This window comes from Salvia hispanica, chromosome 6 (genome assembly GCF_029641045.1).
Source record: "Salvia hispanica isolate PSC_SH4W2 chromosome 6, Shi_PSC_v1, whole genome shotgun sequence".
In the NCBI taxonomy this organism is placed as follows: Eukaryota; Viridiplantae; Streptophyta; class Magnoliopsida; order Lamiales; family Lamiaceae; genus Salvia; species Salvia hispanica.
The window spans coordinates 34,528,191-34,640,079 of NC_142697.1; the positions used below are offsets into that span (position 1 = coordinate 34,528,191).

A 111,889-nucleotide genomic window follows, 5' to 3' on the forward strand; every position below is an offset into this window, starting at 1 on the left:
TATGAAAACAAGGAAGAACTTTTCCAAATAAGGGTGGAACCCACGGTTCATTAGGTCCATGAACATAGTTGGGACATTTTTTAGCCCAAAAGGCATTACAGTGAACTCGTAATGGCCATATCTGGTGCAGAATACAGTCTTGGGTACATCAGCTTGTCGGACCTTCAGTTGGTGATAACCAGATCTTAAGTCCATTTTTGAGAATACACTGGCTCCTCTAAGTTGGTCAAATAGGTCGTCATTCCTCGGTAGAGGTACTTGTTCTTGAGCGTCAACTTATTCAACTCTAAGTAGTCGATACACATTCTTACTGTTCCGTCTTTCTTCTTCACGAAGAGTACTGGTGCGCCCCATGGTGACACACTGGGTCAAATGAAACCCAGGTCTAGTAGTTCTTGTAACTGTATCTTTAGTTCTTCTAACTCGTTAGGCATCATTCTGTATGGTGCCTTCAATACTGGGGCTGATTCAAGCCATTCATTGATTAATTTATTTTCTATGACTGGTGAAGTCATTCTATATTTTAGGTTTCATTGTCACATACTAAGTTCTCTAATACTTGCATCGCAGGTTTGACCTCATAAACTCCCGCTTAGATGGGGTAGTCTACTTTTCGTAGTCTTTAGGATACTTTTTGCTGGTCGTGATCCATTTTGTCATGACTTAGTGCGGATTTGGTTTTACTTATGTATATCTTTGAATGTTGGAATAGTGCAGCGGAGGTGTTGGCTTCTTTCTCCAAATATTATTGGCTCCATACCTCTTGGTTCGACTGAGCGATTCGTGGTAAGATAATGTAACATGACTTTCCATGATGATTTAGATCTCATGTCTAGGATTAACACAAAACTCTATCGTCATTTCCTTATTGGACCGCTTAATCGGGGGTATGGCTTAACATATCACAGAATACTTCTTCGCATTTTGTTGCTAACGATTGTCCTTGCTCCACATTATAGGACTCTGCTGGGGTTAGGAGCCTCTTGCACAGCGGAAGACTTGTACAAAACAAATAAATCAGACATGGATCTATTTGACCGATTATGCGATTAATCAATTCACATGTTAAACAGATAATTGCATGCTAGAACGCAAATAATTCATGCTTAGAAAATATAACTCCTAAACATGATTTCTACGGTTTAGGGTTACCGATTTTGATTCTCCAAAGAATCGACGATTACTCGCGCCTTCTCCACGATAATCTTCAATACTAGACCACGAATCTTCTAACTGGTTCCCGAACTGTATTCCGACATCAGTGTGGGCTGATCTTATCGAAACACTAGGACTCGAATAAAGAAGACAGAAATTCCTCACGGAGGAGGAGGTGAAATTCTCACGGAGGAGAAAATCAAATAAATAATTTCGTCCTCATTTAGAGAAAAGGAATGAAAATTATATTATGATAATAATAATCTTTCTGTCTCATTTATTCTCCTATTTATATTAAGTTCATATTGGGTCCAGTTAGGGATATATGGAAGGTTTTGGATATGGGCCCCACCAATTAGCTTTTTACTAATTAAATTGAACCCACAATTTAATACAAGCTTATATTGGAATATTACGAGCAGCCACTACAGAAGTAATATTGCACTCCCCATCCAAATCCGAAATTATAAGTAATCTGGGCTTCCGTTTTGTTTATTATTTATTTCCCGCGCTTAAGATATAAATTTCCATTAATTAATTAATGTCTGCTATGAACTTAATTAATTAACATCTTATTAATTCCAAGAGTGGTCTTAGTAAGAAACACTTATTTATTATTCATAGAGTAGTAAAACTCCAACTGGCCAGTTTCCCGAATAATAAAACTTTGTTCGAGTTCCTCTTGAGGACATTATCAAACGAGACTCACCTCGTGCGCGATTCAACCATGGATTAGATTTTCTAGCACCGCTAGATATTAATCACCACTACCCAATATATCAGGATTATTGGGTTGCGAAAAATCCGCACCATTTGATAAGTCAAAGTAGTGCATAATCAATATCGTATGCTCAATGCTAACGTATGTAGATTAAGAAATAGTATTTTATCAAGACCTAGTCTTTCAGTAGATAGCATAAAGACACGTCTTGCTGTTAGATCCATTCAGTGCTATACCACACCAACGTCATCTTATTTCAGAAAGGCTTAGAAATAATCGGACTGACATTGCAACCTTTCACGATAGGTAGTCTAAGCCTATCTGGGTTGTGAAATTCTTCTTTTTCTTTTGCAAAGCATTGCATAGAACCGACTGTGTTACCTTAAAGTGGACGACGCCCACAACCAGTCTACTAAGCAAAAGACTTAGACTTTGTTTGCTTCTTATACATTTAAATGTTTATAAAACATCTTATAAATGCACAAGCAAACACAATGTAATAATATACTGATTCTATTCGTGCGAAACTGCTCGAATAATACTGAATCGGGTTACAAGTGGATTATAGAGTTTTACGTATACAAGCAAGATTCTATTCGAGCGAAACTTGCTCGAAACATGCTTTTCAGTATACCAAACCTAACAATCTCCCACTTATACTCAAAACATGCTTTCGAGTATACCCACTGCCAAAAACTCTCCCACTTATACACAAAGCAGGTATTGGTACTAGATATATCATACCACAAAGGCATTTTATGTGAAAAATCTGCTTGGTTGTTCTCTAATCATATCTTTTCCACCATAATGTCTTTGCTGCGTACTTGATCTTTAATTAATTTCATCTCTCTATGTGATTGCTTAGCTTTATTAGCTCGTGTGTCCCTTGAGTTAGCCTTCACTAGAGTCATAATCCAAATGTAATACTCATAGGCATACTCAAACTTATGATTAAAGCTATTAGGAAGATACTCCTAAGGTAAACACATATTCAAAGGATGCCTTACTCGATCACTGATTAGTCATAAAACCAAGTCAGTGTAACCCCAAGGACATTACATGAATGACTGGTAAACTAGAATATAGCAATTAGTCTTTCTCAAGTACTATGGTATACTCTTTACCTCAATCAAAGTCCTTTGCCATGGTTAATATGATATACACTTTTCATGCATAAGCACAACTAATATCAAACTTAGTACACATTATAGCATACATGAGACAACTATCTCCGAAACTAGTCTCATAACCCTTGATCTCACCAGGTGTCAAACGACACTTCACTAGAGACAAGACAATTCCATCTTGAAAGGTATAAACCTTTTCATGGAATTTCTAATGCTAAAATGTTCCAAGCAATGTGTAGATATAGAATTTCTAAGAGAATCTCAACATGCTAAGAATGTAATTAGTTTCTCTTAAATCCTTTATCTCAAACTGGGCAGACAATCAGTTTCCTACGCCAGATGCCAATCTTAGTTGTTTGCAACTTTTGTAGATTTCATCATCGTAGAGTACCAATAATACCATATGTAATGCACTTTCAACTTCCTTGTGCTTATAGCACTGATAAGGACACAAGTCAAATTCCAAATATTTGACAATTTTATTAAACACATATACTCTGATTTAGATGCTTGCCAAAGACCATGAAGGTCTATATAAGCTTCCAATCATGCGTTTCTTGCATTTAATTACATATCCATTAGAATGTTCTAGTAGATGATTTCCTCAAGACTTCTATTTATAGAAGGCTGTCTTGACAATCATAATACATACATTCTAATTTATGTAAGTTCTAATAGACAATATGATCGATTAAATCCTGGCACAACGATAGCGAGAAGATAATTCTCTTTGAGCATAACCCATTGTCATTGTCTAGCCATTTGAGATCCACATTTACACTTGCAAAGATACTTGCTCCCACTGACTGACACAGCCTGTAGGTAGTATTACAAGTCTTGTAAAATATGTTGTCTATCATAGATTGTAATATGGAATCTATCACCTTTTCAAAGATGATTATCCAAATTAACCAATATTACATTGTAGTTAAAGGGATTATGTTCAAGTTATTCTAAGACTGAGTCTTACGACACTCTTAGACCCATGAACTTGTTGTGTTCCAGCGGAACGCTCCCACTACGACATGGTTCTTACAATCTTAGGTACTGAAGTTGATTTTATTAGTGCAAAAGTTTCTAATGGTATGACTTCTTGGTAATGTGGAAAATCTGATATCTCTCTCTTTATTTTGAGAGTTATCACGCTATTAGGCTTGTAGTTCATCTCTTGATCTTCATACAAGAATTATATCTTTGAAGATTACAGAACTTATAACCTTACATCATTTGGGACAAACCTTAAAACATGACTCAGTACACAACTCCAATTTCTTGGATACTTTTTCAACACGTGTTGGAACAACATTACACCTTGAGATGTGCTAGACTAGAGACACTCTAGTCCACAACTCGTGTTTTGTAGAAGGTACTGATGGTGGTAGTTTCTTTAATGTTTATCCCATCAATGATAAGAGTACAACTCATCACTTAATCAAACTTGTCTTAGAAAGACTTTGATTCCTTCTTACATAACTATCTCATTCATTAGATGAATGCTTGGATTCGTTAATGGAGATTAGACTCCCACTACTGATCATAACCCTTTGCTCGTCTCCTTATGGTGTAAACCATTGAGACTTGCTAGTCTTTCTGTGTTGCACTTCTATAAGTATTTTGAATCTCTTGAAAAATCAAATGATTCTAACTCATAGTGCATCAAATAGACTTTTTCAATTCTCAAGCTATTTAACGAAATATTAAAATCTTGATAGTCTAGATCAGTTTGAACAATTGCTAAGTATTTTCTTGGCCTTAAGACTAAGAGCCATAAATACCTTATCATTCAATGATTAAGAAGTTGGTGTGTTGTTGAATACTCAACCTTGTCACACTTATATTATTTTAATACTATGATGCCTTAAGCATCAACCATAAAACAATAGTTGAGCATTGATAGCTCCCACTGCAACAAAAACCTAACTGGATCAAGATCTCTTACTTAGAAGTTGCATTGTCATGTAAGTCACTGTCCTTCTATAAAATAGGTCAATCCAACTCACAAAGCATCTTTTCTCGCTTTAAACAAACTTTGACGACAATTCAGGCTCTCCCATTTCCATATCTAGTCTTTTGTTCAAATGAACTAGGACTTAAGAAAATGCAGCCTTTATGAATTCATCATCTATCATGTTACTTTCCTCTAACAGTAATATAACGACTATTATTCTGAAGATTTTCTACTTTTCAGTTAAACCTTCTTGTAGTCATTTCTTATTACTTTAGGCGATGACTTGTGTGTCAGAAACTATTTGAGTGATCAAAAGATCCTCAAAACATTCTGTCACTCTAGGATATTCCAATCGAATCATCTTGACAGATTCTATTTATATCCATCTTTCATCGTCATTAACCAAGACTTGTCGAGCTACTTAAAAGGAAAATAGCTTGACCTTATTCCTTAAAGAGCTTGTCAAGTACATGCATAATGCATTCTCGAACATTCTTCGTGGAATTATGTCGAGGAAATGGAGGACATGAATCATTGAGTATAAACTCCAAGCTTTCAGCGATGAGAATCTTATCCATTTTCGTTTCCGGTCTACATAATTTAGGCATTCGAGTTTACTTTCTTTAAGGATCGCTGACAAATATTAAATGACATAATGAAGATTTGGCAAATAAACTTATTATCACATACTCATGCTCAATACATAATCGCAAATAACCACAAAACAATTATGTATCTTGCAACTGTAAAATTAAAATTTTGTACCCTCAAGCAGAGGTAAAACAATACGCATTAAAATTTTAGCATTTTTACTGTGACGAATAGTCCAGAGACCGCAGCACGGCATGGCCGCCAAATGTTGCCTAAGCACGACCATCAAATTTAGCATTACAGAATCTTGTTTCTACAACACACTCCCATAACAATGCTCATGTGCTGATAACAAAACCAAGCTATCTCATAAATTCTGTTTGAACTTCTGAAACTTGTAATTTCTTAGGATTATTGTCCCCACAGCATGGGTGGCGATAATATTAGAAACTACTTTCTAGTTCATACTATTTATATTTGAGAAGTCTGCCCTTATGAACTTGCTATTTCTTAGGATTATTGTCCCCACAGCATGGGTGGCGATAATATTAGAAACTAGCTTCACAAATTTGCAAACCAACCGATGGAGACCGTATACAACGCACTTGTTGTAATCATCACTTAGATATTTTTATATGGTTTTTGCATAATTATCACATAAGCAGATAAAGCAGATAATCCACTTAAAAAAGATAAACACCAAATAAACAGATAAATCCATTTAATGCATGGCATTTAAACACACCGGATAATTATCGAAAATTATCTAATCTAGTCAAAGGAGAATCAATTAAATAATTAAGTTTTATCGTGGATAATGGTTATCCAAATTCATTTAGGATTTATCAAGATAGTGTTAACTATTAAAATCCATTTAGGATTATTCTAGATTTTATTTCGATAAAATCAAATCCTACAATTCAAGATAACGTTGATCTGGGATTATCAATATTTAAATCGTACTAGGATATCACTAGATAGAAACAATTCCATCATAATCCATAAGATGAAAATAAAATCCTATCAACCAGGATTTATACAAATCTCAATTCTATTTAGAATAGACATCCAGAATATATCAAACATTACTTAGGATTTCTTAGATAAATAAATTTATATAAAACCAATTAAATAAGGATTTTCTTATATATCATCTTTATCCTAATCCAAAAGATAAGGATAACTTGGATTAATACTTATTTTACTCCATCTAAGATTTGTCTTAATATAATTAAATCTATTCAAATCCATAGGATAAAATAAATTAATATAAATGTTTATCCTAATTCCACTAGGAATTTATCTTGGAATAAATCCATATAAATCCATAGAATAAGATAATATTATATTATGATTATTCAAATCTATCCAAGATTTATCTAGGAAAAAATCCATATAAATCTATAAGATAAGAATAAAATTTTATATTATCACTATTCAAATCCATCTAGAATTTATCTATGAATAAATTCATATAAACTCATAGGATAAGAATTAAATAATATTATCATTATCTAATTCCATCTAGGATTTGTCTAGGGATGAATCCACGTTAATCCACAGGATATAAATAAAAATTATATTGTCATTATCCAAATTTAACTAGGATTCATCTAGGAATTAAATCCTTACAAATCCATAAAATAAGGATAAAATCTATAATTAATCCATGATTTAATATAAAATCAAATCTTATATAATATATAAAATCCACAAAAGATATATTCAGATCTTATTTCCATATTTATTTTGAATTATTTCCAAAATTGAATCCAAGGATTTGGAAATCCTAATCAAATTTGGAAAGCGGAGTCATAGAACGAGGCAAAGCGTCGTCACGCGTAGAACATGTGGGGGGAGGCTGTGTTAACGGCGAATTATATCTTGAACAAGATTCCACTAAAAAATAGGGATGTAACTCCCTATGAGTTGTGGAAAGGCAAGAAACCTTCGTATTCATACCTCAAAGTGTGGGGGTGCTTAGCCAAGGTAGAAGTGCCACCTGCGAAAAAAGTTGCAATAGGCCCTAAAACAGTCGATTGTATCTTTATTGGCCATGCACTTAATAGTAGTGCATATCGTTTCCTAGTCCATAGGGCAGTTGTGCCTGGCCTGGCTGAAGGAATATCAATTGAGTCAAGACATGCTATATTCTTTGAGAATGTGTACCCTTGCAAGAAGCAGGAGGATCGTTCTAGTGAAAGAATGATGGATGAATCCACTAGTTCTAATTCTCCAAAAAGGACGAGGTCAAGTCCTGAGGATGTAGAACCAAGACGTGATAAAAGAGTTAAATTTGCTAAGACATTTGGTCCCGACTTCATAACTTTTATGTTGGATGACGAACCAAAGTCGTTGGCAAAAAGCGACCAATAGTGAAATTGAATCAATTATGAGAAATAATTAGTAGACTTGCCAGAAGGTTGTAAGACCTTAGGGTGCAAGTGGATCCTGAGAAGGAAATATAAAATTGATGGTACTTTTGAAAAGTACAAGGCTCGCCTAGTTGTGAAAGGCTTTAAGCAGCAAGAAGGATATGACTTCTTCGACACGTATTCACCCGTTACGAGAATTACTTCTATTCGGGTGCTTCTTGCGATTGCTGCTTTGCACAATCTTGAAATTCACCAAATGGATGTGAAAACTGCATTTCTAAATGGTGAATTGGAGGAAGAATTTTATATGGAGCAACCTGAAGGAAATGCAAGCTAGTGAGGTCTCTATATGGATTAAAACAAGCGCCTTTGCAATGACACTTGAAGTTTGACGATGTGATTTTGTCAAATGGATTCACAATCAACGAGTGTAATAAGTGTGTATACATTAAGAACACAAAATGGGTTCGTTAGTGTGTGTCTTTATGTGGATGATATGTTGATTATGGGCAGCAATAGTGTCATTATCAACGAGACCAAAAATATGTTGAAGAGAAATTTCGACATGAAAGATATGGGTCTAGCTGATGTGATTCTCGGAATCAAGATTAAAAGGAATCATGAGGGAATTTCACTGACACAATCTCATTATATTGAGAAAGTGCTTAAAAAGTTTCACTCATTTGATTGTGAGCCAGCTACGTGCATTTGAGTAAGCACATGGGTGAGCTTTAGGGTGAATAAGCTGAGCCGATCTTAGGGAGCTAAAGAAGAATATGCAAAGATCATAGGGAGCTTGATGTTTATCACAAACTGCACCCGACCAGATTTTGCGTGTACGGTGAATAAGCTGAGCCGATTTACGAGCAACCCAAGCAAGGAACATTGGAAAGCTCTGCGTAGGGTTTTGATATAATTGAAGTATACTCTTAACTTTGAGCTGCAGTACACAAACTATCCCCAAGTACTTGAAGGGTACTGTGATGCAATTGGATCTCTGATTCAAAAGACTCGTTTTCGACGAGTGGATATGTGTTCACTGTGGGGGGGGGGGGGGGTGCAGCTGTTTCACAAACTATCCCAAAGTACTTGAAGGGTACTGTGATGCAATTGGATCTCTGATTCAAAAGACTCGTTTTCGACGAGTGGATATGTGTTCACTGTGGGGGGAGGGGTGCAGCTGTTTCGTGGAAGTCAACGAAACAGACGTGTATAGCTCGATCCACCATGGAATCTGAGTTTATCGCTTTAGATAAAACAGGGGAAGAAGCCGAGTGGCTTAGAAACTTTCTAGAAGATATTCCATGTTGGAAGAAGCCAGTGCCGACAGTAATGATACACTGTGATAGCCAAGCGGCTATAGGGAGAGCACGCAGTGTCTTGTACAATGGTAAGTCTCTACATATTCGTCGGCGACATAATACCGTAAGACAATTGATCACAAGTGGTGTTATCGCAGTTGACTATGTAAGGTCACTGGATAACTTAGTGGATCCGTTAACGAAAAGTTTAAACCGTGATCAAATGCATAAATTGCTAAAAGGAATGAGACTGAAAACCACATCTTAAAAGATGATTATAGTGGTAACCCAACCATACGATTGGAGATCCCATGGGCTTGGTTCAATGGGAAAACGAAACTATATGATTCTAGTTGTAACACTCGGAAGATTTTTAATCTTCACCCATTCTTTAGAAAGTATTGAGTGTTGTAACCTACATGTGGTAAGAGGCTAAGCTATGACTTTAATGATTCTTAGAAACCTCGAGGAGGTGGGTATTGATACCTGGAAAAGAATCACCTATGTAAGTGAAGAAGTGTGGGCCGCTTCAACATGGGAACCACTTATGAATCTAAAGTGGTGTTCTAAGGCCAGTAAAGGACACAAACGTGAGAACTGATGAGTTTGTAAAATGTATTGTGTCAATATTATTGTCTCGGTATACGCCAAAGAGGAATGGTTCAAGGCATCACGTCCACCAGGCCGTCGGTATGCCCGATAGTGTTGACTATAGAAAGTTCAAAGCCCCAAGCTACTATTCCAAATGCAATATTGTTTCTCGAGAATTGAGCAAAGAGTCTACATGCATGCAAACACGTCTTGTGTTGGTTTGAGCTATCAGTGCTCTAACCAATGTGGGAGATTGTTGAAAACGTGTAATATTTGAAAAGCCTCCAAGTCTTTTGGCCTTTCATATGGCTAAGTCCTTTGGCCTTTCACCTTGTGTAACCCCCAATTTCTTTATGTAGTGTCTTAATGTCATGATCTTTCATGTCTCCATCTCTAGCCTATATAAGGCATGGATTTGTAGATGGAAAAAAGTAAAACAAAAAAGCATCACATCTTCTCTCAAGCTCTATATCATAGTGTGCATCATAGGAGCATTGCATAGCTCGATTCTCGGAACTCCATCAAGTTCGCCGGTGCCTAGCGGGTTTGAGGTGCTTCTACACACTAGGAGGAAGTCGTTTTATCTTTGGGGGCAATACGCCATTCTGTGAGCACTAGCCGGGGCGTAATTTGTCTTGCGGAAAGAGGGATTCCCTCGACTCGACTTATTGTTGGTTTGTTTTATTTCAGTTGTAATTTCCATTCCAGTTATAGTTGTTATTTTCCTTTCGATTGTAATTGTTAGAGTACCGCCTATAAACGGCTTGGGAAGTTTCATCCCATTATTTCTAACACCCCTTTTATAGATTGGATCACATATTCGGATTTAGATAAAAAAAAATACTCCCTCCGTCCACCAATTAAAGAGCCATTTTGACTCGGCACGGATTTTAAGAAATTGTTTAACTTTGTGAAGAAAAGTAAAGGAAGAAAGTAAGTGGAATGTGGAACCCATTTAAAGTATTAGTTTTATATTGGATTGTGAGTGTAAAAAGTTGGTGGGACGTGAAGAAAGTGAGTGGAATGTGGAACTCATTTAAAGTATTAGTTTTATATTGGATTATGAGTGTAAAAAGTTAGTGGGACGTGCTATCCATATACTAAAAGTGGAATAAAGTAAATGGTTCTAGAAATGGAAAAACCAAAATGACAAAAGAGTTCTTTTAAACGTGGAGTTTCATAATCACGTGGTCTTGGGTATAGAAGAAGCAATCCATTAGCAGCGGTACATCCCATTGGCCTGCTTCCGTGAGGGGTATCGAAATCTGTGAGCGGAACGTAGTGAAGATCGTGGCTCTCCAAATCGGCTTCGTCTTTGTCTTCAAGTTTGAAAATCATGCACCGAGTTGGGTTCGTCTCCGCTGTCCTCAAGCAAACTAGAGTGGGTAGGGTTTTTTGGTTCGAAATCATCGGAATCGAGCAGATTGAGCCATGATTTGCAAATGCATTTGCTTATTGCAACGCTTCGGAGAGGGAGTCGGGAGAGGATGTTGGACGTTAATTCTGATGGCTATGGCTGAGTTTGAAAGAAATCACGCCCCATTAATAGAGAACTCAAACACACGTAGAAGAAGCGGCAGAGCAACGTTAATTTATGTGAACTAGTATCACGCCTGTGCTATGCATAGATTAATATATTTTTAATACATTAATTTTAATTTTAAATTAATTAAATAAAACTAGAATCAATATAAACAATGAACAATATGAGTAACAATTTTAGTTATATGAGAATAAAAAATCTATACAAAATCAACATTGAAGCATAATAAATTTTAAACAAATCACATAACATATGTATAAACATTAAATCATGGAATAGGAAGATAAAATTTTATCACAGTAAAGAATTAAACACAATGGACAATTACTCATCATTTTTAAAACTTCTTTATATACTCATTAACTTTAAAATTAAAATCAATCTCATCATTATAAACTAAAACCTTCAATTCTTCACACTTCAACAGAACTAATAGGTAAAATAACTCGTATGTCATCTTTAAAGTCGTCCGTACCATTGTCGGGATGCTGCAGCATTTGGTGCTGGTCAGAGCCGGCCCAGAACAGCGGCCAATATGTGGCGGCGTCACCGCCGGAGTACAGCGGTGATACGGACTGATTTGGTAGTTGTGTGGGATTTGGAAAACTCACTCTGCTTCTTTTGGTGATCTCAGTAGCATCCAATTCTGAAGAGAGAATTTTTTTAATAAAGAGTCAATTTTTTTTTCTCATTGGAACCAATCAAATCCAAATGAAAATGAAAATTATAAGAATTAAAATTTAAAATCAATACTAACATAATAGAATGAAGAGATTATTGACATTCAAATGTTGGTTCGATGGAAAGAAAGAGTCAAAATTCAAACAACCAGAAATAATTGATTGAAAGAATTTTTATTCACCTGGCCATCCATGCTTTTCATCCCTAATTCAACATCTTGTATTGTTGCATAATTCACGAAAGCAAAACCCTTAGAGAATGTAGTAGCATGAACAAAAATAACATCCAACACTAATGTGCGTTTGAATGCACAATATTCACCCCATATGTTTACAATTACTTCACAGGGAGTGAGAGAGGTGCCAATCAATCTGGAAATTGAGGCAAAAAAACGGGTCTCATACATAAAAGGGGAGTTTAACTTTAAATAACTCCCCACTAACTTCAAATAATTACCCACTAATTTAACCCCCAAGTAACGTATCAATAGCAGATTAATATTTACTACTAAAATTCAGTGAAAAGAAAAAATAATTTTCTTTAAATAATAATATCTATTTAAAAGAATATTTTCCTAAATACCCAAAAACTCCCCTTATATATTGTATAGATAAGAATTAGGGCTTTAATAAAGAGACTGTTTGGCATTTTTAAAATTGCAAAAATATAAAGGAGAAAAATAATCTAAAATTGATAACGCGAAACCTAAAAATTAAACAGGAAAAACGCAACATATAAATGCGATTTTGTAGCTTGATATATTTTCTTCACATCATTGCTTTTTAAATCATTCCTTAGATCTTTGATAAGGCAAAACGCGAACACTACAAGAGAGAGAAATCATAGAACCTCAAATCTACACACCTACACAAATCCAGACTAAAATTAAGCACTAAAATAAGATCACATTTCCGAATCCGAAATTCTTGAGAGAGATAGGGCTAGGAGTGAAAATCAGGTTTGTAACAGAGTTCTTTGCAGATGCATCCTTAAACATTCCAACATATTGAATAGTTTTTGTCTTGTTGGAGTAGTAGACGAGCTGATATTTTTCCAGCAATATCAGAATGTCACTATCTTTGATAATGGTAGGTAACGATGAAGCACGAATTAGTACTAATATGTTTCTCCTTTAATCAATAGGTCCGATGTTTAAATCATCATAGGAGAAGATTGATAACAATTATTGGTCCTCTTTTGAAAAAAGACTAAACAAAAATTGATAGAGGTAGACCAATGCCATGGTTTTGCAAACGCACTTTGAAAAATTATTACTTGCCATATTTATAGATTTTAGATATAAATATATTATATTTGAAAATAATGATATTAATAATTGCTATAATTTGTTTCATTATTATTATTATTATATAAAAATCATTTACAAGATACTCCCTCCGTCCAGCAATAGTAGTCTCATTTCTCCAAGGCACGGGTTTTAAGAAAGTTTTGAAGTGTGTAATAAATGGTGTGTGATAGTGGAATTTGGAACCCAACTCAATTGTGTTAAACATTTTTGCTTCATCTTGCATTCAAGATTGAAAAAGAAGCTGCCAATTTTTTTTTTCTGCATTGCATACCATTTCAATGAACCCAACACATAATGAAAATTTTAATTTCAAGCTGTCAATATATTCATGGACATATATTAAAAACTGAATTTAAAAAAACCCTCAACTTAAACAAAATGTCTTCCATTACTAGCAAAATAAGTGAAAATCTGCTCCAAATCTGAACCAAAATTTCAAATCAACCACCATCCATGGCATAGCTTTCAGATCTGGAATTTTCCATCCGAAATCTGAATCTTAACCCATAGAAGGGGGTTAGGGTTTCAGAGTGTACTGGGGAAGAGGAGGAGGCGGCGTTTGGGAGGAGGAGGAGGAGGAGTAGGCGGCGGTGGCGATTGGGAGGAGGAAGAGGCGGCGGCGGCGGCGATTGGGAGGAGGAGGAGTAGGCGGAGGCAACGATTAGGAGGAGGAGGCGGTGGCGGCGATTGGGAGGAGGAGGAGGAGGAGGGCGGCGCTTGGGATAGTGAGACGAGAGTGAGAGAGAATGAGGGTGAGAGAGTGAAATTAAAGTTGGGTGGGGGGTGTTTTTTTATGGCAATTGTGTAAATTAGTGAGAAGGGGGAGGGTAATTAAATTGTCCAAATATGGTAAGTAGAACCGGGACTTCTATTCCCGGACGTCCCAAAACGGAAAAACGGGACTTCTATTGCTGGACGGAGGGAGTGTTATCTAAAGATATAGTACTATAAATATGTGTAATTCTTAATAATTTTAAAAACATTCAATAGGTATTTTCACTTATAATCTATTATACTATATGCACACTAAATTTTAGTATAAATTATAAATACAAAATAATATACTCCCTCCGTCCACAAAAAATTGGACACATTGTGAATGACAGAGGTTTTAATGTGGAATTGATAAAGTAAGAGAGAAGGGAAAAAAAAGTAAGAGAGAAGTAGTGTTAGTTAAATGTGAGGTCTATATATTATTAGTAAGAGAGAAGGGAAAAAAGTAAAAGAAGTTGTTGAAAACTTTCTTTTTATAATGTGCTCTATTTTTTGTGGACAACCAAAAATGACAAATGTGTTCTATTTTTTGTGGACGGATGGAGTATTTAAACCTCAAATTTAAAATTTGAATTAAGTAACGAGTTTAGACCAATTTGGGACTATGGGACCCATAACTTTTAATACAAAATTAGTACAGTATGAGATATAAAAAATGATATTAAAATATTATTAGTGGAAAATGAGTCCGGCCATCTCATAAGAAAAAACTTGGCAAAAGTGGAAGTTGCATGATTTTATGTGACAAATCAAAATGACAAAGGAAACCATTGTTTGAAAAAGGAAGAGTATATAATTTGGAGGGTTGATCAGTGGTAGATCCAGAAATTTTATATTGAGGGTGCAATAAATAATTATATTGACTTGAAAATCTAAAATCCAATCAATTTTTTTCTTCTGTTACCTCGAATTTTCTATTAAGTCATTTCATGAAATAAAAAATAATTATCTTTAGTGTTATTACTTGAAAAAAATTTCACTGTTAAATTGGGTATTCTTAAATATTTACATAATAAAGAATTTATTTTAGTTTATAGAAGGTTTAAAATTTTTACTTATTGTCCAAGATTTCAATTCTTCCCATTCCGAAAGAGTAATGAGGTGGAAAGTTTGGGTAAATGTGGAAAATCAACTCCAATTCTTGGTGAAGAAACCAATGCAAAAACAAATTTTACTTATTGTCCAAGATTTCAATTCTTCCCATTTCGTATGAACAGGGCGGCCTCTCCCCAGTTCTAAGGCTTCCTCCAATTAATTAGTGGAAGGTGGACAATCATAATTTTCCCAGTTGGGCCAAAAATTACCCAATTCTGCCAAAGTGAACACACCCTAAGTATAAATAGACAGAAATGAGAAATAGCCAAAAAATGCGCTTAGGAGGACTTTATCCCAGGTTAATGTTGTGGAAGGATGATGCTTATACCACTAGGCTACTTCCATATTTTGGGGGTACAATGATACCCTTTGTTGTTAATTGAATTCAGCGAGGATGATCTAGTGTTTGGAATTGTGAGCCATAAAATATAATTGAAAATTAATGATATAGTATGTGTGAGTTTTAAAATTGTGAAATATTATTACCATCATTGAAAATAAATTTTCAATTTTTTGACATATAAATTTACAAATTTCCATATGTTTAGCAAAAAAGTTTCATAATCAATTTTATTAGCATAATTGATTCTAAAATCTAATAAACACGAATATCAAGAATTATTTCCCCCCTCCCACTCAAGAATCCGTGGTCGAGATCTGAAGATTGTGGCCGAGATCAAGATCAAAGATCATGAAGTGGTGATTGAATCCAGTTCCAGTACGCTTTACGTGTAAATACATATATTGATTAATCATGTGATTATATGAATTAATTGCATATGTTATTATATCAAATTTATGTATGTATGATATGTTCATGTATTTCAATCATGCTATCAATTCTATACATGTATCTGTAAACCCCAACAGCAACGACAACAAAGCTATAAACACACCACCACTGCCATCAGTTCCAGCACCATCAGTGCTACTTGATGCCACTTCCGCTCGATGCTTGACCCGACGAAAACCCTAAGGACTGCTATTATGAATGCCCATAATTTCTTAATTTCGCATTAAAACCCTTGTTATTTCAAAAGTTCATGATTGTTAGGATAGGGAGAAAGTATAATGTAAATAATGAGTATGTACAGGTCGGCCGACACAATAAGGCCAAGCCAGAAAACCACACAATATAGAATCCAAATAATGACAAAACATAAATGTAGACTAACATTATGATTTAGAATGAGATCACATTCTCGAATTCAAAACTCTTTAGTGAGAAAAGGTTAGGAGTGAAAATCATGGCATTAAAGAAATACCTTGCATTTGGATCATTAAACATACCTACTCGTTGAATAGTTTTTGTTTTGTTAGAGTAGAAGATAAACTGATCTATGCTCAACCACATCAAAATGTCGCCATCTTTGAAAACTTTGATAGGATAAATGCAATATAAATTGATGTATAATTCATTATTACTCAACTTGTACTCTAATGTCCAAGATTCCTCAACTCGATATTCTTTCATCAACCAGATATTGATTTCGTAGTCCCGTGTGTAACATATACACAAGCACTCCCTAAAAACAGTCAACTCCAAATTCAACACCTCAACTCCACCGACAAGAAGAGTTCGAGGAGGAGAAAAAAATGCTAAAACATTTTGCTTCAATATCAAAACCACAAATAAGATAGAAGGGATGAAACCAGTTTTCTACTCTCCAATGGATGTTGCCATTACATACAGCGTGTCCATCCAACCGGAATTTTAAACCAGAAGCAGCCTCGGTTTCAACGTGCCTCCATGTTCCTGTTCCGAGGGTGTATACATCAACAGACATGGATTCGAAGATCCAACCCAAAGAGAGGACCTTATATTGCCCACTTACTTCGCTCACATCAAAACCAAAATGCATATCAAAGAATATGCTTGAGATGAATTTCTTAGGAGGGAAGAGCTCGATATATTCACGAGTGAGAGGATTGCATATGTAAACATGATTTCAGGATCACGGCGGATGTGTGAGTATAGAAGAAGCAATCCATTAGCAGCGGTACATTTCATTGCACTGATTCCGAAAGGGATATCGAAATCTGTGAGCGGAACGTAGTGAAGATCGTGGCTCTCCCAACATGCTTCGTCTTTGTCTTCGATTTCAAAAATCGCGCAACGAGATGGCTTCATCAGACTATTCAAGCAAACAAGGGCGGGTGGGGTTTTTATTTCGAAATAGTCGGAATCGAGCAGACTGAGCCATGATTTGCAAACGCATTTGCTGATTGCAGCGCTTCGGAATGGGAGGCGTGAGAGGATGTTGGACGTTAATTTTGATGGCAGAATTTGGAAGAAATCACGCCCCATTAGTGGAGAACTCATATAGTGTCCGTAAACACTATATGGTTCATCATTTACAATAAGTAGTAGAAATTTCTTAACTCGCCAACAACCAGACTACAAATTGATGACAAGTTAATGAGTCAATAACGGTTCATCATTTACACTATAGTCATACTTCCAACTTATTTGTTGGAGGTGAATGTCTAACAAACTTAATTTCTTTTCATCATCTTTTGAACTAAGCTAAATTGTATTCCAAACGTATTACATTTTGTAACTTGAACGTCCCTTGAACAACGCATCTTGCAAACATCCTATCCTCGTGGACATCACAGATGCCAAATCGAGTAAAAAATCGGTCCTTTCACAATCACAAGATAGTTCGGTTCTATTTTTGAAGGACAGAGATAGTACTGCATATTAGCCAGAAAAGATAACAACACAGGATCAAAAGGTAATATCCGAACACCACACGATGATAAAACACATCTTGTACTGTTGTACAAATGCAAACACCATAACAACGAATAGTTTATACTAATACAGAAATGTTAAACAAAAAATAGCAACAAAGCGATAATACATGAACAAGAAAGATATGGTGATTTTTTTTTAGATTATATACGACAGTAAGTGGGAGAGAAAATTATGAATTGAAGAAAGTGAAGATAAGAAAATAAGTGGATCATAATGACATAATGTAAATAAGGCCAAATAACGACCAAAACACAAACGTAGACTAACATTATGATTTAGAACGAGATCACATTCTCTAATCCGAAACTCTTTAGTTTGAAAAGGCTAGGAGTGAAAATCGAGGCAACGTTAACATAATACCCCTCAATCTCATCTCCATCATTAAACATACCTACATTCTGAGTAGTTCTTGTCTTGTTGGAGTAATAGATAAGGTCTTCTCCGTTTAGCATCATGTTCAGGATCATCAAAACATCGCCATCTTTGAAAACTTTTATAGGACAAACAAAATTGTTAACCCAACCACCATCGATATCAAAACCAATAGTACTCAACTTGTACTCTATGCACCAAGATTCCTCAACTCTGTAATCTTTCATCAGCCAGATGATAATTTCATAGTCCTCTGTGTAACAAAAACACAAGCAGTCTCTAACAACAGTAAGCACCAAATATAAATCATCAACTCTATCTTCAAGAAGAACTAGAGCTGAAGGAGGAGAGAAGATGCTAAAACATTCTGTTTCAACATCAAAACCACAGATCCGAATGCAGGGTCTATCCAAAAGATCTACCGACCAATGGAGGTTGCCATTACATGCAGCATGTTGAACAAGATATAAGAATGTGAAACCAGAAGCAACGCCGGTTTCAACGCGCCTCCATATTCCTGTTCCAAGGGTGTATACTTGACAATAGTGGGATCCACCAGCCTGAGTGATACAGACCACCTTATACTGCCCACCTATTTTGCTCACACAAAAATCAAAACAAAACACAGTTTCATCTAAGGCGTAATTCTTAGGTCGGCAGAGCATGATATATTCACGAGTGAGAGGATTGCATATGTAAACCGGATTTTCAACATCCCTTCTTTCTGTGTATAGAAGAAGCAATCCATTAGCAGCGGTACATCCCATTGGTTCGCATCCGTGAGGGGTATGGAAATTCGTTAGCGGAACATAGTGAAGATCGTGACTCTCCAAATCGGCTTCATCTTCAAGTTCGAAAACTGTGCAACGAGATGCGTTCCCCTTCAAGCAAACTAGGGCGAGTGGGGTATTTTTTTGGAAATAGTTGGAACCAAGCAGATTGAGCCATGATTTGCAAACGCACTTGCTGATGGTAACGTTTCGGAATGGGAGGCTTGAGAGAATGTTGGACGTTAATTCTGATGGCAGAATTTGGAAGAAATCACGCCCCATTAGTGGAGAACTCATACACACGTAGAAGAGGCAGAGCAGCTTGAATAAGAATTAGGGCTTTAATAAATCTAATTATGAATCTATGGTAGCTTTGATATCTTTCCTTTATATCATTCCTTAATTAGTTTAAATCTTTCCTTTTATGTATGGAAAAGAGATCTCCGTTATCCTTAAATTATTTTTATGAGTAAAGGTCAATTTTTTTCCTAAATATACTATCAAATTACGAATTTCGTCCCAAACATTCACTTTTTGAAAAACAGGTCCTAACAAATGAAATCCTTGCAGGAGTAGTTTTTTTTTATGGTTCAGTAAAAAAACTAACGGTAATGCCATTGTGCAATTAGCGTTGACCGTTTTTTTTTTTTACGGAACCGTCGGAAAAAGGACTACTTCGTCGATATTTTCATAACAAACCTATTTATAAAAAAGTGAATGTTTTGGACCAAATTCTTATTTTGGTCATATGTTTAGAACCAAAATTCACCTTTAGTCTTATTTTTATTCAAACGTAGATTATCTCAAGATGGCATTTTATATTTGTAGATTTGCTGGGCCGGGCAAGGCAGCAGTAGCCGCTGGACCCCGGCGGTTGGAACGCAACTTGTGGCGAAGCCGTGACGGCGCTGAGTGCCAGAGAGAAGAAGGGAAGAAGAAAGTCCGATTTGGGGAAGAAGGAAGGAGAGGATAGAGATGGGAGAGAAGCAGAGAGAGTCATATTTTGCTTTAATTTTTCTTAATTTTATTTTAATTAAATATGCATTACTATACTTATACTAATTAGGTCAAAAATTCACTAATCCGGCGTGACCGACAGTTTTTGATGGAACTGTTAAAACAGGACCAGCTCGACTATGATTTCGTTTGTTTAGGAGTCAGATTTTCAAAACCAACTTCATATTTCAGCTGTATATTTATGACCAAAAATGGATTCGAAGATTTATTTTCTTAATTATTTTAAAGTTGGTAATCATTTAAAATTTTCAACCACCTTGAGAATCAGAAACAACATATATAGAAGTCAGAAGTAGCTAACATTCTCCATTCCAAAACTCGCGAGAGAGAGAAAGCTCGAGGTATGAAGGACTGAATAAACACAGCCAAACATTTCGATCCGCGAAATAGTTCTCGTCTTACTAGAATAGTAAAAGAGGGAGAACTCACCCCACGCCATCAATATGTCTCCATCTTTGAAGACTTTGGGTGGCCGGACTACTTCATACCGCTCACCCCTATACTCCTCACTTTTTCTAATCACATATTCTTTTCTCCGCGATTTATCGTCTCCATATTCCTTCATTAACCAGATAATAATCTCATCATCGTCTGAGTTATCACACACGCAGAGGCTTCCCCCCAAAGCAAACACGTCTATCAGAAGCCTTCCTCCTTGATGCGGAGGAGTAGTTGAGAATACGCGAAACATCTTTGTTTCAAGATCAAAGCAAGATATCATGGGCTTGTCATCCAAATCAAGCACAAGCCAGTGAAGATTTCCATTCAGAAATGCCCCAACAGAACGACAGTTGTACACGAAGGGAGTGGGAGGGGAGATGACCCTCCTCCATGATCCGGCTCCAAGGGTGTACACGTGGCACTCGGATTTGGGAATCCGTGATACTCTGTTCGTGTCTTGATCACATAAGCAATCATGGAAAACCCTAACTAACTTATGTTCGTTGGTTACTCTGCTGGCTCCGAACCCAAATGAGACAACTTGAGGGAACGTGTAGTCGAAGTCTTGAGGTGAATGGATTTCTATGTATTCACGGGTGATCGGATTGCATATGGAGAGGGGCATTAGGCCTGATGTTGGTGTTTCGCCAGAGTAGGAGGCCGTTGGCTGACGGAGATTGAAGGAGTTTGAAGTTGGGGATGAGGAGATTGTAGTGAAGCTCATGGTGCTCGATATTAGGCTCGTCTTTGAATTCGTAGAGTTGTTGTGATGAGATGCGTTCATGGAAGACAGCTAGGCCGGGGCTGGAGTTGGAAAGATGATGGTTGATGAATTCTTGAGTGTTGAGTAGATCGAGCCATGGCTTGCAAACGGATTTGCATTGGAGAATGGTTGGGCCGGGGAGTCGGGAGAGGATGTCGATGGTGATGATTTGTGAAGAATTCTTCCTTCATTTTGTGGGAGAGTTTTGTACTACCTCCGTCCCCCAAAATTTGCTACACTTTGACCCGAGACGGATTTTAAGAAATGTAATGGAAAGTGAGTTGAAAAAGTTGGTGGGATGTGGGTCCTACTTTTAAAGTATTAGTTTTATAATAAAATTTGAGTAGGAATGAGTTAGTGGAATATGGGGTCCACTACCAAAAATGGTAAAAGTGAAGTGTATCAAATTTTCAGGGATGGACCAAAATGGTAATATGTATCAAATTTTCAGGGACAGAGGTAGTATGATAGTAATAATTTGTTGAATAAATGGGCTGCATTTGTAGGGAATTGAATTAGAAAAGTATGGGAGATCCGTCATTGACTTGTTGAGTAGTTCTTGTTTCGTTGGAGTAGTAGATGAGTTGCCGTCTATGCATCAACATCAAAATGTCGCCATCTTTGAAAACTTTGATAGGATAAACCCATCTTCCATTGATATCAAAATCAGTATAACTCAACTTGTACTCTATGGTCTAAGATTCCTCAACTCCGTATTCTTTCATTAACTAGATTACGATTTCGTAGTCTTGTGGATAACAAATACATAGGCAGTCCTTAAAAACCAACAACTCTTCATCTCCAGGAAGATCGGGAGGAGGAGAGAAGAAGCTAAAACATTCAGTTTCAACATCAAAAACACAAATCAGAAAGGAGGGTTGAACCAAATCATCTCCTACCCAATGGAGGTTGCCATTACATTCAGCGTGCCCATATGAGTAGAATTTCAAGTCAGGAACTGGGGCTTGGACACGCCTCCACTTCCCGAGGGTGTATACTTGAAAATAGTCGGATTCATTATTCCGAGCCACATAAACCACCTTATACTTGCCACTTATTTTGCTCACACAAAAATCAAAAGGAAGCGGATCCTCGAGTAAGGCGTAATTTATTGGACAGACGAGCCTGATATATTCACAAGTGAGAGGATTGCATATGTAAACACGATTATCAGTATAATATTGTGGGTGAAGAAGCAGCAGTCCATTAGCAGCTGTGCATTCCATTGGTGTGATTCCGAGAGGGGTTTTGAAATCTGTGAGCGGAGCATAGTGAAGATCGTGGCTCTCCAAATCGGCTTCGCCTTTGTCTTCGATTTCGAAAATCTTGCAACGAGATGGTTTCCACTTTAAAGTAACTAGGGTGGGCGGGAATTTTATTTCGAAGTAGTCGGAATTGAGCAGATTGAGCCATGATTTGCAAACGCATTTGCTGATTGCAACGCTTCGGAATGGGAGGCGTGAGAGGATGTTGGACGTTAATTCCGATGGCAGAATTTGGAAGAAATTACGCCCCATTAATGGAGAACTCAAACACAACATAGTAGAAGCGGCAGAGCAGCGTTTATTTATGTGCATAATAATTAGGGCTTTATTTTAACCTTTGTCCTTTATAAAATTTCAAGAGTTAATAGAAAAGCTAAATTAAAATTCTAAAATTGAAAAAGCAAACCTAAAAATTAAATTTGAAAAACGCAAAATCTAAAAGAGAGATTTTATAGCTCCTTTGCTTCATCTTTTCTTAAGTTTAAATCTTTCCTTTTAGTTTATGGGAAAAAGATCTACATCTACGAACTTGGGCCTAATTTTTGGGCCTATATTAATACCATGTATAAATAAGCTATTCACCATTTAATAAAATAACCAAATTTAGCACTACTACAAGATCCATATATAAAATGATAGATTCACATTTCATTAATTTTCTAATCATTTTCAATTATAAAGTCAAATATTATTATAAAACTACAAAATAACAACGTAGCATCAAAAGGTAAAATCCATATATAAAATAATGACTCACGTTTCTAACTTTTCTAATTATTTTTAATTATAAAGTTAAATAATATTTTAAAATTCGTGTCAGTTAAAAATAGAGACTTTTAATAGCAACCAGAGGGAGTAATATTTAAAAAAAAAATGAATTTGTGTGAATGCTGAGATTTAAATTTACTGACTCCTAAATTATCAAGCAAATTACATTATTATTTTTTAATTTTGGTTTTCATATTAAATGCTAAGGTATGAATATGGATATTTTTCTCTTTGGTTTTTAGAATATCTCCAATGAATTAAAATGAAATGGTGTGATCTTGATTAAAAATAAGAATTGAAATTCATGGTACTATTGAGTATTGACACTAGTGGCATGGATAGGGGTGGTTCGGTACGGTATACCGTACCGGGAGTGTCATATCGTATACCGTATCGAAAGTTACGGTATGACAAAAATCATACCGATACCGTACAGTAAGTTTCGGTATACCGGAGTTCGGTATACCGAAAATTCGGTATGACAGTTTTCCATACCGTTACCATACCGTATTATCGGTATACCGTACCGCATTTCGGTATACCGTACTTTTGCGGTATACCGAACTGCGATATGGCATTCCGATATACCGTTATACCGTGTTTTGCGGTACGGCATACCGTTATACCATGATACCGTGAAAAAATCTATTATATCCATAATATAAAAAAAAAATCTAGTTTTCAACTACTTCAAAAAATAGGGTTCCCAATTTTGATTCTTTTATTTTTTGTATAATAAAAATTCTTATTTTTAAAATTTAGTTTAAATATAACATATATATTTATATTATATATATATCAATCGGTATACCGCGGTATGAAAAATCTTATACCGTTACCGTACCGATCTCTATCGGTAAGGTATCATACCGTACCGAAAACTACGGTATACCGAAAAAACGGTATTTTCGGTATTTTTTCGATACGGTAAGTCCGGTATTCCGGTATTTCGGTATAATTCCCCAGTCCTAGGCATGGAGCAATGCCCAATGCATTAACTATTGTGGAAATAAAACTGTACTAGTATCGATTTTTTAAACTTTTTTGTGTAGGATAATTATGTTTGATCTATTTCTATTAATTTAATCAATCAACTTTTAAAACTTTAAAAAATATAGATAAAATATTATCTATTAATATTTTAATTAATTTAATCAATTGTAATTCTACTCTTTGTAATGTAAAATTAAATAGAAATCTACTTTTTTATATTGATTTTGTAATAGAACGCGAGTGAAATGAATTAATGGAATGTGATATATATTTACTACCATTTGTAGTAAAAGTGAAATGTGACATCTATTATAAAACGAAATAAAATCACAAAATATGACTCTTATTATAGAATAAAGGAAATAGTACTCTCTCCGTCCACAAAAAAAATAGCACAATTACCATTTTTAGCCGTCCAAAAAAAATAGAGCACAATCATTTATGAAAAGTTTTCAACAAATAATAACCCTACATATCATTCCACTAACACTACTTCTCGCTTACTTTTTCTCATTTTCTCTTACTTTTTTCCTTTTCTCCTACTTTACCAATTTTACATTAAAATCCGTGCTATACACAAATTGCTCTATTTTTTGTGGGCAGAGGGAATAGTATTTAATTTTATTTAATTAATACGGAGTATTTAAGTATACAGTAGTTCTCTCTTTTATACTCTCTCCTTTCCATATTAATTGAGTCATTTTGTCATTTTGATACGTTTCATAATAATAGAGTCATTTCCATTTTTAGTAAAAATTAACACATTTTTCCACACCTACTTTACTTTTTGTTACTTTATTCTTTTTTCATCTCTCTCCCTTTTGCCTCCATTATTACAGAGTGGCAGGAATATTTTTTTCTCTCTCGTCTCTCTACATTTTTCCATGAACAAAGGGAGAGTTTTGCGTTTTATAAAATCACTCTTTTATAAAACCGCTCCGTCGCCAGTGGCCACTGTAGTCCAGCGGCCATCGACGCTTTCCTCCCTCGCCGTCCTTCCGCCGCCAAATAGGTTTCTATAATTTCCATATTTCGGTTTATTATCTCCGAATATCATACTCCCTCCGTCCCACATTTGTAGTAACATTTAGTTATGGCACGGGTTTTAAGGAATTGGTGGAGTGTGTAATAAATGAAGTGAGTTGGTGGAGTGAGATGATGGAGTGTGTAATAAATGAAGTGAGATGATGGAGTGTGTAATAAATTAAGTGAGTTGGTGGGTCCCTTTTTGACTTTTTGGTTTGTTATTTTTGTTTTGATTTATTTTAATGTAGATAATGGCATTTGGGTGTAATTTTAGTGAATAATGGAGTAAAATTTTATGTGCAAATATAGTAAATTCTAAATGTTACTCCAAATGTGGGACGGACTTTTATGGCAAAATGTTACTACAAATCTGTGATGGAGGGAGTATCAATTTCTGTTTTTCTTTAAAATCCAGATCAACCATTTGTGCAGCGCCACTATTATTCACCGTCGTTTTCAGTAACAAAGAGGTATTCAAGCTCCCACATCTTATCAAAGCAGTGTTTTTGTATGTGTGATTTCTGATTTCTGTTACCTTTCCCCAACTGAGAGAATTAAGTAAACTTTGTTAGCTTTGTCGTTTTCAAGATTAGGTATTAACTAATTAGGGTTGCTCATTACCCCCAATTTTTATTTGGTATTCACCACTCTTAGATAGAATCAATTTGGAGTTAGAAATTGATGGTGTTGGATTTCTTTGATCAACATTCTAATACAACTGTCTGTTGTTTTAGGTAGAGAAATGACGAGAGAATTCTTCGTGAATTTACCGACAGAAAATACGATTGATATCCTCTCAAGGCTCTCCGCCCGAGATGTTATTAGTTGCAAGTGTGTTTGCAAGTCAGGGCTCGAGTTACTCAACTCTCGCGAGTTTGTCAAGTCTCATCTTTCTAATTCAGTGCCGGGGTTGGCTGTGGTTCGGTCCAGTGTGGAGTCTAACTCGTACGAAATCTTTCAATTTGAAGACAGCCTTGACCTTGAGCACCATAATCTCCGCTACAGTTTGGTCACCGAGTCTGTTTTTCCTCATGCTGAAGCGCCTCAGGGTTCAGCTAATGCGTTGGTTTTTATGACGGGTGATGAACCTTGTGATCTTTATGTATGCAACCCTGTAACACGAGACTAATCAAGCTTTGTCCGTATCCTCACTCTCTCGACTCTTCGTCTAAAATAGTTATATTTGGATTTGGAGTGACCAAAACGACTGGTCAACATAAGGTGGTTGGGGTTGTCTGTGACTATGAGTTAGCAGAGAATTTGTTTAGATTTACAGTTACCCGAACTCACTGTAAGGTGTACACGCTTGGGACACGAACATGGAGGAGTATCGTACCCGGTGACAAGCTAATGTAGTCTCCGATTGGGGTATTTCTTAACGGAAATCTTCAGGGGTAGATCCAAAATCTGCATCCTGAATATCTTGCTTTGATCTTATAACAGAGCATTTCAGCACGTTCACCCATCCTCCTCTTCTGACAAAAGCAGGGTCTGTTGGGATCTTGTCAGTTTTCGAGGGTCGTCTATGCTTATGTGATAATTCATCCGAAGGAAAAATCGTCGTTTGGGTGATGAGGGAATATGGGGTGGCGAAGTCTTGGACAAAGGAATATGTCATCAACAAAGATGCCAAGCTTTGTGGAGATTATGGGCTTATTTCCCTTATTAAGGTTTTTAAAAATGGTGACATCTTGATGAAATGTGATGAGTCCCTGCTGTTCCACTACAATGGCAAGACGAAATCTTCAAGAAGATCGAGATGTTTGATGCTCGTGGTGGAAATCATACTAGTGTGGGTCAGGGACGGAGCTAGAAATTCTACATAGGTGGGGCAAAAATATACATAAAGATATTTTAATACATTGAGAAGGGGCAAAAATAAAGATATTTTAAAAAAATTTAAATTAACTTATTAAAAGTAGTATACATAAATTATTTTTAGGTGGGGCATTTGCCCCTTGTGAACTCCAAATGGATCCGTCCCTGGTGTAGGTGCGATTCTCCACGCCTCAAGTTTTCTATCCCTGAGAAATTTTGGGATGGAAGACTTATACCCGTTCTGACTGCGAAGCTTCTTCTTGTTGGACTGATTTCCGCAGAACTATGAGGTTTTAACTTAATGTAGTTAGTATATTTGCTTTGTATGTTTATGCTATAATATGCTCAGACTTCGCGCTGCTGCTAGTTGCTTTTTTTTTGTTACAATGCAGATCAACTCTCTGAAACGAGTATATCCAAATTTAAGCATGTAGCCTTGTTTACTGTTCTATTTTTCATGAAACGACGTCGTTGCAATAAGATGGAAGTTTATATTTTATCTTCCATCTGATTCGAAACGACATCGTTTCATCCACTTTGGATGCCATGTACCATCTCTGGCTGGCAATTGTACTTTTTTGGTGCTGAAAATTGGTCTAGGAATATAATTCACTGATACCTATTTATCGAACCTAAAATTTATGCAGGTCAACAGAAGTAAAATAGATTTACCGATATTGTGATAAAGTGGAACATAGCAAAGATATAATGCTTGTGGGATAAAAGAGTAAAAGTAGTTTGTTTAAAGATAATGTGTACAGAAAGATGCTTTAGGAAAGTAGATTGCTTTTTCTTTTGTTTCCACTAACCAAATTTGGAAATTAAATGATTGTCTTCGTCTCATCTTCATCTTCATTTGAGCTTTCGAAAGATTCAAGCTACTAATGGAGACCTCTTCCCCTCCCTTCTCTCTCGTTCTCGTGCTCTTGACATTAACCAGCGTTACACTGATCACCTCCTCCTCCCCGTTTTCCAACTCAACTACTGATCAAGACGCTCTCCTTTCCTTCAAAAGCGCCATCAATTTGGAGTCCGGTTCCATCCTGGTCAGCAACTGGTCGACCAATGCTTCCATCTGTAGCTGGACTGGCGTTTCATGCAGCCTCGACCACCAAAGGGTCACGGCCCTCAATTTCTCCGGCTTCCTCCTCCACGGAACCATCTCTCCACATCTTGGAAACTTAACGTTCCTTCAGTCTCTGGACATGAGCTCCAACAATTTCACAGGTTCCATACCCTCAGAGCTGTCCAACATCCAAACGCTGCAGACTTTGAACTTAGCGAGTAATCAGCTCGTGGGAGGTCTACCGAGTGCAGTCTTCACCAACATGTCTATGCTGGTAGAGATCAACCTCATGTTTAACAACCTATCGGGCGAGCTCCCAAGTGATATATGCAGCAATACTCCGAAACTCAAGATATTACTTCTGAGCGGAAATAAAATTGTTGGAAAAATCCCGAAGAGTATATACAAGTGCAGAGAGATGGAAGATTTGGGAATATCCTCTAACAAACTCAATGGCAACATACCAACTGAAATTGGGAACTTGACGAAGCTTACCAAATTAAGCATGTATTCTAACAATTTGGAGGGTATCATCATCTCTTTTTATTTGAAATTACTATCATGTTTAGTTAAATAGTATTCATTAACCTTTTGATATAATGATTCTAATTGAGCAGGAGAAATTCCTTCATCTATCTTCAACATTTCTTCTCTGGAATTTGTGTACCTTGGTGACAACATTCTTACTACAAGTATCCCCATTTTCAGCAGTTTAACCAGGCTTCAAAGATTGTATCTTGACAGCAACTTGATTGGTAATTAAATAACAATTTGAGAGCGTATATCTGTTATATGTAGAAGTTATATTTTGGAAGGCTTCTTTTTGGCTAACTATGTTGTACTTGTATTTGTAGGTAGCATACCCAAAGAAATTGGATATCTCACCTCCTTGCAGCATCTAATACTTAGTGAAAACAACTTGACAGGTATAATTAACATGTTGCCTAAAGTAGAGAAAGCAAATTTCCAAAATTTGAAAATCTAATGGTCCAGATTTTAGTTTGTAGTTTGTATGAAAGATGTAGTTTTCCATATAATAATAGTACCCTTCTAACTTGATCCCCTTTTAGGTATTTTACTAAAAAGTGTTTTATGCTATTCAGGTCACATACCAAAGCAAATTGGGAACCTTACTATGCTGAGAACGTTATCTATTGATTCCAACAATTTGACAGGTATGTTCTCAAAAGAAAACATTGAAGCATGCAAGTTACATTACTTATTAATGAGATTTGTTACTAAATATGAATTACTTGATGGAAGGTGAACTGCCGGAAGAGCTTGGTAATCTCAAAAACATCACACTTATTCAAGCATACATGAATGCTTTGAGTGGTTCCATCCCACATTCCATACTTAATCTCTCAACATTGTCGGTATTATCTCTTCAGTTAAATCAACTTTCCGGCAGTCTTCCTCCAAACATAGGCCTCTCACTTGTCAATCTCGAAGAGCTACATTTATCTTCCAATAGACTCACAGGAGAAATCCCAACCACTATCAGCAATGCTTCCATGCTTACTTATTTGCAGTTGAATGATAACTCATTCACTGGCTCCATTCCCCACTTTGATAACTTAAGGTCACTCCTGGTCCTTCGACTTTGGGGAAATAATCTGACAGGAGCTGACTCTCCGGATCAAGAACTCACATTTCTCTCTTCCCTAACTAACTGCCCAAATTTGGAGTACTTGGAGTTATCTGATAATCCGCGGATGAATGGTGTCCTCCCGCCTTCGGTTGGGAATTTATCTGCTTCTCTCATCAATTTTCTAGCATCTAACTGCAGCATCCAAGGAGTTATTCCTTCTGCTTTTGGAAATTTGAGCAATTTACAAACTTTGGATTTATCTACAAATAATCTCACAGGATTCATCCCGGCAACAATGGGGAAGTTGAAGCAACTGTGGAAGTTAAACCTCTATAATAACCGGCTGGGCGGATATATCCCTCGTGATCTTTGTCTAATGAGTAAATTGATGAACTTGGGATTGCATGGCAACATGCTTGTAGGTCCGATACCGGAATGTTTGGGGGAAGTTAAATCTCTAAGAATGGTCATGATGAGCTCGAACAAGCTGAGTTCCACTCTCCCTTCGGAAATCTTTGGTCTTGCAGACCTCATATTTTTGGACTTGTCTTCGAACAATCTGAGTGGTCAACTTCCGTATATTGGAAGGTTGAAGACTATTAACCAGTTAGACTTATCCTCTAACGAGTTTTCAGGTTCTATTCCTGAATCAATTGGCGGATGTGAGTCACTTGTATACCTAAATTTGTCGAAAAATACGTTTAATGGTTCCATCCCTCAGTCAGTGGGAGAGGCCAAAGGATTGAGTAAATTGGATCTGTCCTATAATCACCTGTCTGGTTCGATACCCGAGTCGCTTGGAAAGCTCAAGCTTGAGAAGTTGAATATGTCTTATAATGATCTGGAAGGAGAAATACCAGATGAAGGTTGTTTTTCTGAGTTTGATGCTCAGTCATTTCTCAACAACTTTAAGCTATGTGGCTCGGAGAAATTTCAAGTGCCATCTTGTCCGAAGAATCATCCAAAATCAAAGGTTGTTGCTCTTGTAATGAAATATGTTGTTCCACCCTTTGTTGCATTCTTATTTGTGGTGGTTGGTTTACTCATTCTGATAAGGAGATGGAGGCAGCCACGAGACAAACCGCCTACTACGGAGAATTCATCAAAACTTAGGAGCTGGAAAATAGTTTCGGAGAAGGAACTAGAGCAGGGAACAAGTTCTTTTAGTGAGACGAATCTCCTTGGTAAAGGAAGCATCGGTAAAGTCTTCAAAGCAACACTAGCAGATGGGACAGAAGTTGCGGTGAAAGTGTTCAACTTAGAAGTAGAAAGAGCCATCAGGATCTTTGAAACTGAGAGTCATATATTAAGCACTATTCGGCATAGAAACTTGGTGAAGATACTTGGTTGCTGCAGTAACCCTGAATTCAAAGCCTTGATTCTTACATATATGCCGAATGGAAGCTTGGAGAAATGGCTGCATTCGGACAAGAATTGTCTTGATCTGGTGCAAAGACTACAAGTAGCAATAGATGTGGCGTTAGCTTTGGAATATCTTCATCATGACCATACATACCCTGTCATTCACTGTGATATAAAGCCAAGCAATGTGTTGCTTGATGCAGATATGACTGCTCATGTTGGGGACTTTGGTATCGCCAAGCTCTTTGACCACCACGAGGCTGCAGTTCACACTATAGCCATGGGAACTATCGGTTATGCAGCACCAGGTGATGTGTAATTTATAAAATCTTGAATTTCCGCTTTCTTTATTATGTTATTATGATGATGATGATTGGTGTTGAACGTCTGAATTATAAATTGTAGAGTTTGGATCAGAAGGAACGGTATCTGCAATGGGAGATGTATACAGTTATGGGATACTGTTGTTGGAGATGTTCACAAGCAAGAAGCCGACAGATGATATGTTCAACGGCGAAATGAGCATAAAGGAGTGGGTGGGTAAAGCGTTAAACGAAAATGCAATTAGTGTAGTTGTGGCCTCTGTTTTGGTGTCAATAGAAGATGGACATTTCTCTCCAAAGTTAGAATGTGTGACATCTGTTTTCGAATTGGCGATGAAATGTTTGGCCTTTTTACCACATGAAAGAATCAACATGAAGCAAGTCGTAGCTGCTTTACAGAAGATCAAAGCCAAGTTTACAGTGGAAGATATGCAGAAGAAACATCGCAGGTGATAGATTGTAGCTTTAGTTAAATAATAATGAATGTTTTGTATGTTTTGCGTGTTGAGGTATTTGGTGTGGCAAGTATGGATGTATAGTGTGGAGGGAATAGTTTGTTGATTTTGTGTGTGTTTATAGATGGTGAATGGTTGTAGTGTGGAGATGTAGTATGTTTATTTTGTGCGTATTTATAGATTGCGAATGGTTGTAGTGTGGAGTAGCAGTATGTTTATTTTGTGTGTACTTAAGGATTGCGAATTGTTGTAGTGTGGACAAGTAGTATGTTTGATTTTGTGTGTATTTATAGATTGCGAATGGTCGTAGTGTGGAGTTGTATGTTTATTTTGTGCATATTTATAGATTGTGAATGGTTGTATATATAGTGTGGAGTATGTTTCCCCAATATGAGCAAAGTCACAACTATGTAAGATGTTTAACCGCTTGGTCACTTCTTGCATAACTCTTGACTTTTCTTTTCTTGTTCTTTGATTTTACACTTTAAAGCTTCTTCATTAAAATTATGAAATTATATGCTATCATTATATAATCTTTAGTTTGATATGTGTTATCTAAAAAAGTATAAAACTTAATACTAAAGTAGGCTCTTATTTCACATTTTCACTCACAACACATCCAACTAAATTCAACAACTTGAAATTACAATAATAGTAGGATATGGATATCCTGTTGCACTCACGATACAATCTAAACACACACTGCAAACTAATTCACACCACAACCATAGAGGGAAAAACACGCTTAACAAATCACCGGAATCGGAATGGGAACTTTGGCTGGCTGTTGGGAAGGAAGATCCCGAAATGCCTCTCGTACTCCGGGCCGGGCCTCAGGTTCTCATCGAACATAGCAAATATGAACGTCTCTATCGGCTGGCCAGGCCTCATTGGCGTTCCAGTCCTCACCACGCGCATCAAATTGTTGATGTAGGTTCTCGCGTTGTTAACCGTGTTGATCGGTCCATCGCTGAGCGCTGTTGTGTTGCGCTCGAATGGAATGCTTGGTTTCGGTGGAGGTGCCGCGTGTTTCCCACCTGACGAAATACCAGTCGTTCCCGAAACCTTCATCCCAGACTTCATTTCAGGTGTTTGTTGAAGGGATAATGGCGATGCTGCCGCAAGGATCTTGGTCATGGAGGCAATGAAGGCGTCGTGGATCACGTAGAAGAGGTTGTCGTAGTACACGCCGCCGAGAACGACACCGCTGTTGGGCTGCAGAAGCGCGAAGGAGAGGTTGATGTTCCTCCGGTCGTTGAGGTAGGCGTAGAACGGGAACACGTTGATATGCATTGGGGCTCTGGTGTCCCTCATGAACTCGAGGATCGGCCGGATGAACCAGTTCACGCTGCACTTGAACGCGGCCGCCTGAGGCGGGCTCCACTGGCTCAGGAGGCTTATCTGGATGGACGTCGAGACTTGGACGCGGCCTCCCTGCCCGGCCGCGCGGATCGCGCGGTACACGTTCTGCATGGCCGGGAACACGAACGGCCCCAGCTCAGAATTGGGGTCAATCTCGTTCCCGACAATGATGTAGCGGAACGTGACGTTCGGGAAGCGGAGTATGTTTTGGCGGACCCAGACGGTCGCCGCCTGGGGGCAGTTGGCGAGATCGCGTAGGTCGGAGTGGGATACGCCCATCATGAGACGGATGTTGGTTCCGCTGAGGGCCCGGAGAGTCGGGGCGTGGGGGTCGAAGAGACGCATCCTGCGGATGTTATTCTGTTGGTACAGGGTCACGGTTGCGGCCGGGCCGGGCAAGTTGGTGCCCAGCCGTCCGAAGAAAGTGCCAACCTGGCCAGCTGCATAATTCTACTTGTGTAAGAATGTCTAAATGCATATAAATGCGTTTCATGCAACATAATTAAGCAAGGATTTTGTTAGGGCTAGTTTTCGATCCTACAACGCGGTTAACGCTGCGGTTAACGTTGCAATGCAGGATCAAAACTTAGTCCTAACAATATTTGAGCTTATGTTGCATGAAACACATACAACAATGAAAGTATCATTATACTCGTGTAAGACTGTCTAACAAGTCAACATTTGTTGACTATATGTGTTTCCTGCAACATAGTTTAAGCAAAGGTTTTGTTGGGACTGAGTTCCGATCCTGCTGTACAATGAACATTGCGAAGCAGGATCAAGACTCGGTCCTAACAAAATTTTACGCTTATGTCGTATGAAACACATGCGTTAGTTACACTCTTGACAAATTGCATCCACTTTACACTTGTGTTTGTGTGTATCTAAAAAGAGCAATAGATTACCTGTGAGATGAAGAGAGGTGACGAAGAGCAACCCCAATAGGAGCACTGTAAGCTTCAAGTGATTGTCGGTTGAAGCCATTTAGGTATAGTGTTTTTGTGTGCAATGGATAAATAATTCCCCCAAAACTCCTCTTTATAGCAATCTAGATGCACGATGCATCTCTCCTACTTATTTAATTAAGATGTATTAGTCTCTAATTAAATGTATTACTCCCTTCGTCCATGATTAAATGTATCAAGTTTCTTTTTCGTCAGTTCACAATTAAATGTCTCATTTACTTTTTACTTCTTCCGTCCGCCATTAAGAGTCCCACTTTTTGGCGGCACGAGTTTTAAGAAATGTTAAGAAAAGTGGGTGGAAAAAAGTTAATGGAATAGAGGTCCCACATATATATATTAGTTTTAAATGAAATGTGAGTGAAATAAGTTAATGGAAGATGAGACTCTATTATCATTTATGGTAAAAGTGAATCGGGACTCCTATTCGCGGACGGACTAAAATGGAAAAACGGGACTCCTATTCGCGGATGGACCTCGCCAACTGGACCCCACATTCTATTAACTCATTCCACTCACATTTTATTTCAAAATTAATATATAAAAATAGAAATCACACTCCACTAACTTTTTCTACTTTCCATTATATTTCTTAAAACCTGTGTCAAATCAACTTAGAACACTTATTGTGGATAGGGGGGGTATTATATATATTATCATTATATTAATACTAACTTTTAAGAATGATAAAGAGTGTTTTATATTTGGTTATTTGTTATTTTGATTGTTATTCCGATAGAGGATAAACGAAAATGCACTTTCATCTATGTTTTTTCCCCAATATTTTGTGAATTTTAATCAACGGTTAAACGCTTCTAACCCCAAAAATCCATGAATTCCTATTTAAAATTTAATAACCATTAATTCAAATTTATGTTTCTTTCTTTCAAAATATATTTACCAATTAATTAAAAATAATTAAATAAATAAGAAATGTAGCCAGTCCAGCTGTATGTTGCGGCCGGACCCGACCAAGACCATCTCAAGAATTTATATATTATCTCCACTTAACTAAAGAAGAGAGAAATGTGCTTCAACTTTAAAATGGTATAAAACTTTATACATTATCTATACTTGCCTGAAGAAGAAAGTAGTGTTCTGATTAGTGGCCCCTTATCACCTGGTAAAAAGTTAAAAAGCAAATTCAAAGAAGCATAAGCCACAACTTTAACATATGTTTAAAGTAACATTTGTCGGATTAAATTGATAAGTCTATATTTTTTTTAAAAATAAATAAAAATTGATAAGTGTATATATGAAGTCCAACTCAATAATAATTAATATGCCAAACGAGAGAGATAACATGTTTTAATTATAGGTAAATAATAGAAATTTAAAGTCTCCATAATAGTGGACTTATATTAATATACCAACTCACACACACAACATGTTTCCTTATTAATTAGTTTTAACTTCTACGCATTGTTGTTTATTAATGTGAAGTTCATCGATCAGCTAGTGGTGAGAATTGTGCCTTTGGATTTGTTGTTTTATACTACTCCATACTCTCCATTATTCACCTTCCTCAACATAACAAAAAATATATTGTTAATACAAACTTAAACCATCAAATATACAAATTTACTTATACACCCCTCAAAAAAGGTCCCCTGAAGCCAATTGACTCCGTCATTATTCTTGAAATAGGAGATGATATTTTACTGTATTTTTCTCAAAATAAATATATAAAGTTAAAAAAAGAATCAAATGAAACAAAGTTAAAAAAAGGGATCAATTATTGGATTATTTATTTATGAACTAGAAATATATTTTATACTAGTAAAATGTGATATTAATTACAAAATCACCCACAAACTTTTTCTAAAATTCCATTGACCAATCGCACATCTCATTGGGTCCCTGCATGGAAGTCCATATTTTAATGGAGGAAAAAAGAGAGTGAATTAAATAGTGGATGCGTCAAAATAGCTATCAATGATTATTGATTAATATTACTCCGTCTATCAAAATTTGTCTCATTTTTTCATTTCCGTCCGTCTCCCAAAATTTGTCTCATTTCAATTTTATCATTTTTTATAGTGAAGCTCATCTTCTACTAACCCATTCCTATTCATATTTACTATAAAACTAATATATAAAAGTAGGATCCACAATCCATTTAACTTTTTCAACTTATTTTCTATTATATTTCTTAAAATTTGTGTTAGGTCAAAGTAGGACAGATTTTGATGGATAGTAGATGTTGGTCCTCCTTTTTGGATTCTGAAATAATATATATGAATATATGATTACTGATGTTAAGTGTAAAGGATGCTAATCATCATGAAATATTTTAGTGAAAAGAATAAGTGCTTTGGATTATTCAGTTCATTTTGGTGACCATTTATGATGTTAAGTGTAAAGGATACTAATCATCAATAAATATTTTAGTAAAAAGAATAAGTGCTTTGGATTATTCAGTTCATTTTGGTCACCATTTATTGGAACATTCAATGCACAGTATTTATATATTAATCTTTTATAGGAAGTATATTATACTACAATAAAGCGAAAGAGCTTTTGATTTGAAAGAGTTTAATTGACAAAGACATACAAATTATATTATTAGTCTTGTTCTCTCCAATCATTGTTCTGAACAAAAATTTAGATAGATATTTACACTAAATAAAACTTTATATCGTTGAACTCAGTCTATTAGTTAATGTTCGATTTTCTTGATAAAATATCATAAAGATATAATTTAGGATTGAGTTCGTGAGATTATTTTAGTCGTAAGGGGTTAGTTATGACTAATTATCTTATAATTATTCATCTAGGATTGAATTGTGAGGTTGAATCTCATGAGCTAAACACGCTATATATTTAATCCCGGATACAATCTTGCAAACCGAACACCCCCCTATTAATTAATGAAAGACATGAATAAGGGCACTTGAACACGAAAAATAACAAAAAAGAGAAAATGGAAGTCCATGATAAAATAGACCTAATAATCATCAAAAGAGACATATAGTTTATACCATCCCAAATTCTTTTTTTTCAAGATATCTAGTTTTTAGAAAGACCTATTTATAAATTATAAGACTTCTATTTACTCTAATCTGGGAATGTAAATGAACTTAAAAGATGAACAAGGAAACAAATTATTCAAGACACCACTCAGAGTTGACTTCCAACCGTCTTCGTCGGCAGGGACATATCTAATGTAGCTCCACAATGGGCAAATGCGCCACCTCAAAAAAAATCATATCCATTTTGATCATTAGTTTCTAATTTTTTTTAAATGTCCTTATATATATGTACGATCCTTCTTAAATCCTGAAAATATCTTTATATATATTTTCGTCGTACTCATATTGGATTTCTGGCTCTGCCGTGTTAGTTGGTCATTCACGGAAAGCACTAATATTACCAATAATATGAGAGCTCGTCCCAGTATATTAGTCTATTAGGAGAAAAAGTATTTAATTTATTTAAATGTAGGACAAATTTTCCACATTGGGAAAGAGAGAAAATCGAGAGTGGGGTTCGTGATTTATTGAGGGATCAGAAAAAGAAAAGAAAAGAAAAGTTAAGTTTCATAAGTGAATAGATGAGTCACGGAATAAGTGATAAATAAAGAAAAGGTAAAGTCATTTCACAACTTTATGAAAATTAGACAAATAAATTGTATTAAAAAAATGAATTTAATATAACACTTTGAAATCTAAATTATTGATGAACTACATACGCCGAATTATTGGACTAGTCGTTGATATACATATGCTCGAATATATAGCTATAATCAAAATAATACTAGATACGTCTCTTAATAATTGTCCATTTAATTCTGCCATAAATTTTAAAAAAACATAAAGAAAATTGATTAAAAGAATTATTGGAAACATAAAGAAAATTGATTAAAAGAATTATTGGAATATGTGTCTCACTTTTATATACTCCCTCTGTCCCATTAAAAATGAAACGTTTTCCTTTTTAGGTTGTCCCAATAAAAATGAAACATGCCCTAAAATAGAAACAACACTCTCTCTACTTTTTCTTCTCTCTTACTTTACTCTCTCTTCATTAATTCACAAAACACCACTGCATAAAATCTTGTGCCGAAAAGCAAATATTGCATATTTATTGGGACGGAGAGAGTATTAATTTTATAATAAAATATGAGTGAAATGAATTAGTAGAATGTGAGGCTCATTTACTTATTTAATCCAAATCGAAAGTGAACAATTAATGAGAGATAGATGAAAATAATAAAAGTGGATAATTAACTGGGGATATGAAGGGTGAGTAACAATGCAATTTTAACCAAAACCTTGTCGTTAATATACAAAGGTAACGGTTGACTTGATAGTGGAAGATAATATAGAACAAATAAAAATGATATCTATCTTAGATTAAATTGATCATAGTAGCGAAAGTGAGACGGTATAATTGTGAGATAGTATACTGTAATTTTGATATTATAGATACAGATGAAAATATATTGTAACAGAATCGAATCATTTTAAAATAATTCAATAGAACAAGAAATAAGAATATACATAACATCTGGTTACAAGTACACGTAACAATCGAACGATCTCAAAATATAAATTTTCCCTATATAGTGATATTGTTCCAAATTAAAATACTACAAGTTATATAAGTTTGATTGAATTTTTCACAAGAATCAAGAAAAATCGTTAAAAAAAGTTTATAATATACTCAGACATTGTTTATAATATACCTTCAATACATTTGTAATATTTCAATTACTTTTTAATTCATCCCTCATACTTTAATAATTTCATACGGAGTATTAAATTTGTGTCATTTATCAAATTCTCTATCTTTATGAATGGCTGACCCAGCCTGGTCAAGCCGCCACACCAGTGGAGGCTTGGCTGGTGCCAAACCCTGTACGCCATGGCCGCCCCTGGTCCAGATGTTCTAGTATCAGTGTAGAACAGGGACGGATCTATTTGGAGTTCACAAGGGGCAAATGCCCCACCTAGAAATAATTTATGTATACTACTTTTAATAAGTTAATTTTAATTTTTTTAAAATATCCTTATTTTTGCCCCTTCTCAATGTATTAAAATATCTTTATGTATATTTTTGCTCCATCTATGTAGAATTTCTGGCTCCGTCCCTGGTGTAGAAGGAAGAAAAGAAAATAGAAGACCAGAAAATAGAATAAGATAGTGGCAGCATGTGTGTATTAGGTTAGATATTTCCTTTGCAAGGCATAATTTTCTTTTAATGTACTCATGTTGAAAAAATAATAATAATACTCTCTTTGTCCTATTTTAGCAATCCTATTGACTTTTTTGCACTCGTATTGTAAAATTGATAATAAATAGTTAAAGTGGAGAAATGGTAAAGTAAGAGAAAGAATAATGTAGAGAAGAGTCTTATCTACATTATTCTTTCTCTTACTTTACTATTTTTTCAATCTAACTATTTATTATCTTTTTAACAAAACGAAGACAGAAAAGTCAATGGGACTGTTAAAGTGGGACGGAAGGAGTATAAAGTAATTAAAATGAAGAGAGAGTATAAGAGAAAGAATAATGTTCTCTACATTCTTCTCCCTTACTTACTCTTTTTCCATTTTAATTATTTTATATCATTTTGTAAAATGAGTACGAAAAAGAAGAGTCTCGCATATGTATGGACGGAGAGAGGATTAATGAACCAATGTTAATTAGCCCAATCAATAACCTGGGTTGTGTTTAGTTAATTGGTTGTGGGCTCATACCAATGGGTTTTGTTTCATTCGGTCATATAGAACCAGCCCATTAATCAATCTCATTGAAAAACAATGTAAATGGGTTTGGTATTAGTTTATTTTAATTAATTGTATCGTTTACTAAAGATGGGTCCATTTAATTTGAATTCTAATACCTTATTTTATAATAGATTTATTTTGATTCTAGTATTTGTTTAGTTTATTTTATATCCGTGATAACATATTTTAGATTTCAAGTAAAATACCAGTTTTTTTTTTGTTTCATTTTTTAATTTCTATCTTATACATAATACATGTATGACATATTATACGTTGTACATGTTTAATATTATAAACTTTAAAAATAGGCCTTTTAAGTTTCTGGTTCCTGTTCCTGGGGCAGAGTACTTAATTCTTAATATACTCATATTTCTTTTGAAGAGAACTAAACACAATTATTATGAAAATAAGCTTATATATCTGGAATATCTTAACAAATCTTATATGATTAAATAGAAAGGAAGAACCATCTTATACAATCAATTATCTTTGATTGATTTTTTTCCCGAAATAAATGGAGCAACTAAACTAGCTTTATTTTAATGTCTTTGAATATTTTGTAATCTTTTTATCTATGACAACAGTTTCATGTGTTTGAATAATATTCTGTCATATCTTTTGATTTATTTTTATCATCTTTCTTTGATTTTTCTGAAGTCAATCGCAGCTAATCGAAGGTTCAAGGCAGTGGTAAGTGGTTCCCATTCCTCATCTCTTTATGGTTTCTGTTTTTGAAGGTGCCGACCATCTGTTTGATAGAGTTGCCATTACCAAGAACGTGCAGAAGATGTTGGAAGAAATCCCTGAGTAAAATGTGAACATGCCAACAGCGAAAATTTACTCTTGGGAAGGTTTCAATAGTTAGTCAATGGGGCGTCATTTCTTCAAAAATCTACTTTCAAATATCACCACCGATATCGAGTCTGATCTTCCCCAAATCAAAACCCCTCCCGCCCTCGCCCTAGTTCGCTTAATTCCGACGGAGAGGAACTCAACTCGCTGCACGGTTTTTGAATTTGAAAACAAAGCAGAAGATGAAGATGAAGATGAAGAAGAAGATGAAGATGAAGAAGAAGAAGGAGAAGGAGAGGGAGAGGGAGAGGGAGAGGGAGAGGGAGAGGGAGATGGAGATGGAGATGGAGATGGAGATGGAGAGAAAGCCCATCTGGTTAGGCATAATCTTCCCTTTCATCTGCTCGTAGATTTCGAAATCCCTCACGGAGAATCAGAATCAATATATCGAGGTCAGCAAACTAGTGGATTGCTTCTTCTGCACTCAGTGTTAGAGCGTGATATTTACATATGCAATCCTTTCACTCGTCAATACATCAAGCTGTGCTGCCCCAGGAAATGCAAGTCGGATAATTATTTGATGAGTTATGGATTTGGTGTGAGCGAAATAAGTGGGAAATATAAGGTCGTCTGTACCAATGTGGATGCTGGATCCGGCTCTTTTCATGTGTACACCCTCGGAACAGGAACATGGAGGCGCGTTGAAGCCGCCTCTGTGTCTGGTTACACATTCTGTTACAATGCACACATTGTATGCAACGGCAACCTCCATTGGACGGTATATGATTCGACTCATACCTTATGGATTTGTGGTTTTGATCTTGAAACAGAACGTGTTAGCATCTTCTCTGCTCCTGCTGTTGATCGACGTGTTGCGAATGTGAAGTTGAATGTTTTGAGGGACTGCCTTTGTTTGTCTTACACGCAAGGTTATAAACTTGTCATTTGGATGATGAAGGAATACCGAGTCGGGGAATCTTGGACCATAGAGTGCAAGATTAGTGTTGATTTTGATATTGATTTTGGTTATGATTTTGATTGCCATGATACGACTGTTCATCCAATCAAACTTTTCAAAAATGGTGACGTTTTGATGTTGTTTGAAGATAAGTGCCTCGTCTACTACTCTCACGAGACAAGGACTACTCAACAAGTCGGTATGCTTACGGATGGAAATCCAGAGGATGCGGATGAGGATGACATTAGCTTTGCCATGATTTACACTCCAAGTGTTTTCTCACTTAGGAAATTCGGATTCGAGAATGTGACGTCATTCTAGTTGATATTTTTCTGTCTACATTTGTGTTTTGTTGTTATATGGTCGTGTTCATGCCGACCCTGACACACACTTTATGTCCAGCCTAGCTACTTTTGTTTTTTGTCGTATAAGATTGTGCCAACATGAATTAAATTGTGTTGTTAACTTGTTATCATGTTCATGTTTGCACGGGATGTGTATGTGATCATGTTTAAGGTTTTCTTATCGTGTGGTGTTCGAGTTAGACCTTATATTGTTGCGTTATGTCATCGTGATGGGCTATTTTATATATCGTGAGAGAATCTGTACAGCAGTGCATATCTCGAATGTAGGGATTGCATTTATCACTTTGACATCAAACCCGAGAACATCCCTCTCAAATGAGAAGCGCAAATGTTTCTTATTTTGGCTCTGTGATGCTCGATAACCGTAGGGATCACCGGTATAGAACCCTAACTTGTGTGAGCGGCACGCGAGGCTAGTTGGCTCGAAAGCTGCTTGCCAACCTCTCCATCGCCTCCAAATCCTTGTACAGTTTTGGAATGGCGTTGCTCGATATTGTGAGCAGTAAGAGGAACTTCGGAATGGTGCTGCTCTTGGATCATGAGACCGAAATGGAACAAAGTGATCAGTTCAGTTGTTGTGAACTTTTGGTGCATCCAAGAATATCCCTTGCAGCAGCCGATTATGGAGAGATTACGAAGATTCAACTGCCTCTGGTGTTACTTCTGGTTTGACATTCTGTTATGGTGGACCCATTCTAGGTAACCTCATGGATTTATAGTTTTGACGTTGAAACATACTCCCTCCGTCCACGAAAATTCGTCCCGGTTTGACCGGGCACGGGTTTTAAGAAATGTAATAGAAAGTGAGTTGAAAAGGTTAGTGGATTGTGGGTCCTACTTTTAAAGTATTAGTTTTATAATAAAATGTGAGTAGGAATGAGTTAGTGGAATATGGGGTCCACTACCAAAAATGGTAAAAGTGAAGTGGGACAAATTTTGGGGGATGGACGGAAATGGAAAACTGGGACAAATTTTCGTGGACGGAGGGAGTAATGTTTTTGCATCTTCTCTTTTCCTCCCGTGGGAGATGAAGATTTGCCTGTTTTGTGTGACTATCTTGTTATTCTTGTATAGAGGAGGACGAAGAAATTGTCATCTGGACGATGAAGGAATATCAAGTCAAGCAATCTTGGACCATAGTGTACAAGTTGAGTACTATTGATTTTGAGTTTGATTTTTATTGGGATTATGTGTGTTGATCCAGTTAAACTTTTCAAAGATAGGGACGTTTTGATGGTGCTGAACAAACATCGGCTCATCTACTGCCCCAACAAGACAAGAACTATTCAACATGTCAGGTATATTTGAGGATGCAGTTGAGAAGGGTTTCTTTACCTCTTTGATTTTCACTCCTAACCATTTCTCACTCAATAATTTCTGATTCGAGGAAGTGATCTCGTTTTAGTTCATAATCTAGTCTACATTTGTTTGTTCGTGTCGGAAGGGATCATGGAGATCGAAAGGCCCCTGGCACCTAAGGCTGCTTAAGAGGGACACTTAAAAATAAACAAGGAAATTAATCTTCAAGTATGAAACATAATCTTGAGATAATCTACATACTAATGAAAAATAGTTTAAAGGACAGATCTAATAAAAGGAAAGATTTAAACGAACTAAGTAATGATATAAAAGAAAGATATCAATCTATAAACTCACTATTTTCCGTTCTGTGTTTTTAAATTTAATTTTGATGTTTTGCGTTTTAATTTAGCTTTTCTTTTACTCCCTCCGTCCCATGTTATTTTAGTCATTTCTTTTTCGCATTCATTTTGAAAAAATAATAATAAATAGTTAAAGCGGAGAAAAAATAAAGTAAAAAAGAGAATACTATAGTTAAGACGCTTCTCTACATTATTCTCTCTCTTACTTTTCTTTCTCTCCACTTTAACTATTTATTATTATTTTTTCAAAATGAGTGCAAAAAAAAAGTGACTCAAGTAACGTGGGACAGAGGGAGAATGTTTTTACAATTTTATAAAGGACAATTTAACATCTGAAATAGAAGAATATATTTTTTTAAATAAAAAGCATAACTGTAAAATCAAATTTACTAGTATTAGATATATAGTATATTCATATTTATGGGAGTAGAGAATAATATTTTGTCCCTAGATTACAAAGTTCATAACTACTTTATGATCTTACGCTAACAATATTTATGTTTAGGAAATATCTAAAATAAAGTAAAGATATCAAGCTATAAATTCCTCTTTTATGTTTTTTTTTTTTTTAATTTACGTTTTCAATTTTATATTTTTAAGTATCTTTTCTTTTATGTTTATGCAATTTTATTAAGGTAAGAGTAGTTTTCTAAAAAAAAAGTTATTATCATTAGTAATTTCTTACGCCGCTCTGCCGCTTCTTCGAGAATGTGATTTTGTTTTAGTCCATAACTTTAGTCTACATATATGTGTTCGTGTCGATGGTTTGTTTGTCTATGTAGTTTTCGGTTTCTAAGGCTTCTATGTCGTTTAGTGTTTGGGTTTGGCCTTGTTGTGTCGAATAGAAATCGCAGTTTAATTTATTGATTCGAATAAATTCATTGATATATTTTACAACATAGTTGTTCAATAGTGGAATTACCAGACTTCTAATTTCTGTAGTAGTCTGTTTACATTCTCGTTACTGTTACTATTCTTCAAAATTATCATGCCTGCCGGGCAATATGCTACTTATACCAACATATTATCGAGGGCATACAGTCCTTCCGCCTTTCACTCTGTATCATATGTAGAGATTTTTTCTCCCTACTATGATCAGTTTTCAAGCGAGGGAGACGAATCAGATTGTGATTCGAAGTAGTGTTTAGTGCTTAGCAATGAGCTCAATTGTTGGTAATGTGTGTAGCTGTGATTAATAAAGATCAAGTCTCTTTTTCTTGAACCGAACCACGAAATTGGCACAGTTTGGTACACTTCTATAGGCACAGTTTGGTACACAAAATTGGAGGTGTGGAATTAGAATTGAAGTCTTCAATTCCAAATCCAGTGTTTGGTTGGTATCATAAAATTCTTTGATTTGGAATTAAATTATAGTTCCAAATCCTCCAATTCCACAAGTTGAATTCTATAGCAAAAGTAGTAGCATTGCAAATACTTATTAAATTACACACACTGCACATATCCACACACACACTCTACACACATTCTCACACACACACACACTGCACACACTCACACACGCGCGTGCACACACACACACACACACCTTGAAAAAACACACAAGACACATGCACACTCATACACACATGGCATGTAGTGTGTGTATTGTGAGTGGTATTGATAAACTCGTAGTTTAGCAAGTGTGTAGGATGTTTGAAAGTGCATAATTGAGTATTTTGTATCACTTTACTTGAGTTTTCATCTATGATCCCCTATTTTAGTGTTTTGATGAGTTTGTCGAGTTTTTGTAGTCACAACAGGTGGAAACGGACGAAACTGGTACCAAAGCAGGAGGCCGGGCGTTTCACTACACTGGTCGGGCGTTTTTCTACTGCAGCCCGGGCGTTTGGTCTCCCAACCCGGGCGTATCCTCTGTGACCGGGCGTTTCTCCATGGAAAAATGCCCGGGCCGGGCATTTTGCCCAAGCCGTGTGATAAGAAGAACGCCCGGTCGGGCGTTTTGCTACTCAAAAATCGCCCGGCTGGGCGAATTGCTCGTAACTGCTGAATTTCGTCTATTTTCGCCCCAGGTATAAATAGGACCTAGGGTTCGACTCCAGGACACTTTCCACACACCCCAGAAGCAGTTTCCACTTCTTGAGAGCAGATTGAAGCGACAAAGAGTCCGATTCATCAACAAGTTTGAAGACGAAGACGATTTGCCCATTCAATTCACCCTTGGGAGTATCTTTATTAGTTTACTATGTTCAAATCTCTTTCTATGGATTTCTCTTGTGAATTTGCTTTGGATATGAGTAGCTAAATCATTTGTAGAGTTTTGGTGAAGACTACAATGAATGCTTTTGATTAATTCAAGGACTTTTGATTATCTTTGCTCTTGTGATTTCTTTGTTTCGTTCTTGTGCCTTTTCAATTCAATTGCTTAGCTACCAATTGGGTTTGTTGTCCTAGTTTGAGTAATCGAGAGATACCCAATTAGGATTGATAAAAGAATGAACAACACCTAGATAGTTTGCATTCGAGAGAAGGAATTCTAGAGTGAGGGCTTGAGCCTTTTGTTTTAAGGAGTTAATTGTGACGTATTAGAAGGAGACTTCAATATTAATAATTAATCAACTGGTTAAGTGCACTCGAGAGAGGGCTTAGTCTAGACTAGCGGCTTTCCTAGTAATCCTAGAGACTTCAAATGGGTAATCGAAGTTGTTGAGTTGTTCACATCGTGTTCGTTGTAGTTGGATCCAAGACTCTATCTCGTTCTCTTACTTGAAACTCGTCTTTTGTTGCATACTTTTGTCTTGTTTGTGTTCAATTGTTTTTCAAAATTAAAACCAACTCTTCCGAATTTTCTAGATAGTAGTCAAAATCGGTTCGTGGTACTTGAGCTGAACAATTTGTCTTCGTGGATAGGATACTCATACTTGTTTATTGCTACACTAGCCCTATACACTTGCGGGTATTTCTCGTGTTTAAAATAAATCGTTAGCAACAACGTGGATGCTAACAACTTTGAGCTCAGGAGGGGGCTCCTTCAGATGGTAGAGAACAATGTTTTTAGAGGCCGATCCACGGAGGATCCTAACAAACACATCACCAAGCTCATCCAGATCTGCAACACGACGAAAATCAATGGAGTACCGGATGAACAGATCAGATTGAGGGCATTTCCTTTCTCTCTAGAGGATGATGCCCGGGATTGGCTGGACAGTTTGGAGCCCAACTCCATCCGTACGTGGGATGCATTGGTGGCCAAATTCTTAGCAAAATACTACCCTCCGAGTGAAGCTTTGAATAGGCAATCAGCGATTCTAGCATTTGAGATGACTCCTCAAGAGAGTATCCGAGGAGCTTGGGAAAGGTTCAAGAGCCTTTTGAAGCGGTGTCCTAATCATGGTTTGAATCCAACACATCAAGTCCTCGCATTCTACAAGGGGTGCTTGCCTGATACAAAGAGCGAGCTAAACTGGAGCGCAGGAGGATCACTGATAAAGATTGGTGAGGCGGCAGCAATGGAGGTAATCGAGAGGGTTGCCTCGAATGATGGAACTTGGACTAACGAGAGGAGCAAGGTGCACAGAATAGCTTCTGCCAAGAAGTCAGTCCCGATAGCAGCTTGGCTAATCAATTGGAGCTTATCCATAGGAAGCTGGATCTCATGGGAGTGGGATCATCGGTGCAAGATAACCTAGAAGGTGTAGAAGATGTCAACTACATACACCAAGGGGGCAACAGATACCATAACAACTCCCGCCCCAATCAAGGGGGTGGAGGTTTCAACCATTTTGGGAGTAAGCCACACCCCAATCTCTCCTATGGGAACATCAACAATGTCTTGCAGCCACCTCCGGGGTTTACAGTGTCACATGGAATGATCAATGAGCCGCAGAAGAGGAGTTGAGGACATACTGAATGCCTTCATGACCCAATCTCAGAAGAATATGGAGCATTCAAACAAGAGGCTCGAGAAGGTAGAGAATGATGTGCACAACATGACGACACATATGAAGAACTTAGAGGTACAAATGAGTCAGATCGCTCAGTCTGTGAGCGGCCAACATAAGCGTGGGCAATTCCCAGGGCAGCCAACGATAAATCCCAAGGATTGCAAGGCGATTCACTTGAGGAGTGGGACGAGTTATGAGGGTCCTTCCATGCCAGAGACTCCATCAAAACCTGCAGCTGAGCCAGAGATGGAAGTAGTGACTGAAGTAGAAGAGGAGGAACTCGAGACATCATCTCATGCAGTTCACCCTGAGGTGAATACACTCGTCAAGCCAGCAGAGGTTAGAGTGCCATTCCCCCAAATGCTGCAAAGGAAGAAGAAGAATGATCAGTTCGCTAAATTTTGGGAGATCTTCAAGAAGGTGCAGATTAACATTCCGCTGATTGAGGCACTGCAGCAGATGCCCGGATATGTCAAGTTTCTCAAGGAAGCTGTCGCCAAAAAGAAGAAGTGGGAGCATCATGAGACCGTCAACTTGACGGAAAACTGTAGTGCGATCCTGCAAAGGAAGCTCCCAGCCAAGATGGAGGATCCGGGAAGCTTTACTATTGAGTGCACCATTGGAGACTACTTTGTGGAGAATGCCTTATGCGACCTTGGGGCGAGCATTAACCTCATGCCTTTGTCTTTCTATAACAAGATGAAGATTGGCCAGATGAAGCCCACATCTATCACATTGCAGATGGCTGACAGATCGGTGTCCCGTCCAGTGGGTATAGTGGAGGACATATTGGTGAGAGTGAATGAGTTCGTCTTCCCAGCTGACTTCGTGATATTGGACATGGAGGAAGACAAGAAGGTGCCTCTCATTTTAGGAAGACCTTTCTTAGCCACAGGGAAGGCCCTGATCGATGTTGACAATGGAGAGCTTACTTTTCGCTTCAATGGCGAGAGCGTGACTTTCTCCATCTATGAAGCCTTGAAGAGGCACGGTGTGGAACCAGGAGGAAGCCTGCAGCATTGCAATGTAGTGACTATAGTGGATGATTGTGTCAGAAAGATGGCCTACACCAACGCACCAGAAGATCAACTAGAGGGGTGTATCGTTAACTCTATTCATTCTTCTCATCTTATTGATATTATGGAGGCTAATCATGAGCTTATTGAGTTTGTAGGTGCTCTGGATTCAGGGAAGGAGATCCCGAGATCATACTGTCAACAGTTCCTACCTCTTAGGAATGAAGAAGAAGACGGCAAGGATGAGGAAAAGAGCAAGAAAGTGGAGCTGAAGCCTCTTCCATCACATTTGCAGTATGCATTCCTAGGAGAAGATGACACCCTACCGGTAATTGTATCATCATCTCTCTCTGCTTCTGAATTAGATAAATTGTTGAGAGTTCTTAGGAAATTTAAGGGAGCAATAGGGTGGTCAATCTCGGACTTGAAGGGAATAAGTCCATCACTGTGTATGCATAGGATCCATTTAGAGAATGACCATAAGCCTAAGGCCCAAAACCAAAGTCGACTTAATCCTATTATGCAAAATGTGGTAAGGAAGGAGGTGATAAAATTGCTAGATGCCGGCATCATATATGCCATTTCTGATAGTGAGTGGGTGAGCCCCACCCAAGTGGTAGCAAAGAAAGGGGGTACTACTGTAGGGAAGGGGGAGAATGATGAGTTGATAGCCACTAGGACGGTCACTGGGTGGAGAGTGTGTATTGACTACCGTGCCTTAAATGCCGCAACTAGAAAGGACCATTTCCCACTCCCCTTTATTGACCAAATGTTAGATAGGTTGGCTGGGCATGAGTTCTACTGTTTCTTAGATGGGTACTCGGGGTATAACCAAATCCACATAGCACCCGAAGACCAACATAAGTCAGCTTTTATCTGTCCTTATGGAGTCTATGCCTATAGGAAAATGTCTTTTGGTTTGTGTAATGCTCCCGCCACATTTCAAAGATGCATGATGTCCATATTTCATGACTTGATTGAAAATATTATGGAAGTGTTTATGGATGACTTTTCTGTATTTGGTGATTCTTTTGATAACTGCCTTGACAATTTATCTCAAGTGTTGCAGCGATGTGAGGAGACTAACCTCGTGCTCAATTGGGAGAAGTGTCATTTCATGGTCAGGGATGGCATTGTGCTTGGGCACAAAATTTCTGCAGGTGGCTTGGAGGTCGATAGAGCAAAAATCGTTGCAATTGAACAGCTGCCTCCACCCACAAATGAGAAGGCAGTAAGAAGCTTCTTGGGGCATGCTGGCTTCTATAGGAGATTTATCAGGGAATTCTCGAGAATTGCCAAACCTCTTTGCAATTTGTTAGCTAAGGATGTGAAATTTAACTTTTCCCCTGATTGTTTGCAGGCTTTTGAGAAGCTGAAGGAGGCATTGGTGAGCGCTCCTATCCTTATCTCGCCGGATTGGTCTCAACCTTTCGAGATCATGTGCGATGCAAGCGACGTGGCGGTTGGCTCGGCCTTGGGACAGAAGAGGGATAAGATATTCCGGGTGATCTACTATGCAAGTCGAACTTTGGACCCTGCCCAAGTCAACTACACCACCACCGAGAAGGAGATGCTAGCAGTGGTCTACTCCTTTGATAAGTTCCGCCCCTATCTCCTCGGGGCCAAAACCATCATTTTCACCGATCATGCCGCAATCCGGCACCTCTTTGCAAAGCAGGACGCGAAGCCAAGGCTTATTAGGTGGATCTTGCTCCTACAGGAGTTTGACTTGGAGATCCGAGACCGAAGAGGATGTGAAAATGTGGTGGCAGACCACTTGTCAAGAATGGAGCACATGAATGAGGAAGAGAAGTTGAAGTTAGCTATCAATGAAGAGTTCCCGGACGAGCACCTATTCTTTGTGGCTAAGGGGAAAGTGGCATGGTATGCCAACATTGTGAACTACCTCGTTGCTAAGGTGGTTCTCGAAGGACTTGAAGATTACCAAAAGAAGAAATCTTTCCATGACGCAAAGTTCTACTTTTGGGATGACCCGTGCTTGTTTAGGAGGTGTGCCGATATGGTGATTAGAAGATGTGTCCCACAACATGAGTGGGAGTCCGTCATTATGCATTGCCACGCCGCACCGAGCGGTGGGCATTTTGGAGCCAACCGGACTGCCATGAAGGTGCTACAAAGTGGCCTATTTTGGCCAAGCATCACCAAAGATTGTCAAGAGTTCGTGAAGAAGTGTGATGAATGCCAAAGAATGGGGGGCATTTCTAAGAAGAAGGAGATGCCGATGACGACGATCGTGGAAGTTGAGCTCTTTGATGTGTGGGGCATCGACTTCATGGGGCCCTTCCCTCCATCTAATGGGTTCCAATACATCCTCTTAGCCGTGGACTATGTATCAAGGTGGGTGGAGGCCATTCCTACCTCAACCAATGATTCGAAGGTGGTGACGAAGTTTGTTCAAAAGAACATTTTTACGTGATTTGGCGCACCACGAGTTATTATTAGTGATGGAGGTTCCCACTTTTGCAATAGGTGGCTAGAGGCGGTGTTAGCAAGATATGGAGTAAAGCATCGGGTGACAACTCCGTATCACCCTCAAGCCAATGGCCAAACTGAGTTGGCCAACAGAGAGATCAAACAAGTTCTTCAAAAGAGTGTCAAGGCGAACCGGAAGGATTGGGCACTCAAGCTTGATGATACTTTATGGGCGTATAGGACGGCCTATATGACTCCCATCGGAATGTCACCTTACCAATTGGTGTTTGGGAAGTCGTGCCACCTCCCGGTTGAAATGGAGCACTCATCGTATTGGGCGGTGAGGCAATTGAACATGGACTTCACTAAAGCCGGCAAGGAGAGGATGCTTCACCTCAATCTACTTGATGAGTTTAGGAATGAAGCATATGCTAATTCCTCCATCTACAAGGCAAGAATGAAAGCTCACCACGACAAGATGATCGAGAGGCGTGAGTTCTACCCGGGAGACGCCGTTCTACTCTTCAACCACAAGTTGAGGCTCTTCCCGGGCAAGCTGAAATCTAAGTAGCCCAGCCCCTTCACTGTTAAGGAAGTCATGAGCAATGGAACGATGGAGCTCTTTAGACCCGATGGCACCACCTTCAAGGCCAATGGTCAAAACTTGAAGAAGTTCTATACTAGGGAGCAACAAGACGAAGTCTTTGTTGTCGGCTTGATTGAGTAGGTGGAGATTGAAGAGCGTCGAGCATACGGCGGTAAAAAGTTGCGCTATAGGGGTGGCAACCCCTAGTAGGTACATTTATTGCTTTTGTGTGTGTTTTAGCTTATCTTCTTAGTGTGTTTGAGTGTTTACATGGGTAGTGCTTATTTTCTTTCCCTAGGTTTGTTTGAGCTGAGTTTTTGGTGTTTTTGACGTTTTGTGTTCTAAGTTCTGTTGCAAGGTAAAAATAAAAAAATAAAAAAAAACACAAATTGTCCCCGGCAACGACGCCAAAAAAAAATCACAGAAAAAACTCCCGGGTGGAAGAAGCAAAACGCCCGGCCGGGCGTTTTGAGCACTAAAAACGCCCGGCTCAAGTGAGAACGCTCGGGCTGTGTTCCAAACGCCTGGGCAATTCGCCCGGTCGGGCGTTTCTCGCGGATATATATATATATATATATATATATATATATAGGATTGTGTTAAAATGACAACACCTCTTAAAGTAACACCATACCACCATTCCTAGCCAATCATTAGTACATGTGGACGAATAATAAGCTGCCATGTGGCAATCATAAAAATTGCTCAAGGGTAAATTTTCGCGGACTGCAATATCCAATACACTAGACTGCAATTTTTCCCGACTGCAATATCCAATACGCTAGACTGCAATCTATAGATTGCAGTCTAGCGTTTATACTATTGCAGTCTAGCATATTTAATATTGCAGTCTAGCGTGGTGTCACAGTGTCATTTTAAGAGTGTTGTCATTTTAATTAAAACCATAATGTATATTAAAACATCAAACCATGTAAAATAATGTACATTATACACACTAATAATGTACATTTTATTCATGTATAATGTACTGTCAGCATAATGTACATAATTCATATAATGTAAATGTACATTATTAGTGTGTACAATATTTAGAACAATACATTATACATGAATAAAATGTACATTATTAGTGTGTATAATGTACATTATTTACATGGTTTGATGCTTTAATATACATTATGGTTTTCATCTGAATACACCCCTATATATATATATATATATATATATATATATATATATATATATATTGCAACAAAACTCAGAACACAAAACGTCAAAAACACCAAAAACTCAGCTCAAACAAACCTAGGGAAAGAAAATTAGCACTATCCATGTAAACACTCAAACACACTAAGAAGATAAGCTAAAACACACACAAAAGCAATAAATGTACCTACTAGGGGTTGCCTCCCCTATAGCGCAACTTTTTACCGTCGTATGCTCGACGCTCTTCAATCTCCACCTACTCAATCAAGCCGACAACAAAGACTTCGTCTTGTTGCTCCCTAGTATAGAACTTCTTCAAGTTTTGACCATTGGCCTTGAAGGTGGTGCCATCGGGTCCAAAGAGCTCCATCGTTCCATTGCTCATGACTTCCTTAACAGTGAAGGGGTCGGACCACTTAGATTTCAGCTTGCCCGGGAAGAGCCTCAACTTGTGGTTGAAGAGTAGAACGACGTCTCCTGGGTAGAACTCACGCCTCTCGATCATCTTGTTGTGGTGAGCTTTCATCCTTGCCTTGTAGATGGAGGAATTAGCATATGCTTCATTCCTAAACTCATCAAGTAGATTGAGGTGAAGCATCCTCCCTTGCCGGCTTTAGTGAAGTCCATGTTCAATTGCCTCACCGCCCAATACGATGAGTGCTCCATTTCAACCGGGAGGTGGCACAACTTCCTAAACACCAATTGGTAAGGTGACATTCTGATGGGAGTCCTATAGGCCGTCCTATACGCCCATAAAGCATCATCAAGCTTGAGTGCCCAATCCTTCCGGTTCGCCTTAACACTCTTTTGAAGAACTTGTTTGATCTCTCTGTTGGCCAACTCAGTTTGGCCATTGGCTTGAGGGTGATACGGAGTTGTCACCCGATGCTTTACTCCATATCTTGCTAACACCGCCTCTAGCCACCTATTGCGAAAGTGGGAACCTCCATCACTAATAATAGCTCGTGGTACGCCAAATCGCGTAAAAATGTTCTTTTGAACAAACTTCGTCACCACCTTCGAATCATTGGTTGAGGTAGGAATGGCCTCCACCCACCTTGATACATAGTCCACGGCTAAGAGGATGTATTGGAACCCATTAGATGGAGGGAAGGGCCCCATGAAGTCGACGCCCCACACATCAAAGAGCTTAACTTCCACGATCGTCGTCATCGGCATCTCCTTCTTCTTAGAAATGCCCCCTATTCTTTGGCATTCATCACACTTCTTCACGAACTCTTGACAATCTTTGGTGATGCTTGGCCAAAATAGGCCACTTTGTAGCACCATCATGGCTCCCGGTCCCAGTCCCTCCGGTGTCAACCTCACCTCCGACCAGAAGAAGACGTGGAAATCCCTCGCCAAGTTGCCTTACCAAGTAGCTAGGCTCCCATGCCTCTTCACACTCCGTCAGCTCGGGATCGAGCAATCTTTCTTGGAGTTGTGTGAGGTCGGACAGCTTTCGGGCTTGTTCCTTGCACAGGGCCGCCCATCATACCATCGGCTCACCCTGGAGTTCCTTTCGACGCTGACGGTGAACAAGACTCGGCACGCAATCGAGTCCATCACGTTTCAGTTGCGGAATACCGTACACAATAAGCCGTTAGCACTGCTTAATGAGATATTTGGAACTACGGGGGAGGTGTCCAAGATGCCCTATGAGTTCAGCCACAGTACAGACAGGTTCTGGCAGGAGATCACGGGCGAAAGGAAGTTTTCTGCCAACAGGGCTAAGAGCTCTTCCATCCGGAACCCTGTCTTACGCATCCTCCAGAAGGCATGCGTCTGCTTCCCCTTCGCCCGAGTGGAGCATGGGAGCATCACCAGAGACGAGCTATTTTTGTTGTGGCAAATCTTGTATAGACAACCAGCGCTGAATCTGGGCCACTTCATGATTAAACATCTCGAACGGGCCGCAAAGAAGAAGAGCGGGACTCTGTGTGTTGGTGCGGTGGTGGCCGCCATTGCCCTCCATCTCGAGGTGCCACTGAATGGCATGATAGCAGACATTGGAGAGTCGTGGAGTCCGGTCCTGGACATCACATTCTTAAAGAGAACGGCTGTGATCGCCTCAGACAAACATGGGCAGATCTACTTGAAACAAAAGGCCGGCGACCACTTCCCACTCCCCAATTCCGACACAACTCATGTCCACGGACCGGAGCAACGGGAGAACTGGTTGATGAACAGCCCAGCCCACCACCACATCACAGCAGGGACCCACCCGGATATGTGGCGAGCCCAGAGCCAAGCGGTGATGAAGCAGCAGATGAGGACGAGGAAGAGGAGGAAGAAGAGAATGAAGAGGGACCGACCCAACAAAGAAGAGATGGGGCCGAGCCAAGCACCTCACGACGGAGGAACCGTGGGGTTAGGATTGAGGAGGATATTGATGCCATCAACAATAGGCTGGACAGCGTGGAGCTGAACATGCAGCAGCTGCGGGAGCACAACGACGCTCAATGGATTCAGTGGCACCAGCAGAGCAATGATCAGTGGGCGAACATCAATGCCCAATTTGGGAATTTCTATGCCCGGCAGGATGAAAGATGGGCCACTTTTGTGCAGCAGCAGCAAGATTTCATGGCCATGTGGCGACCACCTCATCACCCACCGAATCAGTAGAGGTCCGCCCCAATTCCACATTCTTTCAAACTTATCCTTGCCTTGGCTTGGAATAAGTTTGGGGGGGTGTCTAGTGGAATTGGACCTTTTTCTCTTTCCCCTCTCCCTAATTCGTGTTCCCCGTGATGTAATTTGTGGTGACTTGAGTGATTCTGGCATGTACCCTAATTTGATATGATGGCATCTTATGTAGTGATAGTAGGACAGTCTATCTGCTTTTATTTGATTTTCTTCTTTTGGTGTCTAGCTTTTGTGGTTTTTTTTTTTTTTGTTGGTCGAGTCTTTCCTTGGGTGAATTTGAAATGGGAAATGGGTGAGTTGGTAAGATAAACTAAGCATGTTTGTTGGATGAGTTGCCTATGATGATTATGATAAAAAAATATATATTTGCGAAAAGTTGTTGATTTAGCTAAGTGACTTGTGTTCCTGTTTGTGATTTGCCTAAAGTGAATTACTCGTTGCCTTGTCTATTGCCAAAAACCACCTTGTGAGGATTGAGACATCTAAAAAACTTATGTGTGTTTTTTCATCGACTATGCTATATGTTTCTAGAACTTGCTCGCGGTCTGTTTGAATCTGCAAAGTGGTTATAGTGATAGGAGAGGACGTTAGGCCATTCTTTGGAGCCTTATCTTAACCTTGAACCAAATTGCGAATCATAATTCTTTGCTAGCCAATTTTGAGCTTAAGCCTTTTTCTTTGATAGCCAAAATATGGGTTGAATCTCTGTTGGGTCATAGAAAAAGAAATTTTTGGGAAAGGATATTGTTGTAGCAAGAAGGTTTCGAAATAGAAAGTAAAAAAAAAAAAGAGAGAAAAAGAAAAAAATAAATGACATGCAAAGCATGCAAAAATTCGAAAAAAAAGGGAAAGAAAGAAAGAAAAGGGAAAGTCTGGGTTGATTAAATAAGGAGGTTGAGTTGAGATTGAATAAGAGTTAGCTGAAGAAAAATATGAGGATTGGGAAGTTGAGAAGAGTTTAGGCAAAGCCTAGTCTATGGAGAATGGTAAAACCCATGGGCAGAGTAGTTGTAGTTTCATCTTTGGGATTATAAGTCACTTTGGCCAAATGTTCCTCACCTAACCAAAAAGCCTTACATTACAACCTTAAGAAAAGACCTCTCGGATCCTAAATCTATAGTCACAACATAGCAGAGGAGAGTCTAGACTTCGAGCAAGCCTATGGTAATCTATACATGTTTGATTGACTTGAGAGTTACATACTTGACCCATACACTTTGAGCGCGAGAGCATATTGAAAAAATTAGACTATACACATCCAGTGAGGGTAATTGACAAGTTGGAATACGTGTTAGTAGCTTGAAGCAATGTTCGATATGGTTCTACTTGTTTGCGAAGTTAATGATGCATGATGACTTGTTTTCTTGTACTGAGGCAATGATGAAAATCCAACACACTTGCAAGAGTTTATTTTTCTTTGTTTCTTTTTGTTCGAGGACACAAGTGTTTAAGTTTGGGGGAGTTGATAAACTCGTAGTTTAGCAAGTGTATAGGATGTTTGAAAGTGCATAATTGAGTATTTTGTAGTACTTTACTTGAGTTTTCATCTATGATCCCCTATTTTAGTGTTTTGATGAGTTTGTCGAGTTTTTGTAGTCACAACAGGTGGAAACGGACGAAACTGGTACCAAAGCAGGAGGCCGGGCGTTTCATTACACTGGTCGGGCGTTTTTCTACTGCAGCCCGGGCGTTTGGTCTCCCAACCCGGGCGTATCCTCTGTGACCGGGCGTTTCTCCATGGAAAAACGCCCGGGCCGGGCATTTTGCCCAAGCCGTGTGATAAGAAGAACGCCCGGTCGGGCGTTTTGCTACTCAAAAATCGCCCGGCCAGGCGAATTGCTCGTAACTGCTGAATTTCTTCTATTTTCGCCCCGGGTATAAATAGGACCTAGGGTTCGACTCCAGGACACTTTCCACACACCCCAGAAGCAGTTTCCACTTCTTGAGAGCAGATTGAAGCGACAAAGAGTCCGATTCATCAACAAGTTTGAAGACGAAGACGATTTGCCCATTCAATTCACCCTTGGGAGTATCTTTATTAGTTTACTATGTTCAAATCTCTTTCTATGGATTTCTCTTGTGAATTTGCTTTGGATATGAGTAGCTGAATCATTTGTAGAGTTTTGGTGAAGACTACAATGAATGCTTTTGATTAATTCAAGGACTTTTGATTACCTTTGCTCTTGTGATTTCTTTGTTTCGTTCTTGTGCCTTTTCAATTCAATTGCTTAGCTACCAATTGGGTTTGTTGTCCTAGTTTGAGTAATCGAGAGATACCCAATTAGGATTGATAAAAGAATGAACAACACCTAGATAGTTTGCATTCGAGAGAAGGAATTCTAGAGTGAGGGCTTGAGCCTTTTGTTTTAAGGAGTTAATTGTGACGTATTAGAAGGAGACTTCAATATTAATAATTAATCAACTGGTTAAGTGCACTCGAGAGAGGGCTTAGTCTAGACTAGCGGCTTTCCTAGTAATCCTAGAGACTTCAAATGGGTAATCGAAGTTGTTGAGTTGTTCACATCGTGTTCGTTGTAGTTGGATCCAAGACTCTATCTCGTTCTCTTACTTGAAACTCGTCTTTTGTTGCATACTTTTGTCTTGTTTGTGTTCAATTGTTTTTCAAAATCAAAACCAACTCTTCTGGATTTTCTAGATAGTAGTCAAAATTGGTTCGTGGTACTTGAGCTGCACAATTTGTCTTCGTGGATACGATACTCATACTTGTTTATTGCTACACTAGCCCCATACACTTGCGGGTATTTCTCGTGTTTAAAATAAATCGAGTCAGGTATAGTGTGTGTATATAGTGAGTTATGTATGTGTGTGTAGTGTGTTTTTAGCGACTATGTATGGTATATGAGTGCGCGCGCGCGCGTAGTGTGTTTTTAGTGAGTATGTGTGTGTGTATTTTAATGATTGCGCAACGTGTGTAGTGTGTTCTCGCGCAATTTTTAAAATTCAATTCCATATCAATTATTTCATTTTGTCATAGAATTTGGAATTGAATTCTAGTTCAATTCCATAGAATTCCGATTACCACTATTGAGGAAAATAAATACAAAATTAATTGGATTTAAATAGTAAAAAAAGAACAAATACTATTGAGGAGAAGCCCTAATTACCACTTCAGAAAGCATACGCAGCTCTGCCGCGACTACCATATCTTCTTCAAGCAATAGTGATTCAATTCAATCCATCAATGGGGTGTGATTACTGTACAAATCTACCATTTCTTCTTCAAGCAGTGATTCAATCAATCAATCGCGCGACGTGATTTCTTCGCAAATCTACCATCAGAACTCACCACTAACATCCTCTCACGCCTCCCTCTCCGAAGCATTGCAATTTAGCAAATACGTTTGCAAACCATGGCACAATCTCCTCGGCTCTCTCGATTTCGCCAAATCCCTTCTTTCCGATTCCGAAACCCCTCATTTCCAAATAGTAGAGTTCCAAATATTTATTAAATTACACACATTGCACATATTCATTCACAACTCACGCATTCTTACACACACATTCACTTACTACACACATTCACACATTCTTGCACACTCTGCACACATTCACACACACACACACTGCACACACTCACACTCACACACACATTCGCACACGCTGCACACATGCACACTCATACACACATGTGGTATGTAGCAGTGGCGGATCCAAACTTTTTCAATTGGGTGTGCGACTTTCATGACAAATTAATACATAGTATATAACAAAAAAATATGTTTAAAATTATATCTAAAAATAATCTTCAATTTAAAATCACATATATTAAAATAAAAAATAATACTTTTATAGAATGGATGATTAACAAACAAAATAAATTAATATCTAAAACAGAAGATATCAAATTCATACAAACAAAATAAAATTTAAAATATAAAAGAAGTAGAATAAGTATGTAAAAGGAGTACAATGGTAAAAAAACATAAGCAATGATAAACATAAAAAGCAATAAAATTTAAAATATAAAAGAAGTAGAATAACACACACATTCACTTACTACACACATTCACACATTCTTACACACTCTGCACACATTCACACACACACTGCACACACTCACACTCACACACACATTCGCACACGCTGCACACATGCACACTCATACACACATGTGGTATGTAGCAGTGGCGGATCCAAACTTTTTCAATTGGGTGTGCGACTTTCATGATAAATTAATACATAGTATATAACAAAAAAATATGTTTAAAATTATATCTAAAAATAATCTTCAATTTAAAATCACATATATTAAAATAAAAAATAATACTTTTATAGAATGTATAATTTCATTTCGATGTTTTACCAAATACAATATTAATAACAAACAAAATAAATTAATATCTAAAACAGAAGATATCAAATTCATACAAACAAAATAAAATTTAAAATATAAAAGAAGTAGAATAAGTATGTAAAAGGAGTACAATGGTAAAAATACATAAGCAATGATAAACATAAAAAGTATAGTAAAAGAACTGCAATGATAAAAAGCAAAAAATAAATAAAACGTGGGGAAGAAGTAGAATGAGTATGTAAAAGGAGTACAATGGTAAAAAAACATAAGCAATGATAAAGATAAAAAGCAATAAAATTTAAAATATAAAAAAGTAGAATAAGTATGTAAAAGGAGTACAATGGTAAAAAAAACATAAGGAATGATAAACATAAAAAGTATAGTAAAAGAACTGCAATGATAAAAAGCAAAAAAAATAAACGTGGGGAAGAATCGAAGCCCTGCCTCCAAGTAGGAAAGAGACATTAGCAACCACTAGAACAATGCATATTTTGAAAGTTGTAACTCAATTAATATATATGAAGAGATATATTTGGGTACCCGTTGTTGTTATGAACTGGATCCGCCAGTGGTATGTAGTGTGTGTATTGTGGCAGGGACGGAACCAGAAATACAAATTAGCCAGTACTGAAATTTAATAAAATAATAATATTATTACAATATTAAAAATAATAATAATATAAAAAAAAATAGTTAATATACTACTATGTATATAATTCGATTTATTGTTTCGTTAAAATCAAAATATATCTATAAAGAGATGTTTAGAATCAAAACTAAAATAGTTGTTGTAAATTAGTTATTCATCTTTTAATTGATTCTACGTCATGAAAAAATTAAAATAATGAAATATATAAAATTGATTATTAAATCGATGAATATTGTGTGCATTGTACTTTAAATTTTAACATGAAACATTAAGTTTATGGTGAGGAGATTGATATTATTGTGCTTGCAAACTTTATATGCTTTTAAGATTTAAAATTTGGACAATTTGGTGACAAGTTTCCCACTCGTGGTTGAAAAAATGAAAATAAAATGAGAAAAAAAAAGTAAATTATAAAGAAAAGAACAAAATTGGTGAAAAAGAATTTCTCAGCTTGACAACGGTGTAAATGTTTACACTTGGGGTTGGTTAAAATTTAATACTACTAGAAAATAGTCCTAAAAATATGATATAAGTTAAGGCCCAACAACTAATAATACTACGTGATTTGAAGCCCAATTACAAATCATCTTCTTCCCTAAAATTTTATGCGCCGGTTACTGTAAGTATTTTGGATTCAATACTAGGGCGCCGGGGCACCAGCGCGGAGGGAGACCATAGGTGAGAGGTTTTTGGGACCGGCCAAGCCCCCGCTAGAGTGGTGGCTTAGCCGCTGGTGGTTCCGTCCCTGATTGTGAGTGGTATAGTCAATAGTGTGTGTAATGGCGGATCCAGACCCCGGAAATGGCTGGGGCGGAATTTAGTATTTTAAATATTAATAAATTTAATATTTAAATATTATATTTAATAGAATTATTTTTAATAATAAATTAAATAATATTATATAAATATTTAAGTAGCACTAGCTTTGTTAGTAAAATATAAACATGTACTATTAGCATGCAAATATGTATTATTCATTTTAAAATATAAAATTATTTTAATTATTATATGCATTCAAAACCATTGTAAATATTATATACAAAGTGATATAAGGACTGTAGTAAATATTCAGATTTTAAAAATATTTAAAATGTATATTTTGTTACATAGAGAATAAGATGCGTAGATCACAAATTATAAGTACTTTAGGACAAAAAAACTTTAACAAAAGATTAAAAATGATTTTAATTAATTAATAAATATAACAACATAATATATGCAAATTAGTAAAAGTTTAGATTTCATAAAGTATTTAAAGGTATAATTTTGATAATAAGAAGAAATATGAATTGGTAAAATAAAAAAAGTAAAGAATGTTAAACATATTGTTCTTGATGAGGGTTGAACCTTAAACCTCTTAGTTAAAATTCCAACAACCAAACCATTGGATTACTACATTTTATATATGAATTTTTGAAAACAAATATATTTCTACATTCCACGGAGGGGGCGGATATGCTATTTTTGGCTCGATTCAAAGGAAAGTTTAGGTTGTCCAAACGGCCGGGAGGGGGCAACTGCCGCCCTCTTGCCCCCTAGATCCGCCACGTAGTGAGTTATGTATGTGTGTGTGTATGTGTGCGTAGTATGTTTTTAATGACTATGTGTAGTGTATGTGCGCGGGCATTGTGTTTTTACTAAGTATGTGTGTATATTTAATGATTGTGCAATGTGTTTAGTGTGTTCTCGTGCAATTTTTAAAATTCAATTCCATATCAATTATTTCATTTTGCAACAGAAAACAATGACTCGATGGATTTGACATAGATCAAGCTAGTGATATTCATTATCTCTTGAGATTATTTTCATTTTGTTGAAGATGACTTTAAATTTGAGGAATTGTTTCCTTATTTATTTTATATGTTGACTTACTTTCCTAGAATAGAGTTCGTAGAAGTCCTATAAATAGCTTCTCTTTATACTCCTAGCCAAATATCTCGAAAAATAAAGTGTATATGATGGTATAAAACTATAAATAGTAGCCTTCGGAGAGAGGGGATTATTAGGCCTCTTCAGAGGATAGTCTGGGTTTCTTCGGAGTATTGTTCTTCTTTTGAGTTTGGCTTTTCTCTATTTTCGTTATTTTTTTTGTCAAATTGTCTTTACTCCATATCAACGGTAACAGTGAGTGATGGTTTCTACTTGCTCTTTAGAAGCATGCTCAGTTGACATGCCATTGCGTCTGGAAAGGATTGGAGAAGGCCGCGTTGGAGCTAACGCCAAGTTCAGTATCATAAACAAGTTCGATGCTAGTGTTCGAGATTCGTGCACCACACATTAATCACACACCAACAACACAGAGCCAAAACAACCCTTACTATCTCTTGCATCTGCGGAGATACTGTGTTTGATTGCTTTTTCTACCAAATTTAAAAAATACAAAATTAATTGGATTTAAAAAGCAAAAAAAAGAATAAATAAGATTTCTATTGAGAAGAAACCCTAATTACCAATTCACAAAGCAAACGCAGCTCTGCCGCAATTTTCATTTCTTCTTCTTCTTCTTCTTCAAGCGGTGATTCAAATCCATCAATTGGGAGGCGTGATTTCTTCATAAACTCACCACTAAAATCCTCTCACGACTCCCTCTCCGAAGCCTTGCAATCAGCAAATGCGTCTGCAAACCATGGCGCAATCTCCTCGGCTCCCTCGATTTCACCAAATCCCTTCTTTCCGATTCCGAAACCCCTCCTTTCCTAGCTTGCTTGACGCCGGGGAGGGACGAAAATACGATTGGCTCAACTCGTTGCACAATTTTAGAAATCGAAGAGGAAGTCCTATTCGATATCCTTGATGAAGAAGATGACAAAGAAGAAGAAGACGACCAAATTCAAAATCAAAATCTCCACGAAGTCGGAGAGGAAGTCCAAATTGAAGATGAAGAGAAACACGAAGACGAAGAAGAAGATCAAATTCAAAACGAAGACGAAGAAGAAGATCCAATTCCTCACGGGCTTCACTACAATCAGTTCACACGTTTCGATATTCCTTTCGGAAACTCAGTACCGGAATCAATAGTAGGCATCGCTGCTAATGGATTGTTTCTTCTATACTTTCAGTTTGGGCATCCTGCCATCCATCTCTTTATATGGAATCCTCTCACTCGTCAGTATATCGAGCTCTGCCGCCCCAAACAATCCATGTCGATTAATTTTAATTATAGGTTGAGTTTTGGATTCTGTGTGAGTCAAATTAGTGGGCAATAATATAAGGTCGTGTGCATCAATCACGACGGATCTGCTCATCATGTGTACACCCTCGGGACGGGAGAATGGAGGCGCCTTGAAGCCGGCGCTGCTTCTGGTTTCGGATTCCGTTCAGACGGACAGATTGTGTGTAACGGAAACCTCCACTGGAACGTGTATGACTCCACTCGACCCTTGTTGATATGTGGTTTTGACGTTGAATTTTAGCATCTTCTCTGCTCCTCCTGCCACTGTTGAGCATCCATATGTGGAGTTGAGTGTTTTGAGGGACTGTCTGTGTGTTTCTTACGCGTGGAACGATAATATTCCTCTGGTCGATGAAGAAATACCGAGTCGAGGAATCTTGGACCTTTGAGTACAGGTTGAGTTATAATGGTTTTGATTTAAATTTTGGCGATTGCTATGGAATAGAGTCTGATTATCCTATCAAAGTTTTCAATGATGGTGACATTTTGATGTTGATGGTGACAAAACACATTGACTTCTACTACCAGAAGACGCGTCTCATCTACTACTCCAGCAAGACAGGTACTATTGAACAACTCGGTCTGGTTCATGAACATCTCGGTCCGATTGATGAATCACTCAGTACGATTGAGTATTCCAATAGGCTTACGGAACAACTCCGTAAGTTTGAGGAATTGTATGTGCGGAATCACCTTACCCATGCCATGATTTTCACTCCTGTCCTTCTCTCACTAAAGACTTTTGGAATTGAGAATGTAATCTCGGACTGAGTTGATATTAATGTACTTAAGTGTTTGTTTGTTGTCGTGTTGTGTCAACACAACCTAAATTTCTTATGAGTTTATGTTTGTGTTTGATTAATCGTGTCGCGCAATTATATATATCTTAATGGGGGTAATGTCTATAAATGGAAATGGACTGATTTTATGAGGATGTACCAAATATGAACTATTGTGGTCTATTGTCTATAATCTCACTCTAGTTTATATTGTTAAATCGCTTTGTTGTCTTAATTGTACGAGATGTGTTCGTGTTGAAGGTTTTCTTGTTGTGCGGTGCTCGGGTTTGACCATATCATGTTTTGTTATCATGTTGTGCTATTATATACGTAGTGGATTGATACTGTCTTTCTAAGTTATCGGACTCATTTTGTGGATGCACCAAAATAACAAAGATGAGTATAATTTTTATAAAGGAAGGATGTGTACATTAAGAAGCCCTTATCTTTGGTATTTCACCATGTTCAGTATTTTCTCTGTCCCTTACTTTATTAATTCTCTCTCTCATTTCTTTACAAATATTCTTATAAAAATCACCATATATCTCTTTCTTGTTTTTGTATTATTTATTCGTTCTTAACATTTTTATATTTGATTGGCTTTGCATTTGTACAAGATGTGTTTGTGCTGAATGTTTTAGGATTTATCCTTTTGATACTGTGTAGTTATCTTGTCTGACTACTAGGAGCATATATATTGTGGGGCACTGTCTATATATATGGAATAGACTCATTTTTGCTGGAGTGGTTCAAGTTTTGGTATTTCACCCAACATTTTAAAAATCAGACTGAACATTTAAATCTTCTTGAAAAGGAAAAATCAATTTTTTCGATCATGAAACGATCAATGGTTGACCCTAGTTGGCTTCAGTGATGTCCCAGAGGATAGGATTAAGGGGACGGAGAAGGGACGTGTTGTGAATTACATTAATTGTTTCAAGTTATAAGATCTAGTAACATTTTTAATTGTATGATTCTTTTGATAATGTACAAAAAAGTGCAACTCACTCATCAAATGTTAAGTTATTTATAGATCTTCACATAATTTTAATGACATATGGTATCATTGTCATACTTCAGTAAGTAAATGTAACGCAATCGGAAAAGCTCGATTGTGAGCTTGCTTAACATTTTGGGGTTGAGCATCGTGGCATTACCCAGTTCAATTACTATAGCCAGCTGCATCGTAGACATGATCAGGTTTAAGCCCAAACGAGACATAAGGAGCTCAATTGCTTGGTAACGGTGTTACTTGGTTAAGGGCCGCCGGCTTAACCCGTCGTCTCTTCACTTGCCTTTACCCTTTAGGCGCCCTCGTTCCAACGGAGGCAACGAAGACAGAGTTTAAAAATTGAGGTTAAAAGAAAATTCTCTGTTATTCACAATTTTAAATAATGATGTCTCCTTAGAATTAAGAGTGCAATTAATTTCGAAAATAAAGAAAATAATAATCCGTAGTATTTAATGTGAAGAAGCCCTAAATTCTAATATTTTTGCCGCTGCTACTCTTTCTTCTTCACTATAAGCATTCCATTTCTACCATCAATGGAGCGCAATTTCTTCCACCTCCGACATCCTCTCGCGCCTCCCTCTCCGAAGCATTGCGTTAAGCAAGTGTGTTTGCAAACCATGGCTCAATCTAATCGATTCCGACGATTTCGAATTCAAAACCCCACCCGCCCTAGCTCTCTTGCAGCAGATAAACTCTACTCGGTGCTCGATTTTCGAATTTGAAGACGAAGACGGAGCCGATCTAGAGATCCATGATCTTCATTAAATTCCGCTCACACATTTCGAAATTAGAGACGAAAAATCAGAACTACTGGTAGGTATGGCTGCAAATGGATTGCTTCTTATACACTCACAGGGAGGGTTTCCTCAAATTCCTCATTTTATATGCAATCCGATCACTCGTCAATATATCGAGCTCTGGTGCCCTGAGGAATACATTTTAGATGATGATGATGATGATGATGATGATGATGATGATGATGATGAATATGATATGCTTAGTTACGGATTTGGAATGAGCAAAAATAGCGGGCAATATAAGGTGCTCTGTACCGATGTAAACGCGAGTTCCGACTCTTATCGTCATGTATACACCCTTGGAACAGGAACATGGAGGCGCGTTGAGGCTGACGATGTTTCTGGTATCGGAATCTGTTCGGCTGGATACATTGTTTTTAATGGCATCCTCCATTGGATAGGAGGAGAAGATGATTTGGCTCTTACCTTATGGGTTTGTGGTTTCGATCTTGAAACCGAATGTTTTGACATCTTCTCTCCTCCTCCTCCTCCGCCTGTAGACGGACGTGGCCATCAAACCAGGGAGTTGTCTACTTTGAGGGACTGCCTCTGTTATTCGTACACATGGGAAGATGATATTGTCATCTGGTTGATGAAGGTCATATTGTACAAGATAAGTAGAAATGGTTTTGATATAGATTGGGATTTTGCAACTGATTGGAAATATATGGGTGTTACACCAATTAAACTTTTTAAGGATGGTGACATTTTGATGCTGCTGGACGAAAAGCGGCTCATCTACTACTCCAGCAAGACAAGAACTATTCAACAAGTCGGTATGTTAAATGATGCAAATGCATAGAATTACGTTAGTGCCATGATTTTCACTCCTAGCCTTTTCTCCCTCAAGAATTTCGCACTCGAGAATGTGATCTCATTTTAGTTAGTTTGTTTGTATGGAAGGTTTGTTTGTGGTGTAGTTTTTGGGTTATAAGTCTTCTTTGTTGTTTACTGTTCGGTTTGGCCTTACCGTTTCGACCCGAACACACTATATGTGGGGCCTGGCTACTATATATATTTTGGGATGTTGTATGTAATATTGTTGTCGCTACTGCACCTATAATATCTTTTGCGATTTTGCAAAATGGGAATCAATTAGCTGTCCGGGTTTGGTCTTGTTGTTTGATCCGACACACTGTTTGCGCGGGCCTAGGCTTAGCTAATATATATATTTTGCAATGTTGTCTACAATCTTGTTCTAATTCATAATGTTAGTCTACGTCTATGTTTTATCCCTGTCTGTTCATGTTCGTTTAGAATGTTTATTGTGTCAAGCCAACATGCACGATATGTCAGTCTTATCTAGTGTATATTTTAATGTGGGCTGTTTATTATTATCTTTTTCTAGTCTGTAATGTTTGTCCACATTTTGTGTTATCGGGTTGTGTCAACAAAAATGAAATAACATTGTTATCGCGTTCGTTTTCGTGATAAGACTTTTCTTATCTTGTCATCTACGGGCTGTTATAAAGGAAAGGCTCTTTAACACAAAATTAAAGAGTGAACAGAGAAAAACACATTATTTATCTAAATACATTATTTACTAAAAGGAGAAATGAATAGATTATTTTTCAAATACATTATTTATCCACCAAGTGTTGAGGATAAAACAATTTGTAGTATTCATTTCAACTTTCAAACAAGTGCTTTATGAGATGCAGTTGGTCATTCTCTATATATATGACCTTTTTCTCGTTTCCCTCACAATATAAGAGTATTCATTTAAAAAAGATGCTCATATCAACACTAATAAAAGCATCTAATGTAAAAAAAGAGCAAAACAAGAAAGATTAAATATATTTGCAAAAAGAGAAATGAATTGTAATAGGATAGTTTGAATACAAATACTATATCAACAATATAAGAGCATTTCCAAGGGGAAAAGGTACGTTAAATATATCTTCTTAAAAAGTACTCCATCCGTCCCGCTTCAACAGTCCCATTGATTTTCTGCACTCGTTTTGTAAAAATGATAATAAATAGTTAAAGTGGAGAAATAATAAAGTAAAAAAGAGAATAATGTAGATAAGACTTTTCTCTATATTATTCTCTTTTTTACTTTATTATTTCTCCACTTTAATTATTTATTATCATTTTTACAAAATGAGTGCAGAAAAGTCAATGGGACTGCTGAAGCGGGACGGGGGGAGTAATGGATTCCAAAGAAAGAAGATAAACTAAAAAGATAAACAAATAACTTTTTTATCTTTTGTATCAAGAAGAGGTAAAATAATTCTTAAAATGAAAAAGATGAAAGATGTATAATACCTCCTCAACTATTATTTCCATTGGACCATTAACTTTTATAGAAAAAGATAAATATAATAGTAATTTTTCCTTACCTCTTAATTTACCATTTTCCTTGGAAATGCTATAAGACTGGAAGATTATTAATCTTTTCAAACACAAAAAGTATTCATTTCAAAGTTCAACCAAATGCATTGTAGTAACTTAAAAGAAATGAGTTGGTTGGTCTTTCCCTTTTGACTGTTCTAGTTTCCAAGGGCTTACATCATGAGAATCACAATCACAATATATAAGCAGCTCTCTCTTCATCAGATTTTTTAAGCAGTGATTAAGTCCAAATCTGTGTCAAATAATTGAATGTGATTTGTTGGGAAATCTACCATCAGAAATCACCGCAGAAATCCTCTCTTGGCTCCCCATCCGAGGCATTGCAACCAGCAAGTGCGTTTGCAAACCTGGCTCAATCTGCTTGTCGAATTCTCACTAAAAAGTTTCGGAGTTGAAAAAGTGATCTCATTCTAGTGTATAATGTTAGTCAGCATTTTAGTTTTGTCGTTATCTAGTTATGCTTGTGTCTAAAGTTTCTTTATCGTTTGGTGTTAAGATTTAGCTTTATCATCTGACATATTCTATATGACTGACGAGGCTAGTATAAATGCTCTTTGTAATTATATCGTTCTAGTTGATAATGTCAATCTAAATCGTCTCCATGTTCGTTTGTAAGGTTTTCTTATCGTGTGTTGTTCGAGTTTGGCCTTATCATGTCGTCAGGCTTATATATATAATTGTTGGAAACTATAGTGGAACTAACAAAAATGAACTATGTAGTTAGAAACACTTGTCTTTCTGTTTTGAAAACTTGATCAGCTTACATCTGGTTCGATGGATAATGTGCTTGTTGTCTGATCTGATTCGGACATAAAAATTGTTGAATACCTGAATCGTTGAACTAAATAATTTAGCCTCTTAAATATAATTTTAAATTTTTGGATAAAAAGTAATTGAGGTATTTTTAGTGAAAAATGGCATATATATCAGAAAAAGGATTTCTAAATTAGAAAGCTCGTTCAAGTTGAAATAGTTCATATATTTTGTTAGTAGTATATAAGAAATGAAGAGAAGAAACCCTAATTCTTATTCACACAACGCAGCGGCCACTTCTTCTTTAGTCAATTTCCACCATTAATGGGGAGGCGTGATTTCTTCAGTAATCTACCATCGGAACTCATCACCAACATCCTCTCACGTCTCCCTCTCCGAAGCATTTCAATCAGCAAATGCGTCTGCAAACCATGGCTCAATCTCCTTCAATCCGATGATTTCGCCAAATCCAAAATCAAAACCCCTCCCGCCCTAGCTCAATTGATGTCCTTGACGAAGTCAACTCAGTGCACCGTTTTCAAATTCAAAGACGAAGACGAATCCGATGTTGAGAGCCACGCTCTTCGATTCCGCCCAATCACAGATTTCGAAATCCCTCTCGGAAACAAATTTGAAAGATGTCGAGATCAGGAGACTTAACGGATTGCTCCTTATACAGACGTTGGTAGAGCTTCGTATTTATGCATGCAATTCGATCACTCGTGAATATATTGACCTCTTTATCCCTGCTGAATACGTCTCGGCTTATTTGTTGAGTTTCGGATTTGGTGTGAGCGAAATAAGTGGGCAATATAAGATTGTCTGCGTTAACGCGGATGATGGAACGGGAACATGGAGGCGCGTTGAAGCTGGCGCCACTTCCAGTTTCATATTCTGTTTCCATGCTTATATTGAGTGTAACGGCAACCTCCATTGGACGGTGGAAGATTCTGCTGAAAACATGTCTATCTGTGCTTTTGATCTCGATACGGAACGTTTTAGCATCTTCTCTGCACCTGCAATAGATGGACTTACCGAAGATCGACATGCTATCGATTTCAGGTTTAATGTTTTGAGGGACTGCCTGTGTTTGTCCTATACATTGGACGATAAGGTTGTCATCTGGCAGATGAAGGAACACCGAGTCGTGGAATCTTGGACCATGATGTACCATATTAGTATTGATATTGATTGTGGTATTGATGATTGTCATTGGAAACTTATGAATGTTTATCCAATCAAACTTTTCGAAAACGGTGATGTGATCATGTTTTTGGAAGAGAAGTGCCTCATCTACTACTCCAGCAAGACGAGAAATCTTCGAGAAGTCTGTAGGCTTACGGAAGGAACTTCAGAGGATGACGAGGCATGTGCCATGATTTACACTTCTAGCCTTTTCTCACTCAAGAGTTTCGGGGTTGAGAATGTGATATCGTTCTAGTTTCATAATGTTAGTCCACATATTGTTTTGTTGTTGTATGGTTGTGTCTGTGTCGAAGGTTTCTTTATTATGTAGTGCATCGTGACGACCTGACAATGTTGATTTTAAGTTGACATATCTATTTGGGATTTGTGCCTCCATTTGTATGATTGTTCAAATTCTTTAGTTTACAATTTTATTCAAACTTCACAATCAAGAACAGTTCTAGCAGTTGTGCAGATGTTGGAAGGGATCATGGCCATTGAACGGCCCCGAGGCCTAAAGCTGATGTGGAGGGATCTGTTGGTAGCACCAGTGTCACTGAGTCTACATTCGCGATTTCAGTGCCGGTGCTCTCTTGATCCTTGTTGTTGTGTTTCGTCATTTGCCCCTGGGAGGCATGGCGAACGGGGAGCTACCTCGTTGCTGTTGACGTCGCAGGCAAAGTGAACAGATTTTCCTGTTGATTGACAACAGAGGGAAACAGAGAGAAATTGTTTTACTTTGATTAGGTAAAAACAGATTACACATTTGTTTCTTCTTTTTCTATTTTGTTGTGATGATTTCTTGATTATATTTTGTGTTTGTTATGGAATTGGGCTCGAAAAAGGTGATTTGGAAAAGGAATTGTAATTATTGTCTTATAGCTATATAAGACATGATTGGATCATAAAATTTTGGTTTTGTTTTTGAATTAGATTTGATGCCTGTTCGTCCAATCAAAGTTTTCAAAAATGGTGATGTTTTGATGTTTCTTAGCGAGAAGTACTTCATCTACTACTCCACAATAAGACAAGAACTATTCGACAAGTTGGTATGACTATAGGTGGACCTTCAATGTATGATGCTGCCCCTGCCATGGTTTACACTCCTAGCCTTTTCTCACTCAAGAATTTTGGAGTCGAGAATGTGATCTCGTTCTAGTTCATGATGTTCCTCTACTTATGTGTTTATATGGTCGTGTCTATGTTGAAGGTTTCTTTATTGTGTATTGTTAAGAGCAATGTTGATTCTGAGTTGAAACATCTATTTCTGATTTGTGCTTCCATTTGTGTGATTATTCAAATTCTTTAGTTTATAATTTCATTCAATCTTCATAACTAAATGAGGAGGCAGTTTTTGTGTGCTTTTGGCATATACAAGAGCAGCCATCGCAGCGGCGATTATTAAGAACTTCCTGGCCGTCGCTGCGGACAACCGGATGGTTGTAGTTCTCGTCCATGAAGCACAGCGAACGGGAAACTTTCTCGTTGCTGTTGACGTTGGTGACGAAGTGAACTGATTTTAGTATCTTGTAGATTGACCACATAGGAAAACAGAGGAAAAAATGTTTTCCTTTGATTAAGTCAAAACAGATTTACACAGTTGTATCTTGCTTTTTCTCTTTTATTTTGATGAATTCTTGATTTTAGTTTGTGTTTGTAATGGAATATGGTTGGGAAAAGGTAATTTGAAAAAGGAATTGTTAAACAAGTTCTTGAGTCACATGGATTCTTAAAAACATTCAACTATCATTGTACACTCATTTTGTCACTATAGATGTTATTCATTCTCCTATTTCATGAAGTTCCCATCTTTATGTGGCTCAAACCTCTCTCACTTAGCTCTATTAATGCCGATCGAGCATAGAGTGGTGTGCGGCTGAGCATAAATACTTAATCGAGAGACCGCCTAGCCATCGCCGAGCGCCTCTCGGCCAACCCCAATAGGTTCCCAGCTGACTGCCGAACCGCACGGCGGTGGCTGGCCCGTCTATTGCTATTGCTTCTTCTTCAGTCAGAGTTAGTTAAACCTGTAACCCCTATTTACAGATGCAATCCTCTCACTCGTCAATATATCGAGCTCTGCTGCCCTGATGAATACATCTCAGATGATTTTATGTTGAGTTTGGGATTTGGTGTGAGCGAAATAAGTGGGCAATATAAGGTAATTTGTATCAATGCGGGCGCTGGCTCCGACTCTCATTTTGTATACACCCTCGGAACAGGAACATGGAGGCGCGTTGAAGCCGGTGCTGCTTCTGGCTTCAGATTCTATTTAGATGGACACGTTGTGTGTAACGGCAATCTCCATGATTTGGTTCGACCGTCTTTGCGGATTTGTGGTTTTGATGTTGAAACAGAATGTTTTAGCATCTTCTCTGCTCCTACTATTGGTGACGATGGACCTTTTCTAACTGTGGATGATGTGTGTGATGTGGAGTTGAGTGTTTTGAGGGACTGCCTGTGTTTTTCTTACACGTGGGAAGATGAAATTGTTGTATGGTTGATGAAGGAATATAGAGTCAATGAATCTTGGACCATCGAATACAAGTTGGGTACTTTGGAGGAAAAGGCGGTTTATCCTATCAAACTTTTCAAAGATGGTGACTTTTTGATGTTGTTAAACATGCAACTCATCTACCACTCCAACAAGACAAAATCTACTCAAGAAGTCGGGATATTTAAGGGTCTTGCTTCGACGGATTACTATACCTGTGTCAAGATTTTCACTCCTAGCCTTTTCTCACTCAAGAGTTTTGGAATTGAAAATGTGATCTCGTATTAGTCTACATTTATGTGTTCGTGTGAAGTTTCTTTGTCGTGTAGGGATTAGGTTCTAAGGTTCATTTGCTATGTAGTGTTCGGGTACGGCCTTATCATGTCGACCAGATTTTTGCATACAATAATATTTAAAAATGAATAATATTTAAATGTATGCAATATTAATTTACTTAAAAAGTAAATAAACAGATATAAATATGGTTGATAAGAACCCTAATTCTTAATTCACAAAATATACGCAGCTACTTCTCAATAATGGAGCTTGACTACTTCACAAATCTACCATCAGAAATCCTGACACGCCTCTCTATCCGAAGCCTTCCAATCAGCAAATCCGTTTGCAAATCATGGCGCGATCTGTTCGATTTTGTCAAATCCAAAATCAAAACCCCACCCGCCCTAGTTCGATTTAATTACTGGGGGAGTAACTCAACTCGTTAACTGATAGAATATGCCTGAAAACTTCAAGGAACTGAGCCCACGGACTATCGTGATGGAAACTGTCGCCAGAAGAGCAATTTTTTCAGTGCTGAGGTCTTTGCCGGGATGCAGAAGAGTGTGAAGACTATCTCCAACCGGTGGGTGTGAACTGGTAAGCAACAAAAATGGGGACGAGTGGAGATGGTGATATCAATCATCATGCATGGAAATGATGGAGATTGGATGTCAAGTGATTGCAAGTCACCATGGTGATTATGTCCAAATTAGGTCTCTCACATTTTCTTTTAAAAAAATTTGGTCCTATACCTTTTGGATCCAAATATATGTTTTGGTCCATAATTAGCATTTTTGTTAAAAATTTATTAGTCAAACGTGGTATGACAAAATTAGATATTTAATTATGAATCTAATTAGGCCTAATTAATTTAAGTTATAAAATCATCACAAATGTAAATGATCAAATTTGGACTTTAGTCTTGTAGTTATGCACGATCTTTCTTTCAACTAAATTAAATTAAGATTTTATGAAATTTGAATTAATTAGAAATTGATTTAACCATAGTGCAAATTCGGTAGGATTATTACCTTCCACACCCCGACATATTCCATAAGGGAATTTGATGAATGTATCCTAGGAAGTAGATCATAGTTATTGGGCGTTATTCACAAAACATACACACATCCGCTGCTTCCACTTGTTTTTTCTTCTTCAGTGTGTTTGAGAAGTGCTTAGTCTAATCCTCTCACTGCTCCCTATCCGTAGCGTTGCCATCAGCAAATGCGTTTGCAAATCATGGCTCAATCTACTCGAGTCCGTTGATTTTGTCAAATCCCATCTTTCCCAAGTGGAAACCCCACCCGCCCTAGCTTGGTTGATGCCGATGGAGATGAAGTCAACTCGGTGCACAATTTTGGAATTTGTAGACAAAGACGAAGCCGATGTGGAGCACCATGTTCTTCACTACCATCCGCTCACATCATATTTTATCCCTCACAATTCATTAATAAGAGGTATCCACTCATAGATTGCTTCTTCTACGCTCATATGACAATAATCCTATTAAGATATGTAATCATGTCACTCGTGAATATATCGAGCTCTGCTATCCCAAGCAATACAAGTTCACAATCATATTTCAATATTCATCACATTCGCCAATCGCCATCATGCCTCATGGTTAAACAAAAGCAATTATATTCCCATAGTGTCTCCAATTCATATCTTCACAACATTTTCCAAAAGTCATAGCATTTACTTCAGATTTCCCATAATCAAAACCGCAATCAGACTTGGCTTTATTGTGTCGTTGCCATGCATTATTTGACGGGCCTAGCTAGTATATATTGTGGGATGCTTTTTATAACCTTGTTCTAGTTCATAATATTAATCTACATTTGTAGTTTTGCTATTATCTAATCGAGTCAACGTGAATCTCTTGATGCCATCTCACACCTGCTTATTGCATCGAGTGGTGGTGGATACGCAGCTGTATACTGTGCTTGTGGCTGAGCCAGGAATTCAACTTAAAAGAGCAAAATTATTCATGAGACAATTTGGATAATAGATTCGAATACTTTTGCATAATTTGAAGAGTCATTCTGACCATTGATCGCATATACAAAATAAATATAAAACATAAAATAATAGATTTATTATACTCCTTCCGTTCCAACCAAATTGAGTTGTATTTCTTTTTGGAATATCCCAGCCAAATTGAGTCGTAATCCTTTTTTGGAATATCTCAGCCAAATTAAGTCATAAAACGACACTCTTAGAAAGAAGGAAAGACAATATTTACTAAGATATAAAAAGGATTCAGAAGCTTTAATTAACAACTTTAAAAATAAATTATATTCAAAATGTATAATATATTATTTGACTTAAAAATGTAAATAAACAGATATAAATTGTGTTGATAAGAACCCTAATACTTGATTCACAAATATACGCAGCTACTTCTCAATAATGGAGCTTGACTACTTCACAAATCTACCAACAGAAATCACCACCGAAATCCTGTCACGCCTCACTATGAGAAGCCTTGCAATCAGCAAATCCGTTTGCAAAGCATGGCGCGATCTGTTCGATTTCGTCAAATCCAAAATCAAAACCCCAACCACCCTAGTTCGAATTTACCAGGGTAATAACTCAACTCGGTGCAAGATTAGCGAAATTGAAGACGAAGACGAAGTTGATGTGGAGAAGAACAGAGATTTGGTGATCCCTCACGGAAGAAGCACAGGAAGTATGGTAGGTTCCACTGCTAATGGATTGATTCTTCTGTACTCGTAATCTACACAAGGTATTCCTCTTTGCATATTCAATCTGATCACTCATGAATATACCAAGCTCAGTTACCCTGAGTACAACCCGACTTGTGTGCTGCAATTTGGATTCGGTGTGAGCAAAATCAGTGGGCAATATAAGATGGTCAATGCGGCCGCTTGGTCCAACTCTCTTTATGTATACTCCCTCGGAACAAGAATATGGAGGCGCGTTAAGGCCAGAGCTGCTTTTGCTTTCAGTCTCCTGGGTGTACCCATTTTATGTAATGACAACCTCCATTGGATAGCGTATGATTGGAGGAATCGCATATGGAAAGTTTGTGGTTTTGACATTGAAACAGAATGCTTTAGCATCTTCTCTCTTCCTCCTATTCCCATTAGATATGGAAATTGTTTGTTTTGAGGGACTGCCTGTGTTATTCTGACCACACACACAAAAACAATGAAATTATCATCTGGATGATGAAGGAATACCAAGACGATGAATCTTGGACCATAGAGTACAAGATGAGTACTACTGGTTTAGATTTATCTATTCTTAATCAATATATATCTGTTGAAGCACTTAAACTTTTTAAAAATGGTGATGTTTTGATGTTGCTAGACAGTTTTATTCTAGTCTACTACTCCAACAAGACAAGAAATCTTCAAGAAGTTAATGTGTTGAAGGATGCAGATGCAAAGAAGGGTTATGCCTTGATTTTCAATCCTAGCTTTCTCCCACTCAAGAGTTTGGGATTCGAGAATGTGATCTCGTTTTAGTCCATAATATTAGTCTACATTTATGTGTTTTCGTCGAAAGTTTGTTTCTCTTTTAGTATTCGGGTTTGGCTTTGTCGTGTCGAATAGAAACTGTAGTTCAAAGTTTTCATTCAAATGAATTTATTGTGATATTATACACATAGTTGTTACAATAGTGGAATTGTGAGACTTCAGATATTATACATATCTGATGAGAGCTTTGTAGAGAGGCCGGTTGGGTTTTCCTGCATCGAGGGGATATTCTTCTCCAGAAACTTCTGCGTAATTTTTGGGTTGACGAAGCATGGGTTCATGCCTGGTTGCCGTGAACAGCAATTTTATGCGTTTAAATGCAAATAATTATATATAGAAATTAATTATTGTTTACCACTGCCTCTCTTCTCCTTTCACGATTGATAGTAACCGATTCTCTTGACCGCATGAAATTAGTTTTCATTGAAAGATTCTTCTGATAATGTGCTAGAATGTAAAAAAAAATTGCAACTTATTCGTCAATTGTTAGTTTACTTATATATCTTGGTCGTCCAATCGTTTAAAGAATGTTAACTAATCTTCCATATGTGTATTTATCTATACGTAAATTTTCATGACATATGGTATCATTGACCTAATTGAGTATGTAAATGTTACGCGATCGGCAAAGTTCATTCATAGAACATCATTAGCTTTAAGCTTTAATGTTTCTGTTTTCCTTATTTGCAAACGAACGATAAGAATAAAAAATTCCAAATTTACAACTAAGTATTGAGCATTGAACTATTAATTGATTCAAGATGCTCGATCGTGCTTACCGACCATTGAGGGGTCGAGTATGCTCGATCAAGCGTTTAATCATCGAACTAACATTGTCCGTTTTTTGATGCATTATGCTCGATTGTGTGCTTGCTTAGCATTTTGAGCGTCGTGCTTTCAAGCATTGCCTAAACGAGACATAAGGAGCTCAATTGCCCGCCGTCTCGTTGGTTGCCTTTAACCATGGCGCCCTTGTTCCAACATGGCAGCGAAACCTGAATTTTTCTGCATTTTTCAGAATTTAAAAATAACGATGTCTTTTTAAATTAAGAGTACAAAATAGTTAATTTCGAAAATAAGGAAAACAATAGTAATACTCCCTCTGACGATTGCAAACCATGGCCCAATCTGATCGATTCCGACGATTTCGAATTCAAAACCCCAGCCGCTCTAGCTCTCTTAACGCAGATGAGCTCAACTCGGTGCTCATTTTTCGAAATTGAAGACGAAGACGGAGCCGATCTAGATATCCACGATCTTCACTACATTCTGCTCACACATTTCGAAATTAGAGACCAAAATTCAGTAACACTAGGTATGGCTGCAAATGGATTGCTTCTTCTATACTCAAAGTTAGGGTTTGCTCAAATTCCTCTTTTTATATGCAATCCGATCACTCGTCAATATATCGAGCTCTGGGCCCTGAGGAATACTCCCTTCGTCCACGATTAAGAGTCCCATTTCTAAATGGCGCGGGTTTTAAGAAATGTTAAGAAAAGTGGGTGGAAGAAAGTTAGTGGAATAGGGGTCCCACTTGTATATATTAGTTTTAAATGATATGTAAGTGGAATGAGTTAGTGGAATGTGAGGTCTCTTTACCATTTATGGTAATTATGAACCGGGACTCTATTCGTGGACGGACCAAAATGGAAAAACGGGACTCTTATTCGTGGACGGAGGGGGTACATCTTAGAACATGATGATGATGATGATGATGATGATGATGATGTATATGATGTGCTTAGTTATGGATTTGGAATGAGCAAAATTAGCGGGCAATATAAGGTGCTCTGTGTCAATGTAGAGGCGATATCCGACTCTTGTCATCATGTATACACCCTTGGAACATGAACATGGAACCGCGTTGAAGCTTGCGCTACTTCTTGTCTCCGAATCTATGGAGGTGGATACATTGTTTATAATGGCATCCTCCATTGGATAGGAGGAGAACATGATTTGGCTCATACCTTATGGGTTTGTGGTTTTAATCTTGAAAACGAATGTTTTGGCATCTTCTCTCCTCCTCCGCCTGTAGATGATGGACGTGGCTATCTAACCGGGGAGTTGTCTGTGTTATTCATAGGCATGGGAAGATGATATTGTCATTTGGTTGATGAAGGAATACCAGGTCGAGGAATCTAGGACCATATTGCACAAGATAAGTAGTAATGTTTCTAATTTAAGTTGGGCTTCTAGATTTGATTGGAATTATATGTGTGTTGAACTAATTAAACTATTCAAAGATGGCGACATTTTGATGTTGCTGGACGATAATCAGTTCGGCTACTACTCCAACAAGACAAGAACTGTTCAACAAGTTGGTGTTCAACAAGTTGGTATGTATAAGGATGCCGCTGGGAAGGATTACGCTAGTGCCTTGATTTTCATTCCTAGCCTTTTCTCACTCAAGAATTTCAGATTTGAAAACTTGATCTCTATTTAGTTAGTCTACATTTGTGTGTTTGTGTGGAAGGTTTGTTTGTGGACTTGTGGTGTAGTTTTTGGGTTTTAATGCTTCTTTGTCGTCTAGTGTTCGGGTTCGGTTTTTGGGTCAGGCTTAGCTAGTGTTTATATTTACGTGGGCTCTTGATTATTATCTCGTTCTAGTCAGTAAGGTTAATCTACCTTTTTTGATATCAGGTAGTGTCAACAAAAATTAAATCACATTGTTATCGTGTTTGGTTTCGTGCTCAGACTTTTCTTATCTTTTCATCTACGGGTTTATTTTGAAGGGAAAGCTCTTTAACACAAAATTAAGTGAACAGAGAAGAACACAAGATAAAAACTACAATTAAACCTTTAAGAAGAACAACTCCGAAGAAGCTTATTTTTGTTTTAAGAGATGTCAAGCTCTTTTAAATAGGAAATGTTTATGGGAGGCAATTCTAACCTAGGAAAGTAAATTAACTAAAAACTTATCATCGGTATGTTTAAGGATGCAGTTGTGGGTTTCCTTTACGGCCCCTGATTTCACTCCTAGCCTTTTTTCTCACTCATGAATTTTGAATTCGAGGATGTGATATTGTTTTAGTTCATAATTTTGCACACATGTGTGGTAGGTTTCGAATTCGAGGATCTACCAGATAAGGTAGCAGGGACTGTGATATCAATCAGCATCACCATGCTTGGTAAGGATGAAGATTGGATGTCAAGTGATTGCAGGCCTGTAGGCTTAATTATTGATATGCATGATCTTTTCTATCATTTAAATTAAGTAAAGATAGGATTTTATGAGATTTGAATAAATAAGGATTGATTTGAATTATATAGAGCTAATTTGGAGCGATTATTACTTTCTACACTCCTATATACCGCCCTATAGGAACGTGCCATGTGGACTAGATGGCTCGCCATCTTTCTCTCCACAAGATGACACAGGATTTTTCGGCTCGCCGTTGGATCATCTCAGCGAGAGGAGCTCAAGACGGGCGACGAGCTGAGTTGCTAATGCTCTAAGGTGACTTAGATTTTACTATAAAAAGAGAAAAAAAAATAGATTATTTAAATGTATTTTATGTCTATGTAATATATTTAAATGTATTTTAAATTATATATAATGTAGATTAATTTTCAAGTCAAGTTAAAACCCTAATTAATTCTTAATCACAAAATACACGCCTCTAATTTCTTCTTCATCATAAGTGTGTTTAAGCAGTTTATTCAGTCCAAATCTGCGTCCATTAATGGAGGTTGATTACTTCACAAATCTACCATCAGAAATTACCACTGAAATCCTGTCACGCCTCTCTATCCGAAGCCTTGCAATCAGCAAATCTGTTTGCAAATCATGGCGCGATCTGTTCGATGTTGTCAAATCCAAAATCAAAACCCCACCCGCCCTAGTTCTATTTTACCGGGGGCAGGACTCAACCCGGTGTAAGATTATCGAAATTGAAGACGAAGACGAAGACGAAGCCGATCTTGAGAGCCACGATCTTTACTACCATCCGCTCACAGATTTGGTGATCCCTCACAGAAGCACAGGATTAATTCAGTGTGTCACTGCTAATGCGTTGCTTCTTTTCTACTCACCTTTACTGAGAGGTATTTACATATGTAATCTGATCAATCGTGAATATACTGAGCTCAGTTACCCTGATGACTACACTCCGTATCAGTCGTTGCAATTTGGATTCGGTGTGAGCAAAATAAGTAGGAAATATAAGGTAATTTGGATTAATTCGGACTTTCATTGTGTATACACCCTCGGAAGAGGAACATGGAGGCGCGTTGAAGCCGATCCTGCTTCTGTTTACAGTCTTCTTGGTCGAGCTATTTCATGTAATCACAACCTCCATTGGACAGCATATGATTCGAGGAATAATATATGGACATTTTGTAGTTTTGATGTTGAAACAGAATGTTTTGACATTTTCTCTTATCCTCCTACGGGAGATAGATCAGGGAGTTTATCTGTTTTGAGGGATTGCTTGTGTTATTCTTATTATGCACGCAATAATGAAATTGTCATTTGGATGATGAAGGAATATCAAGTCGATGAATCTTGGACCGTAGAGTACAAGATGAGCACTGCTGGTTTAGATATATCTAATTTTAATACGCGATATATGCATGTGGCTGCAATTAAACTTTTCAAAGATGGTGATGTTTTGATGATGCTAGACCATTCTATTTTAGTCTACTACTCCAACAAAACAAGAACACTTCGACGAGTCAATATGTTGAAGGATGCAGATGCAAAGAAGGGTTATGCCCAGATTTTCAATCCTAGCCTTCTTTCACTTAAGAGTTTGGGTCTCAAGAATGTGATCTTGTTTTAGTCCATAATCTTAGTCTAAATTTATGTGTTTTTGTCGAATGTTTGTTTGTTTTTTAGTATTGGGGTTTGGCCTTATCGTGTCAAATAGAAATTGTTGTTTAAAGTTTTCATTCGAATGAATTTATCGTGTCAGGGTAGTGTATATATTAATGTAGGCTGTTGATTATTATCTCGTTCTAGTCTAATGTTAATCTACGATTTGTATTATCGGTCGTGTCAACAAAAAATAAATCACATTTTAATCATGTTCGTTTTTGTGGAAAGACTTTTCTTATCTTGTCATACGTGGGTTTGTCATGAAGGAAAGGCTCTTCAACACAAAATTAGAGTGAACAGCGAAAAACACAAGAAAAAAACTGCAATTAAAACTTACACAAGAACAATCCTCCGAAGAAGCTTATTGTTGTTTTAAGAGATGTCAAGCTCTTCTAAATATGAAATGTTTATAGGAAGCCACTCTAACTTAGGAAAGTAAAGTAACTAAAAACTAAACAGGGAAACAAACCCTCTAATATGAAAAGTAATGTAGGATTTTATGAGACTTGAATAAATAAGGACTGATTTGAATTATATAGAGAAAATATTGTGGGTTTATTACTTTCTACACTCTTACACACCGTCTCCATAGGGACAAGATGGCTCGCCATCTTTCTCTCCGCCAATTAAGAGCATCCGCATCGCCATCTCGATGCAGGCTCGGACTCGTCTCGGCGAGACGAGCCAGCATCGAGAATAGCGATGCAGTCCTCTCGTCGGGTCACGTGTCCCTCCGCCTTGATGAAGCTGGCAAGCCAGCTCGCCACGCGCCAGCGCCATGTGGCGAGCTCTTGCGTGAAGCGTGGCCCGCAGGGCGTCGTCATGCTGATGCAATAAATAACTTTTTTTAAAAAAAATCGATTTTCCGAGAAATATAATTTAAAAATTAAAATTTTAAAACGGTAATATTACCGTTTGAATTTAAATTTTATTTATTTATTTTTCTTTTTTAAAACGGTAATATTACCCCAAAGGGATGATTCACCGGCGAAGTAGTTTCAACTTTCAAATACATATTTATTCACCAAGTTTTGAGGATAAAACAATTTCGAGTATTCATTTCAACTTTATAACAAGTGCTTTATGAGATGCAGTTAGTCTTTCTCTATATATGTGACCTTTTTCTCGTTTCCCTCACAAAATTTGAGTATTCATTTCAAACAAATGCTCATATCAACGTTAATGAGAGTATCCCCAAAGAGTATAATGTAAAAAAAGAGTAAAACAAGAAAGATTAAATATATTCGCAAAAAGAGAAATATAGGACAGTTCGAATAGAAATACTCATATCAACACTAATAAGAGCTTTTCCGAGGGAAAAAGTACATTGAGAACATATTTTTTCATTTACCTTCTAAATAAAATAAATACATATTCTTAAAAAGTAATGGATTCCAAAAAAGAAGGTAAGTTAAAAGGACAAACAAATACTTTTTACCTTTTGTGAGTTAAAGATATCTTCTTAAAATAAAAGATGTATTATATCTCTTCAAATATTATATCCAGTGGAGTATTAAATTTTATGAAGAAAAAATAAATATAATGATTATATCTCTTTTAACTCTTCATTTACCCTTCATCTTTTCAAATACAAGTACTCCCTCCGTCCGCCATTAGGAGTCTCATTTCTTGGTGGCACGAGGTTTAAGAAATATTGAGAAAAATGGGTGGAAAAAAGTTAGTGGAATAAATGTCTCACTTATATATATTAGTTTTAAATGAAATGTGAATGAAATGAGTTAGTGGAAGGTGGAACCTTATTACCATTTATGGTAAAAGTGAACCGCTCCTATTCACGGACGGAGGGAGTATTAATTTCAAAGTTTAAACAAATGCATTGTAACTTGTAAGGATTAGTTGGTCTTTCCCTTGTGACTATTCTAGTTTCCAAGGCGTATAAAATCAAAACCCTTTATTGCGACCTTTCAAGTTTCCAATACATTATGAGAATCACAATCACAGTATATATAAGCAGCTCTCTCTGACTCTTCTTCTTCATCAGATTTTTTAAGTATGTGTTCATTATTGGAGCAAAATTTCTTCACAAACCTACCATCAGAAATCACCACAAACATCCTTTCTCGGCTCCCCATCCGAGGCATTGCAATCAGTAAGTGCGTTTGCAAACCATGGCTCAATATGCTCGGCTCTCTTGATTTCGCCAAATCCAAAATCTAAACCCCAGCTTCCCTAGGAGGCTTGATGTGGGTGAGGCGGAAAATTCGGTGCACGATTTCTGAAATTGATGACGAAGGTGAAGCGGATCTCGAGAGCCATGATCTTCACTACATTCCGCTCACAGATATCGATATCCCTCACGCGTACTATGTATTCATGGAAGTTATCACTGCAAATGGATTGCTTCTTCTGTACTGCTCATTTTATAACAACTATTCAGATGATCAAGTTACTCCTCTTTATATATGCAGTCTGATGACTCGTGAATATATTATGATCGGCTTCCCTGCGGAGGTCAGGCCGCTTGAGGCGCCGAGTTTTGGATTGGGTGTGAGCAAAATAAGTGAGCAATATAAGGTGGTCTGTGTTAGTGAGGTCATTGGGCCCCGCAATTGCTATCATGCATACACCCTCGGAACAGGAACGTGGAAGCGCCTTGAAGCTGGCCCGGTTTCTGGTTTTAGATTCTATAATGGTGAACTCATTCTATATAATGGCAAATTACACTGGAAGCTATATGATTCAACTCAAACCTTTTGTCTTACGATTTGTGGTTTTGATGTTGAAATGGAATGTTTTAGCATCTTCTCTCTTCCTCCCGAGGGAGATGGTGATCCTATTGGGGATTTGGCTGTTTTGAGTGACTGCCTGTGCTATACATATATGTGGGGTGGTGAACTTGTCATCTGGACGATGAAGTACTAGAGTTGAGGAATCTTGGACTTTGAGTACTGGTTTGGATCTAAGATTTCTATGTCATGTTCGGAATTGGCTTCATCTTATAGTATATATATTTTGGGATGTTGTCTATAATCTTTGTAGTCCATAATGTTAATCTACATGAATTTTGCAAAGCCAAATCAAACAAACTCTATCAGTATATCGCTATGACTTATTCCGTGCAAAATCAATAAATATATTAAACATAATATTAAATGGTTAATAAATAAACACAGGCTTAAACTTAAGTAAAAAAACAAGAATGAACTTTGAAGAATATTACTCCGTCCGTTCCACGGTAGTTGAGTCATTTCATTTTCTGCACTCAATTTTGAAAAAATGATAATAAATAGTTAAAATGGAGAAAATATAAAGTAAGAGAGAGAATAATGTAGAGAAGAGTCTTTTCTACATTATTCTTTTTCTTACTTTACTATTTCTTTACTTTAACTATTTATTATCATTTATCTAAAACGAGTGTAGAAAAAGAAATGACTCAACTATCGCAGAACGGAGGAAGTACTACAAAATCATCACATCACTTTTCAAATTCCAACTTTTTCTTAATCATTATGCCCATGACTCATTTGAGGGCAGAATTATTTGAATTCATGGGTATTTTCTCAATTCAAAACTAACTCGTTTAAAGTTTATATGCACTATTTTTAGATGGAGTAGGAAATATCACAGGTGATCCTCGTTGCATTTGTTGATGTCTTCCGTCCATGAAAAATATGAACAATTTTCATTTTAGTCCGCCCTTGAAGTATAAACATTTTAGTTTTGAAAAACTTTGTTTTCTCTCTAATGGGACCCATTATTCACTAAGAGCAACTCCAACAAGGAAAGGTAAATGAAAGAAGTATATCATCTATTTATCTTCTCGAAAAGTGAAATATAGGATGAACCATTTTCATTTTAGTCCGCCCCTGAAAAGTATAAACATTTTAGTTTTGAAAAACTCTTTTTCTCTCAAATGAGGTGGGACTTATTATCCACTAAGAGCATCTCCAACAAGGAAAGGTAAATGAAAGAAGTATATCATCTATTTATCTTCTCGAAAAGTGAATTATAGTATGAACCATTTTCATTTTAGTCTGCCCTTGGAAAGTATAAACATTTTAGTTTTGAAAAATTTATTTTCTCTCTAATAGGGTGGGACCCATTATCCACTAAGAGCATCTCCAACAAGGAATGGTAAATGAAAGAAGTATATAACCTATTTATCTTCTCGAAAAGTGAATTATAGTATGAACCATTTTCATTTTAGTCCGCCCCTGGAAAGTATAAACATTTTAGTTTTGAAAAACTTTTTTTCTCTCTAATAAGGTGGGACCCATTATCCATAAAGAGCATCTCCAACAAGGAAAGGTAAATGAAAGAAGTATATCATCTATTTATCTTCTCAAAAAGTGAAATATAGTATGAACAATTTTCATTTTAGTCCGCCCCTGAAAAGTATAAACATTTTAGTTTTGAAAAACATTTTTCTCTCAAATGAGGTGAGACCCATTATCCACTAAGGGCATCTCCAATAAGGAAAGGTAAATGAAAGAAGTATATCATATATTTATCTTCTCAAAAAGTGAAATATAGTATGAACAACTTTCATTTTAGTCCGCCCCTGAAATGTATAAACATTTTAGTTTTGAAAAACATTTTTCTCTCAAATGAGGTGAGACCCATTATCCACTAAGAGCATCTCCAACAAGGAAAGGTAAATGAAAGAAGTATATCATCTATTTATCTTCTCAAAAAGTGAAATATAGTATGAACAATTTTCATTTTAGTCCGCCCCTGAAAAGTATAAACATTTTAGTTTTGAAAAACTTTTTTTCTCTCAAATGAGGTGGGACTTATTATCCACTAAGAGTATCTCCAACAAGGAAATGTAAATGAAAGAAGTATATCATCTATTTATCTTCTCAAAAAGTGAAATATAATATGAACAATTTTCATTTTAGTCCGCCCCTGAAAAGTATAAACATTTTAGTTTTGAAAAACTTTTTTTCTCTCTAATGAGATGGGAACCATTATCCACTAAGAACTTCTCCAACAAGGAAAGGTAAATGAAAGAAGATATCATCTATTTATCTTCTAAAAAAATGAAATATAGCTTTTCAAAAAGTAACACGTTCCAAAGGAAAAAGGATACTATATAGAAAGGTAAATTATTTTTTAAATAATAAAACAATAGTACAAAATGCATTAAAAACCATATTAAAAACCATAAAGTGTAACACCTTCTCAAATTCCCTCTCCATTGGAGAATAGTTTTTCATGAAAAGAAAACAAATATGATGGTTATAAGATTTATCTCTTCATTGATAGAGAGGTAGAAATACCTTTTCAAATACCTCTCACATTAGGGAGAATGATTTTTCATGTAGAAAAGGTAAATATGATAGTTATATGATTTTACCTCTCCATTTACCTTGAGATGCTCAAAGAATTAATTAATTACTCCCTCCGTCCCACTTTAGGAGTTCCGGTTTATCATTTTTGAATGTCTCACTTTAGGAGTCCCGGTTGGAATATTACATAATTGGTAATAAGCCCCATATTCCACTCACCTTTTTTCACTCACATTTTATTATAAAACTAATATATAAAAGTAGGACTCACATTCCACTATGTTTTTTCACCAACTTTCCTTTACATTTCTTAAAACATGTGCCGAACTCAACCAGGACTCCTATAGTGGGACAAAGGGAGTACTTTTTTTTCTAACTCACTCTTAATTTATCAATTATGCATTAAAATTCATGTCTAGCCAAATGTTCATACTTTTCAAGGACAAAAGGAGTAACAATAATATCCTAATGTTATTCTTATTATATTACTTTGTATATAAAAATATGAATTAGTAATATTTGAAAAGTGAAAAGTCTCTCAAAAATAAATACATTAAAAATTCACCAAGTTTCAAGGTTAAATAAATTTTAAGTACTGCTCATATCAAACAAATGCTTTATAAATGCAGACGTTCTATCTTGTTATGACCTTTGAGTTTCCAGTGCTGTTCAATTCACCAAAGCAAAAACATAATAAATCTAAAATCAAAATACACTCATTCTTCTTCTTCTTCAGTGTGTTTGAAATTTAAATAGCAGAAACGCATTCCATTTTTAGCAGTAATGGAGCAAGATTTCTTCACAAATTTACCATCAGAAATCACCACAAATATCCTCTCACGCCTCCCTCTCCGATGCATTTCAATCGGCAAATGCGTTTGCAAACCATGGCTCAATCTTTTGGAGTCTGATGATTTCGTCAAATCCAAAATGAAAACCCCACCCGCTCTAGCTCTGCTCACAGATTTCGATAGCCCTCACGTATACTCAAAAGCAATGACAGGTATCGCAGCTAATGGATTGCTTCATCTATACTCAGAGTCAGGATATCCGCAAGTTCCTCTTTACATATGCAATCCGATCACTCGTGAATATATCGAGCTATGCTGCCCCGTGGTATATATCTCAATCTAACTGCTTACTTTTGGATTCGGTGTCAGCAAAATAAGTGAGCAATATAAGATCATCTGTATCAGTGATGGCTCTCATCATGTATACACCCTCGGAACACGAACATGGAGGCCCGTTGAAGCCGGCCCCACTTCTGGTTGTTAAAATGTGATTTCGTGCTAGATGGACATGGTGTATTTAATGATAACTTCCATTGGACAGCATATGATTCTACTCGGTGTATGCACATTTTATGTGGTTTTGATTTTGAAACAGAATGTTTTAGCATCTTTTCTAGTCCTCCTCATCCTGGGGTAGTTCCACAGGAGGAGTTGAATGTTTTGGGGGACTGCCTGTGTTATTCTTACACATGGGACAATGAAATAGTCATTTGGCTGATAAAGGAGTACCAAGTCGAGGAATCTTGGACTGAAGTTTACAAGTTGAGGACTACTGGTTTTGTTTGCAAATTATTTTCAGTTTGGGGTGCATATACCCTTGTTTATCCTATCAAGGTTTTCAAAGATAGTGATGTTTTGATGTTGTTGGGGCAAAGGCGGCTCATCTACTACTACAACAAAACAAGTACTACTCAAAATTATTTCTACTCAACAAAACAAGTACTACTCATCATACTTTTGCCATAATTTTCGCTACTAGCCTGTTCTCACTTGAGAGTTTCGGAGTTGAAAATGTGATCTCATTCTAGTTTATAATGCTAGTCACCATTTTAGATTTGTCGTTATCTAGTTATGTTGGGTCTAAGGTGTCATTATCGTATTCTGTTTCAATGCTTACATCGTATGCAATGGAAACCCCCATTGGACAGTGTTTGATTCCGCTCATGTCTTATGGATTCGTGCTTTTGATCTCGTAACAGAATGTTTTAGCATCTTCTCTACTCCTGCTAAGATGGTTTTGCTGAGCCTGGACTTGCTGTGGATCAGTGGATGTGAAGTTGGATGTTTTGAGGGACTGCCTTTGATTTTAGCTTTGATTTTTGGAATCTTATGGATATTTGTCCCATCAAAGTTTTCAAAAATGGCGATGTTTTGATGTTTATGTTTGAGAATAGCCTCGTCTGCTTCTCCAACAAGACGAGAAGTATTCAACAACTCAGTATGCTTACGGATGGAGCACTAGATGATGACGTTGCCTCTGCCATGATTTACACTCCTAGCCTTTTCTCACTCAAGAATTTTGGAGTCGAGAATGTGATCTCGTTCTAGTTCATAATGTTTGTCTACATGTGTGTTTTGTTGTTGTATGTTCGTGTCTGTGTCAAAGGTTTATTTTTCGTGCAGTGCATTTTGTCGACCCAGCCGCCCTATCTAGTATATATGTGTCGACAATGCATTGGTGTATATTGTTTTATAATGAGTAGCTAAATTGTTACCATCACCCTATCGCACTAATTTAATGAATTTTTCGGTTATTATGTATTTCAATTCTTGTCAATGGGTTAAAGATCTATAAACCAGTGTAGATGCATCTGTAATGTGTTGCATTGGTGTATTTTGTTTTATAATGAGTAGCTAAATTGTTACCATCACCCATAGCATGTATAAGGGGTGAATCATGTGCTAATTTAATGAATTCTTCGGTTATTATGTATTTCAATTCTTGCCAATGGGTTAAATTTCTATAAATCAGTGTAGATGCATCTGTAATGTGTTACTAGTATTTGTCATCAAATTCGAATGCCTCTTTTTTTTATATTTGGACTATTAAATGTTTTTTTATTAGACTTTTGTTTATTGCCCTCTTCGTCAACCTCGTCACTAAAGACAGCCAGACTATCGTAGTCCACCTTCGGGAAACACGGGAAATGGTGAACTTCATCGTGTTGTTGACGTCAGAGACGTAGTGAGCTGATTATCGTACCTTATAAACTGCTTAAAGAGTAAAACAGAGAGAAGCGTTTTCCTTTGATTAGGTCAAAGCATAGCATGACATGTTCATCTTATTAAAATTTTCAAAGATGGTGACGTTTTGATTTTGTTGGAAAATGGACTTGTCTACCACTCCAACAAGACAAGAACTGCTCAGGAAGAAGGTATCTTCAATGATACTGATGGGATGGTTTACTCTACCGATGTCAAGATTTTCATTCCTAGCCTTTTCTCATTCAAGAGTTTTGGAACTGAAAAGGCTATCTCGTTTTAGTTCTACATTTTTGTGTTTCTGTAGAGTTTCTTTGCTGTGTAGTATTCGCTTTTGGCCTTATCATGTAAACCCGATGTGCACTATCTGTAATCTTGTAAATGAGCTCATAATGCTAGTCTACATAAGTGTTTTGTCGTTATCCTCTCGCTGCGTATGTGTCAAAGTTTTCTTTATCGTGTTGTGTTTGGGTTTGCCTTATCGCGTTGGTCCGACACACACTATATGTTAGGCCCAGCTAGTGTATGTATGTGTGCAGTGTGCTGCTAACAATAATCACATTTTAGTTTATAATGTTAATCTACATTCACTGTTATTGGAATAAAATCACAGTGTTATTGTGGTTGTGTAGTGTTCGTGCTGGGCTAATATATATGGTGCGTGGGGTGCGGCCTATAAATGGAAGAGACTCAATTTGATAGTCAAAATTCCCCCCTAAGCCCTTTCTCCCTAGAAAGGTAAAAAAAACTTTACCCAAAAGTATCAAAAAAAATTTATCTAAAATTGACCATCAAAAATCATGATTCAAATAAAAAATTTCGTTAAAATTTTAATTATATTAGAACATTAAGTAATGTGCAAAAGTTATGATTTAATAAGTTTATTTTATAAATTATGGAATAAATCAGAAGTTAATCAAAAGTTGTGAATTAAATGAAATTTTTTCTTAATATAAAAAGACGAAAGTAGTTTGGTAAGTCCGGTTTCAGAATGGTCGTGCACATGAAAGATAATAATCCATCCGTTTTACAAGAATATACACTATTTTCTTTTTAGTCGGTCCCACAAAAATATTCACTTTCTAATTTTGGAAAAATCTTCTCTCTCTAGTCAGGTGGGATCTATTTTTTAGGAAATGAGAAAGTATTTAAGTCCAAATTTGTCATGTACATTTCGTGAAAAAAGTTGCGTTATTAGTTGACACATACATTAACTATTCTCCAAATTGCAGCTCTGCCCTCTTCTTCTTCTTCAGTGTGATTGATGAGTCCATTAGTGGAGCGTGATTTCTTCGGAGATCTACCGTCAGAAATCACCACCAACATCCTCTCACGCCTGCCCATCCGAAGCCTCGCAATCAGCAAGTCCGTTTGCAAACCATGGCTCAATCTAATCGATTCCGACTATTTCCACAAATCCGAAATCAAAACCCCACCCGCCCTACTCCTCTTCACAGGGAAGACGATGGATTCAACTTGTTGCTCGATTTTCGAAATCGAAGACGAAGACGAAGTCGAAGTGGAGAAGAGCCATGATTTTCACCACATTCCGCTCATGGATTTGGAAATCCCTCACGGAAACAGAGCAACAATGGAAGGTATCACTGCTAATGGATTACTTCTTCTCTGCCCAATCTCAACTAAAGCTATTCCAGTTTACATATGCAATCCGATAACTCGTGAATATACGAAGCTCTGTTTCCCTGCGGACTACATCCCGGGTCATATGTTGGAATTTGGATTAGGTGTGAGCAAAATAAGTGGAGAATATAAGGTCGTCTGCATCAATGAGAGCACCAACTCTCGTTATGTACATGGAGGCGTGTTGAAGCTGGCGCTGCTTCTGGTTTCGAATTTGGTGGTCAAAGCATTGAATGTAATGGAAACATTAATTGGAGAGTATTTGATTTGTGTGGTGACATGTGAATTTGTGGTTTTGATGTTGAAACAGAATGTTTTAGAACCTTCTCCATTCCTCCCGTGGGAGATGGAGCCCGAGATTGGTATTTGTCTGTTTTGAGGGACTGCCTGTGTTATTTTTACACACGTGAAAGTGAAATTGTCATCTGGAAGATGAAGGATTACCAAGTCGAGGATTCTTGGACCATGGAGTACAGGTTGAGTACTGTAGGTTTTGATTTTGATTTGGATGATATGTATCTTCATCCGATTAGACATTTTAAAGATGGTGATATTTTGATGTTGCTGGTTGAATATGATCTCATCTACTACTCCAGCAAGACAAGAACTTTTCAACAAGTTGGTATGTTTAAGGTTGGATCTGCGAGTTTCCTTAGCGCCTTGATTTTCACTCCTAGCCTTTTCTCACTCAGGAATTTTGGATTCGAGAATGTGATCTCGTTTTAGTTCATAATATTAGTCTATATTAGTGTTCTAGTTTGGTCTTATCATGTTGACCCGGCATAGACATTATATGGTAGGCCAAGCTAGTATATATATTTTAGGATGTTGTCTATAATCTTGCTCTAGTTCATGATGTTAGTCTACATTTGTGTTTTATCGTTATCTAGTCCTACTCGTGTAGAGGGTTTCTTATTGTGTGGTCTATGTGTTTGGGTATGCCTTATTGCATTGGTCTGACACACGCGATATGTTAGGCCCAGCTAGTGCATGTATCGTGTGCTGCTAACAATAATCTAATCTTAGTCTATAATGTTAATCTACATTCAGTGTTATTAGAATAAAATCACAATGTTATCGTGGTTGTGTAGTGTTTGTGTCGGGCTAATATAAATGGTGGGGTGCGGCCTATAAATGGGAAGAGACTCATTTTGATAGTCAAAATTTCCTCTAAGCCCTTTCTCCCTAGAAAGGTAAAAAAAAAAAAAAAAAACTTCATATAAATGTTATAATCAAAATTTTTTATCTAAAATTGACCATCATAATATTGAATGATTTTAAATACATCCAAAGTTAATCAAAATTCATGATTTAAATAACAAATTTTGTTAAAATTCTTATTGTATTAGAACATTAAGAAATGTTAATAAGCTAATTTTAAAAATTGTGAAATAAATTAGAAGTCAATCAAAAGTTGTGATTTAAATGATATTTTTTTTAAAATATAAACATATGAAAGTAATTTGATAAGTCCAGTTTTAGAATGCTCATGCACAAGAAAGATAATACTCCCTCTGTCCAACAAGAGTATACAATTTTTCCTTTTTAGTTCGTTCCACAAAAATATCCACTATTTAATTTTGGATTTTTTTTCTCTCTACTAAGATGACACTCATTTTCTGTTAACAATACTTTAATTATTTTTTCTTTCTACGTTTCTCTTACTTTATTAATATTATTTTAAAACATGTGTCAAATCTAAAGTACATCTTCTTTGGGGATGGGGTAATAGCTAGTAGTACTAAAATAAAAATGATAAGGGTATTAAAGTGTTGATGGTAAGTCATAAGTAGAAAACTTGTGGAGAATTTTTTTCTAATTCATAGGTTTAAAAAATTGTAGAGTGCTTTTTCCTTGTAGTACTTAAGTTTACTCATTCTTAATTTAATAGTGAAAGAAATTAGATTAAAGATCAAATTAGTAATATAGATTAGTATAAAAAAAAGACATTATTTTAGTCTGCAATCCTGGTAGAGCAAAATTAATTAGATTATGCTAAATCTGGGTTCGGAACACCGAACACCTGCGGTCAACAAAAAAAAATGCTTTATTATTTTGCAAATACATTAACTATTCACCAAGTTTGGAAGATAAATAAAGTTTGGGTACTTATTTCCTTTTACGAATGCTTTATCAGAAATATTTAATTAAAAGTTAAAAACTAAAGAATCTATTAAAGGTTATGAATAGCTCCAAATCTACCATCAGAAATCACCACACCAGCAACATCCTCGGAACATGAATATGGAGGCGCGTTGAAGCAAGCGCTACTTCTGGTTTTGATTTTCGTGGTGAAAGCACCTCCATTGTGTTGAGTTTATTAAACTCAATTGCTTCAAGATTAAGAAAAAATGATGAAGTAGGTGCATCACCACCTCATTTTAGTTGATGAAATCTTGTGAAGTTTTCATGGCTAAAAGGAAGCCACAATTGCATTACGTGTAAGGCGGTGGAGTATGTAGTCATTATATGATATCTTCCTAATTAAACTAATTAGGACACGTAGCATGCATGTGTTAGCTATATATCAACTTTAGTTACTTATAAATAGTAGTACTTGCTTCATTGTATTATAAGAGAAAAAGAAATGTAGTGAATGAGATTTAGAGAGAATTAGCCGTAGCTAGAGAGAAAGGAAGAGTGAGTGTTTGTAAGAGCCGAAGCTCTTTAGATAGAAAGAAAGAAAAGGAATTGTGTGAGTTGGAGTGGAAAAGAGCCGTAGCTCTAAGTTGGGAAAATTGTGAGAGTTTTTGTTGTTGTGCAGAAGCACGTTTGATTGTATTTTGTAATCCTTTTGTGAGAAATCTATAAATACTTATCCTCCATATTTCATCTTTGTTGAGAGTTTCTATATTTTGTGTGTCAAATATCCAACACATTGCATAGTGTTTGATTTGAGTGATTAAGTATGGATTTGTGGTTTTTTGATGTTGAAACATAATGTTTTAGAGTCTACTCCGTTCCACCTGGGATGGAGATTGGGGTTTGTCTGTTTTGAGGGATCTGTCTGTGTTATTCTTGCACATTCAACTTTTAACTTGTCATCTGGATGATGAAGGAATACCAAGTCGAGGATTCTTGGACCATAGAGTACAAGATGAGTACTATTCGTTTTGATTTTAGTTTGGAGTATTCATTTGTTCATCCAATTAAACATTTGGAGTATTCCCAGCTCTGCCTCCTCTTCTTCCTCTCTCTGTGATTGAGCAGTGATTCAGTCTAACTCTGAGTCCATTAATGGGGTGTAATTTCTTCGAATATCTACCATCAGAAATCACGATCAACATCCTCTCACGCCTCTCCATCCGAACCCTCGCAATCAGCAAGTCCGTTTGCAAACCATGGCTCAATTTAATTGATTCCGACGATTTCCACAAATCTGAAATCAAAATCCCACTCGCCCTAGCTCTTCTGATGCGAATGCCGGAGGAGAGGGACTCAACTCAATGCACGATTTTCGAAATTGAAGACGAAGAAGAAGTCGATGAGGTAAGGAGCCATGATCTTCACTATATTCCGCTCTCAGATTTCGATATCACTCACCGAAACGACTGCAACAGGGGATTTATGGAAGTTATCACTGCTGGTGGATTGCTTCTTCTCTACCCACGATCAACAATAGATAATCCTCTTTACATATGCAATCCGATCACTCGTGAATATACCGAGCTCTGCTACCCCTGTGGACTGCATCCCGCGTCATTCATTGGAAATTGGATTCGGTGTGAGCAAAATAAGTAGGCAATTTAAGGTCATATGCATCAATTTGGGCACCGACACTCATTATGTATACACCCTCGGAATAGGAACATGGAGGCGTGTTGAAGCCGACGCTGCTTCCGGTTTCAAATTTCTTGGTCAAAGCATTGTATTATACAATGGGAACCTCCATTGGATAGTGTTTGATTTGAATGATAAAATACGGATTTGTGGTTTTGATGTTGAAACATAATGTTTTAGAATCTTCTCTGTTCCTCCGATGGGACATGGAGATGGGGATTTGTTTGTTTTGAGGGACTACCCGTGTTATTCTTACAAACTTGCCAATGAACTTGTCATTTGGATGAGGAAGGAATACCAAGTCGAGGATTCTTGGACCTTAAAGTACAAGTTCAGTACTATTAGTTTTGATTTTAATTTGGATTATATAAGTGTAAATCTAGTTAAACATTTTAAATATGGTGACATTTTGATGTTGGTGGACGAAACTGAACTCATCTGCTACTCCAATAAGACAAGAACTTTTCAACGAGTCGGTATGTTTAAGGATGCAGCTGCGGGTTACCTTAACTGCTTGATTTTCAGTACTAGCTTTTTTGTCACTCAAGAAATTTGGATTCGAGAATGTGATCTTGTTTTAGTTCATAATTTTAGTCTACATTTGTGTGTTCGTGTGTAAGGTTTCTTTGTGGTGTAGGTTTTGTGTTCTAAGGTTTCTTTGTCATCTAGTGTTTGGTTTTTAACGTATCGTGTCAACACGACACACACTAGTATATATATTTTGGGCTGTTATCTATAATCTCATTGTACTAGTTCATAAGCCTAATCTAAATGAGCATGAAGAAATGAAGATATGAAGAAAAGAAGAGAAAAATGAATTTTGTATGAAATTTAATAATTTTAGATTGAAAATTAAATACTTAAATTGAGTAAATACTTATGTATTGAATTTGAAATAAGATTACTACCAATGTGAAACAAGGAAAGGCTTGTCCCAGAAACATGGGTAAAGAATCCTGTTCCAGAAAAAGTAAATAAACATATATAATGTCAATTTTGAACTCTTGGAACATATTGTAGATGTTATGTATTCTTGATTTTGGTTGGAATTTTGATATTGATTGTGATATGTCTGTTTAGAAGCTCGTCTACTACTCCAACAAGACAAGAACTGCTCAAGAACTTGATCTTCCTATCGAAATAACTGGTCATCTATTTTATGATTTCTATTTTTGGGTAGAAGCGTTCAAGCACGGGATCTTGTAATCGGAGGTTTTGTTCACTTCTTACAGAGAGGTTTCTTTAAATTCGGCTGTAATAATTTATTGCACTCGGCTGTAATAATTGATCTATGCAATATTAACAATTTTAACGTGTATCTTAGTTAGATCTGGCAATTCATGATGTCGCGTTTTGTTTTGTATCATCTTTTCATGTTTTGTCTTATCCACTTTGTGCCTTTTCATAATCTCCTTCTTCTGTATTCATGTTTGATATTGTCTTGTTTAGATCTTGCTATCTTGATGTCTTGTTGAGGATTATGCCCAATTTAAGCACAATTCTTGCACAGTTAATGCATAATTCATGCACAATTGATTGGATGTGTGACTCGAAAATCCCGGAATCATGATACACAGTGAAAGTGGTAAATTATGGGACGTTGGATCCGGTGGATGAACTAGATCATGATTCAGGCATGTTATATGGCGATGATGTAGTAACTTGGGAGATACCGGGAACGAAAAGGACTTGCAAGATCTGTTGTTGGAGTTTGTAGGTAAATATGAAAGAATCATTTCCTTACAAGGTTTAACTCTGCCGGCATCAAACTGAATTCTCTCGTTTAGTTTAATGTTAATTTGGGACTAAGTTTGATATTTATCTTCATCTGGGAATGGGGGTGTGTTATATTGCTAACTATTTAAATTGCTAACTCTGCTAACTCATCAATACAGTGTATTAAAAATGTCAACACAGTGACATCAAAATATCAACACATAATATCAACATATTATATTGAAATTCAACAAAATTATGTCATTGTGTTGACATTTTTAATACACTGCGTTGATGAGTTAGCAAGTTGGCAACTTAAGAAAGTTAGCAATTGATCACTCCCCTCTGGAAATGTTTCTAACTATGGTTTTGTACGTTGCATTCTATTCTCAAATGGATGTTTCATTATTGTATAATAATATCTCTGTCGTGCTTTTGCACTATTTTCCCACTATTTTGCACTATTTTTGCACTAATTTGGCATAATTTTAATATTTTATTTATCACTTTTTTGTTATTTTGATTTTTATATGTATGTGGATTCAATTAAACATTTCAAAGACGGTGACGTCTTGATGTTGATCAACCAAAATTTGCTCATCTGCTGCTACAACAAGACAAGAATTATTCAACATGTCGGCATGTATAAGGATGCAGCTGCATGCGAAGGATTACGTTAGTGCCCTGATTTTCACTCCTAGCTTATTGTCACTCAGAGTTCATAGTTTCAGACTTGAGAATGTGATCTCGTTTAAGTTCTTATATTTATCCCACAGTTGTGTGTTTGTCTTTGATTTTGATTTGAATTGTCATTTGAATAAAATGTCTGCAGTCTGCTTCAAATTTAAAAATACAAAAATTTAAAAATATATACAAAAAAATAGTGATAAGAAGAAGCCCTAATTCTTATTCACACAACGCAGCGGTTGCTTCTTACATCATTAAATGGGGAGGCGTGATTTCTTCATAAATCTACCATCAGAACTCTCCACTAACATCCTCTCACCACTCCCTCTCCGAATCATTTCAATCAGCAAATGCGTTTGAAACCATGGCGCGATCTCCTTCAATCTGACGATTTCGCCAAATCCGAAATCAAAACCCCACCGGCCCTAGCTCGATTGATGCCCGCGACGAACTCAACTCGGTGCACCGTATCGAGCTCATCAAACTAATGGTTTGCTTCTTCTATACTCATCAGTAGAGCTTCATATTTACATATGCAATCCAATCACTCGTGAATATATCGAGCTCTGCTGCACAATTCATGGACAACTAATGAAGAATTCATGCACAATTCATTGTATGGGTTTGTATTTAAGCCATGTTAGATTATTGAGATTTTGACCTTGCAATCTATCCTTTTAGGCCGTTACTTGAAAAATGAAACAAGGAAAGACGGAAGAAGGAAATGGGGTCGATCACTTTGCTTGCATCCCGGAGGAACTACTCTTGTTGATATTAAGCCGGTTTGAAGACCTAAAGCATCTGTGCAGATACTCCCTTGTCTCGAAGCGTTTTGCTTTGGCTATTTATGAATTGAGATGTGTTCATTTGACTCTTCCAAGTACAATACGCAAGGACACATTGTTTCTCTTTGGATGCTGCAGTATTTGGTTACTTGTGCTATGTTTGCTCATCAAATGTAACCCTTCGCTTGTGAGTGTCACCATCACAAATCGCAAGAGAGCGGGGAGACTATTTGTGAGCAATATAAATCTTGTTGCTAGGAGAAACAAGTTGAAAGAAGCACAACTAGGCTCATTGGATTAGACAATTGCTTGGATGTGTGACTCGAAAATCCCGGAATCAGGATACGTGGTGAAAGTGGTGAATTATGGGACGTTGGATGAACTAGATCAGGATTCCGGCATGTTAAATGGTGGTGATGTAGTGACTAGGGAGTATACCGGCGACAAGAAGCACTTGCGAGATCTGATGTTGGAGTTTGTAGGGAAATATAAAGAATCATTTTCATACAACTGATCCAGGTTAACTATGCTGGCATCAAACTTACTCTTCTCTCGTTTAGTTTAATGTTAATTTGGGACTAAGTTTGATATTTATCTTCACGGAATGTTTCTATCTATGGTTTTGTATGTTGCATTCTATTTTCAAATGGATGTTTCATGTTTGTATAATAATAACTGTCGTGCTTTTTCACTATTTTTCGCACTATTTTTGCACTACTTTGCGCAATTTTGCACTATTTTTGCTTCTTACTATTTTGGCACTACTTTACTCTTTTATTTTATCATTTTTTTTGTTATTTTAATCTTTATATTTTGTTTTTTCTCTCTCTGATTCCTTCCGTCTTCCCCCCTTTTCCCTCTGATCTCTCGCTATTTTCTATTTTTCTTAATTTCATTTATTTCAAAAAATAAATATTCTATGTACTCGTAAAATTATAGATCCCAGCAATAACTTTAATCTGATATACATTATTTTAAAAATAAATTAGTAATAAAATATTATAAATATTGAAAACATGTTAAAGACTAATATTCATATAAATATTATAAATATTGAAAACATGTTAAAGACTAATAAAATAAATTATATACAAGTGATGTATTTAATTGTGGCACCTAATTAGTACTAATATTCATATAAAGTAATTTTCTTACTCCCTCTGTCACCCAATAATTGTCCACCTTAGTTCCGGCATCTACTAATATTGTTATACAGTAATTGTGGCACCTAATTAGTAAGTACTAATATTGTTAGATATTAGCCAATGTTTAAGGAAGATAAATAGCCAAGACTTACTTGAAACCTTAGACACGGACACAACTCGTATAACACAGGAACACAAAAATGTAGATTAATATTATAAACTAGAACGAGATAACATTCTCCAATCCAAAACTCTCTATCGAGAAAAAGCTAGGAGTGAAAATCAGCATAAGTAAAGTAATGCTCTCCAACTGCATCCTTACCCATATTGACTGGTTGAATAGTTCTTGTCTTGTTGGAATAGTAGATGAGCGCCTTCTTGTCCAGCAACATCAATATGTCACCATTTTTGAATGCTTTGATAGGATGAACAAACGAAAATTTATTCCGATCAATATAAACAGTACTCAACCTGTATTCTATGGTCCAAGATTCCTTGACTTGGTATTCCTTCATTAACCAGATGACAATTTCATCGCCACACCATGTGCAATAGCTAAAACAAAGGCAGTCCCTCAAAACAGACAACTCCCTAACTCCAACCATCGCCGGAGGAGGGGAGAAGATGCTAAAATAGGTTATCAAATAGATTGAAATATTAAGATACATGCATATTTATTTCTAGAGATTACTAAGTTATCATTAATGTGCATATATACATGTTTACGAAATTTAACAAACTTAAATATGTACAAAGGAAAAATAATTGCTTCTTCTCCTCAGTCCATTAATGGAGCTTAATTTCTTCGAATATCTACCATCTAAAATCACGACCAACATCCTCTCAAGCCTCTCCATCCGAAGCCTTGCAATCAGCAAGTCTGTTTGCAAATCATGGCTCAATCTAATCGATTCCGACTATTTCGAACTCAAAACCCTACCCGCCCTAGCTCTCCTGACGACGAAGGAGAGGGACCCATCTCAGTGCGCGATTTTCGAAATTGAAGACGAAGACGAAGTCGATGCGGATAAGAGCCATGATCTTCACTACATTCCGCTCACGGATTTCGATATCCCTCACCGAAACAGAGGATTTATGGAAGGTATCACTGCTAATGGATTGCTTCTTCTCTACTCACCATTAAAAAAAAGCCATTCCTCTTTACATGTGCAATCTGATCACTCGTGAATACACCGAGCTCCGTTGCCCCTTGGTTTACATCCCACCTCTTCCTTTCAAGTTCGGATTTGGCGTGAGCAAAATAAGTGGGCAATATAAGGTGCTCAGTATCAATAAGCTTCGTGGCTCCGACTCTGAACATCGCGTATACACCCTCGGAATAGGAATATGGAGGCGTGTTGAAGCTGGTGCTACTTCTAGTTTCAGGTTTTTTGGTCAAAGCATTACATGTAATGGCAACCTCAATTGGAGTGTATTTGATTTGAGTGATAACGTACGGATTTGTGGTTTTGATGTTGAGACGGAATGTTTTAGAGTCTTCTCTATTCCTCCTGCCGTACACACGCAACAACGAAGTTGTCATCTGGATGATGAAGGAATACCAGGTCGAGGATTCTTGGACCATAGAGTACAAGTTGAGTATTATTGGTTTTGATTTTGACTCTGATTTGGATTATATATGTGTTCATCCAATCAAACATTTTAAAGATGGTGACATTTTGATGTTGCTTGATGAAGATGATGTCATCTACTACTCCAACAAAACAAGAACTTTTCAACGAATAGATATGTTTAAGGATGAAGCTGCGGTTTACCGTGCCGCCCTGATTTTCACTCCTAGCTTCTTTTCACTCAAGAATTTCGGATTAGAGAATGTGTTCTCGTTTTAGTTCATAATTTTAGTCTAGATTTTTGTCTTCGTGTTGGGTAAGTTTTCTTGGTAGTGTAGTGTTCGGAATCTAAGGTTTGGTTCGAGTTCTAAGGTTTCTTTGTCATGTAGTGTTCGTGTTTGGTCTTATCTGTGTCGACCCGACATATATTATGGGATGTTGTCTATAATCATGCTCTAGTTCATGACATTAGTCTAAATTTGTGTTTAATCGTTATCCAGTCGTATTTGTGTAGAAGGTTTCTTTATCGTGTGGTCTATGTATTCGGGTATACTAGGCAAGCATGATATAGTGCATATATTGTGGGTTGTTTCCTATAATCTCATTCTAGTTCATAATATTAATCTACATTTTGCTACAGAGTCGTATCTACACATATCAAATCCCATTGTTATTGCGTTTGTGTTGAAGGATTTCTTATCGTGTCGTGTTTGGGTTCTACTTTATCTTGTTGTGCTGTATCGGGCTAGTACATATATCATGGGCTATTGTCTATGAATAGAAATGGACGTACATAAGCATATAACTAGAAACATAACTTTGCTACAGTAAGTTCAAATTTTGGTATTTCTGTACTTAGAGTTACCTTATTTTGAAATGCCCCTTTTACATATGCAATCCTCTCTCTCGTCAATATATCGAGCTATGTTGCCTCGAAGAATAAATTTCACATGAATTTTTGTTGAGTTATGGATTTGGTAACTGGGCAATATAAGGTGGTATGTATCAATCGGTCCGATCGGTCTGTCTCTTGCTGTCATGTATACACCATCGGAATAGGAATATGAGGGCGCCTTCATGACGGCACTGCTTCTGGTTGCAGATTATGTTTAGGTGGACACATTGTATGTAATGGCAACCTCCATTGTATGATAGTATATGATTCGATTCGGATATGTGGTTTTGATCTTGAAACGGAATGTTTTAGCATCTTTCTGCTCCTCCTCCCGTAGGAATTTGAGTGGATGAGTTGAATGTTTTGAGGAGCTGCTTGTGTATTTCTTACGAATGCGGCAATGAAGTTGTGGTCTGGGTAATAAAGGAATATAAAGTCTAGGAATCTTGGAGCATAGTGTACACAGTTGAGTATTCTTAATTTTGATTGGGATATATTGACAGGGATATGTCTTTTTAAGGTTTTCTCATCATGTTTATGTTCGGGTTTGACATTATCGTATTGTATTATTATCATGTTGGGACTTGGGCTATTACATACATTGTGGGATCCTATCTACAAATGAAAATAAACCCATCTATATACATAACAAAAATAACTATCAAGAGGCATGAGACCCATCATTAACTTAATGGTCTGGAATTCGATCCGTTTTAAATCTTAGGGCCATCTGTCCATCCATTAAAATGCATATAAATCAACGTCAGAAATAATCACTGGGTCCGCCAATGGATACCCTTGATAATTACCATTGCGGCAGTTTCCTATAATCTCCTTCCTAGTTCATAATGTTAATCTACCTGATATTTGTGTTAAAAAGTCTTTTTTATTGTTGTGTTGGGCCTTATCATGATATATTGTAATCTGTCACCATGTTATACGATATTCTTTTCCCATTGACTAGTCTACACTCATTTTATATAAAATTAATATAAATAGTTAACATAGAAAAATCTCAGTCTCCCATTAATTTACATCAAATTTTTTTATTTTTTATGTCGTCAATTAATTGACATCTTATTTTTTACTAGTTCTGTTAATGGACCATACTACCCTAGCTCATTTCACTCACATCAAAATTAATAAGTACTCCCTGTGTTCATAAAATATTGTCCATGTTTGACTCGGCACGAGTTTTAATAAATGTGAATAAAAGTGAGTGGAAAAAAGTTAGTGGAATGTATGTCTCACATTTATATATTGGTTTTATATCAGAATGTGAGTATAATGAGTTAGTGGAAAGTGGAGAACATTTATCAAAAATGGATATAAAACAAAGTGGACAACATTTCACAGATAGACCGCAATAGCAAAACTGGACAACATTTCATGGACGAATGAAGTATATAAAAGTAGTACTCCATTCCATTAACTTTTTCCATCCACTTTCACTATAATTTTTTAAAATTCGTAGTGAACCAGTATTCAATTAATAGATGATGGAGGGAGTATAAATTATGCACACCATGCTATGTTATCAACCACAACAGAGAGGATCCAAACCCCATAAGATACACAACATAAAATCTCCACAATTAATGCTGATAAATTTTTGGAAGATTTAATCAATTAAAATCCTGTTAAATATTATATCCGAAAATTACGCCACATGTAATTAACAGCTTAATTTACACGTTTTCCTTGAATATTGTATTTATATGGAGTATTTTGCAAATTGGAGATTCACGAATTTTGTATTCACAAATGAAATCTTGGAGTTGTACTTTTTTTTAACTGTCATACCACTGTACAGTATAATTAGCGTTAGATCGTTAATTTTTTTTTTACAGAATCATCAATTAAAGAACTACTTTTATTGACATTTTGTTTTGTTATAAACTTGTTTTTTAAAAAAGTGAATATCTTAAACCAAATTCATATTTGATCATATATTCAAAACCAAAATTGATATTTACTAATTTTTTTTTTCAAATACTATATTGGTTGCACGTGAGGTGAGGCTATGGTAGTGAAAGTGGTAGAGCGTTTTTTTTTTTTTTTTATAGAGTCACGCTTCCTTGGACGTGGTAGAGTGTTGATTTCACTTTGTGGTTATTAGAATTAGTTAATCTTCATCAACTAATTAAAGGGGGAAAGGAATAAAACCAAAATCTGTGCCAACATCCTCTGCTTATGCACAACATCCTCTGCCTAACAGGATCCAAACCCCATAAAATACACTACATGAAATCCCAACAATTAATGCTGACCAATTTTTGGAAGATTTAATCAATTTAAATCCTGCTAATTACATCAGAAAATTACGCTACATAATATAATTAACATCTTAATTAACACGTTTTCCATGAACATTGTATTTATATATTTGCAAATTAAGAAATTTCAAAATTTCAAAATATACTCTGCTTTGCTTTGCCTCTTCTAAACATGGATGGTCGTCGCCGCGATTTCTTCAAAATTCTACCATCGGAAATCACCACACTCATCCTCTCCCGCCTCCCCGATCTCCGCACCGTTTCAATCAGCAAATGCGTTTGCAAACATGGCGCAATCTCCTCGAAACCGACAATTTCACCGAATCCAAAATCAAATCCCAACCCGCCCTAGCCCGATTGATCTCAACGGAGGGGAAAAACTCAACTCGCTGCTCGATTTTCGAAATTGAAGACGAAGAAGACGCCGATTCGGAGAAAATCCACGATCTGCACTACCATCCGCTCTCAGATTTGGAGATTCCTCACGGAAATAAGCAATCAAAGGAAGGTATATCCGCTAACGGATTGCTTCTTCTCCACCCGGAAAATGGCGATCCCGAAGAGCCTTTTTATGTATGCAATCCGATCACTCGTGAATATATAGTGCTCTCCCGCCCTAAGAAATACATCTCGCTTAGATATTTGTTATGTTACGGATTCTGTGTGAGCGAAATAAGTGGGCAATATAAGGTTATCTGTATTAGTCGCGGCGGTGGAGTCAACTGTTTCCACGTGTACACCCTCGGGACGCGTAAATGGAGGCTCGTTAAATGCGGGGTCGGCTCTCGTCTCAAATTCTTTTTTAACAGACACACTGTATGCAACGGCAACCTCCATTGGATGGTGTCTAATTTTCGTCAGCCTTTACAGATTTGTGGTTTTGACGTCGAGTCAGAACGTTTTGGCATCTTCTACGCGCCTCCAGTGGGGGAGTGTGGCTTCGACTTTACTCCTCCTGTGGGGACGCCCTTTGGGAAGTTGTCCGTTTTGAAGGACAAATTGTGGTTTTGTTACTCGGGGGTCTTTGAGATTGTCATCTGGAGTACACGATGGAGACGTATACCTTCGATTTTGATGACTATTTTTGTATGGATTGGACGAAAATGAAGTGTGTTTTTCCGATTGAAATCTTCAAAGATGGCGATGTTTTGATTTTGATGGAGAAGATGCGGCTTATCTACTATAGCAAGAAGACGAGGAAGACTCAACAAGTCGGTATATTTAAGGATGCGGTTACTAAGGAGGATTACTTTACCTTTGCCACGATTTTCACTCCTAGCCTTCTGTCACTCAAGAGTTTCGGAGTTGAGAATGTTGTCACGTTCTAGTTCGTGTCTAAGTTTGGGGTTATCATGTCAACCTGAAACACACTATCTCGTTTTAGTTCATAACGTTAGTCCAGCTTGTGTTCTACCGTTACCTGTTTATGTTCATGTTAAGATATTTTTGTCGTGTGTTGTTCTGGTTCAGCTTTATCGTGTCGACTGGCATTGTTATGTCATACCTAGTGTTGTTTGGGTTATTAATGTTAATCTACAATTTGTCGTTATCGAGCCATGGCAACAAAAATTCAATCACATTGTTATCATGTTCGTGTTGTTTAAGGTTTTCTTATCGTGTTGGGAAAACAGAGAAACATCGGTAAAACAGAGTACAGATCTGTATCTTGCTCTTTTCTTTTATTGTGATTTGTGAAGATTTCTTCATTTTATTTTGTGTTCATTGAATATATTTTTGTTGAATATGCTAACTTATTGTTGATCATAAGTCAATATTATTATTTTGAGACAGTAAAAGGAAGAGGAAACGTCATTGATTACTGTGAAAGCAAGTTAATTCAAGAAAACAAATGTGGATAAAGTAGAATAATATTATGAACTAAAACGAGATAACATTATCAATACCGAAACTCTTGAAGGAGAAAAGACTAGGAGTGAAAATCATAGCATGGGTAAAGTTGTTATCTTCAGCTGAAAATCATAGCATGGGTAAAATCCTACGACACGCGGGGGCGGTTCTCGTCTCAAGTTCTTTTGGTACGGACACACTGTATGCAACGGCAACCTCCATTGGATGGTGTCTAATTTTCGTCAGCCTTTACAGATTTGTGGTTTTGACGTTGAGACAAAATGTTTTAGCATCTTCTACGTGCTTCCAGTGGGGGAGTGTGGTTTCGTCTTTACTCCTCCTGTGGGGACGCCCTTCCGGAAGTTGTCCGTTTTGAAGGACAAATTGTGCTTTTGTAACTCGCGGGCCTTTGAGATTTTCGTCTGGGTGATGAAGGAATACGGAGATGCTGACTCGTGGACGAAGGAGTACACAATGGGGACTTATACCTTTGATTTTGGATGACCATTTTTGTATGGATGGGACAAAAATGAAGTGTGTTTTTCCGATTGAAATCTTCAAAGATGGCGATGTTATGATGTTGATGGAGAAGATGGGGCTTATCTACTACAGCAAGAAGACGAGGAAGACTCAACAAGTTGGTATATTTAAGGATGCGGTTGCTAAGGAGGATTGCTTTACCTTTGCCACGATTTTCACGGCTAGCCTTTTGCCAACCAAGAGTTTCGGAGTTGAGAATGTTGTCTCGTTCTAGTAAGGTTCCTTTGTTCGGTGATGGGCTGGTGTCCTGGTTTGGGGTTATCATGTCAACCCGAAAGACACTATCTCGTTTTAGTTCATAACGTTAGTCTAACATGTGTTTTATCGTTATCTGGTTGTGTTCGTGTTAAGATTTGTTTATCATGTGGTGTACTGGTTCGGCTTCGGCTTCGGCTTTATCATGTCGAATGGCATTGATATGTCATACCTAGTGTTGCTTGGGTTAGTAATGTTAATTTACAATTTGTCGTTATCGAGTCATGGCAACAAAAATTCAATCACATTGTTATCATGTTCATGTTGTTTAAGTTTTCTTATCGTGTTGGAAAATAGAGAAACATCTTCATTCCTTTGATTAGGTAAAACAGAGTACTCCCTCCGTTTCATAGTAAGAGAGGCATTTTGTCATTTTAGTACGTTCCAAAGTAATAGAGTCATTTCCCTTTTTAGTACTATAAGTCAACGCATTTTTCCACACCTATTTTATTCTCTCTTCATCTATCTACTTTTTTTCATTTTCCACTTTATTCTCACTTTACTTAACTCACCAACACAATTTTTTCTTAATCTCCGCTGAAAGGAAACGCCTCTATTACTATGGAACGGAGGGAGTACAAAACTGTATCTTGCTTTTTCTTCTAATATGATTTGTGAAGATTTCTTGATTTTATTTTGCGTTCGTGATAGAATAGAATGAAAAGGGTTGGTCAAAGGAGATTTGAAAAAAGAAGTGCCAATAATGTTATCTAGCTATGTAGGCGTAGTTCATTGAATATATATTTGTTGAATATGCTTATTGTCGAACATAACTCAATGTTGTTTTTAATTTGAAAGGAAGGGTATTTATAGCGATTGCTTACTTGTGAAAGCAAGTAGAAAACAAATGAGGATAAGTAGTCTAATATTATGAACTAAAACGAGATAACATTCTCAATTTCGAAACTCTTGAATGAGAAAAGACCAGGAGTGAAAATCATAGCATAGGTAAAGTATTCCTTTACAGCTGGATCCTTAAACATACCGACTTGTTAGTAGTTCTTTTCTTGTTTGAATAGTAGATGAGCGTACTCTGGTTCAGCAACATCAATATGTCACCATCTTTGAAAGCTATAATTGGATGAACAAACTGTATTATACTCCGAGAAATATCACTAGTACTCAACGTGTATTCTTTGGTCCAAGATTCTTCAACTTGGTATTTCTTTATCAACCAGATGTCAGTTTTATTGGAATATGAGTAACAAATACAGAGGCAGTCCCTCAAAATAGACAACACCCCAACACACAAGTCCTCGTGTTCAGCTATCAAAGGAGGAGCAGAGAAGATACTAAAACATTCGGTTTCAATATCAAAACCAAAAATTTGTACGGGTTGAATCAAATCATTTACAATCCAATGGAGCTTTCCATTACATATAACGCATCCATCGCGACATAATTCGAAACCAGAAGCAGCACCGGCTTCAACGCGCCTCCATATTCTTGTTCCAAGGGTGTATACATATGCATAATGAGGGTCGGATCCGGCGTCCCCATTAAGGCAGACCACCTTATATTGCCCACTTAATTTGCTCATACCAAATCCAAAACACAACTTAAAATCTTCTGAGATGCATTCCTCTGGGCATAAGACCTGATATATTGACGAGTGATCGGATTGCATATAACAAGCGAAATTCGAGCATGCCCTAACTCTGAGTACAGAAGAAGCAATCCATTAGCGGCCATACCTGCCATGTATGCTGAGTATGTGTGAGGGATGCCAAAATCTATGAGGGGCATGATGTAGTGAAGATCATTGCTTTCCGTATTGGCTTCGTCTTCGTCTTCAATTTCGAAAATCGTGCACCGAGTTGAGTTCAACTTGGTTGATATTATGCGAACTAGGATGCGTGGGGTTTTGATTATGGAAAGACAGGATTTGACGAAATCATCGGACTCAAACATATCGCGCCATGATTTGCAAACAGACTTGCTGATTGCAAGGCTTGGGACAGAGAGGGGTGAGAGGATGTTGGTGGTTAGTTCTGATGGTAGATTCGTGAAGAAATCTTTCTTCATTAGTGGAGAGTTTCTGAATCTCTGATTCTCACAGGCTAATGATGATGGATAACAAGAATTAGGGATTAGGGTTTCTCGTCTTGTTATTAAGGCAAAAGTAGTTAATTTATATAAAAAGAGTTATTATCATAAGATATATTAATGCCCTAAATCTTGCACGCTACTCTACCACTTGCACTAAAAGGAAAGATTTAAACTTAGGAAAGATACATACTCCCTCCTTCCCACTTAAAATGCAACGGGAATTGGCACAAAATTTTATGTAATGTTGTTTTGTGAGTTAATGAAGAGAGAGTAAAGTAAAAGAGATGAAAAAGTAGAGATAAAGTTGTTTCCATTTTAGGAAACGTTTCATTTTTAATGGGACAAACAAAAAAGGAAAACATTTCATTTTTAATGGGACAGAGGGAGTATAAGAAAAGATCCAAAGTAAAGGTAAGATATCATGCTATAAAATCAATCTTTTTATATTTTTGCAATTTTATATAGGAAAGAATTAGCTTCTTAACAAAAAAAAGTTATTATCATAAATGGATACTACTCCAACACAGCGGATTTAATCCCTTCTTCTGAAATCTCTTATATATTAAAGCCCTAATTCTTATTAACACGATACTACTCCAACGCACCAGCTAATTCCTCTTCCTCCTACTCTTCCTCGTTTGAACAGCAGAAATGATGCAAGATTTCTTCACAAATCTACCAACAGAAATCACGACTGACATCCTCTTACGCCTCACTATCCGAAGCTATGCAATCAGCAAGTCCGTTTGCAAAGCATGGCTCAATCTGCTCGATTCCGACGATTTTGACAAATCCAATCTCAAAACCCCACCCGCCCTAGTTCGCTTTAATTTTACGAGGAGGTTCCTAGCTCGGTGCACAATTTTCGAAATTGAAGACGGAGATGAAGCCGATCTAGAGAGCCATGATCTTCACTACAACATCTCACGGACTTGGAGATCCCTCACACTAACATAAGATCAATGGTTGGTATCGCCGCTAATGGATTGCTTCTTCTGTACTCACCATCAATACAATATATTGCTCATGTTTGCATATGCAATCTCATCACTCGTGAATATACCGAGCTCAGTTACCCTGAGGACTACCGTCCGTAACGACTGTTGCGAGTTGGATTTGGTGGGAGCAAAATAAGTGGGCAATATAAGGTGGTTTGGATCAATCCGGACACGGGTTCCGACTTTTATTGTGTATATACCCTCAGAACAGGGACATGGAGGCGCGTTCAAGCCGGAGCTGCTTCGGGTTTCAGATTCGAGGGTCAACCAACCCATTTTATGTAATGACAACCTCCATTGGAATGTACTCCTAAATGATTCAACGAATTTCATATGGGCTTTTTGTGGTTTTGACGTTGAAACGGAACGTTTTAGTATCTTCCCTTTCCCCTTCCCTATGGGAGATGGATTGGGTTTGAGGAATTTATCTGTTTTGAGGGACTGTCTGTGTTATTCTTACTACACACGCAATGATGAAATTGTCAACCGTGAAATTGTCATCTGAATGATGAAGGAATACCAAGTCGTTGAATCTTGGACCATGGAATACAAGATAAGTACTATCGAATTAGATTTATCTTTTCGTAGGCATTATATATCTGTTGAAGCAATTAAACTTTTTAGAGATGGTGATGTTTTGATGTTGCTGGACCGTTCTATTCTAGTCTACTACTCCAATAAGACAAGAACTCCTCAACAATTCGATATGTATCAGAATGGAGATGCGAAGGATTACAATCCCGCCCTGATTTTTTATCCTAGCCTTCTCCCTCTCAAAAATTTTGGATTCGAGAACGTGATATCGAAATTTTAGTCCAAAAATTTAGTCAAAATTTTTGGGTTCATGTCGAAGGTTTGTGTTCGGGTTTGGTCTTGTCGTGTTGAATCGAAAATGTAGTTTAATTTATTCATTTGAATGAATCATTGCGATTTTATGCAGAGTTGGTACAAAAGTGGAATTAACAACTTCTAATTTCATTTTTATGTGTCGTTATGAGTAAATTATCTAAGACCATGAAATTATTAACCATACACATACAAATTAAATACTTATAAAACATAAAAGGGTTAAAATACCATTTAAACAGTGTTTTAATAACTGGACCTGACCGGCGGGTTCAACCAGTTAAGCCGGGCAAGCATATGTTTTATGAACAATGTACCAAAAAATAGTCGCATTGATCGATTTGATTCGGAGAGATATAAATCACCTTCAAATTGAGCCGTCCCGAATCTCTAAAATAGGCATGTTCGGTGTGTTCGTGTTTACTGTTTTTGTTATCGTGTGGTGTAACTGGTGTTTGAGCTTCAAGATTGCTCTGGTCAGATGGCAAGATACCTTGTGATTTGTGAAGATTTCTTGACTAGGTAAAACAGAGTATAGAGAAGTGCCATTAATGCTATTTTTTTGGGACAGAAAGGAAGAAGAAATGTCATTGCTTTACTTGTGAAAGCAAGTTAAATCAAGAAAATCAAAAAACACCAAAAAAACCCTGGACACAAACACATAAATGTAGACTAATATAATGAACTAGAACGAAATAACTTTCTCAATTCTGATATTCTTGAACGAGAAAAGGCTATGAGTGAACATAAAAGGATAGAAATTGTCTTACTCTACAGCTGCATCCTTAAACATACTGACCTGTTTAGTAGTTCTCGTCTTGTTGGAATAGTAGATGAGCCTCTTGTCGTCCAGAAACATCAAAATGTCACCATTTTCGGAAGCTTTGATAGGATAAACAAATGGTATTTCATTCCGA

General features: G+C 37.0%; 14 protein-coding genes and 2 pseudogenes across 14 annotated transcripts; 11 read left to right on the plus strand and 5 right to left on the minus strand.

The window, feature by feature from the left end:
* Positions 1-18,247: 18,247 nt before the first annotated feature.
* LOC148923682 (F-box protein At1g47340-like) lies at positions 18,248-19,396 on the minus strand. The gene has a single exon (XM_089061581.1). The coding sequence runs from the start codon at positions 19,394-19,396 to the stop codon at positions 18,248-18,250; it is 1,149 nt and encodes a 382-aa protein (XP_088917707.1).
* Positions 19,397-20,417: 1,021 nt separating this feature from the next.
* On the minus strand, positions 20,418-21,526 carry LOC148923683 (F-box protein CPR1-like; annotated as a pseudogene).
* A 537-nt stretch (positions 21,527-22,063) lies between these two features.
* On the minus strand, positions 22,064-22,852 carry LOC125206689 (F-box protein At1g47340-like). The gene has a single exon (XM_048105929.1). It carries the CDS (start codon positions 22,850-22,852, stop codon positions 22,064-22,066), a length of 789 nt encoding a protein of 262 aa, XP_047961886.1.
* A 3,277-nt stretch (positions 22,853-26,129) lies between these two features.
* Positions 26,130-27,450, plus strand: LOC148923684 (F-box protein CPR1-like; annotated as a pseudogene).
* A 598-nt stretch (positions 27,451-28,048) lies between these two features.
* On the plus strand, positions 28,049-32,366 carry LOC125206690 (uncharacterized). Its single transcript, XM_048105930.2, has 6 exons — positions 28,049-28,798; positions 28,889-29,026; positions 29,126-29,197; positions 29,375-29,446; positions 29,535-31,532; positions 31,630-32,366. Exons 1-6 carry the CDS (start codon positions 28,090-28,092, stop codon positions 31,998-32,000), a joined length of 3,360 nt encoding a protein of 1,119 aa, XP_047961887.2. The 5' UTR covers positions 28,049-28,089; the 3' UTR covers positions 32,001-32,366.
* A 208-nt stretch (positions 32,367-32,574) lies between these two features.
* On the minus strand, positions 32,575-34,413 carry LOC125203122 (glucan endo-1,3-beta-glucosidase, acidic-like). The gene is made up of 2 exons (XM_048101407.2): positions 34,270-34,413; positions 32,575-33,804 (listed from the first exon to the last, which is right to left on the minus strand). Exons 1-2 carry the CDS (start codon positions 34,346-34,348, stop codon positions 32,756-32,758), a joined length of 1,128 nt encoding a protein of 375 aa, XP_047957364.1. The 5' UTR covers positions 34,349-34,413; the 3' UTR covers positions 32,575-32,755.
* A 4,711-nt stretch (positions 34,414-39,124) lies between these two features.
* On the plus strand, positions 39,125-42,128 carry LOC125206691 (F-box/kelch-repeat protein At3g06240-like). Its single transcript, XM_048105931.1, has 2 exons — positions 39,125-39,185; positions 41,260-42,128. The coding sequence occupies exons 1-2, from the start codon at positions 39,125-39,127 to the stop codon at positions 42,126-42,128; spliced, it is 930 nt and encodes a 309-aa protein (XP_047961888.1).
* A 12,100-nt stretch (positions 42,129-54,228) lies between these two features.
* LOC148923685 (uncharacterized) lies at positions 54,229-55,365 on the plus strand. Its single transcript, XM_089061582.1, has one exon. It carries the CDS (start codon positions 54,229-54,231, stop codon positions 55,363-55,365), a length of 1,137 nt encoding a protein of 378 aa, XP_088917708.1.
* A 14,615-nt stretch (positions 55,366-69,980) lies between these two features.
* LOC125206693 (F-box protein At3g07870-like) lies at positions 69,981-70,856 on the plus strand. The gene has a single exon (XM_048105933.1). It carries the CDS (start codon positions 69,981-69,983, stop codon positions 70,854-70,856), a length of 876 nt encoding a protein of 291 aa, XP_047961890.1.
* A 1,410-nt stretch (positions 70,857-72,266) lies between these two features.
* On the plus strand, positions 72,267-73,382 carry LOC125206695 (F-box protein At3g07870-like). Its single transcript, XM_048105934.1, has 2 exons — positions 72,267-72,280; positions 72,647-73,382. Exons 1-2 carry the CDS (start codon positions 72,267-72,269, stop codon positions 73,380-73,382), a joined length of 750 nt encoding a protein of 249 aa, XP_047961891.1.
* Positions 73,383-80,562: 7,180 nt separating this feature from the next.
* Positions 80,563-81,660, plus strand: LOC125206696 (uncharacterized). The gene is made up of 2 exons (XM_089060411.1): positions 80,563-80,923; positions 81,239-81,660. Exons 1-2 carry the CDS (start codon positions 80,563-80,565, stop codon positions 81,658-81,660), a joined length of 783 nt encoding a protein of 260 aa, XP_088916537.1.
* Positions 81,661-83,897: 2,237 nt separating this feature from the next.
* On the plus strand, positions 83,898-84,578 carry LOC125206697 (uncharacterized). The gene has a single exon (XM_048105936.1). It carries the CDS (start codon positions 83,898-83,900, stop codon positions 84,576-84,578), a length of 681 nt encoding a protein of 226 aa, XP_047961893.1.
* A 3,152-nt stretch (positions 84,579-87,730) lies between these two features.
* LOC148923686 (uncharacterized) lies at positions 87,731-89,286 on the plus strand. Its single transcript, XM_089061583.1, has 5 exons — positions 87,731-88,068; positions 88,144-88,214; positions 88,334-88,513; positions 88,792-88,930; positions 89,049-89,286. Exons 1-5 carry the CDS (start codon positions 87,731-87,733, stop codon positions 89,284-89,286), a joined length of 966 nt encoding a protein of 321 aa, XP_088917709.1.
* A 1,918-nt stretch (positions 89,287-91,204) lies between these two features.
* LOC125206698 (F-box protein At5g07610-like) lies at positions 91,205-92,307 on the plus strand. Its single transcript, XM_089061584.1, has 2 exons — positions 91,205-91,839; positions 91,902-92,307. The coding sequence occupies exons 1-2, from the start codon at positions 91,205-91,207 to the stop codon at positions 92,305-92,307; spliced, it is 1,041 nt and encodes a 346-aa protein (XP_088917710.1).
* Positions 92,308-100,483: 8,176 nt separating this feature from the next.
* On the plus strand, positions 100,484-101,309 carry LOC125206699 (uncharacterized). The gene is made up of 2 exons (XM_089061585.1): positions 100,484-100,796; positions 101,038-101,309. The coding sequence occupies exons 1-2, from the start codon at positions 100,484-100,486 to the stop codon at positions 101,307-101,309; spliced, it is 585 nt and encodes a 194-aa protein (XP_088917711.1).
* A 7,306-nt stretch (positions 101,310-108,615) lies between these two features.
* LOC125206700 (putative F-box protein At3g17270) lies at positions 108,616-109,104 on the minus strand. The gene has a single exon (XM_048105940.1). It carries the CDS (start codon positions 109,102-109,104, stop codon positions 108,616-108,618), a length of 489 nt encoding a protein of 162 aa, XP_047961897.1.
* Between the last annotated feature and the right edge of the window lie 2,785 nt (positions 109,105-111,889).

Bases quoted from the DNA above. Each gene is read 5' to 3' on its own strand.
- LOC125206690 (XM_048105930.2), top strand. From the start codon at position 28,090: ATGGAGACCTCTTCCCCTCCCTTCTCTCTCGTTCTCGTGCTCTTGACA. The intron at 28,799-28,888 runs GTATCATCATCT...CTAATTGAGCAG, and splicing joins GTATTCTAACAATTTGGAGG to GAGAAATTCCTTCATCTATC. The intron at 31,533-31,629 runs GTGATGTGTAAT...TATAAATTGTAG, and splicing joins TATCGGTTATGCAGCACCAG to AGTTTGGATCAGAAGGAACG.
- LOC125206697 (XM_048105936.1), top strand. From the start codon at position 83,898: ATGTGGGTGAGGCGGAAAATTCGGTGCACGATTTCTGAAATTGATGAC.
- LOC125206696 (XM_089060411.1), top strand. From the start codon at position 80,563: ATGGAGGTTGATTACTTCACAAATCTACCATCAGAAATTACCACTGAA. The intron at 80,924-81,238 runs GTATTTACATAT...ATGTTGAAACAG, and splicing joins CTACTCACCTTTACTGAGAG to AATGTTTTGACATTTTCTCT.
- LOC148923685 (XM_089061582.1), top strand. From the start codon at position 54,229: ATGGCTCCCGGTCCCAGTCCCTCCGGTGTCAACCTCACCTCCGACCAG.
- LOC125206700 (XM_048105940.1), bottom strand. From the start codon at position 109,104: ATGAAGAAAGATTTCTTCACGAATCTACCATCAGAACTAACCACCAAC.
- LOC125206689 (XM_048105929.1), bottom strand. From the start codon at position 22,852: ATGGGGCGTAATTTCTTCCAAATTCTGCCATCGGAATTAACGTCCAAC.
- LOC125203122 (XM_048101407.2), bottom strand. From the start codon at position 34,348: ATGGCTTCAACCGACAATCACTTGAAGCTTACAGTGCTCCTATTGGGG. The intron at 33,805-34,269 runs GTAATCTATTGC...AGAATTATGCAG, and splicing joins CACCTCTCTTCATCTCACAG to CTGGCCAGGTTGGCACTTTC.
- LOC125206691 (XM_048105931.1), top strand. From the start codon at position 39,125: ATGGCTGACCCAGCCTGGTCAAGCCGCCACACCAGTGGAGGCTTGGCT. The intron at 39,186-41,259 runs GTACGCCATGGC...ATCTGCTCGTAG, and splicing joins CTTGGCTGGTGCCAAACCCT to ATTTCGAAATCCCTCACGGA.
- LOC148923682 (XM_089061581.1), bottom strand. From the start codon at position 19,396: ATGGGGCGTGATTTCTTCCAAATTCTGCCATCAGAATTAACGTCCAAC.
- LOC125206699 (XM_089061585.1), top strand. From the start codon at position 100,484: ATGGAGCTTAATTTCTTCGAATATCTACCATCTAAAATCACGACCAAC. The intron at 100,797-101,037 runs GTATCACTGCTA...CCCTCGGAATAG, and splicing joins AAACAGAGGATTTATGGAAG to GAATATGGAGGCGTGTTGAA.
- LOC125206698 (XM_089061584.1), top strand. From the start codon at position 91,205: ATGAGTCCATTAGTGGAGCGTGATTTCTTCGGAGATCTACCGTCAGAA. The intron at 91,840-91,901 runs GTATTTGATTTG...AGAATGTTTTAG, and splicing joins ATGGAAACATTAATTGGAGA to AACCTTCTCCATTCCTCCCG.
- LOC125206693 (XM_048105933.1), top strand. From the start codon at position 69,981: ATGTTGAGAGCCACGCTCTTCGATTCCGCCCAATCACAGATTTCGAAA.
- LOC148923686 (XM_089061583.1), top strand. From the start codon at position 87,731: ATGGAGCAAGATTTCTTCACAAATTTACCATCAGAAATCACCACAAAT. The intron at 88,069-88,143 runs TATCTCAATCTA...CATCTGTATCAG, and splicing joins CTATGCTGCCCCGTGGTATA to TGATGGCTCTCATCATGTAT. The intron at 88,514-88,791 runs GTTTTGTTTGCA...TCACCATTTTAG, and splicing joins TTACAAGTTGAGGACTACTG to ATTTGTCGTTATCTAGTTAT.